Source organism: Hibiscus syriacus, unplaced genomic scaffold (genome assembly GCF_006381635.1).
Source record: "Hibiscus syriacus cultivar Baekdansim isolate YM2019G1 unplaced genomic scaffold, ASM638163v2 tig00000340_pilon, whole genome shotgun sequence".
In the NCBI taxonomy this organism is placed as follows: domain Eukaryota; kingdom Viridiplantae; phylum Streptophyta; class Magnoliopsida; order Malvales; family Malvaceae; genus Hibiscus; species Hibiscus syriacus.
The window spans coordinates 14,390-158,568 of NW_024061783.1; the positions used below are offsets into that span (position 1 = coordinate 14,390).

The window sequence follows — 144,179 nt, forward strand, 5'->3', positions numbered from 1 at the left end:
TAAAATTTTGTCGGCGATACGAATTTGTCGACGGAGGTGTTCTAATACACGGTGGTTCGCAAGAATTGTCAGAAACGATCCAAACGAAACCAGATTCGAGTGGGAGCGATGGCTGCAGATGAAGGGAATGTGAAAATTGAAAAATTCGATGGTGTGGACTTTGGCTTTTGGAAGATGCAGATTGAAGATTTTCTGTACCAGAAAAATCTATATCAACCTCTCTCAGGAAAGCAACCAGAGGGTATGAAGAATGAAGACTGGGCTCTTCTCGACAGACAAGCCCTCGGAGTTATCCGACTGACGTTATCCCGCAAATGTTGCTTTCAACATAGCAAAGGAAAAGACCACGGCGGGTCTTATGACGGCTCTCTCCAGTATGTATGAGAAGTCATCGGCCTCAAACAAAGTTCATTTGATGAGGCGATTATTCAATTTGCGGATGACGGAAGGGGCATCGGTGGCACAACACCTAAATGAACTCAACACAATCACAACCCAGTTGATTTTAGTGGAAATTGAATTTGATGATGAAGTTCGAGCTTTAATTCTCTTATCATCTTTACCAGACAGTTGGAATGCTACTGTTACAGCAGTCAGCAGTTTGTCGAGAAACAGCAAATTAAAATTCGACGATGTTCGGGATCTGGTACTGAGCGAAGAAATTCGACGGAGAGAATCGGGTAAAGCATCAACCTCCTCAGCCTTGCACACGGAGTCCAGAGGGAGAACTTCATAAAGAAATTCAAATCGTGGCAGATCGAAATCCAGAAGGGGAAAATCAAGAACAGGAAATAAAGATTTTACCTGTTATAATTGCGGCAAGAAGGGCCACTTCAAAAGAGATTGCCGAGCACCGAAGAAAAATACCAGCGCACAGGAATCTACCAACATAACGGAGGAGACAGGTGATGCCATGATTTTTAAGCTTCAACAGTCCGATTGAATCATGGATTTTGGATTCAGGGGCATTTTTCCACTCCACGCCATGCCAAGAAATCATGGAGAACTATGTCAGTGGTGATTTTGGGAAGGTTCATCTTGCTGATGATGAAACCTTGAAGATCGTCAGAAAAGGAGACATCCGACTAAAGCTGTCAAACCAGACCACCTGGAAGCTGACAGGAGTGAGACATATTCCTGGTCTCAAAAGAAATTTGATTTCTGTAGGACAGCTTGATGGAGAAGGATACAGTACAACCTTTTCAGGTTGTGAATGGAAGATTACCAAAGGAGCACTCGTCATTGCTCGTGGTAAGACTGGTACTCTCTATGTAACCTCAAATTTAGAGAATATCATTGCAGTAGCAGATGCTGATGGAAAATCAAACCTATGGCACCAAAGGCTTGGCCATATGAGCGATAAAGGGATGAAGACACTTTTATCAAAGGGGAAGCTGCCAGATCTAAAGAATGTAGATGTCGGACTATGCGAGGATTGCATCTTTGGCAAACAAAAGAAAGTCAGCTTTGCAAAGATTGGTAAGACACCCAAGGCTGAAAAGTTAGAGTTAGTTCATACTGATGTATGGGGACCATCTCCAGTTCCATCTCTTGCATGCTCATTATATTATGTCACCTTCATCGATGATTCTACACGGAAAGTGTGGGTTTATTTTCTGAAGAAAAAATCAGAAGTCTTTGATACCTTCAGAAAATGGAAGGCCATGGTGGAAAATGAGAATGGTATGAAAGTCAAGCGGTTAAGGTCTGACAATGGAGGAGAGTACAGAAATAGGAGATTCAGATATTTTTACGCAAACAATGGGATCAAGATGGAGACAACAGTTCCCATGACACCGCAGCAGAATGGCGTAGTAGAGCGCATGAACAGAACTCTGAATGAACGTGCCAGAAGCATGAGGATACATGCCAGATTGCCCAAATTTCTATGGGCTGAAGCTATTAACACTGCAGCTTACCTGATCAACCGTGGGCCCTCAGTTCCTTTGGATGGCAGAATACCAGAGGAAGTTTGGAGCAAGAAAGAAATAAACCTTTCACACTTAAGAGTGTGTGGTTGTATTTCTTATGTACATATAGACTCTGCTGAAAGAAGTAAACTTGATGCTAAGTCCAACAAATGTGCCTTTGTTGGTTACGGCGGTGATGAGTTCGGTTACCGGTTTTGGGACTATGAAAATCAGAAGATCATTAGAAGCAGAGATGTCATTTCAATGAGAATGTGATGTACAAAGACAGGTCAACTGTAGAATCAAGCAGCTCCAATACCAAAGCTGAAACAAAGGAATTTGCTGAGTTTGAGGAGATTTCTGGAAATGATGTTCAGATCAGTCCTGAAGCAGTTCAAGAAGAACCAGGCACACCGGAACTAAGATGCTCCTCCAGAATTCCTAAACCAACCCAACGGTATTCTCCTTCTTTGCACTACTTGTTGCCGACTGACAATGGTGAACTAGAGTGCTATGATGAAGCAATGCAAGTGGAGGATTCAGTCAAGTGGGAGTCTTCCATGAAGATGAGATGGACTCGTTTTTGTCAAATCAGACGTGGAATTAGCTGAATTACCATAGGCAAGAAAGCGCTTCACAACAAGTGGATTTACAGGATCAAAGAAGAGCACGATGGGAGCAAACGCTACAAAGCGAGATTGGTTGTCAAAGGTTTTCAGCAAAAAGAATGTATTGACTATAATGAAATTTTCTCTCCAGCCATGAAACTGTCTACAATCAGACTGGTGTTGAAAATTGTAGCTGTAGAGAATTTACATCTTGAGCAGTTAGATGTAAAGATAACTTTTTCATGGTGATTTGGAGGAAATCTATATGAGGCAGCAGAAGGCTTCATAGAGACAGACAATAAAACTGGTATGCAGGTTGAAGAATAGCTGTATGGTTTAAAACAAGCTCCTAGACAGTGGTACAAGAAGTTCGATAGTTTCATGAGTAGCAGTGGTTTTACCAGATGCCAAGCAGATCATTGTTGCTACATCAAGAGGTTTGACAATAGCTTCATTATTTTATTGTTGTACGTTGATGACATGCTCGTTGCAGGCTCAGACATGCAAGAGATTATAAACTTGAAGCAAAAATTGCCAAAGCAGTTTGCTATGAAGGATCTGGGCGCTGCAAAGTAGATTCTTGGGATGAGGATCAAGAGAGACACAAAGTCAGGGACTTTGATATTATCACAGGCTGAGTACATCAACAAAGTACTCTCCAGGTTCAACATGCAAGATGCTAAACCAGTAAGTACACCTTTAGGTGTTCATTTCAGACTCTCCAAAGAACAGTCACCAAAGACGAGGAGAACGTGCAACTGGTGAAGGTGCCGTACGCCTTAGCGATTGGAAGTCTGATGTAGCCATGGTTGTACCAGACCAGATATTGCTCAAGCAGTGGGAGCTGTTAGCAGGTACATGAAATCCGGGCAAGGTACACTGGGAAGCAGTCAAATGGATCCTCAGATATCTGCGGGGTACCACAAACAAAACACTTTGTTTCAAAGGTGGAGATACGATACTGACAGGCTATGTAGATGCTGACTTAGCCGGAAATGTTGACATCAGAAGTAGCACTACAGGATATGTCTATACTCTAGGGGAACCGCAGTGAGTTGGGTTTCTCAACTAAGAAGATAGTTGCTCTCTCCACAACTGAAGCAGAATATGTCGCTGTTACGGAAGCTAGCAAGGAGATGGTTTGGCTCCAAAGTTTCTTGGAAGAGTTAGGCAGAAACAAGAAAACAATGTCTTGTATTGCGACAGTCAAAGTGCTATACATCTAGCAAAGAATCCGTCTTTTCATTCCAGGACAAAGCACATACAATTGCGATATCATTTTATCCGGTCTCTCTGGAAGATGAGATTTTGAAACTTGAAAAGATCAGTGGAGCTCAAAATCCAGCCAGATATGTTGACAAAGACGGTGACTACAGACAAAGTTGTGTTCAACTTCAGTTGGCTGCTACATAACAAGACTAGAAAAGCTGTGCATTGATCGAGGTGTGAAGACAGATTAAAATCAGTCTCAAGTGGGAGATTGTTGAAAGTATTAAAATGGTTTTCAAGTTTGGTAACCAACTTTGAAAAATGGTTTTCAAGTTTGGTAAATGTTTCTTTGAAAATGGTTTTCAAAGTTGGTAAATGTTTCTTTGAAAAATAGTTTTTCAAGTTTGGTATGTTTGTTGAAAAATGATAATAGGATAATCACAATTAATCCCTAGGTTTTAGGGGTATTACAAGATTAAGTCCTTAAGTTTCAACTATAAATACCCTAGCTCATTTAGCTTCAAAACCATCCCAAAATTATTTCTTTCTCCAATACTAGAGAGTTTTCTTGTGAGTAGTGAGTGTTTTGTAAACACCTGTAATTCTCTCTTAGTAAAAGATCTGCAGCAGTCCGGAGACGTAAGCACAATTGGCTGAACTCCGTTATCAATTTCGGATATTATTTTTCCGCTTTTATTTTGCATTCTCACTAATCTGGTTATAGGGAAATTACTTGTTACTCGTTTATTTCTCAACAGACGGTCGGTTTATGTACGACTTTGAATACAATATATTAACGATATTCACCCCAATTTCAAAGTAATTATACTACACGTTTTTACATTATAACATTCATTTTAGATTAAATTTGTATATTTTAATTTTAGTTCTAAACTATAATTTTCATTATAAATTAATCTAATTTTAAACCTTTCAATTTTACTTTAAATGGTAACTCTTATTTTAAAAAATTTTAACATTTTAGTTTAACTTTCTAATTATATTTTGATGAATTCAGTTTTAAATTATTAGTATCTATTAATCAAACTTTCAATTAATAGAAGGATTATAATAATTATTAATTAGACAAAAGGGTAACTTTTGCCCCTGTAATATACTCAGTTTATCACTTTCACTCCTATTGTATTTTTACATCAGTTTAGCCTTCGAAATCGCATCATTTTCCTACCCCTAACTTAAAACTCTATATTATAAAGCATAAACCTTAAATCACAACCCTATAACCTCTAAGTCATAAACCATAAACCTAAATCCCAACTTAGAGTTTATATTTGAGGGTTTTAAGTTAGGAGTAGGGTATAGAATGATGCAATTAAGCGACTTTGAAAGCTAAGTTGATGCGAAAATACGATAGGGTTAAAAGTAATAAATTGGGTCTACTACAAAGGTAAAAGTTACCCTTAAACTGTATTAATTATCATATAAATATTAATATAAATTATGTAAGTGAACTCTAGCGACCTCAATAATTAAAACACAATTGTTTTTAAAGGGAATTTAAAATACTTTACTTTCATTTATTTTAATTAATAAAAATAAACTTTATTTTTCTCGCATTCTCTGTATCCAAATTAGAAATATTTATCGGGCGAGTTAATCGTGAGTTGAGTAGTATTTGATTCGTTTTCGTTAAAAAATTGTTGTTCGACTCGCTCATTGAACACACACAAAAATTACCTTACTTTTTAACTATATTTAAAATCTTGTAAATTAATAATTTAATATATTTTATTATTTATTAGAAGATTAATAAGTTGGTAGTAATTATTAAGTAGTAGTTTATCATCTTTGTTATTATCTATTAGTAAATTAGTAATTATTAATTAGATATTTTTTAATTGAATAGTTTTTTTAATAAAAATAATTATTAATTAGACATTCTTTGTTAATTGAATAGTTTTTCTTAAGGTATCTTTTAAAAATTATAAAAACATAATGAATTATTATTGATCAAACTCATTAAGATTTTGAGTCGAATTAACTTAATCGAGCATTGACTGAATTTGGACGAATCGAATTCAAGCAAATCATAAATTTAATTAACTCATTAATCACTCCTAATCTAATCAGAGTTTTGACTATGTTTGGAAAAGTTAAAAATAATAATAACGATGATAATTTTTTCAATAAAAAGATTGTTTTGAACAAATTTTCAACAAAATTGAAATTGAATAATCCAATTAAAGAATATTTTAATAGAAATTCGGACATATATACAATATATAAAAAGTTCTTGAACGAATTTAGTAAAATATCCACGTCAGCCATTTTAAAACTGACAAATATCGTCATATAACTATAACTTGGGGAAAACTCAACGGCGACAACAGTGGCACGTTAAAGATCCCCTTCATCTCAGTCTCCAAATCAAAAAAAAGGTAGACCAACTTGACGGCGTCAAAGGCACTTCACCGTTACTTTTCTCTTTGGCCACGTCATCATTTTATCTCTTCATTGCATTCACTATCCTCTCTTCCCTTTCGCCGTAATCTCTGCTCCGTTTCCTCGCCCCGTCGTCGGCGCGTGCATCCCACTTTCCGACTTCAAGAGGGAAATTAACAACCGCTTTCGAGCCACGTAGCTGGAAAGCAGCTCGGTCGTAAGCCCTTCCGGCTACGATGGCCGTTTCAAAGGTTCCTAACCAGATCCTAGAACCTCGTCGGGACCGACTCCGCCGCGAACTTCCCCCACGGCCTTCTTCGGACTCCTCTGTAATGCTTCTTCGGCTCTGCCTGAGTTAAATCCGGTGTACCGAACTGAACCTGCTCCACCTTCGGAGGTAACGAGATTTTCAGCGACGGTTTTCGGTTCCGAGAGCTCGAATTCGAAGAAACATCAGGTTTAGCCGCTGAAAGTATTTGAGGTTTGAACTCAAATCAAAAGCACCGGCGTTGGATGAGAAGGATTTAGGCGTGGTGAGATCAATAATTTAAGGTTTCGACTCGAATTGAAAGCCAATAAAATTAGGAGAGAATTGAAAGAAATCATCATCGTCCACGGATTTAAAATCGGATTCAGTAAGAGACGAATCAGAGCTCGAAGTCTCCGATCTAGAGGTCGAAACTTGAGGCTTCGTCTCAGTAATCCATTGGTTTTGAGTTGAAAAACTCTATCCAACCGGAGAAAGTTCATCGAGTAAATACTGTTTGATATTGAAGCGTGCTTGATACTTCACTGCTTGCTTCCATATCCAAAGAGCAAATAAAAGAATTTCAAATGAATTTTGCGGATTTGAATGAAGGTTGGTTTGTTTGTTTGTTTAAATCGAGTGAAGAATTTTGTAGTAGTTGGTTAGGAGTTGAAGAAGAGAGTAGGATTAAAAATATTAGGGGATTTGAATGAAGGTTTGTCAACAAGTCCACATCTTAAATATTAAATCAATTCAAAAGATTAAATTAAAAATATTAGTACGAAAGTTCATATAACTCTTTTTATTTAAACAAAATCAACTAGATAATGTTATTGGAAAAAAATTTACGAGATAATACGTTCTAATAATTAATTGTTGAGATAGGGTGAAATTTACAGTTCGAACATATGTCGTCAGGCACTCCTGGCGACCAAGGAGGTCGCCATGCCGTCCCTGCGAGCTGTGGTGAGCTGCTGCATTACCTATATCGGTAATTAGGCTTTTACCCGAAACCCTAAAGTAACTAATAATCTAGCCAGTTTGGTCGCCGGGATCACATGGTGACCTATAAGATCGCCCGGCATACATGACGACTTTCATTTCAGCGTAGTTAAAAAACCTAATTATCGATGTAAGTAATCGTTGTTACTTAGGGAAATTTAGGTAATTGCATTAAAACCTAATTACCGATATAGGTAATATTTGGTACTTAGGAAAATTTAGGTAATCGTTGTTCGGAGCACATGGCGACCAATGAAAAATTGTAGCATTCGCCTCAAATGGACAAATAATCCTTCGACTGTATCATTTGAGTAAAAAAAAATCAACACATTATTCCACAGATTTTTTGCCTTAGTTTATTAATATAAGAATTAAATTAAACAATGTTTTAAAGCAATTCCACATATCATTTAATATTATTTTAGAAGAAATATAAATTTGAGCTAATGTTTTTCTATTAGGGTATAAATTGATTTAATTATTCGTCACTAAATTTCATTTATATTTTGAGCTAATAAAATATTTTAACAGAAACAATGGATTATGAGTGATAAGATAATCTATTAATAACCATACATTAGGAATATCAATTCAAAGATAATATTAATAATCTTAGATTACCAACAAATAATATTTAAAATCAAACATGAGAATATGGTTTTAGAATCTTATATTTTCATATTAGAAATAAAAAAAGATTATCCAAAACAAACACATTAATTAAAAGACCATAAACGACTGTCAAGCTATCCTAGTTTTGCTTTTCAATATGTGCATCAGCATCACCTTCAAGTTAAGCTTTGTATTGCTGTAATCAGGTAAGGTTTGGGGTGCATGCATTTACGTCTATGGATAATGGCCGTTGGCCCGTGCGTGAGGAAGTTGAAAGTTGGGCCAATCTGTTCAAATTAGTTAGTATATGGCAGCCCAACCGAATCCTCTAGACTTTGGACTTTGCCTATGTCACTTTCTCCTACCTCTAGATTTCACCAACCAGCACTACTTGAATTGTTTCATTTTAGATTGGGTCAACTTAAGTCCAAGATCCGTACGTTAGTGGGCCTTAAGCCCGGACAAAGTTGATTTCTACATTCTTAATTTTGTAAAATAATCGGAGTTGAGATATACAAGGACAAAAGATGCCCAACTTTAGGGCAGTGGCAATGCATTTAAGTTCCTAATTATGAATCATGACTCATTGAACTCCCCATAGTATTCCAATCTAATAAACACATACTAGTATGCTTAACAAGTAGTGACTAATACTAAAAGAAATGCTTCGTGACATTGGATTTTGCATGGTCCTTTAGTACGTAGGCCAATAGTTATCCAAGTCCATGCAATGGTCAACAGTCAAGTATCTGTTGGTCTGCACATTTGCATTGATCTGATCTGCACCATAGCCATTTTCCGGGTCAAAGGTAGTGGTGGTCATCAAAGAGGCCGTAACGTCTTGTTGGTGCAGCAGTGGCGGAGGTTGCATTGGTCGCATCACAGGCTGCGTAGAACCTCCAAGATTCAAATTCAGGCCGGATATGGTAAAACCTCCAGGAATTGGATAGTTGAATTGGGATTGAATAGGTAGATTGGCACTACAACTCGGACCACCCCTTAGAACCCTTGAAAGTTCCGCTCCCATAGACAAGTCCTGCATCATTGGTACAACACCAGGTCCCCCTCCTCCTATATCCAAACTGTAGGGATTCACTGCAGCTCTCGAGGCGGAGGGATACTTTTTCATCCCCACACTCTTCTGAAACACGCGACACACAACCCATTCCTCCTGCTGAACTTACAAAAAGTTTATATCAATACGATACTCAGAATGAAGATCCTGATCAAAGGGTACGTACGTACCTTGTTAGTTCTAAAAGATGATTTAGAGTGAATACGATACTCATGCATGACCCAATTGGTTTTTTCTCCTCGGGGTGCTCTCCCTCTGTAAAACACCAAGGTCTTCTTCATCCCAACCAACTCTGATGTGCATCTACTGTTGAAGACCTCCTTGTCTTTTCCCGTCGTCTTCCAGTAACCCGTGTTCGTTGCTCGGTTTGTTCTTACGCCAGTGGGGTATTTTCGATCCCGAAGGCTGAAAAAATACCACTCTTTTTCTCCCATTTTGGCCTTCCCTGATCAGGAATCGAAACATTTCGTATTAGATATCTCTTACCACAATTCTATGCAAAACTTGATTATCTCTTTGTTTTTTTTAAGAAAAAGAATATATACATACATCTGTTACAAGAAATGATAATCCAAGTTTATCTATTATTTCAAGCTTATTAATATTGAAAACCAGTAGGTAAACCAAAATTGTAATTCACACTGCAACTCTAATTTTATCGTAAACTTGTTATCGTCCCATTTTCTTTCTTTCGTAAAATCTTTTTCCCGTGGTTAAAGAAAGAAAATGGCAGTTATGCATAACATTGTTACCATACTGATTGCTGCAGCCTGAAGACAAAAACTTTCCGTATTCAAAGAAAGAGCATAAATATAAGTGACTTTGACCTTTTCATAATCCTAAACATGATTCAAAGATGGGAAATTAATGTTGATTCTCTCAAAATCTAGAACCAACAGTAATCTGATGATTGTTTTTGTTTATGGAGAAAAAGACATAAGTTAAAACTACCAGGAAGGTCCCAGGGCTCGCATTTGTTGAGATCAACGTCTGCAATAGCTCTTCCTGTAAAGTTAGCATCTGAAATCTTATTTACAAGATAGAAAGTGATGAGCTCTTCATCAGTTGGATGAAAACGAAATCCCGGCGGTAAGTTTTCTTCGTTTCCATTCTCTCCCTCCATATTTCCTTATTGTTTTCTGCACTACGATTTTGCTCCTACATACATATAAAATCGTAAAACAAATTAAAAGTTACCCATAAAAGATACATGTAGTGCTCTGATAGCCAAATAGGCCATAGGCAAAGAAGCAAGCAACCAAGGAGAAGTGAAAAGAGTATGCCGATTGATTTCCTTTCAAAATAACAGAAATCAACTTTTGAAACCTAAGTATCTTACTTGCAAACAAGATAAACAAAAACAAGAAGAAAGAAGAAATAATCTCTTCTATTAGGTTTTGCTGGCAAATATCATGTATATAATTGAAATCATAACGCATAAGCAATCTTGGTTTTCTTACTTTGCTAGCAATAGCATGCACAAGAAAGAAGAAGAGGAAGAATATAACTATATATCATGATTCTTGAGGGTGTGTATCTCTGAAGCTCTCACCTACTATGGGTCTTCTTTTTGAAGGTACATCATATATTTGTCCACCTCCTATATATTTTTTTATTATATGATTTTTAATTAATACTAACAAAACATTATGCTTAGTCATATAAGAAATCCCTTTTCGGATATTTACGCGATTGCCCTCTTGTCCTGGAGCTTAAATCCAGTCAAATAAGTGATAACTTGTTCTTCTCTAACTCTTACAAGTAAATGGATGAATCTACCCTAAACCAATTATACTATATAAATATTACTGTTCTGACTAGGGTTAGCTCATAAGATGAATATTACGTATCGAATCTAATTTTACAAAATAATTACAGTTATATAATAAAAGTTTGAATTATTCTTTTTTTTTTTGTTATACTTTTATCTTAATAATTTTTATGAATGTGGTATCTCTTAAATCTAATAAATAATTTTAGTGACTTAAGACAAATTATTCTCATTCAAATTCAAACAATAATGTTCATAGAACTTAAGTAGTTTAGCATTTTAAAAAATACTAATTTTCTTCTTGTGATGAGACTCAAATTTTTATGAGGGATATGGAATAGTTATTATAAGTTTGAAAAAAATTAGTTTGTTTTTATGAATTAAACTATCGATGATCAACGAATTGTACAAGGGATATAAAATAATAAATCTTTTATAAGTCGAAAAGATTTAGTTTATTTTTGAAGAATTGAACTATCAATTATCATTAATTATTTTAAGAGTTTGGTAAAATTCAAAGAATGTAGAGTTACCTAATGATTTGATCTTATTTTGTAACACCAAATTTAAATCAGTTGTGTAAATAGATATATATATATATATATATATATATATATTCACCTTTGCCATGGTTATGTATAAGAGATATTTATGTAATTGAGAAGAGTAATAATTTCTATAAAAATATATGTAATAACCATTTTGAAAATTTTTATTATTTTAAAAGAATAGTTATGACTTCTTTATAGAAAAATGAGATTTTGAATTTTTTTGAATTGTTTTAAATTGAAGCTACCATCGACCTTTGGACTAGGTAGGTCGAATACCTACAACGTCTTTTTTAAAATGATTAAAATCATTTTAAAGACAAAAATTGGTATGCTTTACTAAAAATCTATTTTTAAAGATTCGGGAATCAATTACGCGTTGAGAAGGATAAGCAACCCTATAACACCCAAAAATTGGTACTTAGTCGCTTACACATCGCCGTAAATTGTGGACATTGTGAATTCATATCAATATTTAAATTACGATCCTTTTATTGAAAATGATATTTTTCGAATTAATTATTAGAGAAAATTCTTAAATTAGAAAAAGAAATCTCAATATTCGCAATCCTCCATTGGGAGGCTATCCCATCTATTTCTGAACTATAAAAGAATATTCTCCTCAAATTGTTTAAAAATAAAGTAAATTGAATAAGAAATAAATATCATAACTTGCATGAAATGATACTGTTGAATCATGTTTTATAATATTTTAATATAACAAATTAAGGCAAAATGTTTTTGGACTTGATTGAATTTGTTCAAAGTTTTTAAAAATTTCAAAAATGATTCAAATCCCATTAAAATAGAATTTGAGCACAACACTGCTTTTCTGGGAACATAGTACCGATATTGTTCTTATAGTATCGATACTACATGAACAATACCGATATTGTTTACGCAGTACCGATGCCAAAGGTAAGAAAAGTATCGGTACTCTCTAGATAGTATCAATACTACCAGGTATTTTCCCAAGAGGCTCAAATTTTTGAATGCAAAATAGGTATTAATACTCAAAGGAATACCGATACTACTTTACATAGTGGTATCGATACCATGAACATAATATCGATACTGGTCAGGCCCAATGGCTAATAACGGCTAGTTTATTTAAATCTTATATTGGTCAGGCCCAATGGCTAGTAACGGCTAGTCCTGGGCAATTTTATTTTGTAGAAAATTAATCCCCAATGGCTCCAAAACATCCCCAATTGCTAGAAACAACCACAAACTCATTCCAACATATAAAAACAAGTTGAGAACACTTGAAGAAGGGTTAGAACACATATCCAAGCAATCAAACATAATAGAAGAGTTTTTCATTCTTATTTTTCTTTCTCTTGTAAATATTAGTGTTTTGAGCTCATTGTAAATCTTTTATTTGTTTTCTTGTGAGCTTAAATATTTGTAAACACCTTCCTTTTGAAAGGTTTTTCTTGTTTATATCTTTTACCTTGTAAAATAGGATTGGTTTTAGCTTAGCTTTTGAAAAGCAAGGGAGTTTGTAAAGGTTATCTCTTGATCTTGTAAAAATAAAGAACAAATTAGTGAATTTGTTAGAAAATTCTTACGAGGAGCTAAGGTAGTGGATGTAGACTTTGTTGAGAATTTGAACCACTATAAATTCTTGTGCAAATTTTCCTATCCTTTTTACTCCTTACTCACTAAACTCAAAAAGCCAATTTACCCCCTCTTGGAAAATCATTCGATTGTCCATTTGATTTTCATAAAAAATCCAAACAATTGGTATCAGAGATTGACTCATTATAAGGTCTAACAACCTTGATACGATCCTTGAAGAAGCTCTACCAATTTTTGAAACAACTAAGAAGATGGCTTCCAACTCCGACTCGTTCCACATGAAAGACTCTCAACCGATTGATAAGCCTCCATACTTCAATGGAGCCAACTACCATCATTGGAAGAAATTAATGAATCTATTCATCCAATCCAAAGATCTTGATGCATGGGAGATGATCAAGAACGGGTACTCTTCTCCAAATAAGAAGACAAATGAGTGGAGTGCCCAAGAACGGAATAAAACTCAACTAAATGCTAAGGTCATGCACATGTTATTTTTTACATTTGGTCCCGATGTCTATGAAGGAGTTTCTTCCTGTTCAAATGCCAAGGAGCTTTGGAATAAGCTCGACAAACTTAATGGTGACAAAAAATAAGAACCACCAAAGGTAGTGTGCTTAATGGCTCTTGAAGAGCCCGAAGTATCTTCTAACTCTAGTGAATCTAATTCATATTCTTTTAATGAGTTACTAGATGCATATGATGAATTATTTTTTTAGTTTGAGACCATGAACTCCAAATACAAGAAAATGATTTCAAAACTTAAAGTTGAAAACGATTTCTTTTGAAAGCCAAAGTTGATTTTGAAAAACAAAATGAAAATTTGAAAATCGATTTAGAGCTTTCAAAAATGAAAATTTTGAAAAAGAAAGTTTTGATTTAAAGGTTAAGTTTGAATGCTTAATAAAAGAAAAAGAAATCATTTTAAATAATTCATCTAATTTCATAACGACAAAATGCTCACATTGTCATTATCATGATCACAACGAACATAATTGTCCTTTAAAGAAAGGAAAACATTTTAAAATTAAACAAGTATGGATTCCTAAGGGAACAATGGGCATTGAAACTAACGTTCAAGGATCCAAAGCAATTTGGATACCAAAATCAAAATGAATGTGTCTTGTAGGTGTATTGGAGCAATGGTGATAAAGGTAAATGATTTCAATTGCTCTTGTCACACAAAAGAAGAATGGGTAACCTCTAACCTTAAAGCTTTTTGATTTTGTAAATTGGTTGCCTATTGATTTTTAAGCATGTATGATAGCTTCATGCACATGCACTTAAATTCACCAAATTAGGATTGCATAAATTATATTAGACTTGGATATATTGAATTTCTTGTGCTACTAACTTGTTTGTTCATCTTTGTTGAAATTCAATGTCTTTTAAGTGTCAAGATTTTAAAGTCAAATTTCTGTTTGAAATGCTTTTATTGAGGGGGAGCTTTGATTTTTCGAATGATTTTAATGTTAAAATTACTACTTACTCTCCATTGTTATTTTTGAACTTTAAAGTTGAATTATTTTTTATATAACAAAAAGGGGGAGAAGTATGAGTTTGAAAAATTCAACTTCAAGAATGAAAAATGGGGAGCTTAAATATTTTCCAAATATTTTTTTTCATGAAATATTTTATTAAGAGGGAGTTTTGCAGAAAAACAATTTTTCAAATGTTTTGTTATATAAAAAAGGGGGAGATTGTTGAACCATGTTTTATAATATTTTGATATAACAAATTAAGGTAAAATGTTTTTGGACTTGATTGAATTTGTTCAAAGGTTTCAAAAATAATTCAAAGTCAATTAAAATATCAAAGAAAGAAAAGTATTGATACTCTCTAGGTATTATCGATACTACGAGGTGTTTTCCAAGAGGCTTAAATTCCATAATGAAAAATAGGTACCGATACTCAAAGGGGTACCGATACTACTTTACACAGTGATATCAATACCATGAACCACAGTATCGATATTGGTCAGGCCTAACGGCTAGTAACAGTTAGTTTATTTAAATATTACAAAGGTAGTACCAATACTCATTAAAGGAGATAATCCTTGTCTTGGGCAGTTTTATTTTGAAGAAAATTAATTCCCAACGGCTCCGAAACATCCCCAACTGCTAGAAACAACCACAAAACAAGTTGACGGCATTTGAAGAAGGGTTAGAACACCTATCCAAGTAATCAAACACAAGAGAAGAGTTCTTCATTCTTATTTTCTTTTCTCTTGTAAATATTAATGTTTTGAGCTCATTGTAAATCTTTTATTTGTTTTCTTGTGAGGTTAAATCTTTGCAAACACCTTCCTTTTGAGATATTTTTCTTGTTTACATCTTTTACCTTGTAAAAAGGGATTGGTTCTAGCTTAGCCTATGAAAAGCTAGGGAGTTTGTAAAGATTATCTCTTGATCCTGTAAAAATAAAGAATAAATTAGTGAATTTGTTAGAAAATCCCAACATCCATTGCCCTTGTTTCTAGGAAATATTATTATTATTATTTTAATAGATGAATAAAAATGCTTGATTTGTTGCCCAATTCATTTATCGTTCGAATGTCATTTTGAATTTGCACTACTTCTATAAAGTAATACTATCCATGTCCATTCTACGACCAATGTTCTCGAGAGCAGATAAATACAATTTTTAAAATATTATCAAATATAAAGCATTTAATAAAAGTTCAACTATATATATATATAAATACAATCCGCAAAGTATACGTATAAATATATACATAAGATATATTCTAAATATATATAAATAATACACATATGACTACGGAAGCAAAGGAAATATAAAAGTCATAATACAAGCCTAAAATACATGCGAAACGGATACCTAGGATTTGAAGGATTAAAATAGAAGTGTCAAAATATAATAGGTTTAAATTCGAACAATAAAACTTAAAAAAAAATTGTACGAATGAAAAACTATAGTAAAAACTTGGTAATGTCTAAAATTTGAGCAGGTAAGATATCATGGTAACCAGTACAAATATTAAGCAACATGAATAATGAAATTTAATAAACTAACTGATATTAAGGATTAAAATGAGTATTATTAAAATTATATTCCAAATATGTAAAACAGTAAAATAATTAAATAAATAATTCACAGGATCAAAATGAACCAATACTATGATTTTGGGCCTGAATCAGATATTAAACCAAATATGCATATTAATTAGAAAAAGTGACTAAAATAGAATAGAACAAAATTTAAAGCTTCAAATCATAAACATTTAAAGCTATATTCAATGATCGAAACGAAACATTACAAAGGAAGAGAGACCCGACAAGCTATTAACCCATGCGCTAAAATGCTCTATGAGTCCTCCCTAAACGACATCGTTTGACACTAAATATATATGTCTAAAACATAGCCCAAAGCAGTCCATCCTCTCCACTATTCTCATTTCTCTCCTTTTTCATTTTGGAGAAAATGAAAACTCTCTCAACTCTCCCTTCTCCACACCGCCAAGAGAAGAAATAAAGTGAACTTCGACTGCCCTCTACCGACGTCGGAGACGAAGACCACACCGGATCAGAACCCCAACCCTCTATACCTTAGCCGAAAACAAACATAGACACTACCCACCTTAACAAAAAAAACCTTTTGAAAATTCAAAATCCAAGGTAAACCTATAGATCTAACATGGAAGGATTTTACCTTCGGTTTCCTTCTCCCAGTGAGTTAATGGTGGCAGCGTTTTGCACAAAAGGGTTAGTCTTTCCCCCACCCCCTTTTTGTTCTTTGTTGGTTCGAATGCTTCCCTCTTTCTCTGGTTCGAAAAAAAATTCCCCTTTCATTTTGCTTATTACATGTGCTTTATGGTTGATTTTTTTGGTGAAATTATGAGATCTATTAGGTAGGGAAATTATTTTCCTGAACAAATCGGGATTTAGGTACTTTTTAGTGGGTGGTTGGATTTGATTTGTTTTTTACTGATGGTGGTTGTTTTTGGTTTACTGTTTGGGTTTGTTGCTAAAGACGGCAGCGTTGGGACTCGTCGATGGCTGCTCACGCGACTGGGAGACAAACGGTGGGCTTCACATGCCGGTTGGGTGGTCAATCATCACTAGTGACAGCTGGTTTCTTCACATGTTAGGGGAAAAACCCAAGCCATTAATGCATGTGGGTTGTTGGATCTAGATCAGATCCAACGGCTAGAGATGGTGAGCGACGCAAGTCCAAAACACAAAACCCTAGCGGGTTGGGCTCTCAATCGGGCTTAATTCCTACTGGGCTAGCTAAGTGGGCTTCGGGTTGTGTTTGTTGGGTTTGAACCGATGGGTTGATTGTTGGGCATTTCTTTTGTAAGATTTGGGTTCCATTTGTATCATTTGTAACATTTGGTCCAATTTTATAACATGAAAAAAATAATATTAGTAGTAGTAGTAATAAAAATAATAATAATAATAAATAATAGTGATAATTAATAATATTAATAATAAATAATAATAATAACTAATAAATTCCAGGCAAAAACGAGTATCTACAATATAAACATAAAGAAAAGGAGAGTAGGACATGATGATATAGAATTTATTGAAAAGAAAACATAGTTCAACAAGATGAGAATAATAAAATTAAAAAAATAATATATGGAAATTAATCAATGCACTCTCATGATATGCAAAACCGCATAGAAAATAGTGTTTTTTTGTTTATATTCGTTATAATTAATTATATAACAATGGCACGTGATAGTTGTTCTGTGTAGTTAATTTGAATTTCTCTAGATTGAGGGGAGGGCCAAGGGACGACAAGCGCAGCCATAGAAAAATGAATGAATCAAGGAAAGAAGCAACGTTTTGTTAGACCACTCTCCTGGATCCCCTTCAATTCCCCCTTATTCTGCTCATGTTTAACCTCCTTTGCTTCTTTCTTTACTGCATACACTCTGCATATACATTAGGTTTATCATTTTGTTTAACTACTCGTTGACATACAATATATTAACTCTTCATCTTATATGATCATACATGCACCACATTTCAATATCATCTTGTTATTCATCTGTGGTATATTAAGACTTTGGGCTCATTTTATAATATATATATATATATATATATGAAGTATGCATTCACATATTCAACACGCCTCCAATATACACGTGTTGGCATTCTCTTGATTTAACGACTTCATCAACGCATGTGCATATATTTTCGGTAAAACTGTGTCGTAATTTTCAAGAAGGATGAACATTAATAATGATAAAAGTAAAACCTTACCCTTACGCCGGTTTGGAGAGAAAGGAGATTCATGGTTGGCAATGGCATGCTACTTGTCCAACACTTCAAAATATTTTATGGGGGCAGCTGCTTGCTCAGCTTTATATTATTCTTACGTCTTTCCTGGTATATATAATATATACACATGTTGGGCATCCATCGTAATTAATACAATGGAAAATCAACTCCCAATGAAATATATATATATATATATATATATATATATAAATAGAGAGAGAGAGAGAGGAAGAAGGAAGGAAATTAATGTGTAGAGTGCTGAAATGATATTTGTTCCCAAAAAGGATACAACATATTCAAAGGAGTAGTTGCACGCCAGATAAAGACAGTTTTCCTCTGCAAACAATGAAGTTGGGGTTTCCTTATCGTATTAATTTGTTTTCTTTTATTTCTTCTCCAAAAACAATACTATACTAGTTACAGTTGTAGCGATGACTTGTGGTGGGATATATGGCTAGCGAATGTTTCTTAGGTTGGAATATATATGTTATATCAGAATAAGAAGCTTGAAAGAAATCATGTGAGTGAGTTTAGTATTTAACAATGTTCTTTAGCTTATGTCATATAACTATGAAGCTGAGATCTCTGTTGGGTGCTAAAAAGAGAGAGACTATCACTATTAGAAATTTAGAGTCCTTGCAAGAGGAGTGTTGGAATTAATATACATGTGTCTGTTTCATAAGGCCAATTGCAACAATGCATACGAAAATTGTGTTCCCAAAAGTAACATATATAGGATGGGAGAAGAACCAGTCTTCCCCAGTTGATTGAGATTTAAAGCAAACAAGTGTTTGTCCATGGATTGATTCTTTCATCTAGACATCTACTCTCCCACCATATTTGCTTCTTTGACTCTGGTGGTTATTAGTGTTCCCAAATTTGAGAGGTACATCTTAATCGATGCATGTTTTTTCAGGAAAGTTACTTTTTTTTTTCTCTGGGGAGAGCTCTGCCTGGTAACCAAAATACTACGTCCGGGTCATATGTTTGTGCTTGAAAAATTATTCATCTTGAGTAATTATAAATAGCAGAAAACTACAAAATTTTTCAGCTCGACGCCCCTGTTAGACTACTTTTTTTTAATGACTATACATGCATATAAAATCCCTCATCATTAATGTTGTTCAGAAGCTACTGGGCCATGTTTTTACTTGAAAGTGACTGATGATCACAAACTTATGTAAATGCATAAAGAAAAAGTGTTGGTGGATAGTTTAGATATCCAAGTGCGCTTACTTGCTTTGGGATTCTGAAATACCCATCTTCTCGAGGATCATTTCCAACTCCTTACAAGAAGAATATCATGCTAGGTTTAAAGACTAGTCATATTCCAGAAGAAAGGTTGAACAAATGAGTTAACAATTCGATTAAGAAAACTGAATAGTATGCATCTTGCTCGGTTGAAATGTCGACTGAGAATAACACAAGAAACACTAGAGGAAATAAAATATAATATTAGCTTAGAAAATATTTTAGACTAGTAGATGCTAAGGAAGGAAACAGATATATCCGTGAATCACCTGCACCATACGTCCAGTTTCAATAGTTCGAACATGGATCGTAATCTACAAGGCAATTCCCATATCTTGAACAAGGAGCATACAATCTGCAGGCCATTTGATCATGTTGCAAACATGTTTAACAGCTAGCAGGATTTCGAACAGGCCATGTTTAACATGTTTGACATAAATCCAGAGGCTGATAGTTCATTCATGTTTGCATCTATTAGAGGGTAGCTACATTTTTTTTTAAATTCACATAAGAACATGATAAAGTACATATATGAATGAAACGAAATGTCTACAGTTATGCCTGGCTTGGAAACTCCTCTTAGTTATCCAAACAATCACATAACCAGTGCAGCCATTTCTCCTGGTTTCAAACAATTTCTGGTCTTGACGCCACCTTTATTCCACTTTTCTTGGGCCATCTAATTACCCAAATTTATCAGTTGATGTGATATGACTATTGATTCAATCACATTTGTGAAGAATACTATCAAAGATTATACTTGTAGGCCTTCTAATGAAACAGGGACAAAATGTCACCATTAACATTTATACACTCCCAAAGAAATTCAACTAATTCCGATCTCTACCTAATGGAAATGGAAATCCCCATATTATCATCGAAATGAACCATAATTAATCCCTCCAGATCAATTCGAACAACACCCTGCAACAATTTTCATGGTGAAGATCAAGCCTCAAATGAGACTAGACAAATAAATTTTCCACTGCAAGCTAGAACAATGGAAGGTACCAGTATGTGGGGTTATTTACTTGCCTTATCTTTTCATCTCTCTTTACCTACTAGTATTGATCAAAATACTGGAAAGAGTTAAAATCACCTTCGTTATTCAATAAAAGCAAATGGAAAACTTATAGAAAGTCTGGTTACCTTTTAACAAGTCCTATATCATCCCATCTATACAGTTTCCCTATAATACAGATGATGCAATTAAACAGATTATTCTACGATTTATATAAAGTAACAAGCCACTAAATCTTGTCTTCTTCCATAAGTATTCTGCAACCCTGACCAATGCAGCAGTCTCGCCTCCCAAAAATCATATTCCTTTTGCAGTCTGTCATTCTTGGGGTTAAAAATCACCAAAACGCTAACATTCTCAACGCTTTTGAATACTAAATTGTATGCATAGTATATATGACATGTGAGTGAAGTCCAAGTTTCTCAATTGAAGAAATAATTCCCCAATCATTACTGCTATGATGTGGTCCGAGAGATTTTGGAAGTCTGGTGCATCCCCAGATGGCGCATTTAACTTCAACAGACTGAAAGTAAAATTCAGTTTACAAACACCCAACGTACGAGACCTCCATGCAATCATTCACACTAGACTAGATTAGACTAGAATGTTAAGGACCCAAAATGATTACAATTTAGAATTGTTGCTTATGAAACTTGGTATAAACATCTGGCAAACTGTCAAAACTCAAAACTGAATGGAAGGTCATACAAAGTGCTTCCCCATAGAAGTTATAGCTTGGGGTTGCGGGTTGAACTTGACCTGCAAGAATTCCTTTGAGCAGGCGGTAACACCACCTGTTTTAGACCTCGTGCCACAATCTTTCAACTTGTAGCTCCTCGGAGAAGGTTCCTTTATGAGCATGCATACACCAAATAAGAGTACTGTTAGACAATGAGACTTGCTGCATGTTAGGCTTAGCTGCTATACTAAATGAATGATTTCATCTCAAATCCAAATTTATGTTAAGGCATATGTATCATCAATCAATCTGTCAAATCATGACAATACTCCAAAACATAATGCTTACCAAAAATTTCGAAAAGGGAAAGCAGGAAGGAAAGTGATACCTCCAGTCTTAGGGAAACCGAAATGATAGGTGGTTTAAAAGAGACGGGATCGATGCAGTAAACAAGCAAAATAGCTTCGGAAGAAACTCAAGCCTTGAGCAAAGCCTCGTTGTTTAGCAGCCTCAGTTCATTCCTAAACCAAACAAGGGAAATCCCGTTTCCATTCTTGTTCACTTTTTTTGATGAGTACATTTCATAGGTCTCCTCCGCAAGGCTGTCTAGTCCCGGAACATGTTAGTTGAAGATGCATCGGACTGCCTTTGGGATTTTTGAAGCGAGCTCATGATGTGAAAACCAAGATGAAACCTAGTTTGTGTTAAAAATGCAAATGTTGAAGACGAACAAGTGAGATTTTTGGTGTGCAAAAGTGGAGAAGGAAAAATAACACCAAGTAGTTGGAGTTTTGAGATTTCTACTTTCTAATTAAACCTGGATTTAACTCTGTCGTTGCCTGTTTGTCCTTGAATTAATTTACATAACATAGATTGGTTTTTGTTTGCGCTAGCTTCGGTTTGTTAAACCAACTTGTTTTCCCACATGGGGCACAACAATGAACAAATCTCATCTATATGATACAAATAATGTTGTGAAATTCGGGTTAATTTCCACCAATAACAGATTCACCTTGAAAACTATTATCTAGGTGACTAGTGTGAAAACGATTGTACTAAAAATCACCCCAAGGTAGATTCCCAGGAAAGAGGAGGGGTCACAATGGTCCCTCTTAAAACCCACTTTCCTTAGACAGAACTACCAAGACAAGTAATTTTAATAGGACAATAATTGACAACAACTATACCCGACAATAGCTATTAAATAGACATAAAAGAGAACACCAAAATATTTCACTAATAGAGGAAATATTACAAAGAGAGAAAGAATACAAATAGCCTTTAAAATAGAAAAAGGCTTATATTTGTGGGATGATTAACTAAGGAGGAGGAGGGTTTTATTTATAACAAAAGAATTTCCCCTCCTCCTTATACACAACCAATGTGGGACTTTTTCCAAAAACCAACAAATCTCCACCTTGGCAAATTCCACACACATCTCTAAAAAAAACAATCTTTTAATTTGTAACAATATTGACCAAATCTAAACAATGTTTAAACTTGACCGCAGTTACCACTTTTGTCAACATATCAGCAGGATTCTCAATGGTCCGAATCTTCTGGATTATGACTCCACCTTCTTCTAGAATCTCTCGTACAAAGTGATATCGAACATCGATGTGCTTCGTCATTGCATGGTAAACCTGGTTCTTTGCTAAATGAATAGCACTCTGACTGTCACAGTGCACTTTGATGTGCTTTTGTTCCATTCCCAATTCACCAAGCAACCCTTGAAGCCAAATTGCCTCCTTCACAGCCTCTGTAACTGCCATATACTCTGCCTCTGTAGTAGACAAAGCCACTGTTGACTGTAAGGTGGACTTCCAACTGATTGGTGCCTTTGCAAATGTAAACACATAACCAGTAATTGATCGACGCTTGTCCAAATCACCTGCATAGTCTGAATCACAATACCCAACTACACACTGACCATCTTGTTTGTCCTGCTGAAAGACCAAACCAACATCTACGGTGTTCAGAATATACCGCAGAATCCATTTCACAGCTTGCCAATGCTCCTTTCCAGGATCATGCATATACCTGCTCACAACCCCAATTGCCTGTGAAATATCGGGTCTCGTACACACCATTGCATACATCAAGCTACCAACAGCACTTGCATACGGAACCTTTGACATGTATTCCCGTTCTGCATCATCCTTAGGTGACATGGATGCACCGAGCTTGAAAATGAGGAGCAAGAGGTGTACTAACTGGTTTTGACATCTCATTTATGCCAAAACGTTTTAGTACCTTCCTCAGATATTCTTTCTGAGACAAACAAAGCCTCCCCAATTTCTTATCCCTTGATATCTCCATGCCTAGAATCTTCTTCGCTTCACCAAGATCCTTCATCTCAAACTCCCTGTTCAATTGAGTCTTTAGTTTCGCAATTTCTGTCTGACTCCTGGAAGCTATCAGCATATCATCAACATAAAGAAGAAGATATATATATAGGATCCGTCTTCTAGCTCGCGTAAATACACACAATGATCATATTTGCTTCTTGTGTACTTCTGCCCTATCATAAACTTGTCAAATCGCTTGTACCACTGCCTTGGAGATTGCTTCAATCCGTACAGCGATTTTTCTAATTTGCACACCATCTCTTCTTTTTCAGCAACTTTGAATCCATCTGGCTGAGTCATGTAGATTTCCTCATCCAAGTCTCCATGTAAAAATGCAGATTTTACATCCATCTGAACTAGTTCCAAATCCAACTGCGCTATCAAAGCCAACAAAATTCTGATGGAGGAATATTTTACAACTGGAGAAAATACTTCATTATAATCAACTCCCTCCGTTTGAGCGTAGCCTTTAGCCACCAATCTTGCTTTGTAGCGGATGTTATTCTTGTCAGGAAATCCATCTTTCTTTGCATATACCCACTTGCACCCAATTGCCTTCTTTCCCTTCGGAAGACTAGCTAGTTTCCACGTCTGATTCTTTTGAAGGGATTGCATTTCTTCATTCATGGCAATCCTCCACTTTTTATGTTCTGAACTTTGAACTGCTTCATTAAAAGTTGCAGGAATGTCATCAATTGCAATTGGTGATGCAAAAGAGACCATATCAGCATAAAGAGCAGGTTGTCTAATGGTCCTCTTTCCCTTTCTGAGTGCAATTGATTCATGTTGCTGTGGAGGTTCTTGGGTCTGAACCTCTTTTTCATCTGACTCTTCTTCTACCATAGGAGAGTCAACATCATTTTCTTTACTGGTTGGGACAAATTTGCTTCCTTCAAACTCCACCTTTTTGGGAGTTCCATCTGTCTGCTCCAATTTTTCTGAAGTCACCTTTCTCAACATGGTAGATTCATCAAAGGTAACATCCCTGCTGAAGATTATTTTCTTTGTTTCTGGACACCAAATACGATAGCCTTTCACACCAGAGGTGATCCCCATAAAAATCGCCTTCTTTGCTCTTGGATCCAGCTTTGACTCCTTAACATGGTAGTATGCAGTGGAACCAAACACATGTAAGGAATCATAATCTGTAGCAGGTACTCCAAACCATTTCTCTAATGGTGTTTTACCACCAATAGCAGTCGATGGTAAGCGGTTGACAAGGTGACAAGCATAGACCAAAGCCTCAGCCCAAAATTCTTTGCCTAACCCAGCATTAGACAACATACACCGAACCTTCTCCACTAATGTCCGGTTCATACGCTCTGCCACTCCATTCTGTTGTGGTGTACCTCTGACAGTGAAGTGCCTAACAATACCTTCCTCTTCACAGACTTTCAGAAATGGATCATTTTTGTACTCTCCACCATTGTCTGTACGGAGATGTTTGATTTTTCTGCCTGTTTGAGTCTCCATCATCTTTTTCCATTTAAGGAAAAATCCTAGCACCTCATCCTTTGTCTTCATTGGATACACCCAAACTCTCCGGGAAAAATCATCAACAAAGGTGACATAATAGTGTGTTCCTCCCAATGAAGTTGTCTTGGAAGGCCCCCATACATCTGAATGAACATAATCCAAAATACCTTTAGTATCATGGATTGCTGTTCCAAATTTCACCCTCGTCTTCTTCCCTTTGATGCAATGCTCACAAAAAGCTAATTTGCAAGCCCGAGCACCCTTCAATAATCCTTGATCTATCAGTAATTTCAAGGATTTTTCACCAACATGCCCCAAGCGCATATGCCATAACCTGGTTGCTTCTGACTCCTGTTCATCAGTAGAAGCTGCCACTGCTGATGTCCCAACAATTGTACTACCCAGAAAGTAATACACATTATTTCTTTTTCGGATTCCCTTCATTATCACCAGTGCACCAGAGATAATCCTCATAATTCCATCTTTTGCCCTCACTTCTAAACCTTTTGACTCTAAGGTTCCCACAGAGATGAGATTTCTCATTAAATCTGGTACATAATGGACACCTGTTAAGGTTCTGATTGATCCATCCTGATTCCTCAAGCGAATTGAACCAATCCCAAGTGTGTCAAGAGGGGAATTATTTGCTGTGTAGACAATTCCACCTTTTAGTTCTTTAAAATCAAAGAACCATTCTCTATTGGGGGTCATATGGTGGCTACAAGCTGAATCTAACAGCCATGAACTGGAACAGCTGGTTGATGGCGTAGCAGCGAATGCGAAATCTGAATCTCCATCATCATACTCGACCACATTTGATTCTGAGACAGTCTTCCCCCCTTTCAGGTTTGCCTTTATTCTTTAGCCTGGGACATTCTTTCTTCCAGTGCCCTTTTTCTCGACAAAAGGCACATTCATCTTTGCTCAATCTGGACTTTGACTTCGATCTCCCTCTGCTTCCTTTATTCTGACTCTTGGAACGGCCTCTAACAACAAGAGCTTCTGCTTCGACACTTGTGTTTTCTTGTTTGTCTTTCTTTCTCAATTCATAACTATACAAGGGCAGCAGTTACTTCATTGAGAGACACATCAACCTTCCCATGAAGTAGAGTAGTTTCAAGATACTCAAACTCATCAGGAAGTGATCCCATCAACATCAGAGCCAGATCTTCGTCTTCAAAAGTCACGTCCATATTCATCAGATCAGTCACCAGCTGATTAAAGCTAGTAATGTGATCATTCATAGTGGTACCTGGTACATAGTTGAAGCGGAACAGTCTCTTTTTCATGTAGAGTTTGTTCTGACCGCTTTTCTTCAAAAATTTCTCCTCCAGTGCCTTCCACAATTTACTTGCAGAAGTTTCCTTAGAAAATGCATACTTCTGCTCTCTAGAAAGACACGATCGAATAGTACCACATGACATTCTATTGATCATCTTCCATTCTTTCTCCTCAACATCATCTGGTTTCTCTCCTTCAATAGCAATGTCTAGACCCTGCTGAAATAGGGCATCTAGAACCTCGCTTTGCCACATGCCGAAATGACCGATGCCATCAAAAATCTCCACTGCAAATCTAACATTTGTCACAGCGTTTCTTGCCAAAATTGAAGATGAAGAAGCGTCTGCCATTTCTGCTACAAATTCTATTTAATAGCTGCCAATGCAGAATGTCAATTATCCCAAGGAAATTTTTCTGATGTGGAAGATCAGCCTAAGCCGCAACCACAGAGCATACTAAAATAAACCAAGAGCGCTGATACCAATTGTTGTGAAATTCGGGTTAATTTCCACCAATAACAGATTCACCTTGAAAACTATTATCTAGGTGACTAGTGTGAAAACGATTGTACTAAAAATCACCCCAAGGTAGATTCCCAGGAAAGAGGAGGGGTCACAATGGTCCCTCTTAAAACCCACTTTCCTTAGACAGAACTACCAAGACAAGTAATTTTAATAGGACAATAATTGACAACAACTATACCCGACAATAGCTATCAAATAGACATAAAAGAGAACACCAAAATATTTCACTAATAGAGGAAATATTACAAAGAGAGAAAGAATACAAATAGCCTTTAAAATAGAAGAAGGCTTATATTTGTGAGATGATTAACTAAGGAGGAGGAGGGCTTTATTTATAACAAAAGAATTTCCCCTCCTCCTTATACACAACCAATGTGGGACTTTTGCCAAAAACCAACAGATAACAGTTGGACAAGGCTGCTTTTCAGGGCTTTCCAAAACAACCAGCTTTCATTTATTTCTTTTAACTCCAAATTTAGAGCTTTCAATCACTAAATGAAAGTACAAGCAGATCCTAATTTTGCCCTCTCATCTCCCCTAAATGGTAAAACAATAATATGCTTCAATATCATATTTCATTTTAACCTTCTCCCTGTTAACAGCATTTTCTTTTCTTTTATTTGGTACACAGATTACCCCGGACAATGACATTCCTTTGCTGTGGCTTGGGATTGCCTTGAATGTTAAATCCTTTTATCACCACAGATGTACGTGAATCTTTCAGTTGTATCTACATGATACAATAAAGACAATGCATAAGCTTTAATTTGCTGAGTTCAACATTCTCCAAACTTTGTCTATGCCTCCTCAAAATTGTTGTCAGTCCGTCAGCAGCACACATGATTGCTTTCAATCTAAGTTCATTTGGTCTTGGTGCCGAGCGCAAGAATACGAATGTAGGTTCTCACATAAACTTCAATCTGCACAGGTAGAAGTGAAATCATAGATAGGAATAGAAGTACTACCATGTCACAACCAGAGATGCAAAATACGTAAATAAGACAAGTACAGTGGTACCCTACGTCTGTCAGTTGGTATTGGCGCAACTATGGCAACAGGATCAACAAATAACATGGTAAAATCAATGCTAAGCTGACAGAAAAGAACACTGTCCTATTAAGCAATCTTAACTCATTATCTGAGATAATCAGAGTTAAAGGCCAGCATTACAATTAATGACAAACCTTACCAGAAGATTTCAATTCTTGACCACACCATATTAATAAATAAAAAACTGAAGAGTGGAGGGAAAACATGCCATGCCCAATCATAAGTATCTCATGCATTCCCATTGGGATGATTTGTTGCATATCAGGCTAATGCAACCACTGAACATATCCATAGCATAAGCAAATAGCATGGAGAAGAGGAAGCAACAGATAAGGATTTCAGTTTACCTATGCAGTATGCTTGACCTGAAGTCAGGGCTAATGATGGTACATTTGTCCTTTCAGAATAGTCCATGACCTGAAATCAAATGATACGTTAACTCCCATAGTTTAAAATCCGGAAATTCTTAAAACACAATTTGCTGGTAAGCACTAAATGATATGCAGAGAATGGGGCAAGTTATTCTTTTTTTTCTTCCATTACTAGTTCCATAAGCAATCACAAAAATAGATAAAAAAGTCAAGGCAAGAGAATTAAAGGCAAATAAAAGAAACAAAAAGGAAACATATGATAACACAGGTCAACCTAATCCTAAGCCTAAGCAATTCAATTAAGTTTAACCATTTTGAATAGACATTATAACCATCCACCACAAAAACTGTTAACAGAGAAATTAACAACCACTAGCAATTCACAATGGTTTATATGGTTTTAACTCAATAATATCTCCAATAACTTCCCATCTATAACCAGCTCACGCAACCACGACAGACAAGTCCCTCTCCTCCATTGATTGACCCAAAAGTATAGCTGAAAGCAGCCAGTGAACAAACATAACTCAGAATCACATTTCTGTCAAATAAGCAATTTTTTTGTTATAACTAACAAATATGATTACGCAATGAATGTTTTTCTACATTTCACAATATTGAATGTATGCGATGTTATTGAAGATGGAACTTTAAGTAACCTTTTCTCACCTAAAAAGTTGTTCCATGAGCACGACAAGTGCAATTTGATGATTCAATACCATAGAAGACAACTTGATCGACACATTAGCATGTTTTCGGACTTGTTGTCCATGACCATAAGGACCACCAATGCAAAATGATAATCTTGAAGCTCCCTTAAACATGTCAAATCGCAAAAACACATGCCATGGATTAGTCATTCTTTTAAATATCTTATTCAAGCAACGTGGAGTTAAAAAGCATGCATCATCACGGAGGTGAATCTAGAGGGGGCTGGCAGCGACCATGTCCCGCCTAAATTGGTAAAATTTTGTTTAACCCCCTCTAAAATTTATAAAATCATTAATTAATACATAGTAAAATTACATTTTGCCCCCTTAAAATGATAAATTGAGATTCGGTCTTTCTAAAACAGTGGCAAAAATACATGTTGACACCCAAAAAAATTTATAATTTAAGTTCACCCCCAGAGGAAAAAAATTATGCTGATGCCCTTAATCACCAAATTGCAACCGAGGTCAAAAAGTCCCAAAATTATTCTGCCTAGTGCCTACTAATATATTTGCAGGTATAAGCATTTTATGTCGGAAAGTGGTATCTCAATACTGGTGGGTAATATTAATTTTTTTATAAGAAAATAGGTCTTATTAAAAAAAAACCCTTCATATATGTCATTATACATAAGTACCTCGTCGTACATCCGAAGACAATTATCCTATATTTGACTTAGCTAAAGCGTTAGCCTCCCAATTTACAACATTTTTAATTGATCTTACAGCAACCCTATATTTCATTACAACACTGACAATTTCCTTAACCAGAGGTGAGTAGGGATGGACATGGGTCGGGTTGAGTTGGATTTTTTGTCCACCCGACCCGACCCGACCCTAGAACAAGAAATCCTCCACCCCAAATCTGACCCGACCCGAACCCGACCCGATATATAATTTAAAAACCCGGCCCGACCCGACTCGAAATAATAAAAAAAATATTTTTATTCAATAAAAACAATGATTTAATTAGAAAAAATAATATATCGAGGGATATTATTATAATTATTCTTAAATATATAAAGTAAAATTATATATTTTTTCCGGGTCGGGTATTTTTCACCCTAAACCCGAATCTCACCCGACCCAAACATCACATTTAAAAAAACCCGACCCGAACCCGATTTATTTTTTAAAAAAAAGGATCGAATTGGATTCGGGTCTCATGCCCATCCCTAGCGGTGAGAACACATTATGACAAGCTTCCGGAAACTTAATCCATTTGACTACAACTTCTAAATCCATCTCTATAATAAGTTTACCCTTACCACACCATTTTGATTCCACAAACCAAGTTAAACCAATTTGAATGGCCCTCAATTCAGCAAGAATAGGAGGACCAGAACCCAACAACCTCGAAAAAAACCCCATCATTTTTCAAAATACCAACAATATCACTTCTATTCCAATCCCTCATCACAGCCCCATCCACATTCAATTTGAAGAAACCCGATGGAGGGGGATTCCACGAGAACAGATTATTCTTCAAGGAATGATACCACTTTCCAACATCACCACTATTTAGTTCAATTAATATTGAACAAACCCATAAAATTCTTCAAGCATATAATGTCGGAATAGTAGTATCTCAATAGCCGTGTCTTCATCTTCAACCTGTGCCCTCGCATTGCTACAAACCCATAAAATTGAAGTTCTAAGACAACATTGAAAGGTTATTCCAAAAACGAAGACCACTAATTATATCAACGGGTAATAATGCATAAAGGAAAGACTGTACAACGCATTCTTAGGATTGGAGCAAATTTGAACATCATCAATATGACAATAACTTTTGAGCTTTGCAATATATTCATCCACCAGCAATTGTACAACAGGGAGCCTCGCCTTTCCTACCGTCAGGATTTTAATAGGTAATGCTCTCTGCCCAGCCCCGCCAATGAAACCCTCAGAGCCATTATATTAATTAATAAACCACAAACTAATAAACAAAGTGAAAATTTTTACCACGGATTGACCAGCATATTTGCATTCTTTACCTGGATATAGTTTTGATTTGAGAATAGAGATTAATAGAAGTGTAGAGCAAATATTAGTAGTTTGATTGATAAGAAGGAAGAACCTGACGAATAAGAGCTGCAATTCGTGCACTGAAGGGTAACCCCACACGCGGATATTGGCACTGCCATTACTGCCATTACCATCACAGACTTTTAGCTCTACTGAATTCTACTCTGTTAGAAATGGCGTAAGAGTAAATACTGTAACATTTCTTCTTCCTTTTTATTTATCTGTAGCAATTAGCAACCAGGGTTTGAATTTCTGGCGATCACCGCAACATGTGGTAAATGTAAAAGGGTGCAAACGACAGCGTTTCTATGTCGAGTTCTCTTATTTATTTATTTATTTATTTATTTATTTATTCATTTATTATACAAGTATAAAATGACACTTGAATGGGTTCCGGAAAGGTCTGTTGTCTCTAGAACCTAGAGGAGAGGATGAAGAAAATGTTGTTGAATTCGGGTTAATTTCCACCGATAATAAAAAATTTACCTTGAAAACTATTATCTAGGTGACTAGTGTGAAAACGATTGTACTAAAAATCACCCCAAAGTAGATTCCCAGGAAAGAGTGGAGGGTCACAATGGACATCAAAGAGAACACCAAAATTTAACGAGGTTAGGCCAAAATTATGCCTACGTCCTCGAACACTACTAAAATAATATTTTACTAAAAGAGAAAATATTACAAAGAGAGAGAAAGAGCACAAATAGCCTTTAATATAGAAGAATGCTTATATTTGTGGGATGCTAAACTAAGGAGGAGGAGGGCTCTATTTATAACAAAAGAATTTCTCCTCCTCCTTATACAAAACCAATGTGGGATTCAAAATTTTCCAAAAAACCAACAAATCTCCACCTTGGCAAATTCCACACACATCTCTAAAAAAATCCAATCTTCAGTAGTGTCTACAAATTCATCTTTCAATTTGTAACAATATTGACCAAGTCTAAACAATGTTTAAACTTGACCGCAATTACCACTTTTGTCAACATATCAGCAGGATTCTCAGTAGTCCGAATCTTCTGGATTATGACTCCACCTTCTTCTAGAATCTCTCGTACAAAGTGATATCGAACATCGATGTGCTTCGTCCTTGCATGGTAAACCTGGTTCTTTGCTAAATAAATAGCACTCTGACTGTCACAGTGCAGTTTGATATGCTTCTGTTCCATTCCCAATTCACTAAGCAACCCTTGAAGCCAAATTCCTCCTTCACAGCCTCTGTAACTACCATATACTCTGCCTCTATAGTAGAAAAAGCCATTGTTGACTATAAGGTGGACTTCCAACTGACTGGTGCTTTTGCAAATGTAAACACATAACCAGTAGTTAATCGACGCTTGTCCAAATCACCTGCATAGTCTGAATCATAATACCCAACTACATACTGACCATCTTGTTTGTCCTGCTGAAAGACCAAACCAACATCTACGGTGTTCAAAATATACCGCAGAATCCATTTCACAGCTTGCCAATGCTCCTTTCCAAGATCATGTATATACCTGCTCACAACCCCAACTGCCTATGAAATATCGTGTCTCGTACACACCATTGCATACATCAAGCTACCAAAAGCACTTGCATACGGAACCTTTGACATGTATTCCCATTCTGCATCATCCTTAGGTGACATGGATGCACCGAGCTTGAAATGAGAAGCAAGAGGTGTAGTAACTGGTTTTGACTTCTCATTCATACTAAAATGTTTTAGTACATTCCTCAGATATTCTTTTCGAGACAAAAAAAGCCTCCCCAATTTCTTATCCCTTGATATTTCCATGCCTAGAATCTTCTTCGCTTCACCAAGATCCTTCATCTCAAACTCCCTATTCAATTGAGTCTTTAGTTTCGCAATTTCTGTCAGACTCTTGGAAGCTATCAGCATATCATCAACACAAAGAAGAATATATACATAGGATCCGTCTTGTAGCTTGCGTAAATACACACAATGATCATATTTGTTTCTTGTATACTTCTGCCCTATCATAAACTTATCAAATCACTTGTACCACTACCTTGGAGATTGCTTCAATCTGTATAATGATTTTTCTAATTTGTACACCATCTCTTCTTTTTCAACAACTTTGAATCCATCTGGCTGAGTCATATAGATTTCCTAATTCAAGTCTCCATGTAAAAATGCAGTTTTTATATCCATCTGAACTAGTTCCAAATCCAACTGCGCTACCAAAGCCAACAAAATTCTGATGGAGGAATGTTTTACAACTGGAGAAAATACTTCATTATAATCAACTCCCTCCATTTGAGCGTAGCCTTTAGCCACCAATCTTGCTTTGTAGCGGATGTTATTCTTGTCATAAAATCCATCTTTCTTTGCATATACCCAATTGCACCCAATTGCATTTTTTCCCTTCAAAAGACTAGTTAGTTTTCACGTCTGATTCTTTTGAAGGGATTTCATTTCTTCATTCATGGCGATCCTTTACTTTTTATGTTCTGAACTTTGGACTGCTTCATTAAAAGTGATAGGAACGTCATCAATTGCAATTGGTGATGCAAAAGAGACCATATCAGCATAACGAGCAGGTTGTCTAATGGTCCTCTTTCCTTTTCTGAGTGCAATTGATTCATGTTGCTGTGGAGGTTCTTGGGTCTGAACATCTTCTTCATATGACTCTTCTTCTACCATATGAGAGTCAACATCAATTTCTTTACTGACTGGGATAATTCTGCTTCCTTCAAACACCACCTATTTGGGAGTTCTATCTGTCTGCTCTAATTTTTTTGAAGTCACATTTCTCAACATAGTAGATTCATCAAAGGTAACATCTCTCCTGAAGATTATTTTCTTTATTTTTGGACACCAAAGACAATAATATTTCATACCAGAGGTGATCATCATAAAGATCGCCTTCTTTGCTTTTGGATCCAGTTTTGACTCCTTAACATGGTAGTATGCAGTGGAACCAAACACATGTAAGGAATCATAATCTGTAGCAGATTCTCCAAACCATTTCTCTAATGGTGTTTTACCACCAATAGCAGTCGATGGTAAGCGGTTGATAAGGTGATAAGCATAGACCAAAGCCTCAGCCCAAAATTCTTTGCCTAACCCGACATTAGACAACATACACCGAACCTTCTCCACTAATGTTCGGTTCATACGCTCTGTCAACCCATTCTGTTGTGGTGTATATCTGACAATGAAGTGCCTTAATATACCTTCTTCTTCACAGACTTTCAGAAATGGATCATTTTTGTACTCTCCACCATTGTCTGTATGGAGACGTTTGATTTTTCTGCATGTTTGAGTCTTTACCATCTTTTTTCATTTAAGGAAAAATCCTAGCACCTCATCCTTTGTCTTCATTGTATACACCCAAACTCTCCGGGAAAAATCATCAACAAAGGTGACATAATAGTGTGTTCCTCCCAATGTAGTTGTCTTGGAAGGCCCTCATACATCTGAATGAACATAATCTAAAATACATTTAGTATCATAGATTGTTGTTCCAAATTTCACCCTCGTCTTCTTCCCTTTGATAAAATGCTTACAAAAAGCTAATTTGTAAGCCCGAGTACCCTTCAATAATCCTTGATCTATCAGCAATTTCAAGAATTTTTCACCAACATGCCCCAAATGCATATGCCATAACCTGGTTGCTTCTGATTCATGTTCATCAGTAGAAGCTGTCACTGCTGCTGTCCCAACAATTGTACTACCCAGAAAGTAATACACATTGTTTCTTTTCCGGATTCCCTTCATTATTACCAGTGCACCAGAGATAATCCTCATAATCCCATCTTTTTCCCTTATTTCTAAACCTTTTGACTCTAAAGTTCCTATAGAGATGATATTTCTCATTAAATCTGGTACATAATGGACACATGTTAAGGTTCTGATTGATCCATCCTGATTCCTCAAGTGAATTGAACCAATCCCAAGTGTGTCAAGAGGAGAATTATTTGTTGTGTAGATAATTCCACCTTTTAGTTCTTTAAAATCAAAGAACCATTCTCTATTGGGGTTCATATGGTGGATACAAGCTGAATCTAGCAGCCATGAACTGAAACAGCTGGTTGATGGTGTAGCAGCGAATGCGAAATCTGAATCTGCATCATCATACTCGACCACATTTGATTCTGAGACAGCCTTTCCCCTTTCAGGTTTGCCTTTATTCTTTAACCTGAGACATACTTTCTTCTAGTGTCATTTTCTCGACAAAAGGCACATTTATCAGATCAGTCACAAACTGATTAAAACTAGTGATGTGATCATTCATAGTGGTACATGGTACATAGTTGAAGCGGAACAATCTCTTTTTCATCTAGAGCTTGTTCTGACCGCTTTTCTTTAAAAATATCTCCTCCAGTGCCTTCTATAATTTACTTGCAGAAGTTTCCTTAGAAAATGCATATTTATGCTCTCTAGAAAGACACGATCGAATAGTACCACATGCTAATCTATTGATCCTCTTCCATTCTTTCTCCTCAATATCATCTGGTTTCTCTCCTTCAATAACACTGTCTAGACCCTGCTGAAATAGGGCATCTATAACCTCACTTTGCCATATGCTGAAATGACCGGTGCCATCAAAAATCTCCACTGGAAATCTAACATTTGTCACATCATTTCTTACCAAAATTGAAGATGAAGAAGTTGTTGACAATGATGTGAATATTTTTGTGTCGTCTGCCATTTCTGCTACAAATTCTATTTAATAGCTGTCAATGCGGAATGTCAATTAGCCAAAGGAAATTTTTTTCTAATGTAGAAGATTAGCATAAGCCACAACCACAGAGCATACTAAAATAAACCAAGAGCTTTGATGTCAATTGTTGTGGAATTCGGGTTAATTTCCACCAATAATAACAAATTCACCTTGAAAACTATTATCTAGGTGACTAGTGTGAAAATGATTGTACTAAAAATCACCCCAAGGTAGATTCCTAGGAAAGAGTGGAGGGGTCACAATGGTCCCTCTTAAAACCCACTCTCTTTAGACATAACTACCAAGACAAGTAATTTTAATAGGACAATAATTAACAACAACTATACCCGATAATAGCTATTAAATAGACATAAAAGAGAACAGCAAAATTTAACGAGGTTAGGCCAAAATTATGCCTACGTCCTCGAACACTTCTAAAATAATATTTCACTAATAGAGGAAATAATACAAAGAGAGAGAAAGAGTACAAATAACCTTTAATATAGAAGAATACTTATATTTGTGGGATGTTAAACTAACGAGGAGGGGGCTCTATTTATAACAAAATAATTTTCCCTCCTCCTTATACAAAACCAATGTGGGATTCAAAATTTGCCAAAAAACCAACAGAAAAGACTTTCTTGTTCAACTGAACTCAGTAACTTAAGTCTAATTAATCATCATTTGCATTCTCGTTTCTCTGATGAATTCTTTATTTGGTATTTGCATTTGCATTTGTTTTATAAGTCTTCAGATGTCAGCGTACCAGAACATTGTCGGGGGAAGACTGAGCCTGAAAGAGAAACCGCTCGAAGTTGTTAAAGCTAAAGCCGAGGTGGATGTCATTTCCAAAAAGAAGAGGAATAAGCACAAACACCGTTATGCCTCCCACTCCCAGTGTTGGTTCCACTTGCCCTTTGCTTAATCTATCTTCTTCAGATTTCAGATTTTGTGTTTATTAAGAGTTTGGAGATTAGTTGCAGACTGTGTTGAAATTCTATGATTAAACCCTATAGACACACTCAAGTGTAGACTTTAAATGAAGAGTTTGGAGATTAGTTATGGTTTTTATTATTCTATGGAAAGTGGAAATTATGAGTTTTTCTTCTGTTTTCCTTCCAAGTTAGTTGCAAAGGGTCTTTATTTAGATAGGAGACAGCTTACAGTGGCCTCTAAAGGAAATACTCTCCTTTTATTATAGACATTATGAGATTCTGATTCATTAAGTGTATATGCCCTTCATTTTTGCTTATATGATGTCTTCATTTAATTCATTAATGTGTTATTGACAATTACAGGTGAAAACAAAATATTGTCAATAGATTCCACTAACAACCATGGAGAACCTAATGCTTTTGAGGATCACCTTACTTCAGCGGAGAGAAAATTCCTACAGCAGACACGCCAACTTGAGCTCCAAAGACTGGAAAAAATGGCGACCAAATCACACCATGATCGCATTCTGGAATTTAACCAATATTTAGCTAATCTAACTTAGCATTATGACATTCCTAAAGTGGGTCCTGGTTAATTTGCCGCAAATGTATTTCAGAGGTGTCGGTATTGTTTGCACCAAGACTGTCTAAAACTCTTGTGTTAAAAAATATTCGTTGTTTCAATGCCTTGTTTGTGGAATGATATCTTCTTATCATTTAGGTTTTGTATGATTTCATCACTATGGAGGGTGTTTTTTTATAACGATGGTTGATGCATGACTCAATATTTCTCCTATATTTATTGTGAAAGTCGATGATCAAGCTGGTTGATGTCTGATTAAATGTTGAGCTTTGCTCATTGTTGGGTGCATGGTTAAGCATTTATATCATACGGTGCAATTGAAGTTTCATAATTGACCCATCAATTCTTAATGCCCAAAGCATCGAAAGCAGAAACTTTAGTCCTATACCGACAAGAAGATGGATCAAATCATGCATGCTCTAGGGTTGTAGATGTTGGAAGCGTAGATGGGCACTCAATAATTTTTTTAACTTGAAATATTATTAATACGAGACAAAATATGTTATAACGACGTTATCTCAATATTACAATACTACAACACTAGTTGCGGCTAGTTTACAAACACAACCTCGCTATTCTAAGCTTTGCTAAGCTTTACCCTCTCTATAATAGCTTTGCTAAGCTATCTCTCATTCTTACTTTTATAAGCTTTCCTCATATTCCTTGTCTTATATTACATCTCATACACTGCATATATTTATAAGCTAATTAAACCGACTAATTTAAGCTTTAAGAAGATGCCATTTTCTTCTTTTCTTACAGCCTTTTTTGACTTTGTTTTGCCTCATCATTTTTCTTAATAATTAAGCATTTCTTTGCTAGTGCCACATCACCACTTTGTTGCTGCAATTTCATCACATTTTTTATCTCAATAATTTTCTTAACTATTCTAGATGTTGCTTGTTGCTTCCAAGCTTTACCGACATATTTGATTTTCAACTTTCATAGAAATCAAGTTTGCTTTCTAACACTCCCCCTCAAACTTGATTTTTCATTCCAAGCTTTTCTCCGCTTATCATCTCCAATCGATTCTTCATTTCCTGGCAAGTGCACGCTACTGCGGCTATGTATTCTTCTTTGCTTTTTCAGCACCTTGTAGAGATTTTTACAAAATCTCCCATATTTGTTTTGCGGTCTTCGCATCAGAAACTTTTTCAAAAGTAGATTCGTCTACTCCTTGAAAAATAAAAAACAACGCTCTTTTATCTTTTTTTCTGAGATTCCTTCAATACCTTCTTTTCTTCATTGGTCATGACTGCTTCTATTGCTGCATTTTCAGGCTCGGTGTAATCATTCTCGATGATATCCCAACAATCTTGGGAGCCTAGTAATGTATTCATTTGAAGGCTCCAATTGTCATAATTTATCTTTGTCAATCTCGGGATTTGAGGTTGAATCATGTTGGCCATTTTTTCCACCACTTTAAACTCGAACCAAGCTCTGATACCACTTGTTGGAAGCGTAGATGATCACTCAGTAATTTTTATAACTTGAAATATTATTAATACGAGAAAAAATACGTTACAATGACACTACATCAATATTACAATACTACAACACTAGCTGCGGCTAGTTTACAAACACAACCTCACTATTTTAAGCTTTGCTAAGTTTTACCCTCTCTTTAATAGCTTTGCTAATCTTTGCTAAGTTTTACCCTCTCTTTAATAGCTTTGCTAAGCTATCTCTCATTCTTGCTTTTATAAGCTTTCCTCATATTCTTTCTCTTATATTACATCTCATACATTGCATATATTTATAAGCTAATTAAACCGACTAATTTAAGCTTTAAGAAATTGCCACTTTCTTCTTTTCTTGCAGCCTTTTTTGACTTTGTTTTGCCTCCTCATTTTTTAATAATTAAGCATTTCTTTGATGGTGCCACATCACCACTTTATTGTTGTAATTTCATCACATTTTTTTATCTCAATAATTTTCTTAACTATTCTAGATGTTGCTTGTTGCTTCCAAGCTTTGCCGACATATTTGACTTTCAATTTTCATAGAAATCAAGTTTGATTTCTAACCGTAGACACTTATATTAACAGCAAAAGGAGGGCGCTTAGGTTGCATGGTTTTCTTCATTTAATTTTTCTTATAAGGTTCATAACAATGCCAATTACTGCCACTGCAACCAATTGATAGATCTTCAACACCTATCCACTTAATAGAAATACAATTACAGAACCTCTAGATCCCTTTCCTAGTCCGATCTTCTCATCATTGTACGGGATCGACAGCTTGATCTCAATTTTTGAAGTTCATTGCTCCTACCCTCAGTTGAGGTGGCTCAAAAACAACTTGATTGTCCAGTGGTAGAAATAAGATATAATTAGTAGTAGTTTGTTAATTGGTTAGCCCATAATATTTTGGACCGTTTTTTTATTAAGTTCGTTATGGGTTATAAATACCAATGAATGTAATAGGCTTGGGTACCTTTTTTTGAATAACTCAATTTCAATCTTTACATTATGTTGTTTGGCTAACAAATCCTTAAAATACACACAGCCGTTCATTATTTCTCCGTACACTCCGGTCACCGGCATCGTCACTTGTATCTACCGATGGCCCCTTTTCTCACATCCAGGGTCTTTAAAGCATGAATGGATATGTATCAGCGAGGTGGACATCCACAGTTCCACATCACACAAATCGAGTAGATTTTAGGTAGGGCACCTGATTATGTTCAAGCATGAACCTGTCGTTAATTCAACTTTGTTCATTAGTCAGAGAACTATGACGTGGCAACATGAGAATTCCAAATTCTCGTCACCGGGAGTCTCTTTGAAATTAGTTTTAGCCATGCTAGCTTAGACAATTTGGCGCCAAATAAAGCTGCATCGAAATAAGTAGGACAGTTTTTTTTTCAAGTGTCCTCAAAATGTTGCGCTGCTGCGTCCAAATAAACTTAAATTATGACCTTTCAGTTAAAAAACTATTTTTAAATAGAAGTAGCTGATTTTATTAAAAAATAAAAATATTCAAAACTACAATAAGGTTTTATAGCTATCAATAAAACTAATTACATAATTTGGACATTTTTTATAACATTAACATAATAAATTAGTCACTTTAGATCATATAAGTATCATATATTATGAATAAGTTAACTTTAGTATGAAGTTCTTTGCATTACGTGCATAGCATAGAGTTGCAAGTACTTTTGATAAGAGTTAGGAAGGATATGATAGAATGATAAATAATCCATTTATGTATCACAAATAATTGGAATTTATTAATTTTCAATCACTACACTGTAAAAATATAAAAGTGAGTAGATGGGAGTGTTTCAGTTATTCATATAACGGGGATTAGGCTTTCTCAAGCCTGGCTTTCGTTATAATATAAAAATATAAAGCTAAAATTGGGTTGGCTCTCCACGTTATCAAGTATCGCAAACTCCGTTAGAAGGCTACAAATCCTATGAGCGCTGCAACGCCAAGGCTTGACCAGGACCACACTAGTGAAGAAGAAGCGGAAGGAGAAGGCGCTTCAGAATCTTGGTAATCGCCATCAGAAGTTTTGGGTTTAGGGGGCGACTTGGCCTTGAAGGATTTAGGAGATGGGGCAGGTGCATCGGATGGAGATGGCGCTGGTGCCTCTTCATCCCCAGCTTCTTCCTCCTCATTGGGACCAGGGGCACTGCTACTTCTAGACTTAGACTTCTTGGGAGCAGGGGCCGGTGGCTTGGAACCGGGTGGTGGTGGTGGAGCAAGGACGGGATCACCAAAGGCAGGAGCCACGATGGGTGTGCTAATGTGGAGGACTGATAAGTTGAAAGGCTGGGAAATGACAGAACCTAGAAGCTTAGCAACTAGTGGTGAACCCTTGGTGGCTGAACCGAACACAACATCACCGGGTGCTATCCTTGTAAGGTTGACGAAACCATTTTGGTTGGAAGCGGAGCCAGTGGTTTGATACAAAGTGGTGAGAAGGGCACTCTTCTTTCCCAGCTTTCGGATCTTTTCCTTATCGAAGTAGTCAAGGATAATGTGATTCATGAGGATTTTCCTAAGTTCATCGTTGGGCCTGTCTGCGATGGATTTGATGGCACCGTTGTCCAAGGCTAGAACCGTAATGGTTTGACGATGGTTGATAGCTTCGGTCAACTTGGTCTTCTTGAGAAGATCGCTCAGAGTGCTAAACTCAAAGTACTCTTCAAGCGATTTGGTGATGTTTAATGCTGTAGAGGTAGTGGACAAGACCAGGAAGAATGCAGCGACGTGGAGGAGGTAGACTCCGGCTTTGGCATTCGCACTCAGTACACCCATCTCGGTGTGGAAAGCTGATTAGAACAAAGCCCGTTTAATCCTGCCTTACCACTTGCCCATTATGTCTTTATTTATATACCAGCCTGCCGGAGAATGTGCCTACATTTCATGCTTTGGTCCAACCTCCATTCCACATGTCCATACTATATCATGCTGTTGGAACGTTTCCACTCTATATATATAGTATAATTATCATATTAAAGGTTTTTTTCTTATTTTTTTAATTGTAACAATCAAAGTTTTTTGTTTCATAAATATGGGTTCAACCGAAACACAATCCATTCTCAGCTTCCTCCTCTAAAATTATGGACAATTGGATATTAAAACGATAGTGTAGGATGGAATAGAAGCTAAGCTCTACAAGTTTTTGGAATCCATAGCGAAACATATATAACGTGTAGATTGGCCTCTTATAGGAATTTTAGCAAGAAAAATAGTAATATATAATATAGTAATTGATAATGAAGGGTCTGTGTCATTTAAGTTATGCGACATGTTTAAAGTGGAACACAAATAAAGAAACAGGCAAGGCAGACCCTTGTTTCTGTGTCTGAATGGTTCATAAAGGCATACACAAATCCCAGCTTTACACACTGGCACTGCCCATTCTCTCTTCTTCATTTCCCTTCTACTAATTGCTTTGGAATATTACCAGAAAACATCTTTAAAAATGGATTTGATCTTAAAGAATGTCCAAAAAAACACTTTAATGAGGATGAATAGAAGAAAAGAAAAGAAAAGGTAGAGTTCACATTGGCATGAATATCCAGAGACAACGTTCATTCTAATGATAGATTTGACTAGACGGGCATGAAGGTGCTCTTGGTGGAGGACCATGGAACTATAGCCCATGTGAAGCAGTGTGGGTTATATTGCATTTCTTTTACCAACTAAAAACACGGAGGATAGCATTTCTACTCTCCTAATAAAGACGACTGAGACCTAATGTTGTGGTCCTTTATTATTTCAGTTTGCTACTTTAGGCTTCAATGATTTTCGAATTGGCATTTATTTCTATCAATATTAGTATTGGGTTAACTAAATTTTAATTTATTTATCATCCTAACTACATGTATAAAGATTAAACTATGTAATTTGTGTTCATATTTTTTTTGAAGAAAAACAATTTGTGTTCATATTATATATTATTAAGATAAAATATATTTAATCAAGTGATAGATATCTATATTATAAATAAAATTTTAAGTTTAAATCTTATAAATAGAAAGAAAAAAACAATACAACAAAAGAAAAAAAACAATACAACAAATAGTTTTACAAGAGATTAAGTCTAATGAACCATCTTTCCAAAATCAATCAAATTACAAGATTTTGCTGCGTGCAGCTCATTTCACGTGGACATCTCGTGATGCGAATATAGTACACTGTTCTAGTTTTATGATGCTAACATTCACTGCCATTGACTGACTTTTCAAAATGATTTCTGTGAGCCGCTATTATTATAATATAAAAAAGTGTCACGTGATTCCCAGTTATAAAAGCAGATGAAAACTAAACATACAACATATATATTAAAAGAAAAGAAAGGGATTCTTATGCAAATCTAAAACCACACCTCCACGGGTGGTATGTGTAGCCTAAATTATGTCCTAAAGGCATCCATGTACCCTCTTATTTAAACCCATGGTGCCCCACAATATATAGAGAGAGAGATAGACCTCAGTACACCTGTCACGCATGTACATATATATATATATATAGACCCCTCGCCTCCCCCTTTCCCTCACCAACAAGCTACAGTAGTCTCTCAACACCTTTTCTTAGTTTACCCAGGAACAATACATATAGAAAACAAAACCCCCCAAAAAAATGTCTGGAGTTTGGGTATTTAACAATGGTGTATATAGGCTTGAAAGTAGCCCCAAGAGAAGGGTTTTGGTGCACTTGGCATCAGGTGAGGCTGTATCATCCTACTCTTCTCTTGAGAACATTTTGAGAGATTTAGGGTGGGAGAGGTACTTCGGGGGTGATCCTGACTTGTACCAATACCACAAGCAATCTTCCATTGATCTCATTTCGCTTCCTAAGGACTTTTCCAAGTTCTGCTCCGTTCACATGTATTACATAGTAGTTAAGAACCCTAATGTCTTCCATGTACGGGATATGTGATGTGAGACTCGAAACAACCTATATTTAGCATATATAGTAGTCGGCTTTCTGTTTCCTCCTTATACATATCTTCTATTTACTATATATCGCAACCAGTTTCTCAGTTGTTTGTGTGATCTTAACTCTAGTTTGCCCCGCTTATGAGGTTGCTTCGATTTCATATTTCAGGGCAACATTGTCAGTGTGTTTTCAAGAATGGTTCCACTAGGGTTTTAGCAAGTCTCCTTAATTTGCTTGCTAGTTGCTATAATAAAGTGGACTGGTGTGTGTTTTGTATGTAAATATTTCAGCTTGCTAGTTGCTATAATAAAATGGACTGATGTGTTTTTTGTATGCAAATATTTGACATCTTTAATGATAATAATAATAAAAGTCATGGGTGCTTGCAACAGCTTGAGATTTGTATCATGCGCATAAATCACCTTATGCCATGTTAGCCTGCTAGGATTTGCTTCTGCTGTTGTTTTGTCGAGAGATAAGACAACTAAAAAGTGTCAGCCTTGCAATCATTCTGAGAATAATCTGGTAAGTTCCATCAAACAAATTTTGGTTACATAGACTCACTCTATTAATCATGACCAGCTAGCTCCATAAAAATTAAAAACACCTCATATCATTTAGCATATTTATAGGAGAATGATTTTAAAATTACCTCATATAGGTTGGTTACATAGACTCACTCTATTAATCATGACTAACTAAGTGATGATACATAATTTTTTAAATATGTTTTTATTTTATTTATTAATAGTGTATAATATCACTTTTTATTTAGCCTGGAGGAAGTTCTTTTTTTAACAAATTTGTCATGTTCACTTTTTTTCATCTTTCATATGAAACAAACCTCGATATAAATCTTATTCATAAATAATTATTGATTAAGTTATTATGTGATAAATTAACCAAATAAGTGAGAACAAATATCTTATGAATTTGATTTATTGGTATTGAATAAAGCATTTTGTTTGATAATGATGAATGTTGTAGTCTTCAGAAAATATGAGAATAATTTAAATTTTTTATATTTGATTGGAAAATAAAAACATTTTTTTGTCTAAATATATATATTTTATATAAAAAATCACTCAACACATTCATCCCTTCATTTTTCCAAAAACTTGAAGTTGAACTATTATTTCTTCTAAAATATTAAAAATTCGATGTGGTATCTCAAGTGAAATTTAGGACTTGATGTTCTGCATTTGACGCTACACTATGAGCTTAGCTGATAAAACTGAAGGACATATGTGTGGGAAGTTAAGAGTCAATTCAGTTAAAATCATAAATGGTCTACATGAAAACAATATTAAAGAGAGAAGAGTTAGAGAAATGAGAATATTTATTAATTATGAGATGGGTTGATAATCCAAATAGACTAGTGATTGAAATGAAAAATATGGAAGAGCGAGAATAATAAGGTAGAATATAAACAAGTATACCTCCTGGTTCCTAATGATGGGCCTGATCCCAAAGTGGTAAAGAGGTCCCAATCCAAGAGCAGATGGGGCATCACGTGAAGCAGACGGCGACGCTTCATTCACACCCGAGAATTTCTCCCACGTGTGTTCGATTGACATGTCACTGAGATTTGAGTGCACGTGAGACATTCTCTTTGCATCTCTACACTCGCAATATATAAGTCAGTCGTTTTCTGTGGTTTTGAATTTGGAATCTCAACAAAAGTGACCACCTTGCACATACTCCAAACCCAAGAAGCGTATTTTGAAGCATGCAATTGCAAGCAATATAAAAGTTTAGCCAAAAAATACAGTTACACGTTACGATGCGCCAAAAGAAAATTTAGCAACTTTGCCTTACGTACAAGTGAATGACGCCTATGTTAATTCACATTCTCATATGTAATGGTTTCTACCCGCTTTTTAATGTATTATGTCAGAGTAGTTAAATATAGTTAACGCTAAATCTAATCTTATTTATGTGATTTGATATCTTTTATAAATTTAATTATTTAATTTTTTAAAAATAAAATTATGTGATTTAATTTTAATTGTAAATATTGAAAGTAAAAAAATATATTAATTAATAGAGACTATAGTAAGATTGAATCCATTTCTATTAGCAGTTTCGCGTTTTATTTACGATAAATTACAGAGTTTTTTTTATCTGTTTGGTCGAAAATACTATAACCAATAAAGAGAGAAGCGGTGTGTAGCCCCGGCCCATTTTGAAGAAGCGTTGAAATGGGCCCTTTCCTTCGGCTTGGCAAATATTTTTGGATTGCAAAAATGATCTAGACAAAAAAATTCTCTCCCCCAACTTCATCTTCCACAGCCTCGGCGGCCTCAGTCAGGTCAGGTACATTGCTTGCTTACTCATTCTTTTTCTTTAAGACTAGTGGGGTATTGGGGGTCAAATTTCAAGAAAATTATATAGATTGTGATTCCTAAACATAATGCTTGCAGATTGAATTTTCATAACTCACCCCCAACCTTGTTTGATTGCTCCGAAATCTTTCAAACATGTCAATCTCACTCCGCACCTAAGTCAGACAGTTAAATCTCTACTTTTTTTATTTTTTATTTTTTATTTTAAGTGAAGGAAGCTCTTCAAATCTGAAGTAGTTGAAAAAAAAACATAAGTGCAGTAGAGTATATGCTCGGTTAACTGAAGGAATTTTTTGGTTTCTGTATTATTGATGCGGGGCGAAAATAAACTTCGCGTCGGATTCTAGCTCCTTCTACTATGGCTATTTTTAGTTATCAACGTTTTCATTTTTAGGTGAAGGTCTCCACTTGATCTCGTAAGTCCTTAATCTTATTATCAGTTAAAGTTTACTTGAGTTTCCCGTGAATTCCTGCTACTATTAAACATATGTGACTATTTTCTTAGCTTAAACTTCAGATCTTACTCTCAACTTGTTTCATCTTTGATTGAAACATCGGATTTGCCTCGAAAACTTAACTATGGAGTTGATTATGATGATGACTACGATGAATATGACTACGGATATGAAGTAGAAGACAATGGTGAGTAGATTTTTTTTTCTTGTCATATCTTAGCTCTGTGATGAGGTACCAATCAGGTCATCTGTTTTTCTTATTGGTTTGCTCTACATTTCACTTAAGACTCTCAAAGATTGCTAGCTCAATTTGATTGGAAGCAAAATGGTTAACAGCACTTATAATTGTCTGTCTTCTTACTAACTGAATGCTATCTGTCTCATAAAACAGCGGAAACACCTCCCGAACAAGAAACAATCAAACGCAGTGTGTGGCATTGTGCTGTATGCACGTATGATGATGAAACCATGTCATCATGTGATATTTGTGGAGTTCTTCGTGGTCCTTTGCTCAAAAACTTAACCTATGATGAGAAGAATGTGCTAAGATCATTCTTTTTCTTTTCTGTTTCTCTTTATCTTCGTGCCTGGGTTCTGTTTTTTCCTTAGAAAGTTGTCAATCACATAGCTTGTGAGTGTTTGGATGTCCCATAAAAAACAATTATCTTAATTTCACAGGTTTCTGTTGACTTTTGATTAAATGGTACCTTTTTTCTAGATTTGATATTTTCCCTGCAGTTAACTGCATATGCAAAGACTCTGGAGTATCTTCTATGGCCGAGTTTCTTTATAATCAGTGAATGATGCTTAAGTGGTGAAATAGGACAATACCTTAAACTTGCACACGTTTGGGAATGACCAAGAACTATTTCGTGGATGCCATAAAGCTTATTATAGTTTTTCCTACCCATTTGTATCCGTATAGGTTTGGAAATATGTTGAAGCAGGACATAGATATCTAGTTATCTACCACAAATATTATTTAAATTTGAGAATCTTTTTTCCAAAACAATAGAAAATTTTGCTCTCAAGATTGCTGGATTCTGCTGTCGGATGCTGCCTCTGAGAGTTATGTTGCCTCTATACTCCTTAAAAATAGTGCTCTGTATATCAGGCCATCATGTATATGCTAACTTTACATGAATTAACAGTTTCACCTCCAGATGAAATTATTCCCTAATTGTTTCATGTTTAGGCATTGAAGGAACTGGAGGGTTATTCTATCATTGCTCTGAACCGTTTCTTTTGAACTCTGCTTAATTTTTTTTAGAATGAATGGAGTAAGGTACAACACATCACATGATATCACTGTCTTGCTCTTTGGATTGATATCTCTATGCATCTTGAAATAAATATGCAAATGCAAGTCCAGATTTTAAATAGATGATGGTTTTATTCTTTGTTATACATTTTCATTTCTGAGCGTTTTAAGAGTGTGTTTATGCATGACAGTTTTCCATCTTTAAAATAGACCTAGAGTGAATGGGTCTTGTAAACTTTTGATTTGTACCAAGTTGATCTAGGTTGTATCTTATTCCAGGCTTGCATTCACTTGCAGCCAACATTTTTGACTTAAGATCTTCCAGAGTTCACTCGACTGTGGTTGGGGAGTAAGTTCTAAAAGGTTAGATAGCTCAAATGTGTCAACAGCAACAGACAAGCACAATAGACTGGATGAGATCACTTTTCTGAAGAATTTAGAAGTTGATGCACCAGCAGGTTCCAGGACTTCAGATAACTCTTCTGCATCAGTGCCAGAAAGTTGTCTAGATCATGAAGATGAAAGCAGTGTGGCTGTTAATATGCAATCTAGTGGGAAAAGCTTACTATCATTGATGCCAAAAGAAAGAAATGTTATGGTGGCTAATAGCAGCTCTTCAAGGAATGGAGGTAAGGCACATGATCTTGCCAGTAATCTGAAGAACATTTCTTTTTCTGCTGAATCTGGGCACTCAAATGATACAAACCCTGGAAGAGCAAATTCATATGCACAGTATAAACCTGAAAAGTGGATGCTCCCAGGAAAAGAAGAACATTCACTGGCTCAACTAAATCTCGCAATTGTAAGTTATGTTTCAAGTTTGAATCCTTAAATTTTAGGTGTTTTATCTTCTATCTTTTTCAGTTTAACATGATTTGATTATATAACTCTTCACATTTCTTAGGTTGGGCATGTTGATTATGGAAAATCAACCCTCTCTTGTAGACTGCTTCACCTTTTGGGTTGAATATCCCAAAAAGAAATGCACAAATATGAAAAAGAGTCCAAATTGCAGGTATCTCAGGAGTATTTTCTGATTGCTTTATGTGAACAAATCCATAATCTGAATTTTTTTGCACTTATATTCAATCAGGGAAAAGGATCCTTTGCTTACGCTTGGGCATTGGATGAGAGTGCTGAAGAAAGGGAAAGGGGAATTACTATGATAGTGGCTGTAGCTTATTTTGATTCAAAAAGATATCATGTTGTTGTCCTTGACTCCCCAGGACACAGATTTTGTTCCAAACATGATAACTGGGGCAACACAAGCTGATGCTGCAATTCTTGTAATAGATGCTTCTATTGGGTCATTTGAAGCTGGTATTGATGGCACAAAAGGACAGACTAGGGAGCATGCACAACTCATCCGCTCTTGTGGTTTTAAGGATTCCTCTGTCTCATGGATTCCACTGAGTGCTGCCGAAAATCAGAATTTGGTGTCTGCACCTTCAGATTTCCGTCTGTCCTGGTGAGTTTCTTGCATGTATTTGAAGTTACTACACTTTTGAATCCATATGTACTTCAGTCCCTGTCAACTGGAAAAGGAGAAAAGGTTAGTTGTAACAGATCCTAATGAAATCTTGTGGGAAAGAAGTACCATGGCTGGATTTTCATAGGAGATTATATTAGTTGGCTGCTTAGTTTTGGCTTTGCTTTTGTCGAATTCTAAATGACAATTTATAGCTAAGCACCACCTTCTGCCACTTGATGTATCTTTCTTGATAGATGACACTATCACTCTGATCATATGGTTCAATTTATCTGTTCCTATTCCTGCCATCCCTTAATTTATGATGGCCTACTATGTTATTTTTAATCTCAAAGAGTAGGAGACTTGAGCTGCCCTTGTACTGATCTAGTGATTACCATCAAAACTTGGATACACATTTGACACTGGAGTAATTGGTATTACACTGGCCTCCAAAAATATTTGTAATTGAGAATGGAGAGAGTAGAAGCTTCTCAAATTATTGTTGCAGTAAAAATTCGATTTGATCATTTTGTCTATGTTGCACTAATCTCATATTCTCATTGAAAGGGAACTTTTGGTTCTGTGACTAACACCCTTATTTAGGTTCAAACAAGTTTACATGTTTGTGTTTAATCTACAAAACAGCATTGTGGTGTTCATTACAAAAGATATTGTGCATCACACTGCTAATTTTGTAATTAAATTTATTATAACTTAGACTGGATACCTCATTCTCTGTAGAAATATGTCAAATTTTTCTTCCCGACTTCCCTTTGACACTACAATTTTTGTTGAATTTAATTTTGGTAATTTAATACAGGTATCATGGACCCAATCTATTAGATACGATTGATTCCTTCCAACCTCCTACTAGAGATTTTTCGAAGCGTCTACTTATGGCTATATGTGATGTTATAGAATCATCTTCACAGGGGCAGGTGTCTGCATGTGGCAAGTTGGAGGCTGGAGCTTTAAGAAGTGGATCAAAGTTATGTAATTTTCTTGGTGATGAAGATTACATGCATTGCTTCCCTCCTATTTAATGAGCTGCTAAAAGTAGTTTGAATTTGTTTTCCTTCCTGCTCCTTGATGTCTTTATTTGATTGATGTTATTGTTACCTGTTTGAACTTCCCATTTTGGTTACCGATGATATAGATTTCTGATTGTAGGTTTTAGTTATGCCATCAGCAATTATACCAACTGTGCATTCCTTGGATCGTGATTCCCTGCCTTGTACGATTGTAAGAGCTGGGGATAATGTTGCTGTCAACCTGCATGGAGTAGATGCAAATCATGTGTTGGCTGGTGGTGTTTTATGTCATCCTGGTTTTCCAGTTGCATTTGCTAAACATTTGGAGTGGAAGGTGCTTGTTTTAGATGGCGCAACCCCAGTTTTAATTGGTTCTCAGGCTATTTTCCTCTCTAAATTTTTGTAATTTTTTTGTTGGTAATGTTTGGGTTTATATAAAGTAAACAATCTAATAATCTGATATGGGAATATCAGTTGGAGTTTCATATACACCATGTAAAGGAGTCTGCAAGAGTTGCAAGGATATCATCTTTACTTGATTCAAAGACTGGGAAAGTTGCAAAGAAAGCACCCCGCTGCATTGTTGCTAAGAAGAGTGCAGTTGAGGCAAGTCAGCTGGGTGATATTGTTGTTTTTGCTAGTTGCTGGTGTGTCTGGGTTGTTGACTTGATAAATGCAATCATATTTGGTTTGTTTCATTCTCTTCTTTCAGGTGATTTTGCATGAAGCGGTTTGTGTGGAAGAGTTTTCGAAATGCAAAGCCCTTGGAAGGGTGTTTCTTATGACATTGGGAAGGACAGTTGCTGTGGGCATTGTGACCCGAATAGTTGAGGAGCAGTAATAGCTTCCTTTCTGTTGGAGGGGAGTTTTTGTAGTGTTCAAGAAGATCCATGTGAACAATGGACATTTTCTTTTATGCGGTTCATCTAATATGTATTCCATGTATGTACAATTAATTTGAAATCGGATTGCTTCTTTTTCTGGATGGATTTGAACTTGGAGGTTGGAAGAAATATGTACATCTTCCAACTGGATGCCGGTCTCGGCATGATTTTATTAGAATTTTTATTGTCCCTGGCCCATAGACTTCCTTAATATGTTCAAGTCAATGCCACGGGCACAGAGCAAGGAAAAAATAGTTTAAGAAGACTATTCATTTTTAAGGAAACCTAAAAAATTCAACTTCTTTAAGCGAAGATTATATCTACCTATTTGAGCTGTACAATTCAAAACATGTTTAAAACCAATGTAGATTGCCTCAGCGAATACGAGCAGTGCACATTTACTGGAACCTAGTAGCTCAGTTAGTTAGAGCATCCTCTTGCGAGAATTCTTCCTGGGAAAATCTGCAGCAGTCCTCCGAGCTAATAGATACAGTCCCATGCGGGGTGATAATTCTCATCCAGGGTATGAATCGATGTTTCAACCCAACCTGCAGTTGATCCAACAAGGACTGTTTCTGCTGCAAAAGTTGACATACCCTAAAGGATATAAGCTATTCCTCTCAATAAGATCCAAGACTTTGGCCTTCACTGTAAGCAGGTTAATTGTAGCTTATTCGCTTCCACAATGCTTGTCGTCTCACTTTCAATCACTTTCTGCACTATTATGCATTGAATATCAAGTCCTCTCTTGATTCTCACCTCTTTGGCCTTCACTAGGTAAATGCCCTTTCTTCTTGGCAATGCAGATTATGTTGCTGGACAAAAATTTCAGATTTGGGTATTTCTTATTTTTCTTCTTTCATTCCATATCAAATGAATATGAAAATATTTGATTCCATCTCGCAGCTGAAAAGCTAGAGCAAGCAGAGAATCGGTCTATTCATTCTCGTATTGGCCCCCTGGCCCTAGGGACCTCTCGAAAGAAGGTCAATACTATTATTTTTATTTGTATACTTGTCTCAAGCTGACAATTGACTAGAAATGAAATGTCAGTACAGGAAGAATCGCGGCTTGCTAAGATTACAAGAGATTGTTCAAAGATAACAGTGGAGCAAGTCCATAGTTTAATGTCACAGGTGACTGACTTGTTTCAGATTCTGAGAAATCCATTCATTTTCTTCAGTTGTATCAATAATTGTTTTCAGTTATCAAAAACATCCTTTTCAACAGTCAAATAGGCCTGGCTATGTTGCTGAGCCTATGATTGAAGCCTGATTCTATCAAACAAAAAGATGATATCTTGAGACACCCGATTTTAACAAGAAAAAAAGCCTTCTTTTCCTTTTTTTTTTTTACAGATATCTTGAGATATTCAGTGTAGTGTTAGGTGAAGTTTATGCCAATAAACAGGAAGTTGTACCCTCCAAGTCCGAGAAGGAGATAGTGATAATTATCTTAGCGAATATGCCCTTAAATTTTGTGTTTGTTGATTGTTTTTGTATTACAATGAATATCGAATATAAGAAGAAAAAATGAACTCCTATCCATATATGATATCTAAAATGAAACCAATAAACTGGAAGGCAAGGCGATTTTTTGGTTCTGTCCTAGAATAGTGAGAGATGATGATTATCAACACTTTAATATAAATCAAAAAATCATTTTCAGGAATTAATATGGACAAGGACCATTGCCTTGTAGTGACCGCCACAAAGTGCTCAATCTAATACTATATGTTACATGCGGGAGAAATTTCAACTATTGCATACTTACTATCATTATTGCAGCAGCAGCAACTAGGTCATGTTATTACAAAATCTGGTTTTTTTTTTCTTTTTTACTTCATTAAAGGCTTTTGATGGCCTAGCTTTGTAAAGTGAAATTCATGTGATGCCAAGTTGCATTGAGATTATTGGGATTAGATTAGGTGACAGTGTGGGGCAATGAATATAACGTTGATAGGTCCCAAATCAGAACTAAATGTATAGTATAAGATTTAGAAACGCCAATTTTTAAATAAATGGATTGGTAAATGGCAATAGGAGGGTTTGACTTCAAATGAATCTATATATGCCCATAAATAAATAAATAAATAAAACAAATCAACAAATATCTAACTATCATTCAGATATTTATGAGATGTATTTAAATTAAAATATCATTTCATTGTTTGGTGCGGATTTCTCTTCAAATTATTTTAGTTTATGTTAAATTCAAATTTTAACTTGATTATTTTATACTACATTAATTATGATCCATAACAATCACTTGGGATGAAGCAATAAAATTTATAGAGTCACTCTCAACAATCACTTGGGAAGTTGCTAAACGAATACCATCCGAGATCCATAACAAGTCCAACGGCCTGGCAGTAACAACCCACGATGTACTGGTTTTATATGTTCCTTTTCTTCTGCAAAGGAAGTGTTCATTTTATGTCAATTTTGCATGAAAGCTAATACGTAAGAAGATTAAAAATACAACTCCCAAACATTCGGAAGAAGACGGTATACGTCGACTTTTCCCCCCGTTTTGTGTATAATTGTTTGTAAGAAATTAAATACACATCATGTATGTGATGAAATAGGGGAGTGAAGCTTTGCTTTAATCAAAAGTTAGTCAGGGTCAAGAAAACATGGCCAACGCTCAAAATAAATAAACAAAAAAAAAGTCAGAAAAATCACGCAGAAGGATATAGTTTTTCAACCATTTCCAGCAAATGTTGAAGAGGAATAGCAGTTGGACTAAGTAGATCAGCATGAGTAGACAGTTAATTTAATGAAGGTTGCGTGGAGCGGTGAGTTGTGGGAAATGCAGAGTTTTTGAAATGTCTTCCACCACAGAATCATTTTCAACGCTAGAATTGGGGAAGGGTGGTTGAAAGCATTAAGAAACCATTGGTGGGTTCAAGTCATGGGTTGAATTTCTCATCCTCCTAAGCAAATTGGGAACCCATCTTCGCTTCCCTTTTTTAATTATTTTAGATGAAAATATATTGTTTTTTCTTTAATTTATCCCATTCTATTAATTTACTGTATTTTCCTTGGAGATTAATATAATATAATTGTAAGGCATTGCTATCTTTGACGTTTTGTGTTTCGGCTTTCTAAATAATCTTTCGTTCACATTGAAAATCAACACAAAGGTACGGAATTGTCCTTGTCTTTCAATTTCTACGTGCCTTTTTTTCACCATGTGTTTCTTGCTCCAATAAATAAAATGGTAAGAGTCTAATTTAAGACTAAAAACAGTAGAAATTGAGAGCCAATTTTTTTTTTTTTATAAAAAATTATAACATTTTATGTTGTGCATAACTTAAAATGTTAACTTTTTAATATTTTCGATCGAGTCAAAAATATTATGAAAAATATAATATTTTCGGTTGTCAATCGAAAATATTATAAATAAAATTTTCAACATAAAAATATCAAGAAAAAATTAACATTTTAAGTTATTTCCAACCTAAAATATTATGAATTTCATAATATTTTTTATTACATTTTTTTAATCTTAAATTAGATTGTATTTATTTAGACTATCCGATATTTTGATATTGAATAGTGCATCGAACTTTGTTCGGTACAAACGTAGGGTCAAGAATAAATGTAACTTAACAGTATTAGGGTGTTAAGTTTAATATTATATATAATAATAAAATAAATTTCTTTAAAAAAATGAATTCAAATTGGACGGATATGAATTCTAGAAGGAGGGTGGGGACATAAGAAGACAAAAGCTCAACGTGAGCGGAAATTTCCTACCACAGCCACCACCTTTTTGACAAAGAGATTGGAGAACCTAACCGCAATTAGAGTCTCGTATAAACATTTCCATTTATTTTCCTTCCATGCCTCGCCTCCCCTCGCGTAGCTTCCACGCGAATGTTTAAAAAAACCAATGTTTTGGATCCTATTTTAAGGCGTAACGGTAGGGCATGTTGTGCGTCAAGCAATAAAAACCAACCATTAAATAGTTACAAGTGCGAAAATTCAAAAGGAGTACACATTGACCGTGGCAAGTCAATATACCATTCAATACCACACAGCATATTCCGTAACTCCATCGCAAACTAATTTTAGACTTATTTTGCACTCCAACTATTCTTGTATTCAACTAATTTTTTTTTTTTTATAAAATCATACTTACCATTATATTTTTTTCTATTTTGGTCTTTGATCGTAAACTTAATAGAAATTATGATATGACATAGGATAATAACTATTTTAGTTTACATAACTTATACATTATATCAACATTCTCTTAATTTGGTATAATCTAATAAAACCTTAAAATTTAAAAATTATATCAATTCAATCCTTATCTTAATTTAAAATAATTTAATAATTCCATATACATAATCATACGATAAGATAATAACATGGGTCACCAACTTGTTAAAGAAAATAATGAAAATAATTATTTTACATCATTACGACAATAGAATACATCCAAAAAGTCAAATATTTATTGAATTATTTCAAATTATTCAACGAAAAAAACGAAAATGAGCTTTATTTCTACCTTAACAAGAGGCAACAACCCAAAAGCTTTGGCTCCTAATGGCATATCTTCTCATTTTCGTTTATTTCTTATAGTAAAATGATAGCATGTGTCATCATCTTATTAGAAGATTAAATTTATTAAATTATTAAATTATTTTAAATTAAGGTTAGCCTTAAATTGATATGATTTTTTAAATACTAGGGATTTATATAAAATGTGTAAATTGTAAGGATTAAAATTATTATCGTACCATATTATATAATCACTTATGTTAAGTCAACGATTAAACTTAACGTCTAGTGACTAAAATGATATGGCACTAAGTACGATTTTACTAAAAAATAATTTGTTGACCAAAACATAAACACGGGAATAAGTGGGTACCAAATAAGTAGTTTACCCTTAATTTTGTTAATTGTATGGGTAAGTTATGATTTTCATTTCTCAACTTTGATCATATTATTGTTTCAATCATTAAACTTTATTGTTTTAATTTGATCATTCAATTTTTGAATTACTTCATTTTTATTAGCCGGGTGTTAAATCATGCCTGTTTTTCTAAGGTGGATTGTTCTCTACTAACATTGAAGCCACCTCATTTTTTTTAATTTTACATTCTCATCAGCTTTAAAAACTCTTAGAGTTTCGTTTCCATTTTATGTTATCATCAATATTATTGCTTTCCGATAAATTCTCTTATCATTTCAGACATCAACCAAATTGGCTCATCGTCTCTTATCATCTTATTACTTTAAATTTTCTTAAAATATCTTTAAAACTCGCAAATCTTCAACACAAAAATCAAAATAAAATAAATGTGATTTATAATTTTCATCTTTAGATCACTATAGAATCATGATATATTGTTCCTTTTATCCTTCTCCACTTTACCGGTGTTAATATTTAAAAGAATATTCTTCAACCGTAAAATATCAAAAAATCAAGTTAAAAATTCTAGAAGAAAATTTTCAAGAGTATTTTCATAAAAATTAAAAGAAAGTTTTTGAGAATTAAAAAAAACAAACGATGGATGTCTTGTCATAATGCTGTTAAATAATAAAAGGTAAAATGAAAAAGAAAAGATACAATGTCAAAATTGAGTGAGCAAATTGAAACCTTTTAAAATTTAGTGAGCAAAACATGAATATAGCAAAAAATGAATAGTTTGGTATCATAATTTTTTATTATTATTCTAAGATGATTATAAGGTAATATATATTATAAAGATTTTCAATAATTTGACAATGAAAGTTCATGCAGTCTTTTATGCTTGAACCTAAAACATTTAAGAATAACAATTATCTCTTTAACCAATGAGATAGTTTGGTTCATATAATTTGTTATCATAATTTAAAATATTTTATTTTGAATTAATCATATCACAATAATAATATAACTTCCTAGTTATTATTGTCATTTCCTAATATTAAAAAATAAACTCTAAACATGATTATTATAACTAAAAGTAATGGTGCCAAATTTAGAAATCTCAAATAACCCTCTAGACTCGGTCTGGATGTTATGACCAAATTTAGACAGTTACATATTGTATTTTGAAATTCTTTTTATTTTTAAAACAACATTAAAATCCACATAACAATATAATATGAAATTAGCCATAAAAAAATTCATACGATAAACGTGTGTGTGTATATATATATATATACATATATTGGAAAACCGTATATAGAAAACAAAAAACCGGTAATACATATATATATCAAAACAATAGCAAAAACATGTGTCACCAAAGTATAACAAAAATACATATAGATATATACAGTGGTACAAAAATAGAAGTAGTCGGTCCTCCTGATTCCAAGTCTTCTAGTCTATGGTATGCTATCTGAAAATGTTAAAATTTACATAATGAGCTAAAAAAACTCAGTGTGCTCCTCACGGTGTATAGAAACATACAAATAAAATTCTTCACTAAAAACAGTTCATCAAACATGTTTTAAAATATGAACATTACCCTCGTCCGAACATCAGAATATGTAAGTTCCTCATAACTACACACCCACCTCTACACCCGGTAAGGGCGTTATACATATAACATAAGGACATACGGTAAGAACTTACTCTGTGCACAAAGAAGAAGCTCACCAAGCAATGGACCTTCCCCATGCGCATCAGAGGTGCATGGGGGCACGTGCGGGGCCTTTGGGGTCAGAAAAAATACGGAAAAAAATTCGTATATGCATTTTAAGGGGTTTTAAGACACTTACCAAACTTGGTTCACAGCGGTGAACAACAGAGAGCTCGACTTCGCAACGTCGAAACTTGATTTTTCTCACCCCTCACACGTCGACGGTAACGGAGACAAGATGGACATCGGTGGACTTGGGATGGCGTAAGGAACACGATAGTGAGGGAGATATAAAAACGGAACAACGGTCGACGACGAAATGACAATTAAAAATTTTCTTCTAAAAGAGGAAAGGTTGAAGAGAGAGAGAGGGGAGAAGGGTTTAAACTTTCCAGAAATGGAAAGTTTATGATTTTTGGGCTTTTAACCCCCACATTTAGAAAAAAAATAATATAATTACGTTATAGGTCTTCTAATTTTAGTTGCTTTATTAATTTGGATCTAAATTTAATCAAAATTTTTACTATGGTCCTCAAATTTAATTAAAATTTCAATTTAGTCTTCAGAATAAATTTTTAAAAAAAATAGGCACTAATTTGGGGTGTGACATCCCAACTCTTATTATTTTTTATTTATTTAAAGGGAATAAATTTATTTTCTTAGAAAAAATTACAAAAGAGACTTATATTTTTTGATATAGTACCGGATTCTAATTTAAAAAAAAAAAGCGAAACGAATACTATAAAACATAAGATGAATTTATGACTGAATGCATTGGAAGTGAAGAAGTATTCTTCGAGGATGCAGATATGAAAAGATTTCTACGAGATGTTCATCTAAGTTAATTTATTTCCATTAAATGTTTTTTATAATAAGAATAAAAAACTTATGTAGTTATAAACATATATAAAGAATTATTTCAACCAAGTATTTATCTATATATTAAAATTTTTACTTAATTTGATGTTAATCGTTATTTATTTAATTTTAAATCATTTTTAATTAAGGGAAAAGAAATTTTATTTCTAATAGGTATTGAATTTACACACTAAGAGAGAGAAGCTATCATTTGAGAATTTTCTCTCACATGCTCTAAGATTGTTAACTAGTTATTGTTTAACCTAATAACTCACATGAATCAAGCGACATTGATGATAAATGAATTGTTATTCTTCTTCGAGGTCTCGTGTTTGAGCATTATAAATATTATGATATAAGTGTTCACGGTTAATTTATTAACTTGACTCGGTCAATATAAGTTAATATAATTTATTAAAAATATAATTTATGAAAAAATATTTTTTCAGTTAATATTAATTTTATTTTATAATTATTAGAAATATATTAAAATAATATGTTTTTAATCAATTTAATAATATAATTAACGATAAAAGATGTCCGTATCAATTAAAAAATGACCCAGATTCATACTTATATTATATTATAAATTATATATAATTATTTTGTCATTAATTTTATATTTATTATTTGCACTCACATTGCGACCAACTCAAATTCCAATACAAATATAAAGATTTGTTTTAGTATATTAATGCTTTTATTTAAACATGAATATTGTAATGCAGAAGAAAGGCATAGAGATACGCTTGACATTAATTAAAGTTGAAAAATAAGAAAGCAAAGAAAAGTCCGTGGAGATTCGGGGGACGAGTGTGTGAGAGTGAGGAAAGCAGCGCGTGGGGGGTCAAAGAGGCCAAGAAGGACCAGGCTAAGGGGGTCCCACTGTCCCACCCACCTCGGTGCGTTTTTTGTTAACATAAGGTTTCTCCTCTCACGTATATATAAACTCACCAACTCCACGCACAGACTCATTCTTTTACGTTTGTAAGACTCACCCCAGAAGGTAAAAAGAAAATAGAAACTGGGATACGTCTCTCTATCTTTCTCTGCCTTCATTTTTCTCGAGTATTACTATTAGACTTTGTTTTTATTTCTGCGAAGATGAGTATTTAAGTGTGCGTGGCTTTTCTTTTTTGTATTCCTATAGCTTCTGGCTACTGCTCCCTCTAATAAGCTTGGAAGATGGGCATCAGCCTCGAGGAGATCAAAAACGAGACCGTTGATCTGGTATTTTTCTTTCTCTTCTCCTTCACATAAATATTATAAATCCGATACATGCAATCCGTTTTTGTGTTTGTTTACTTTTCTCGTCACACAAAAAGCGTTTATACATGAATCGTGTTTCCCCCCACCCCCTACTGTTATGATTCCATTTCCAGCTTTCAACAGAACAGGGGATTCTTTCCATTACTTTTAGGCTATCTGAGTAGAATTCACCATGCTTGATACAAACGATGCTTTTTTTTTATGTAGTTGTTGTGAATTTTGGCCAAAAAGAGTGGAAAACGATTTCCGGACTTTCCTTTGTTGATGAAAATCAAGATATTATGATTCGAACGATATTTTAGTCGTTTCCTTTTCAAGATTTTGGTGCCATACCAAACATATTTTAGCCATACGTTCCGTTACGATTAGGTAATAAATATTATTATTCTAATCAAATTAAGATTTAATAAATATTATGATATTATTAATTTGACATATCCGTCTCTCGTTGTGTGAATAGAGTTTTCGGGTCTTGAAGTATCTCCGTTGACTTTTTCTTTGGAAATTGAATAATAAAAAAAAAATCTAATTCTTCAACATTTGGTAATTTCCTAAGCCAAAGAGGATTTCTTTCTTTCTTAGTTTTCTCTTTTAACAGCCAATAAGTAGAGTTTGGAAAGGACATCCTATGACTATCAATGGCTACAGTCATGACTAAGCTCACTAATTATTTCAATTGAATCAAAAAGATTAATTACTTCAATGGATGGGCTGTAAATATCAACGGACTGGTCCTTTTGCCTACACTGCTTTTTGAAACTCAACGTGAATCTCTTCAAGCGTTTAGGAAAAAAAATTATATTCCCTCTGTTTATTACTTGTTTTTGATGAACAAATAACATCATTCCCTCCCTTTTCAGGGTTCTCTGTGTTTTGCTTGTTCTGTTTTGCCATGTCGGTTACTTTGAATAGCATCGTTTCCATATAGGTAGGCTATACATGGAGTCCTAGTTTATGAAAAATTTTCAACAAAAGTATCTTCTGATATCTATTATCGTAGTTGATGATTGATTGTCCCTGGTTATATATGGAGTTTTTCATTCAGTTGCACTTGATTTCTCTCCGAGAAAAAACCGAACGACTGAACTCATTTTGAAAGTAAAGACAATAATAATCACTGGTTCTTGCATGGATCACAAGTCACAAACTAAATCAACATACATGTTCCTAAAATGCATTTTCTGTAAGTTGGCTAAGTAGCAATTGCTTATAGGAACGGATTCCTATTGAGGAAGTTTTCGAGCAGTTGAAATGTACAAGAGAAGGGTTGACTACCGAGGAAGGCAACAATCGCCTTCAAGTTTTTGGACCAAACAAACTAGAAGAGAAAAAGGTTCATACCATAAACCACTTACATTTAAGTTTGTAAACTTTCAGCTTGTATTTTTTTGGTATGACGTAGTATGATACTGTGCAAACAGGAGAGCAAAGTGCTCAAGTTCTTGGGTTTTATGTGGAACCCTTTGTCATGGGTCATGGAAGCTGCTGCTATAATGGCCATTGCCCTGGCAAATGGTGATGGAAGGCCTCCGGACTGGCAGGACTTCGTTGGTATCATTGTCCTGTTGGTGATCAACTCCACCATTAGTTTTATTGAAGAAAATAATGCTGGTAACGCTGCAGCTGCTCTCATGGCTAATCTTGCTCCAAAAACTAAGGTGAGATACATTCAGCAACCCAACAGTTTGTTGAATCATCTTTCTGACTTATTTTAATCCTGATTTTGGTTTGCTGTCCTTCTAACATATAGGTTCTTAGAGATGGTCGATGGAGCGAGCAAGAAGCAGCAATTCTAGTTCCAGGGGACATTATCACTATTAAATTGGGAGACATAGTTCCTGCGGATGCTCGTCTTCTTGAGGGTGATCCTTTGAAGATTGATCAATCTGCTCTTACTGGGGAGTCTCTTCCTGTCACGAAGAATCCATCAGATGAAGTGTTTTCTGGTTCAACGTGTAAACAGGGAGAAATAGAAGCAGTTGTTATTGCAACTGGTGTTCACACATTCTTTGGTAAAGCTGCCCACCTAGTGGACAGCACCAATCAAGTTGGACATTTCCAGAAAGTGCTTACTGCCATTGGTAATTTCTGCATCTGCTCAATTGCAGTTGGAATAGCCGTTGAGTTAATAGTCATGTACCCAATACAGCACCGCAAGTACAGGGATGGGATTGACAATTTACTGGTTCTCTTGATTGGTGGAATCCCAATCGCTATGCCAACTGTGTTGTCTGTCACCATGGCTATTGGTTCCCACAGGCTATCTCAACAAGGGGCTATCACAAAGAGAATGACAGCCATTGAAGAAATGGCAGGAATGGATGTTCTTTGCAGTGATAAGACTGGAACTCTGACTTTGAATAAACTTACCGTTGATAGAAACCTAATTGAAGTATTTGCAAAGGGAGTCGAAAGAGAGCATGTTATTCTTTATGCTGCAAGGGCTTCAAGGACTGAAAATCAGGATGCTATTGATGCTGCAATTGTAGGAATGCTTGCAGATCCAAAGGAGGTATTTTTTTCTCTTCCTGGTCTTTTATTATATTTAGGATTTAGTCCAAGAATTCCTTAGTCATTTTGGATAATAATTGGGCAGGCACGTGCTGGCATTCGAGAGATTCACTTCCTTCCATTCAACCCTGTAGACAAGAGAACTGCACTAACCTACATTGATTCTGATGGAAACTGGCATCGTGCTAGCAAAGGTGCACCGGAGCAGGTACTTTATTTTCTCATTTTAGAACAGTTCTGACCTTTTACAGTAGGTAACTTCTAACACATATGCTTTCAATATTCTTAAATAGATTATAACTCTTTGCAATTGCAAAGAAGATGTCAAGAGAAAGGTTCATGCAGTTATTGATAAATTTGCTGAACGTGGGCTTCGGTCTTTAGCTGTTGCAAGACAGGTCAGAAAATTAAACTTGCACATGCTTGAATCGAGAAAACTAAATTGTGGTAATAATACTATGTTTGATTTCTATTTCTGCAGGAAATACCTGAGAAAACAAAAGATAGTCCTGGGGCACCATGGGAGTTTGTTGGTTTGTTGCCACTATTTGATCCTCCAAGGCATGATAGCGCTGAGACAATCAGAAGAGCTCTTAACCTTGGAGTGAATGTTAAGATGATTACCGGTGAGAGTTGTTTAATTGTTTAGAATTGAACATTGTCTATAATTTCATGATGTAATCTTTATACTATTTTTTTAATACCCAGGGGACCAGCTTGCAATTGGCAAGGAAACCGGCAGGAGGCTTGGAATGGGAACAAACATGTATCCTTCATCTTCTTTGCTGGGCCAAGACAAGGACGCTTCCATTGCTGCTCTCCCTATAGATGAATTGATTGAGAAGGCTGATGGATTTGCAGGAGTGTTTCCAGGCGTGTTTGAAGAACTCTGTTGATAAAGTTTCATTAATTGATTAATTATAGGGCCTCTACTCTTTTAAGTTTTTTTTCTCTCTAACAATCCTTTCCATTCCAATGACAGAACACAAATATGAAATAGTTAAGAGGCTACAGGAGAGAAAACATATTTGTGGCATGACAGGAGATGGTGTGAATGATGCCCCTGCTTTAAAGAAGGCAGACATCGGAATTGCTGTTGCTGATGCTACAGATGCCGCTCGAAGTGCTTCAGACATCGTACTGACTGAACCCGGGCTAAGTGTCATTATCAGTGCAGTGCTGACCAGCAGGGCTATTTTCCAAAGGATGAAGAACTACACTGTGAGTTATATAATTGTTCACTTTTTCACTCTCTTATTCCTCGGTGGAAGTGATTGACTGATTGTAACCTTTTTTTCTCTTATTCCTTCACATTGAAGATCTATGCAGTTTCAATCACCATACGTATTGTGGTAAGTATATAAAGACCTCCAAGACGCAGAATACTGGTAATGCTAAATCACTTTACAAATGGATTATGTTTTTCATTGTCACTTGGCAGTTTGGCTTCATGTTTATTGCCTTGATATGGAAGTTTGACTTTGCACCCTTCATGGTTTTAATTATTGCCATCCTGAACGACGGTGAGATGTTCTCTATCACTATGCGTTATTGTACAAGTCCCCAGGACCCACACGCACCATGATTTTGAATCTGATTAATTCATCGTCATATTTATAGGTACAATCATGACAATTTCCAAGGACAGAGTGAAGCCATCTCCAATGCCAGACAGCTGGAAACTGAAGGAGATTTTTGCTACTGGCATTGTGCTTGGAGGTTACTTAGCGCTAATGACTGTGATATTCTTCTGGGCAATGATAGACACCAATTTCTTCTCAGTAAGAACCTCGTTTGCTATGTATCCTTTACGTATTGTTTTGGTGATATTTCTTTTAATTTTCCATTTCCTCTTTTTTCAGGACACATTTCACGTTAGGTCACTTAGGAATAGTAATGAAGAAATGATGGCAGCTTTATACCTTCAAGTTAGTATTGTGAGTCAGGCCCTCATTTTCGTCACAAGGTCTCGCAGTTGGTCCTATTTTGAACGTCCTGGACTTCTACTAGTCAGTGCTTTTATGATTGCTCAGCTGGTAAGAAAATTAAATTAATCTACCAAACTATCCATTAAAGAAGTATTTTTTTTAATTGTAAGATTTTAGAAGGCTGCGTGTGTGTTATTGACAAAAAACGACCTGAAAATGTGTGGCAGGTGGCTACTCTGATAGCGGTGTATGCAAATTGGGGTTTCGCAAGGATTAAAGGTATGGGTTGGGGATGGGCCGGTGTAATCTGGCTATACAGTGTGGTAACATATATCCCATTGGATCTTCTCAAGTTTGCAATACGTTATGTTCTTAGTGGAAAAGCTTGGGATAACCTTTTGGAGAACAGGGTATGTTCATTCATTCCAAATTTGTGATGTGCTTCGACATTTTGTCTTGTGGTCTGATGAATTTAATTGGCTCCTTTGCATTATAGATTGCCTTCACTACGAAGAAAGATTATGGAAAAGAGGAGAGAGAAGCACAATGGGCAGCTGCGCAGAGAACTCTGCATGGCCTTCAACCACCTGAAACCTCAAGCATTTTCCATGAAAAGAGCAGTTACAGGGAACTTTCAGAAATTGCGGAGCAGGCCAAGCGCAGGGCTGAGGTTGCAAGGTCAGACATCTAATTTCTGCACCTTCATATGCACTTGAATAAAAAAGAAAAAGAAAAAACAGTGAAAATGTTAATTTGATGATGATTTTGTGTAGGCTGAGGGAGCTGAATACACTGAAGGGACATGTTGAATCCGTTGTTAAGCTCAAGGGGCTTGATATCGATACCATTCAGCAGCATTACACTGTTTAAAGAGTGACGATGAACAAGGCCCTTTTCACCGCTAATATTAGTATTAATTATTATTTCCAGACTTGGGTCCATTTTCCTTTTCCTAAATGTTGGAATTTATGTTCAGTGTCCTCCCCGCTTTTTGTTGTTAATATACAGTATCATAAATACTTCAGCTGCCCTTTATTATGATACATGAGGCGAGTTCATTCTAATATTTTGCGTCCTCTTGAGTTAAACAGTACAATTTACATTTTAAACACGAAAATTCTCCTAAATTAAAATTGTTACCACGTTCACAATTTGTACTAGAAAAATGTAATTCATGCACGATTAACATAACATACGCTAAGAAAGTGACCTTTGCTCGAATGATACGAAAATAAGGGATTAATTGTTTTTCAGATGTGAGTTTTCTAAGGAGATGTAAGTAAGCATTTTACAGCTATTTCAACTCTCGAGGTATGTCGAAAGCTGGAGCAAGGGGGTAGCGTTGCCTATGGCTGAACTTAAGGATAGATGTTTTCTTCCTACTTTGCTTAAACTTGCTAATGCTTACATTTACAGGACGTAGGGCGAAAGGAATTACAGAATTTTTGGTGGGAAGGGGAATAGTGCAGGGGAGTTGGTTAGTAGGATAAGGGAGCATGTTCACTTTCGCATGATGGGAGGACAATTAAGGGAATTAAGCTTAATGCAATTTTTAGGGACTGGGTATGGACTATGGAGTGACTGTTTGTTGTTGTTGTGAATATGAGTCTGTTTATATTGATCTATGTATGTTGTTTTCTTTGTTGTTGCTTCTCTTTAATCGGGGGATTGATTGTGCTGGGTTGTTTTGTTTAACTGCTTTGCTCAGGTTGTTTAATGAAATTTTAATCATTCATCCAAAGAAAACATAAACCATATGATATTTTACTTTTGTTTTGATGTTAAATAGGTGAAAAGTCAAGATAACCCATATATTTACTTATTAAATAAAAATTGATTTTCAATTAATAGATTTGTACATTAAAACTTTAGACCGCATGTAATCTATCTGCGTGGTATCTTATTTATTTTACTATTCATTGAGATTCCATTATGTATATTTTTTTATTTCGTAAAAAAAACATGGAATTTGATTTATTTATAAAACTAAAAGAGACTTAATATTGAATGCCAATGCCCAAGATGATGAACTCATTCACAAACAAATATTTGCAAAATGAAAAGACGTTTGCAATAAAACGAACACAGGATGAGATAGCGGGAAAGAAGAAAGCAGAGGGAGGGAGAGATTGCACAATGTAATAAGATTTAACTAATTAATCAAATAGAAAATAGAGAAACTAAAATAGTAGCAGTGAGAGAGCAAGCGATCGATCTAACACAAAGAGGAGCTGAAATTATAATAGTAAATCAAGACGAAAAGAAAAGAAAAGCTTGAAAAGCATAAATAATAATAATAATGAACTCACTCTCAATTACACGCATAAATCATTGTAAATAACAAATCGAGGCTGCCTGCTGCGAACAGCCCAAATAACAACTTAGTGGCTTTCGATTTATATGCAATTACTTCAACCAAGGTTAGCCCCATCAATCTTTTAACTTCTGTATTCGTTGATGTGAGCTTGTTTTTCCGCTTTAATTCTGCTTATTGTCTCTGCAATTCTTGCTCTTTTCTTAGCTCTTATCCTACCAACTCCACTGATCTCTTTTCTTGCAACTTTAATTTTCCAATTCTTAACTTTTTTCTTGTAGGGTTTTACTTGGTGCAGTGATTTTAATTTTCGGTTCGCGGGGTTGAGATGACGTGATGTTGTTTCTTTTAAGTTCGGTGATTCCAGCTCTATGGTTTTGATTTGTTCTTTGCGTTATTCAATTCGGCTTTGTTAACTGGTGTTTCTATCAACTACTCAAGTGGAGTTTGATCCATTGGATTTTGGTTTTGCAATAATGAGATTTGGTTTGCATTGTTTGGTTTCTCCCTGGGTGAATTCCGGCATGTTTTGGAAGTTGAAATAACTCTATCCACCTTGGGAATTGTGAGCTTTTTCTCTCTAGGATTTCAAGCATGCTGCTTTACTTTCTATATGCATAGACTGAGAGTTTGGTTTGCATTATATGTTATGCAAAGCGGATTTGGACAAAAGCTGTAAATTGGGTTGTAAACGGGTTTCTGCGATTCTTTAGTTCTGTGAATGGTGTAAGAATCTGTTGATTCAGCAATGCAATCCCAGCAAGGCTCCAGAATCGATTTAGGTGAACTGAAAGCTCAGATAGTGAAGAAGATTGGGGCTGAGAGGTCAAAAAGGTATTTTTATTATTTGAGTAGGTTTTTAAGCCAGAAGCTAAGTAAATGCGAGTTTGATAAGTCATGTTACCGCATTATTGGGAGGCATAATTTGTCACTGCATAATCTGTTGATACGTTCAATCTTGAAAAATGCATGCCATAAGCCAGTTCATGAAGCTCCCGTGAAATCTTTGATACTAACTGTGAAAAGGTCTCCTGGTAGAGAAGATGCACATGATCAGACTAGATCCCTTGTTCCCAACCAAAATGTGGACATTTGGTCAAATGGGGTTTTCCTAGTGTCATCCCCACGAAAGGCTAGGTCCGGAGTGCGGGATAGAAAGCTCAGGGATAGACCCAGCCCACTTGGGCCAAATGGGAAGGTTGAGAGTGTCTCACCTCACTCGATGACAATGGAAGATAATGGCTGCAAATTGGGTTTCGAAAATGGTGATTTGATTTCCTATGATTACCAGAGACCAGTACACCATCTTCAAGCAGTTGCTGAGCTGCCTGAAATTGACAGAGAAGGTTTGGTGCACTCTACAGAAAAACCAAGGCTGCTTTGTAAAAACCAGGCTGAAGCAGCTGTTGTTGAAGATGGGGAGGAGCTGGAGCAAGCTAACCACATTAATATCTCCAGAAGCCCTCTGCTAGCACCACTTGGGATTCCATTTTGCTCAGCTAGTGTTGGAGGGGCCTGTAAAGCTTTGCCAGTGGCAAGCAGTGGCGACTTCATTAGCTACTATGGTTGTGGTTGTTTATACGATACTGAGACATTGAAGAAACGTATGGAGCAGATCGCAGCAGCAGAGGGCCTTGGTGTGGTTTCTGTGGAATGTGCTAGTTTGCTAAATAACATGTTGGATGTATACTTAACGAAACTTATTAGGTCGTGTGTAGATCTGGTTGGATCAAGGTCTACACCAGAATTGAAAAAGCAGTTTGCCCACAAGCAGCACCCTCAAGGAAAGCTTATGAATGGTATGTGGCCAAGTAACCACTTGCATATGCAGAGCAGCTCTGGGCCCACAGAAGTTTTGCAGGAACCTGAGCAGCATTTCTTGATATCTTTGCTTGATTTTAAAGTGGCAATGGAGCTAAATCCCCAGCAGCTGGGTGAAGATTGGCCGTTGCTACTGGAAAAAATTTGTGTGCATTCTTTTGAATAGTGAATGCCGTGTAAAATTTTCTTGACAAAAATGATCACTGATGTTCACAGTTCTTTCCCATTACTGACATTAACGAGATGGTGCCCAGTTGCATAAAGCTCTGTCCCTTGAAGATGAAATTGTGGGTTAAAGTGTGGGCATGCGTGTACCCCTGCCGCAGAGCCAGGATAAATCTGGAAATTACTTCTGAGCAACTGAGCTAAGTTGCTTAAAAAGGAAGTGCTGACAACTGGTTGTCATGTTGTACGATTAGCATTGTTTTGGCTATCTTCTGCCACTTCAACAGATCTCAAGCTTTTTTTTTGCAAACTACAGTAGTCGAGTAGGAAGCCTATAAAAGTTTTGCTGGAAAATTGTTTTGTAGCTTGTTGAAAGGTAAATTTACTTGCGTAAGGGCTGCTGTATAGCTCTGTATGTAATTTTAATATCTGAGAATTTATTGAGTTCCATGAATAATAATAAATCAGCATCCATTAAATTATCCATGGTGATTTGTATCTAGATGTTGCCACTCAACAAGTGCTGAAATTTCTAGCTTCTATGCTCCCGATTCTATTTTTCTGTGGAGTTTTTGACTTGCTAATTGTAATCAATTATCATTTATTGGATTTTGTGGCATACAGTTTTCATAGTGCTCAAAGTACTGTTCTAATTCTTGATTTGATACGAACTAAATTTCTAGGTTCGAGCTATCTAATGTAACAAAGTTCATGAGTTGCTTATTGAGCTAACAAATTTTAAGTAGTTGTAATTGATTATAAGCTCTATAGGTGAGGATATTTAGGTATGTGCAGAGCCATCATGCTAGGTTGGTTTGCAGAATGGTCTGCAAGTATATATATCGTGGATTAAGTCATACAATCCGCTTTCTGATGTCTGACTATTTGGAACAGGAAAAGGGCATTTGGATTGTTTGTGATGTGAAGAGGTAAAAGGTTCTCAATTTGGATAATACTAATTATGTACCAGCACCCCTTCCATGTTCAGTTGAAGTTTACTTGCTAGTGCGTTTTATAACTGTTGTTCAATTTCATTCTGCTCTAGATTTGAGAAAGTTAATTTTACAGTATAAATTTTCTTGTAATTTATAAGATACAGGATGCTATATTTTGAAGTTCTTCTGCAAAAGTTGGTTATATTTACATTGTGCAAAAGTTGGTGCTGGTAAGTTGGTAGTGATTTTAGTTTTTTTTCTTTATTATTATCATTATTGAAATGCTGTTGGTTCCTTTGGCTTGTAACATTAGTCTTTATCACTCTTTAAAGAGATTCAGTGTTGTGTTACTTTTAATGTATTAGTCATCTGCTTGTGGTTGGGGCAAATCTAAGTGAGGCAGCTATCATTAAAGAGTTATAATTTATTAAACTGAAGAGATTGGCTAATTCATGTACCACTTGTAAGAAGAAAAGTATAGGATTTGTTAAATATGTTGTGGTCCATGTTAGCTACATCTATGAATTAGTGAATGATATATTTGGAAGGCATTTGGAAATTGAAGTAGGTGCCAAAGCCTTTGCTTTGCATTGCATAACCAAAGACCAAAATAGTTAGAATTTAAACTTTAGAAGCCGATGAAACCATCAAATATCAGCAAAAAGAAAAAGAAAAACATAATTGCTTTTTGCATTCAAGGAAGGGACGAAAAGTAAGTACATCATACACTTGACTAACGTTTACCAGAAATTAACTGACTTCAACGACGGTAGTAACATGTGCAATCTGTATGCATCCTTTTTTTTTTTTGGGGGGGGGGAGAGAATAAGCTCCAGCGCAGAAACAACAGCACTTGGTTTATTATCTGACTTTAATGAAGGGGTTCCATATTTACACAATCATCGTAATATAAAGATAATAAAATAATAATAATACTGAAGAGAAACCATCAATTTGTACAAAAGAAAACTCTCTTTGCCTTGTTTCTTTCTATTCTTCAAATTCATGAAGACTGTGGTTTCTGTGCTGATGCTTTGCAAATGGGGCACCAGTTCTTCACCTGCAGCCACTGCTCTATGCATGCTGCGTGATACTTATGCTAACACTGTAACCTCCCTACTTCATCTCCAATCACATACTCCTCCTGCAAACATAAAATCATCGAATGAAAAACCCTTGGTACTCACATTCACTATCAGACAAGTAGAAGAAATGGAACGCATCAAGTTTTCAGTACCTGACAAACGCTGCATTTGACATCATCCTTTTCACCGTCACAGCTCGTATTTGCATACTCCGAAGATGTTGTGTTGTAGACGCTTTTCTTGAGACAGTTGGACAATGCGTCTTCCGATAGCCCAGTGTTCACATCACCCATTCTCTCTTCTAAAGCTAGTAATTCCTGTCATGACAGCAAGAAAGGCTAATCATGTAATTTATCTGACAAAAAGCACATGCCCGGAAAAATAAAATGCATACTCAAAAACAAAAAATTACCTCATATGACATATTATCTATATCCAGACTCATCTTTCTATGCTGATCATAAATGTCTAGGCCATTCAGGAACAAGCTGGTCTCTAGATCAAGTAATTGCTGCAAGACAAACAAAAATCAGCAACAGAACCATCAGGCAATATGAAACACTTCAAGACTAATTACCTCATATGTCAACTCTTCATCTTGTTCAACCCTCTGAAGTGCCAATAATGCCTGCATACACATTGTCCAATAGTAATAAATAAAACAATACTGCCAACAAGCTACTTACTAACCTCTCCCCGGGGAGAACTCTGTAACACCAGATGATTTCAGATACTACACAGCCCATAGAAGGAAGCAATTCAAAAATGAGAAAGTTCTAACTCCATGCATAGGACAATGCAGGTTGAGATCAGTATACCTCTGCAATGCCATCCATATTATAGTGCCGGAAGCTATCCCGGTTCTCTAAGGTGTGGTTAGTTCCAACTTCTGGAGGACTAGACTGCATGATGCTGCATAAACCCTCACTTATAATACCCGATTGACTGTAAGGACTAGCACGAGTTGAAACAGTTTCTGTGGAAACAGAAGCACTCAAATCGTTAGGTATATCTGATTGAGGCACGTGTGGTATTGCTGCAGGGGACTCATTCAAAGTTAAACTATTTCTGTTCGATTGGTTAGGGAGTCTCCCTCTAACATAACTACTGTTTGACCTCCGAGTTCTAACTGAAGCAACAACAACGCTATCTCTGTTAGGAGGCCAATTCCTGCCCCGTCTTGAATCAGAAATGGAAACACCGTGGCCAGAACTGTTGTTCCATCCCTCCGAATTTGACCCGCTCAACTTTTTCCCTTTGGTGGAGGAACTACCCTCCTCATCAGAGTTTCTCTTTTTTACTTTCTTTCTTTTTTCTGAGGCTTGAATCCGAAGATGAAGAACCAGTTATGACAACATCGGAAATAGAATTACATCTTAGATTTCTCAAGCCATACTTGCTTGTGCTAGAACGAGTCACCTGGGAAGTGCTTTGAGATCCCAAAGTAACAGATGGACTGGCCAGAGTATCCTGGTTTCCCAACCCAGATCTTTGAATAAATTTTCTCCTAGGTCTAGAGTTTGATGCTACACTAGAGCTTCCAACTCCCATCACAGTAACTTCCGGCTTATCCTGAAGGCTACTAGTTTCAGATGAATCCGTTTCCAGCTGAGATGATAGCTTTTTTCCGAGGATTTGTAGATGATTTCCTAGTGTTACTAACTGCAGAGGATACCCTAGAGGTATTTCCAATTACTTGCTTTCCACTTGATGAAGAGTGGTAAGGCCTTGAAGATTTTGCTTTATCCAAGCAGCCATTTGGAGTGCTTTTTGAGGAATTCAGCCTACCACTGCATCCAATTCTAGTGCAAAACTGAGCATTCTGTTCTCTGTTATTAACACAGTCCTTCAAAACGCGACCTGATTCCTTTCCATGTACAACAGGCCCGTAAACAGCTCTTTTGCCACTATATCCATCCATCTAGATCACAAGTATCCTTTATATCTGGAAATATATAAAAATAAATGTATAAAGTAATGACAGAGACCCTCCACCATGACATATGTTTAGTTCAGGAGGGAAAAGAAAAAAAACAAAAACCATAATAGCAAGCATAAACAGCATCTATGCTGCAAGAACGTGACAAAATTCTTTGAACGGAAAACAATAATTAGAAAAACTGCCTCTTTAGACAGAAGCTAAACAACAACCTTACTTCATTTCGGATGACTATTCTTGATGCTACTTTCCATAAAAAAAATTAAAGAACAAAAACCACTTGTCAAACTTCTAAAGCAGGGTAACTTTCAACACAAAACTAGCATAACACATAAAAACAAGAAACAAGGGCGCAAATGTTCATTCATAGATCCAACTTCAATATGGTTTGCCTTTCCACAAAAGCCAAATTTGCGACTTCAAATTATTAACTTGAATGCTTATAACTTACTCAGGCTATGATTTAAGAGCCATTAACATAATCACCACCGAGCAATGCAAAAATATCACCAAAAAGATAGTGACAAGTAACAATAGTTAAAGGCTACTCAAATTTGGAACCATATAGATAGAGTTTGTATAAGCTTTATTGCTCTAACCTATGCATCCTTCCTTACAAAGGAGAAAGGGAACGGAAACAAACCATTAACAAGGAAAATTTGCACAGAGTCCTAAACACAATTCTATATCACAATCTACTAGGCTTGTTCACCAAGGTGTTAAATTTCAATGTTCTTTCCATCAAAAACAAATAATTCTAGAATTGCATGACAGTCTCTGTCCGACTCCAAACTCCTGCATCGGCTATATCTCATCTCCAAAGAAACTTGGCGTTCTAACCAAAGCAGGCGACGGAAATTGGAGATAAATATCTCCACCACTTGGTCAACATCATCATCTGCACCACAACTTGCATTTCTGTGAACTAACCCTCTTTCACTTGATTCTACTTCATCCTCAATGCAGCCAGCCAAACCAATGCGGTCGTTAAAGCTCAAGCTCAGCCGCCGATGGGGGGAATCGCTTTTCAGGAAGCAAGCTAAGCGCCATCTGCTTAGGTTTAAACAAAGCAGGGAGTTTATCCGCTTCACTGCTTTCTTCAGGCGGCCAATAACAGACCAGTGCTCCACGCCCATCTTGTTGCTTAACCTTTTTCAATTCAAGCGAGGGCGTTTGTTATTCTTAATGCAGAAATGTTAGAAATGGAATGGAGCCGGGCTTACGATTTATATATATAGGGAGAATTCTGAGGCAAGTTTCCTTGTGTTTATATTTAGTGTGTTAAGTTAAGACGCTTTCGATTGTCTAAATAATGCTTGTTTGGTCACCAAGTTTTGCCGTTAAGCTTAGTGGCTTTGCAAAAGCGGGGAATTTAAATTCTGGTCGTAATAGGCACACTAAACGCCCCTCTCAACCGTTCTGAACCCAACAGCCTGGCACCGTTGATCATCATATCAAGATAAACAAAGCCAGCTGTTTGTGTAAAATCCAGCTTCTTGTTTGCAGTAGCTTGATTTTCTATGTTTTAGTTTAGTTTACTGGTCTGAGCCGGGAATTGTCCCACCACTTTAGACTAGTAGTGGCCACCCTGTGATTAGATGAGTAGCGTGCTGCTGGGGAGTTTCGGTTTTTGCTTTTACCTCTTTTGTATTCACCATGTGCCTTTGTTTGCAACAATCGAATACAATCCATCTAAAACTAATCATTGCTTCTCTTTGTTATTTTTTTATTCAATATATGCTTATTCCATATTTTTCGTTTATTAAAATGATAAATGTAAACAATCATGAAACCAAGCTCAAATTTTTTTATTCAAGTTCATTTTTCGATATAATATTATCATCTTAACTCGAGCTTAGATGAGCAATTGGATGCTTTAACAGATCTAGTACTGGTATCCGACTGACATGACATATAAAGCTGTGAATGTTCATCTGCATTCCATGTTTTGATTGGCTTAAATTGAGCCACACTTTTGAGGATCTATCACAACAGAGAGCCAAGCCCAACCCAATTCTAAATTATCCTGTTTACCTCGACTGAGTTGACAACTTGCGCATGTCTATCGTAACACTAATTCCGAAAGTAGCACATATATAAAGCATAGCTACAAAATTATTCATTCAAAACAAAAATCCTTTGCAGAATAGCATAAAATGTGATCGGCACCCAACATGGCAAACAGTTCTAAACTCAAGAATTTGCAACCCATTGTTTATGGAGATCGCCATCTGAACTGTCATCCCCAGCATTGGCAGTTTCATCGTAACTGTCTTGGCTGGTTCTTCCATCCTCGATTTCTTCCTGTTTTCCAGACCATCCATACATCTGTCTTCTAGCGTCCCTTCGAGCTTCTCTCTCAGCTAGCTTCAGGTCTTTGAATCCTTGCTCAAACTTTGCTTCATCCTCTGGTGAAAAGAAAACTACCTCCCTTTGCCCGAGCTCTTCATACATCTTCTCAATTTTAGCTTTCCAATATAGGCCCATCTCTGTATCCATTTTGTGGTAGGGAGTTTTCAGCAGGTACTCATCAACTCCACCTGCCTTGTCAATGCAACGGAGGGCATGAGTGGTTACTTTGACTCGAATGTGGCGATCTAAGATATAACTAAACAGACGCTTCTCCTGTACATTAGGCTTCCAACTCCTCCTCGATCTGTCACAACCATTACATGATGTTAAAATTTCCCAATTATACAAACCACATAATTCCAACATAGCAAGAAAAAAACTAATTTACCGCGTTGCAGATGAACAATATCAGACCAGGAGTACAAGAAAGTTTAAGAAATAAACTACAACGGATTTTTTCTATTCAAGTCATTCTCTTCATTCTTCTCAATAATGGTCCATATTGTTTTAGAAATAACTTGGAATCCAAAATCTTTTAGAAACTTCAGATCCTTCGGAAGTATTTAAATTCAGTTATGCAAATAAACATGAAAAAACAGATCAATATTTTTTTTCGTCATACTCTGCACCAATTCAGCCACAGATATCACAGTTCAAAATTGCACAGAAGCAGAACAACCAGCTTCACCTCCAAGAACTAGAATGAATTACATGCTTACAAGAATACATCACATCTCGAAATAAAATATCATGAGCTCGACAATGACAAACATTCGTTGCAAGCGGCAGAAAATCACATTGGCCTCTTGGTAGCCATACCTATAGAGAGCATATGCAAAATAAAGATCCAAACCACCCAAACTGGATTCATTGGATGCTACTCTCAGTTCAATATCCCCACAATTCCCACAGATTCGGGGTTTCCTAAACAATATTGGCGAACTTCTAGCTTAATTTGCAGCAAAACCCTGAACTATGTTCTTACTACCCTCAATGTTTCATATAGTAAACAATAAAATTCCTGGAATGATCCTAGTAGACATTTACAGATTTTCAGTAACAGCAGCTAAAGGCGCAATCTTCTATTATCATACCATTCCACAGATCGCGTCAAAGCGATAAATAAAGCATAAAAAAGAATGATAAAATCAACCGTTTCAGTAAAAGCTCAATTGCAGGAGCAATACGAAAAAGAGATAAGAAATTAAAAGAAGCTAGAGAGAATACTTGTTTCCACCGTCTTCGCTGATAAGGTTGCCGAACTGGATGTGTCGGCCGGCGTAAAGGCCACGTTTGGCACGATTCATGACGACCTTGCTGTCCGGAATGCATTTTTTAAGTTGTTCCTTCACACCGGGCGCCAGGTTGTTCTCGCCCACCTTCTTTATCATCTTCTTCATCATCTCCTTCCCTCTGAACGCCATCTTTACCTTACCCTTCCTTTTCCCTGTTCCAACTTGTGGTTTTACCAAAAGTTTAGTTAGAAATAGGTATAGGGCATTTTATTATGTTAGTTTTGGGCTTAAAACCCAGAAAAAAATATGTAGAAACAACAACGTTATCCAATTCAAAATTTACTTATTTTTGATCCAATTAGTTTCTAAAAGGTAGCCCAAAATTAATTTCAACCTAAATAATTTCTTTTGATAAGTCCAGTTTATATTATTCAAATAAAAAGTAGCAATCTGTTACAACAAAACACGAGCATTTACTAAAACACGATACTCAATCCAAGAGCTCCCAATCTATACAAAGATTATAACTCACTATACCACTATACTAATATTCTTACCATGAAGCTTGCATTGAACAATAAGCATAATCAATTTAAGAATATCATCCTCACACCCAAACATCATTCTAAAAATTCTCCTATTGTGCTCCTCCCAAATAAGATAAATGAGCACGTTCCAAGCAAGCATAAGAATAAGCGTAAAGAGAGACTTACCCTTAAGAACTACAACAGCCTAGGAGAACTTAAACTCCCAGGAACCGACCCTCCTTTCCTGGTTGTAAGGGGTGAAAATTCTTCCCCAAACAATGGCTGAAAATGCACACTAAAAAAACAAGTGATTCCTCATCTCGACCGTCGCCCCACATATAACACAAGTATCTTCTACACGTCAAATTAATCTTCAATAAATGATCTTTGGTAGCCAACCTATTAAGAATAGCTAGCCAAATAATCACAGCATGCTTCAGAATATATAACGGGAACCACATCAACTTGTGCCATGGAATCATGTCCCCACTACACCGAACCTCCAACCATAAATCCCTCAGATTAGCCTCCTTTATATCAAACAGCTCACGCAAGTTACCAATCCCTCGCCTCAACGAAAAAACCTTCTTAAGGCTCTAACTTAAAGTACCCTTAGCATGTACATCCTAAAAATCATCTGATTTCTGGCCAGTAACGTTGATGTCAACGAACATCAACCCCTTCTTCTTTCGACCCTTCATGACCTCCATGGTGCTAAGGATGGAGCCAAGCTTAAGAGTCTCACTCTCTTCCCCATCTTTCTCCTTGATGGCAAAGAGTTTATTATTCTACAGACAGTCCCTCGCTAAATGCCCTTAGCCCTTGCAATTGTAACATTGGATAATCTTCTTATCTTTCTTATCCAAGTGTTTACCATTCGATGGCTTGCCAGTGCCACTTGAATCTTTGTCGGATTTGGATGCCTTGTACCTATCACCACTGTGGCTTCTGAACTTTGGCTTTAGTTTGGAGTCAACATTCTTGACGCCAAGCTCAATGATTGACTCAACCGTTATCAAGGCAATCGAGGGCTCCTTGACACCTCATCGCCTTAGCTCGTTTTTCGCCCATGGTTTCAACCCATCCATGAAGGTCAATAACTCGTCTTCCTCACTCAAACTCGGGACTTGGAGACTTAGTTCGACAAACTTTTGAACAAGCTCCCTTAATGACCCTTACTGCTTGAGACACCTCAACTTGGATCGCACCTCTTCTTCAACATACTCTGGGTATAATTGTTCCTTGAAATCACCTTGGAACTCTGCCCATGTCTCGATGGCAGTGTTCCCACACTTCACATCGTTGCACCTACGTCTCCACCATATGAGGGCAATCTCTGACAACTAAACGTTAGTGATGCTTACTTTCTTGGCATCCTCCGTGATGTCCATGGATGCAAAGTATTGATCCAACCCCAAAAAAAATTCTTAACATCCTGAGCGGACCTTGTCCCTTTGAACTTCTCAGGCTTAGGGATGTCACCCAAAGCTTTGGGTGCAAAAGAGACTACGTTATTCATGAACATAACTTTGCACACCAACAACTCATTCTTGAGCAACTCAACCTCCCTTTTCAGCCCTGCCACCTCAAATTCGAAACCCTTGCTCTTGAGTTCCTCGACTTCATTCCTTAAAGTCACCACTATGGCTTCCAATGAATCACCTCGATCAGTCATCTTCACATCCAACTCATTAAGTGTCTCCTGAACCTCCTCATTGATACTCTCCAAGGACTCCAGCTTGTCGAGATCCAATGATCCCAACCTTTCAAGGTCTACAGACTCTAGCATGTCTAGCGCTCCCTTGGCTTCCGTTATGAAACCCTTAAGTCTGGTAATCTTTTCTTGGATGGACGTTAGAATATCTTTCGACTGTGCTCTCTTTTTTCCAGCATTGCATGTGTCATTCCCATTGGAACCTATTGCCTCGCCATTTTGTAGTGTCATCTCGAACCAATGAAAATAAAAAAAAAATAGGCTCTGATACCACTTGTCATAGGACTAGACTGTTTCTAGTAAGCTCGTGTGGACTTAAATGTTTTCAAGGTCAAAATTCAGCTAAGTAACTCAAACGTTGCGAAAATAAAGGAAATGGTGAAAAATAAAGAGATGGGCGCACAAAGGAAAAATAGAGAGTTTTGAGTGAATGTTAAATTGTATTCCTCAATATGAAGTGTGTAAATGAGGTGGGGTGAGCCTCTTCTTATAGTTGGATCCCCATACAATCAACGGTTAAGATTAAATTACATCAACGATCAGGATGAGAGCCCTACTTTATTTACAAGCTAAAAACAAAGGATAGTTTGTAGGAATTTTCTCTAAGATAATTTTAAAAAATGATCATGCCTTATCTCATTCTAAGGTGGATGGGTCAGCTCTCATGGGTCCTCTGGAAGGCCCAAAACATGGCAAAGATAGTCTCTAGCAACCTTGATCGAATTGGGCTCGGTCATGGGCTAGCGGTCCGTTACAATATATATATACATATAACTCTGCTTTATGTTTTCCATTTATAAAATTATGGTAACCTACATTATAGGTCATTAAACTATTTTTAAATGATCACTTTAACCATTAATTTTAAAAAATATAAAACAATTACTTAATTTATCATATTATTTTATAAAATAATCATTAATATTTATCGAGTCACTGTAAAAAAATTAATTTTCTAAAATCTTACAATACTACACCATTACAATGATTATATTATACATCCCACTAAATATATCTTTTTTATTTTTAAAATTCTCATTCAAAATGTTTTATTAAAAATATCAACAAATAACCAATAGGGGTTTGTTCAAAGGACAAACAATTTGATATCCTTAAGGTAATGGGTTCGAGTCATTGTGTATACAGAAAATATCATATGAGAGACTCACTAAAATCAGATATGTGACGCAGGTTAGTCTGAATTAGTCGATACAAAATCTTGAAATCGAGAATGCAACAGAAAAAAGTAAACAGACATCATCATTTATATTTTTTTTATCCTTATATTTCTCTCTTTTACACCTATAAAAATAAATCAGTAAAAACATTTTGATAAATGTAATAATTATGTTATAATTTTAAAACATTTAATTAACCATTATTTGAATATAATTCAATAATCTTTGTTACATTTTACCATTTAAATTATAATATTTTTTCTTTCAAATTAAATAAAGTTTTATATATACATATAAAGCTTTCTAACATCTTTCCTCCACCTAATCTGCCATCATTGGTAGTCGGCATTGGCACGCATCTTTCAAAACACATTAAGCATTATTCGTCACACAAAAATTTATACTTTTTTTTCTATATTAAAAATAAGAATAGATCGGAAAATAATATCCGAAATAATACCATTTCCAAATTAATAAATAAAACATTGGTCTAACGAATTAGGTCTCCTCTCCCTTATTGGACGACACTAAAAATATCAAAGCCATCCCCTTTCACTATCCCCCACCATCACCACATAACGCATACCAAACATACATGCATACACACATGAAGTCCACAATCATCCATTTCTATGAATATGATGTTATATACCCACAAAAATTAAAATAAAATCGGTCGAAGTGATTTTATTTATATAAAAAAGTTTTAATTTTTTTTTACATATACACTTGTACTAGGTAGAAAAAAATATTGAGCTAATCTAAATCCTAAAGCATATCGATGGTAAAAACTAAGAAAAGGCTTTATTGATGTTCTTCTTCTTGTGCTTGTACGTGCAGATCTGTGAGAGAAAAACAACTTTGGGACTTGAAACTAGCTCTGAGATTGCTTTGCTGCAGCTTTGGTTTTACTGATGTTAATTGTTTAATCTCTGTATCTTCATCATCGTCTTCAACCAAAGCAAGAAGGGGCATGGAATTTGGGTTTTGCGATGAATAGAATGATGATTTCCTGGACCTTGACCATTTATTTGCTAGCAACAATCTTCTCCTTTTGTTGAAGGGACTCTCCACTTTGGGCACCTCTTTCACTGAACTTATATCTGAAAGATTTCCAAATGACTTTGATTTTCCCGCATAGTGATTCGACAATCTTCTCCTACAAAACAAACAAAGGTGTTTGGGATTTTAATCAAAAGGGAAAGGAAGGGTAGTCCTTTGGTAGTTCAATTTCTATGATGAAAGAAAAAACAACTCAGGAGATACTAACTTGATGGGAAGAGAGTCCTCTACGGAAGACAGAGAAGCCAAACCAGCAGATGAAACGACGCCGTCTTCTTCTTCGTCTTCGACATCGCTATCTCCGGGAGATCCGATGGAGGAGGAAGTGTCGGAGGATAGATCCGGAGTCCTGGGATCCGATCCGCCACCAACCTCATCCTTGATAAACAGGCAAGCAGAGGAAGAGATATTGTCCCGAGAGTACGCCGGCGAAGGAGCAACCTCGATGCCGAAGGTAGGTCCCACCATGACTTCCATGGGGGAATCTAGAGGTTGAAGAGAAAAAACAAGGAGGGAAAGGTGCGTAGGTTAAGAAGTTATACAACTAGGCACTTGCAAGCAACAAATGGATAACAAGAGAAGGTGGACGGTGACTAACAAATCCTATCCATCTCCTTTTATGTACTTGCTTAAATAACACAAATCGAATATTAAAAAAAATAATTTATAATTATACAATTTTAAGGTAATAATATTTTTTACAAATAAATTTTAGAAAAATATTTTTTAATAAAAATATATCGCATTAGTGACGTTTTCCAAAAAGACGTATTTAATAAGTCTCTTAAATATACTTTTATTTTAATTATTCATTTATACTTCAATTATATTATTTTTCTTATTTTTTTCGAAAATGGCATAAAACTTTAATCTATTTTCAAATTACCATATTTTTAGTTAGAAAAATAATTTTCTATCAATTGAAACTTATTATGTGATACAAAAATTATATAAATATATATACTCTCGTGTTATTTGATTATTGGATTATATCATTATTGATTAATATAAAATTTAAATATCATTTTTAAAATATGGAGTTATTAACAAAAGAATTGATAATTAAAAAAGTTATGAATGAATTCAAATGATGATAACTATCATATTTTTCATTTCCTTTAATTATTAAAGTAACTATCCTTGTTTGTTAAAAATAATTCTCCCAAGGACAATGCATATGATATTATTATTTTAAATAAAATAATTATTAATTCTTCCTCATGAACTAACAGTATCTAGCATAAAAGATAAGCTCCATTCATTATTCCGTAAGATTTTATTTCGGATTATATCATTATTAATTGAAATAACAAGGGGTCTGCTTCACATCACAACTTCTATGATTGTTAATATTTTAATAATCTAATATAATTTTATTTTTTTTATGTTCATGTCGTTTTCATACGTTCATTATAACAATGAAAAATATTATCTTTATCTTTTATACATGAATATTTTCCTTAATAATATATATTTAATAATTCAATTTTGTTTTTAATTTACAAAAGTATGGAAGATATTTTTATGTGAAATAAAATATAATTATTTGAAGTCCCTCAACCCGTACCTGACCCGGATACGAGTTCGAGATGTCACATTGACTTTTTAAAACAATATTCTTACAAAATAACAAAACGTTTGAACTTATATTAAGAAAATACGATAATATATCTTGAATTATGTTTGTTATAACAAATTTAAGGAAAGAAAATATGATAATATACAGTACCAAATGCTAAATTTTTTTAGAATGCTACAGGGGTATCGATACCCTGCTACAGTGTACCGATACCTTTGCTACAGTAATTCCGTCCACTTATATAAAACTCATAAAATTTAAACTTTCATCACTATACATTTACCATTTACATAAATATGTTTAAAATATTCCAAAACTCAATAATATGATTTTACAAAACCGATTAGATCATGTCAGATTCAAATCTTTATTTACATGTCAACCACAATCAGTATTACAAAATACAAATTATTCAATTCTTTTCTGATCTTATCATTGGAAATGAGAACTGACTTGTCTTGCTTAACTTTACTCATTCTTCTTGTAAGAACCTACGTGTGAAACAATCACACGCTAAGTCGTTGACTTAGTGAGACATAATAAAAATAACAAATGAAATATACTGAGAATGTCATAATGAGATGCATTATCATGAAATCATATATTCAATCCATGCAACAATTATCCACTTGCACATATATTATCATTCACAAAGAATCACACATAGCATCATTTAATCCTTGTAATCAATTCCTCATAACATGTTACACATATCACATACAATATATTTATATTATTGCTTTATTAGTCCATGTATATTTTTGAGAACTTAAGGTATGTGAGTACATTGAGGTTGTGCACAAATTTTGTCACCACAGCTCGTATAAATGCACCGAAGTGCCACATAGAATTTGCACCGAAGTGCCGCATAGAAATACATCGTAGTTCCATATTGTCCATAAGGACCACATAGAAATTCCTTAAGAATCATATACATATACCAAGGATCAAGTAGGTGTCCCACAAGACCTCATACATGTTTGTTGAGTTAATCGATTGACGGAATCGACCAAGAGGGGGGTGAATTAGCAATTAAAATTTGGTGGAAGCTTTTGCAGAAAATTGAAAGTAATTGCACAACGATTTAGAGTGGTTCGACTTTCTCAACCAAAGTCTACGTCCACTACCTTAGCTATCCACACTAAGGATTTTCCACAAATTCACTAATTTGTCTTTCTTTTTAGGACAAAGAGTAACCTTACAAACCCTCAAGAATTATACCCCAAATTCTTGAGAACACTCTCTCCCAAAGAGAACAATACAAATTTGCAAATTTACAAGGAAATCCTCACAAGGTAGATTGTTTGCACAATTCTATAACAAAGAAAAGAACACTCAAGAATGAATACAATCGAGTACAAGTAGTGTTCTTGAAAGTAAAATGAATATTGAATGAAAAATAGGCTTGAAATGCTCAAACTTGAGGTTTGATGCTTTCTCTTTGATTCTCTCTTGATTCTAGTTGCTTGTTGTTTCTTGTTATTGATCAATGGCTTCTAAGCTTGTTTAAATATACCTTGAATCACTTCTGAACGTTGGGGATCATTAATGAAGTTATTGGAGCCGTTTAAGTGTGAAAACAATTAATATTTCTGCTTGGAGCGTGGGGGGAATCGGTACCCCCTCATGGGGAATCGATTCCCTAAGTGTAAAATTCAAATATTTCGACCGTTGATCAGGGGGGAATCGGTTCCCTCCGAGCATTCTGTTTTTCTAAGAGCCAAACCATTCAGGGGGAATCGGTTTCCTCTAAGCAATCTGGAATTTTTGGCTTTGAAATGGTTCAAAATATTTTGTAAAATTGTTTTGAAATTATTTTAAGATTAAAACTTAATTTTACACTTTAGTAAGGATTAAAAATGACATTTGAAAGATTTGGAGTAATATTTTGATATTCGAATAATTATATCGAATATACTTAGAAAATCTTTTTGGAAAATCTTAAAATTCATTTAACTTAATTTGTTATATCGAAATATCAAAATGTTTTCAACAATCTCCCCCTTTTTGATATAACAAAACATTTTAGTAATTTTAAGATTTTGAAATCAAGTTTGAAATTACTCCCCCTTACTCTAACACTTCTCACTTTTAACATTTCTCCCCCTTTTTGTTAAATCAAAAAGACTTTTTAAAAGAATTTTAAACAAGGTTTTGAAAAGTACTTAGCCAATTGATTATAATAGATATAGCATAAGCTGCTAAGAACACAATCAAGAGAAACTTTAGCCATTAGCTTCATAATCAATATTCATAAACAATGTGACTTGGAAAAATTGGTCATATATCTAATTGATGTAAATGATGTAATAATGAATAAATTTAACCAAACCAAATATATATAAATATAAGTTCAAACATCCATAATTCATCAAATTAGTTCAAATATCCAACAACCAAAGTAAAAAAATCCAAAAACATTCAAAATATTGAAACAATGAGCTTTAAGTTCAAAGTACTAAAGCATAACACAGAATCAAGCATCCGTAGGAGGATCGGGAGGAGGAAAATGAGCTCGCATAGTGGCCATCTCATGTGAGAGTGCATCAATGCGTTCATTCATAGAAGTGTTGTTTGTGCGTATCTCCCGGAGAATTTCCAATTATTGAGCTCCTATTGTAGATAAATGAGATTCTATGGAAGTGAAGCGAGAATCCATGGAAGCATATCGGAAATCGAATGTATCCATAAAAGATTGAAAGTATAGAGGCATTTGATTCTCTGGCTTTGCTTGCTCCTCTCCTCGTGCTTGTTCCTCGTGCTGTTCTGGTTCATCGTCGGAGTCGTTAACTTCAGGCGGTTGCTCACCGGTTCGAACCCAAAGACCAGTTTCTTCATTGATCTTCCACCTCGATTTAGTTAAAGAGAATAGATTGATGTGATTTTTGAGGGGAAATGAAGCATCAAGACCAACTCTAAGCCCAGTCTTAGAAAACATATTACTAAGAATACAACCTTAAACTAAAGATGAACAAAGTTTCTTATTTGGAACAAGATTTACAATTTCGACAAGTTCATCAAAGATAATATGTGGAAGGTTGATTTGAAGATTATTTTGGACACAATGAAGCCAAAATAGATCTAAGGCACGAAGAGTAGAGTAACGATCCCCGGATAGTCGAAACCACCAAGAGATCATTAGGTGAAGAAAATAATCATGAAGGTCTAGAACACTTGCACTATCCATTCACTTATACTAAGATCCTACCGTAAGTATTTCATTGTCTAACCCTTCATTATCTAATCCTAATGCTTTGGCAATGAATTCCGAGTCAAGATGAAAGAATCGTCCTAGAAGATAGGATCAGATCCCTATGATTAAGGTTTCTTCTCGGTTTTTAATACAAACAACATTAGAGTAGAAGATACGAACAACTTGATGGTAGACAATTGGTTCAAGCTCGAAGAGTTTGTCAAATTTCCACTCATAAAGAGTAGGAAGATGACGAAAATTGATGTCTAGCATGGCTTGAAGAGATGGGATACGTTCTTCCCGGATTTTGTAGGACTCAAAGTATTGACAAAACCTATAGTAGAGATTTTGTTTACGACCGGGTTCATTGAAACAAGAATTACGAATGGTCATGTTTGGATCATTAGGATCAGGAATAAGAATTTGTGGGATAGGTGGAGGATTTAGAGGTGAGTTTGGAGGTTGGCTAGAACGACTAGAGGAGGCCCTAGAACGTTTATGAGACATGATTTAAGATAATCGGAATGGAAAAATAACCTGCAATTTTAAAAAACATATGTATGCAAAAATAATCAATCCCAAAACTCAATTGAGTCCTCAATATTTCAAGGTTCTCTATACCAATCCTAATGGGCAAAGTTTTTGAAAAACTTATTGAAAAATAAGGTTTTGAAAATCAATATATGTATAGTTTTCATAACAACAACATAATTCAATCAAAACAGAATAATTTGAAAAACTTTTTTTATTTCAAAGAATTTTTTTGAAAATTCTTGTGTTTTTGATGAAATTAGTTGTAAAATCTAGTTTTAATCACTAAACAATCAATGCCCGATCTAAAGTTTGACCTAGAACTAATTAAAACTAGTTCTATGTTCAAAAATTGATGAAATAGAAGTTTTAGAAAAATACCTTGAAGAATTTCGGATTTGAGTGAGATTAGATGAAGTTTGCACGATTTTGATGATTCTAACAGGTTTAGGAGATGATATTTGAAGAAAATTTTGATTAAAAACGTTGTTTTGAGGCAAAATGGAGATTTGAGAGATTGAGAGAGTTATTTGCGTGAAGAAAGAAGAGAAGAGGGTTTTGAGCAAAACATAAGGGTTCTGCCTGATAAAACCATAACCCTCAGGGGTATCGATTCCCTCTGCACCAAAAATGCTAAAATCTGATTTTAAGCACACAAAATGCTAAATTAATTTTCTCTAGTGGTATTGGCAACTCATATATAAAAAATTAATCATGTTCAATCAATTAAATTAATCCTTAAACTACATTTGAACATAAAGTTAATTTTCATCAATAATCATAAACTCCCCCTAACTAATAGCAATGAATGTAATCAGAAATTACTATTATAAGCATTTTTCATTTATTCTTTAAAGGGCTAAAATTATTTTAAACACTAAGTGAATATAGGTTGGTCAAACCTAATTCTCTCCTAATTGTCCAAAATCTTTCCTTGTCTAAAGGCTTTGTAAAGATATCCGCTAATTGATGCAAAATATCAACAAATTCTAGAACTACATCTTCCTTAGTGACATGGTCTCTAATGAAGTGATGTCTTATTTCAATGTGCTTAGTTCTAGAGTGTTGGATAGGATTTTTAGTGAGACAAATAGCACTAGTATTGTCACACTTGATAGGATTAGTACCTACTTCAATTCCATAATCAAAAAGTTGTTGTTTCATCCATAAAACTTGTGCACAACAACTACCAGCTGAAATGTATTCGGCTTAAGTGGTAGATAATGCAACACAATTTTGTTTCTTTGAAAACCAAGAAATCAACATATTTCCAAGGAATTGGCAAGTATCGGAGGTGCTTTTCCTATCTAATTTGCATCCTTCATAATCCGCATCAGAAAAGGCATGCAAGCTAAAGCTAGAGTCTCTAGGATACCAAAGTCCTAAACTAGGAGTGTCCTTAAGGTATCTAAAGATTATCTTAACAGCTAGTAAATGTGATTCTTTAGGGCATGATTAAAATCTAGCACATAAGCAAACACTAAACATAATGTCCGGTCTACTTGCAGTTAGATAAAGTAAAGATCCAATCATTGACCTATATAATTTAACATCTACACATTTACCTCCTTCATCTAAGTCAAGCTTTGTTGAAGAGCTCATTGTAGTGTCATGAGGTTTGCCATTTTCCAGTCCAAACTTCTTGAGCATATCTTTGACGTACTTAGCTTGATTGATGAAGATGCCATCTTTTCTTTTCTTGATTTGGAGTCCCAAGAAAAATGAGAGCTCCCCCATCATGCTCATTTCGAATTCACTTTGCATTAGCTTAGAAAATTCTTGACAAAGAACATCATTAGTAGAACCAAATATTATATCATCAACATAAATTTGAACTACTAATAAATCTTTACTTTTATGCTTTAAAAACAATATAGTGTCAACCTTCCCTTTTGAAAAACCTTTTTCAATTAAAAAGTTTGACAATCTTTCATACCAAGCTCTTGGAGCTTGTTTTAAACCATAAAGTGCTTTTATCAATTTAAGAACATGATTTGGAAATTTTGAATCTTCAAAACCTGGAGGTTGTTCCACATACACTTCTTCTTTTATAAAACCATTTAAAAAATGCACTTTTAACATCCATTTGATATAATTTAAATTCATGAAAACATGCAAATGCTAATAACATTCTAATTGCTTCCATCCTAGCTACGTGAGCGTATGTTTCATCATAGTCTATGCCCTCTTCTTGAGTATACCCTTGAGCAACAAGTCTAGCCTTGTTTCTCATTATATTACCACTCTCATCAAGCTTATTCCTAAATACCCATCTAGTACCTACAGTAGATTTGTTACTAGGCCTTTCAACTAATGTCCAAACTTTACTTCTCTCAAATTGATTTAACTCTTCTTGCATAGCCATAATCCAATGTTCATCATTTAATGCTTCTTTAATATTCTTAGGCTCTATGCATGAGATAAATGCGACATAATTACAAATATTTCTAAGAGAAGATCGAGTTGTTACCCCTTTGGATGGATCACCTATGATTTCACCATCCTTGACATAGTTGTACTCTCTTGGATAAGATACTTTCCTTTCTTCAATGGTTGGATTCTCGAGAGGATCATGAGTTACCTCATCTTTTGTTTCTTCCTTTGATGATTGTTCTCCAACGTCATGTCTAACGTCATATATAATGCCTACATCATCATTCACACAAGAATCCTTCCTCGGAAGGGGGTTATCATCGAAAATAACATGTATAGACTCTTTTACAACTAAAGTTCTTTTATTAAATACTCGATAAACTTTAGAATTTAAGGAATAACCCAGAAAAATTCCTTCATCACTTTTAGCATCAAATTTGCCAAGGTTTTCTTTACCGTTGTTCAAAACAAAACATTTACATCCAAAAGGATGAAAATAGCTAATGTTAGGCTTTTTATTTTTGAAAATTTCATATGGAGTTTTCTTTAAAATTGGCCTAATCATTACTCAATTTACAACATAACAAGCGGTATTTGTGGCTTCCGCCCAAAAATATTTTGGCAAATTATTTTCACAAAGCATGGGTCTAGCCATTTCTTCTAAAGTTTGATTTTTCCTCTCAACAACTCCATTTTGTTGAGGGGTTCTAGGTGATGAAAAATTATGGCTAATACCAGTAAATCCAAGATTTTCAAATTCAGTGCCATGATCACTCCTAACACTAGTTATAGAGTAACCTTTTTCGTTTTGGATTATTTTTGAAAACGTGATGAATTTTTCTAATGCTTCATCTTTAGTACTTAAGAATAGAACCCAAGTATATCTAGAATAATCATCTACCAAGACAAATGCATATTGTTTTCCACCCAAGCTAGTAATTCTAGATGGCCCAAAAAGATCTATATGGATCAATTGTAATACTCTACTAGTTGATACGTCATTAATGGATTTAAAAGAAACTCGCTTTTGTTTTCCTTTAGCACAAGCATCACAGATTTTATCATTATCAAATTTCAGTTTAGGCAGCCCTCTTTCTAAGTCTCCTATGCCATAACCAACTATCATGCTCATCTTTTGCAACTAGGCATAAATTAGTCACATTAATATAATCTAAATGCACCATGTAAATGTTTCATATTCTATGACCAACAAGCATAATCCGATTAGATGCAATGTCAATAACTTTACAACCATTAGTTTCAAACATGACATTGAATCCTTTATCACAAAATTGACTAATACTCAAAAGATTATACTTTAATCTATTCACATATAAAACATTTTTAATTTGTATGGAAGAGGTATTACCTATTGTACCTATACCTTCAATGTGACCTTTTGAATTATCATCAAAAGTCACTTCTCCTCTATTTTTGGCGTTAAGCTCTATGAACCGGTTTTTGTCCCCGGTCATGTGTCTCGAGCATCCACTATCAAGGTACCATGAATTTGAATTTGTTTCCCGTGCCTTCTAGCAATGCTCATTTCCATACAAATATAGATTAATTTTTTATTTTTGGTACCCAAATTCTTTTGGGTCCATATTCATTAGTTTCCAAAATCCTAGTCCCCTTAGGTATCCATTTGTGTAGGATATCTTTATCTTTAGTAGTAATGAGTTCTTTAGAAACCCATATACTTCTAATGATTTTTCCATTAGAGGTTCTTTGGGGACCTCTATGATTGTAGTTTTTAAAACTGTTTCTAACAAAGTTGGATTTTGAATTTTCTCATTTTTCAAAACATTTTGTTCCAACTTTATCAAAAGAAGTTTTAAGATCATCAATTTTCTTTTGATGATCATCATTGACCTTTGAAAGTAAATTTTGCAAATCCAAAATTTTCTTTTCAAACTCTTCTAGTTTGATTTGCAAATCTTTGATTTTACTTTCAAGATCGTTGTTGGTTTTGGATATGAGTTTATTTTCATTTTTCAATTTTGAAACATCATTTTTATATTTTAAAAACAATTTCTCATAATCTGAAGCCAACCCATTATATTCCTCTAATAGCTCATCATAGGATAAATCATCAAAATCAGATGAGTTAGAGGTTACCTTAGAATATTCCCTGAATGTCATCAAGCACAAGTTTGTTACTTCTTGTTCCTCTTCATCGGAACCTTCTTCATCGCTCCATGTAGCCACATGAGCCTTGTTCTTATTCTTTGATTGACCCTTTCTCTTTAATTGTGGGCAATCATATTTGACATGCCCCGGCTTTTTGTATTCATAGCAAATGATCGGGTCCTTCTCTTTTGGTTTATTTTGAGGCCTTCATTTCGTTTGAATTTTCTTCCTCGGTAAGGTCTCATCATTTTTCTGAACCGTTTGGCAATCAATGCCATTTCCTCGTCATCGTCATCTTTATTTGAATCACTCTCATCTTTTGTGGATTTGAGAGCAACTCCAATATTTTTCTTCTTGTCCTTCTCCTTTGGTGTCTCGTCAATCTTATCGAGGTCTACCTCATCTTCAAGCATCATTTCATGAGTGAGGAGGGAACCGATTAATTCTTCAAGAGTTAAGGACGTTAGGTCCTTAGACTCGATGATTGTCATCTTCTTTGATTGCCATGATTTTGGAAGAGAGTAAACTAACTTCCTCATAAGCTTTTTATTTGAAATGATCTCTCCATATGATTTGAGACCATTGATAATCGTTGAGAATCTATCTGTCATAGCTTTGATATCTTCATTTGGTTTCATCCTGAAATTTTCATAGCTATGCGTTAGAATACTAATTTTAGATTTTTTTACCTCATCAGTATCTTCATGAGTGACTTGAAGCTTGTCCCATATTTCTTTGGCGGTTGTACAAGATGAAACTCTTTCGTATTCATCTGGTCCAAGAGCATAAAGTATGATATGAATGGCTTTAGAGTTGAGCTGGAACAATCTTGTCTCTCCTTCACTCCATATTCTTGGATGAGTAAGAGGCTTGATATATCCGTATTCTACAACATTCCATGCTCCCATGTCACTTACTTAAATAAAGTACATCATCCTATTTTTCCAATAGGCATAGTTAGCCCCATGAAAGAAAGGAGGCTTGTTGACGGGCTTCGAATCGAGACCAGAGTCGAAGTTTGAAGTGGAGGCCATTGATGAATTTGATTATCGATGTAACTCTTCCCGAATCGACTCAAGAGGCGATTAAACCTTTAAATACGTTAGGATCTGATGCCAATTGTTGAGTTAATCGATTGACGGAATCGGCCAAGAGGGGGTGAATTGGCAATTAAAAATTTGGTGGAAGCTTTTGCATAAAATTGAAAGTAATTGCACAACGATTTAGAGTGGTTTGACTTTCTCAACCAAATTCTACGTCCACTACCTTAGCTATCCACACTAAGGATTTTCCACAAATTCACTAATTTATCTTTCTTTTGAGGATAAAGAGTAACCTTACAAACCCTCAAGAATTATACCTCAAATTCTTAAGAACACTCTCTCTCAAAGAGAACAATACAAATTTGCAAACTTACAAGGAAATCCTCACAAAGTATATTGTTTGCACAATTCTAGAACAAAGAAAAGAACACTCAAGAATGAATACAATTGAGTACAAGTAGTGTTCTTGAAAGAAAAATGAATATTGAATGAAAAATAGGCTTGAAATGCTCAAACTTGAGGTTTGATGTTTTCTCTTTGATTCTCTCTTGATTCTAGTTGCTTGTTGTTTCTTGTTATTGATCAATGGCTTCTAAGCTTGTTTAAATACACCTTGAATCACTTCTGAACGTTGGGGATCATTAATGAAGTTATTGGAGCCGTTTAAGTATGAAAACAATTAATATTTCTGCTTGGAGCGTGGGGGAATCGATACCCCCTCATGGGGAATCGGTTCCCTAAGTGTAAAATTCAAATATTTCGACCGTTGATCAGGGGAATCGGTACCCCCTTGGGGGGAATCGGTTCCCTCCGAGCATTCTGTTTTTCTCGGAGTCAAACCATTCAAGGGGGAATCGGTACCCCCTTTGGGGGGAATCGGTTCTCTCTGAGCAATCTGGAATTTTTGGCTTTGAAATGGTTCGAAATATTTTGTAAAATTGTTTTGAAATTATTTTAAGATTAAAACTTAATTTTACACTTGAGTAAAGATTAAAAATGGCATTTGAAAGATTTGGAGTAATATTTTGATATTCAAATAATTATATCGAATATACTTAGAAAATCTTTTTGGAAAATCTTAAAATTCATTTAACTTAATTTGTTATATCGAAATATCAAAATGTTTTCAACAATGTTCCAAAGAATACATATATATCCCGAAGGACCACGTAGAATTGTCCCCAAGGACCGCGTAGACCCTCTACTCTTGGCATGCCAACTATAACTCTAGCTCTCATGACACATAGCATGAGCATTATTCTTTATATCATTTCATATATTCACATAAACACATAGTTCACTTACACGTAGAACAATTCCATATGATTCACATTCACATGTCACATGACTTATATCTTGTTCTTATGTCCTTTCATAGACATATATTCACATGTTCACATAGTCACATAGCTTATATTCTTTCTCACCTTGTAATACCCCAAAAATTCAAACAATGACCAAAATGAAAATTTGGAAAGTTTGATGGTCAAAGTAGAAAATTGGGAAAAAGTTTAGGGAATTAAGTGATAATTTCCTAAAAAGAATTTTATTCCATAAATAGATGGTTTACTCTTGAGTGTGGAGTTTTATAGAAATCATATTTTTGGATTTAGAATTTTAGTAAAAAAAATTAGAAAGGGTAAAGCAGGGAAGGAATCGATAAATTCATATCGAATTGGAATTTTTAAAAAAATTGTAGGATGTTATAAAATGGTTGGAAATATTATTTTAATATTTTATATCAGAGAAATTTGGTTTGGAAATGTGCAATTTTTCAGATTTAACCGAAACAGTGGAATTTAGTGACTAAAATGCAAATTTTAAAAATTCAAGGGGAATTTCGAAATTAAAAGTCAAAATAATTCAGCTTTGACTTTGAAATATGATAAGGATGAGTTGTCATGGTAATTAAGAAGATTCATAAGGGTGATTTGGTCTTATCCCAATTAAATGAATAATATATTCATTTAAGTGGAATATAAGGTAAATTAAGATGAAATGTTCTCCACATTTCAACAAAATTTGCTCATATTCTTCTTCAAAACCAGACGTGAGCTTCTTCAAAGGTAAGAGCAAGCTTTAATTTCATTTTCGAGCAATTTTCTTAGGATTTTGGGTATGTTGAAAATAGAAAATTGTTATATGGGAAAAACGCTATCATTTGGTACCAATATTGCATGATAATCTTGTTGGTTGTTTAAGTTCATCTTGAGTTGATGAAATAGGTTCTTGTGTTTTATGGGTTTTGAAGAGTTAAGTGATTTTAAAGAATTGGTTGTAAGAATTGATGAAGAACCTAAGAATGAAGTTAAAGAAAACAGTTTGGATTTTGAATCTGGCAGTAGGTTCGAAAATTCACCATAAATTATATAAAAATAATTTCAATGTTATTTTTATATATTGTGTTCATATATTGATCTAGTTTTGTTTAAAACAAACGGGGATTAATTTCAAGGTGTATACAAAAATATATGAATTGTTAACCAAGGAAAGGTCAGAAAAATCGGACAGCAGATTCTGCAAAACAGATTATGTTGGTCAACTTTGAAAATTCACCATAAATTGTACAGAATGAATTAGAAGGAATTATTTATATGGATAGATTCGTATTCGAGTATAATTTTTAAAGGAATAAATGGAATTAAATTACAGTGTGTATATCAGTATAGAATATTGATTCTTTAAAGGTAGTGCAAGTTGTCAGAATATGGAAATTTTAGAAAGTTTGGTGATTGTAATACAAATTTCAAATTGTTGGGAGTGTTATTGTAATTATGCCTTTGTGTACTTGGTTGATAATAATTTCAATACTGGAATTTTTGTATTGAAATTCTAAGTGATAAAATGGTGAAGGACCACTTTGTGTAAATTGAAAAAGTTGGTTCCAATGTTAAAAGGAAATTATTAAGTATTAAGTATTTTGATAGATAATGAGTATCAAATATATTATGGAGTTATTTTGGGATATGTTTATGTTAGTACAATACTAACATATGTATCGTTATGAAATTGTGAATTATACAGATTATGATTGATTTGCGATTGAAGCAAGTCAAGTGGGTTTATTGTGGACAATAGTGAGGCACAAATTTGGAAAATTATAAAGTGTCAAGATGAGTGCAATACTTGCATGAAATTATACATGGATGTTTTATACATCATAAGGAATACTTGCGATAAGTCGACCTTGTTTATATCAGCATGATATTATGTCATATTTTTATAAAGAGAAAATAACCTCAGTGACCGAAAATTCCTTATATTATACGATTTTGACCAACTTTTTTTCAATTTTCCAAAATAACCAACAAAATCGCAATGCGATCTCTAAATCGCAACGCGATCTCCAGTATCGCAAATCAGTTTCCAGATTCGCAACGCGATTTTGACTATCGCATTGCGATTTTCCAAATTCGCGTTGCGATTTTAAAAAATCGCAATGCGAATATGTAAATCGCAACACGAAAATACATAATTGTAATGCGATTTTGACTATCACAACGCGATTCTGACTATCGCAACGCGATTCTGACTGTCACAACGCTTAATTTCAAATTCGCAACAGGTTTTAGTTTCACAACACAAATGTTTTGGGTATATAACTTTGCAGCAGCAACAACTCATAACCTAAATCCCTAAATCACAACTCATTCCATCTCCATCTATCACTCTCTCCGGCGACATCCGTTCCTATATCCAAAGACATCATTCCCCATCCGGCAACAGGTTTTAGTTTCGCAGCTCGTTTGTTTAGTAAATTAATTTACAATAATGAAATCATCTAATGTTGATCATGTTTGGATAGATTTTTGTTTTGGAGGGTCATGGGAGAATGTTCATGGTGTTTTACAATATATGCCTTTACCCATGAATCTTTAACTAAAACTATCATTAAAAAAGTTAACTTATGAAACTCTAATGTTACGTGTTGCAAATAAATTAAATTTAGAGCCCTTAAGTGGATTTAGGCTATCTTATCAGAGAAAAGGTAAAGTTTATTTGTTAACCGACGATGAAGATGTTGAACGATTCATTGCTTACATTAGTGTTTCGCAAGATGATGTTACATTGTATGTTGTTGAACCTAGAAGTAGTGAAGTTGGGTCAGTAGCGGGTAGTAATCAACTAAGTTTTTCAACCCCAGTTTATGGTGCTCAAAATTTAATGGTTCCACCACAGTTTCATCACCAAGCAAATTTTGTTTCACCACATTTCCAATACCAAACACAATCTCAAAACCCACAACCTTTCCCTAATCCAAATCCCAATCAACTTTTAGCACCAAATTCCGGTTTTCGTATTGACCGGTTAAACGATGATGAGCCAACAGAAAAAATTGTGAGTACTAGTCAGTATTCGAAATTTGATCTTGGTCAATACTCGGACTTTGATCTTGGTCAATACTCGGATTTTGATGATGTTTTAGAAGAAGAAACAGACCCTGCGTGTAATGATTTTGATATTGGTCAATACCCGAATTTTGATGATGAAACAGCCGCTGCCGAGGAAGATGTTGTTGATGATAATGAGGAGGAAGTTACGACTGTGAATGAACATGTTGAACATCCATTCTGTAATTCATATAACCCTGAAGAAGAAAAAGAAAAAGAAGAAATCACCGAAGAAAAGTCCCCGAAGAAAATGCCACGGGAGTAAAACTGGAATATGCCAGAATTACTTCAGATACCGGAAGAAGAGTTGGTAAAAATAGCAGTTGATTTTTACACAAAAATTATTCGTATCAAGAAAGATGATTGTTTTGATACAAAGGAAGACTTGAAGATAGCTTTGTATACGAAATGTGTGGAAGATGGCTATCAACTAAAAGTTAACAAATCAAGCAAAGATCGTTTCGAAACAAGGTGTATGATTGACAAAAACTGTACGTGGCGTATGATTGCAAAGATGATAAAAGATTGCGAAATGTTTCAAGTTAGGACTTTTATTGATAAACATACATGTTCAAGAACCCAAGTTTTTACTCACCATAGACAGGCAAACAAAAAGGTGTTGGGTGGTTTTTTGGCTGAGTTAATGTTTTTGAATGGCAGGGTATATCGGGGACATGAAATTATGACTGACATGAATGCTCGGTTTAAGATTAGTATCTCATATTCTCAAGCTTGGAGAGTCAAATGTTATGCCTTGGAATTGTTGAGGGGGTCGCCAGAAGCATCGTTTGCCCAACTATCGGCTTATTGTCACAATTTAAAGCTGAAAATCTTGGGTCGGTAACTCATATCAAAATAGACAGAGATGGACGCTTTGAGTTGCTGTTTATCGCCATTGGTGCTGCGGTTAGTAAATCAATATAATTTTGTTGACTCATTTTTGTTAGTTGTATGCATTTCACATTTAAATGATTATATTTCTTGTGTATATGATTTTGTAGATTCGTTCGTTTATTACTTGCATGTGCCCAGTTATTATAGTTGACGGAGCACATTTAAAAGGTCGATACCTTGGAGTAAACTTATTAGCAGTAGCCATGGATACTAATAATGAGATACTGCCAATAGCTTATGGGGTTGGCAAATCTGAAACCTCTGATTCATGGACATGGTTTATGGGGCATCTTAGGGATTGCATAGGTCATATTAGCAATCTAACAATCATATCCGATAGGGAAAACTCAATTGACAACACTGTTAGAAGGTGTTTCCCAGATGTTTTTCATGGACTTTATGGTGTTCATTTGTATAGAAATCTAAAATCAAGGTCTAATGGTATAAAAAATCATAAATGGACATACTGGAAGGCTGTAAAAGCTTATCAGGAAGTGGATTTTAATAAGCATATAAATTTTTTAAGACGTGTTTTACCTCAGTGTGCTCAAACACTAGAAGATGTCGGGTTTGAAAGATGGTCAAGAGTACATCAACTTGGAGCAAGATATGGTTTCATGACGTCTAATAGTGCAGAATCAATTAACGCTCTAAGTGGTCATTCCCGGAAATTACCCTTTACTATGTTAATGGAGTTTTTTCGAGCCTCTATTCAACAGTGGTACTACAAGAAAAGAAACCATGCAGGTATTATTTCTTTAAATTCGTAACTTATCATATATTTTACTAAATATTATTTATTTAAATTTACAGGAACATTGGAACATCGTGTTACACCATGGACTGAAAAAAAGATTACGAAACGTGTTGTGAAGTCAACGTCATTGAGAGTTGAACCATGTTCAAACACTTTGTTTGAAGTACTGGATAATAACTTAAATGGGCTTGTCGATCTAAATGCAAAGACGTGTAGTTGTATGAAATGGCAAACATATGGTTATTCATGTGGCCATGTTATAAAAGTTGCTCTTCATCTAAACCAAGATGATTCAAGCGCATACGCTATGGATTGCTACACTACAGAAGTATATCGACAGACTTATGCCGAGATTATCTACCCTATTCGACATCCTTCTGAGTGGGACATACCAGATGACTTACAAACAGTTTTTCCACCAGCCATGGACAGAAGGCTACCTGGCCGACCAAAAAGTCACGATCGTATACCGTCTAAGGGTGAAGAGAAGAAGAGATCGACATGTAGTCGGTGCAAGGAAAGTGGTCATACAAGGTTGACATATGGATCACCAGTACCATCACAATCATCTTTTCCTCTACCAAAATATGGATCCTCATCAAAATCCAAAGCTCATATGGTGTCAAGAAAAAGGCAATCAAAATCGCAATCAAAATCAAAATCCCAATCACAACCGGCTTCACCTTTTGGGACTATTAACTTAGGTGATTTTTAAATGCAAACGTTGTATTATGTGTATTTTATGTGTAAACTTTTAACATTCTCAGTTAGGCATGTATTAGTAACTTGAGTTTGAACATTTCTATGATATGTTCAGTTGTTATCACTTATTACACATTTATTTGAATATCGCAACGCGAATTTGACTATTATGTGTATTTTATGTGTAAACTTTTAACATTTTCAGTTAGGCATGTATTAGTAACTTGAGTTTGAACATTGCTATGATATGTTCAGTTGTTATCACTTATTATATTACACATTCATTTGAATATCACAACGCGAATTTGACTATCGCAACGCGAATTTGACTATCGCAATTCGAATTTGACTATCACAATGCGAATTTGACTATCGCAACACAAATATGACTATCGCAACGCAAAAATTGCAACGCGAATTTGACTATCGCAATGCGAATTTGACTATCGCAACGTGAATTTGATTATCGCAACGAAAATTTAACTATCGCAACGAGAAAATCGTAAAGCGTATTAGACTATCGCAACGTGAATTGACTTTCGCTTTGCGATTTTGGCTTTCGTATTGCGATTTTGACTTTCGCATTGCGATTTTGAGTTTAGCGTTGCGAAAGTGTACCTTCATCAGGTCTTTTGCCTTCAATATGATGCAGATTGAAATCAACAAATCAACTTTTACATTTAAATCAATTAAATAAGCACAAATAAGAATTATTTACACATCAATTAAACAAATCAACTTTTACAAATCAATTAAACAAGCACAAATAAGAATTATTTACACATCAATTAAACAAATCAACTTTTACAAATCAACTTTTACAAATCAATTAAACAAGTAAAAAATGCTAATAATTCTTATTTTCCTCATCAATTAAACAAATTAGACTTTTAAGAATCAATTAAACAATCAAAAAAAGTGTACCCCAGACAATTGTTTATGCACCCATACATCAATTTCACGCAGCTCACTTCAGGATTAACCTGCAGAAACCAAACATTTGCTCAAACAACACTTTCTACACATCTAAAACCAACAAACAACAAATTATTATTGAATTCTAGGTACTTAAAAACACTTGCATTTTACTTACAAATTATTTATGGACACTTTCATAACGCGGATGCAGGTAGGCAGCGTCTCGCATATATCGCTCTAGCCATAAAATGCTGAAACCACAAGCCTACTGCACATCTATCTCTATCTGTAGGAGGTAGAAACTGTGTACTTCTTGTCGTCAAACGCTCCAAGCACATGCATACGAGAAGACCACAATCCCCTATGGCTTCCTGCGTTTGTTGTGGCGCGGTCTCGTCTCTGATAACTGTAACATTGAACTTATTTGGCTTCTTGTTTCCAGAATAAGTCCAATAATTAACTGCATCCAAGAATTTAGCCAAATGAGAGCTTCATCCCTTAATAATATCTCTCAAATCAGACAATTATATGTAATTTATCATGCTGTCATATACTATTGTCTTCAGGGATGGGAGCTGAAGCTCGACGAGAAGCCAATGAGTACGTTCCAAAACAGGGATAAACACTTGAAATCATAAGTAATAATTCAAATTACGCACTTATTTATGAACACCTTTAAAATATTTAAAAAATAAATACTAACCTTATCGACCTCCCACCATGCATGATAAAGTTTAGCTTGTCCTTTAGCCAACACATATGATTCCTGTCGTTGATTCTTCAAGTGAACTACGTGAAAAGACATCAGCATAATTGTATATCGTGTATTTTTTTTATTTTTCCTCAATTTCCTTACTATTAGAAGACGTGACACCCATGCATCAATATGCTGTTTTACAAAAAAAGACATATATTAGTGAATTATATAAATTTAAAAAAAATTAATCAAAATGAAATATAAGAAGAAATATAAGACTTACCCCCCATCGAAATAACCTTTGTCTTCAACCCCTAATAACATACCCCACCAAGACCAATCAATCAACAAATGAATACCATCGTTGAGTTTGTATATGTCAGCGTAACACCCCTGGCTCCGCTCATATAGATAAAAATCAACTGCGGTCTTAGCCCAAAGGGTATTATCCAGAATTGTTTCCGGTAGTTGTCTACTCTCCACTTCATCTGCCGGAATGGTACTGGCTGGTAACTCATACGAAAGGCAACAGTCATCCATCATGTCAGACACGTGAGGGGGTTTCTCAATAATTCGACATATTACGCCGTATGAATCGAGCTCTTGAATGGTGAGAGGGAGCTCTTCAACGATGACAGGGGCCTCTTGAACGGTGGGAGGGGACTCTTGAGGGATGATAGGGGCCTCTTGAACGATAGGAGAGGCCTCTTGAACGATGACAGGTGATTCAGGCTTCTTCTTACGGAGTCTTCACACTATTGGGGTGAACGGAGACGTAATGGCACGTGCACACCGTCTGATGCGTGAACCCCGTCGTGCAAGAAAAACCCGACGTAAAACATCCACTTTATTGGGCCATTAAAAATTAATTAATACATAAATCAGTAAAAAACAGACATGATATTAAACAGTGAAAACAAAGACAAATATGTTTCAAACTTGCATGGTATTCACCCAAGTCATTATTCTATCATAGTTCACAAAATGCATCAGATAACATTCTGGAAGTAAGCACTTATATATATATATATAAACATTTAAAAGGAAAGCATATAGGTTTAGTGTATGTTCAATGACAACATAAAGAGTAGTAGTTTATTCTTGAAACTTAAATTTGCAACATTGTGAAGTTAGTATTTGTCTTTGTCTTTTGGTTGAAGTAATGCAATCCATTCAAGTTTCAATTTGCAGAAGAAGAATAGTTTCTGAAACTTAAAATCGCAACGCGAAAATGACTATCGCAACGCGGAAATGACTATCGCAACGGGATAATCACAATGCGAAATAAAAAACACAACGAGAAAATCGCAACGCGAAACTAAATTCGCGTTGTGATTTTCATTTTCGCATTGCGATTTTCACGTTGCGATTTTTATTTCGCATTGCGATTATCCCATTGCGATAGTCAAATTCGCGTTGCGATAGTCATTTCCGTGTTGCGATAGTCATTTTCGCATTGCGATTTTTAAGTTTCGTGTTGCGACTATTCTTCTTCTGCAAATTGAAACTTGAATGGATTGCATTACTTCAACAAAAAGACAAAACAAAGACAAATACTAACTTCACAGGGTTATTTTAGAACTGTTCAGCAGTATTGGCAGCAACCGAATGAATTTACTAAGCAATCTAAGTGAAATGGTTAATCTAAGTGAAATTACGAGTAAATCAAGTTAAATATAAAAAATCTTAAACTTACTCATTGCGTAGAGTATGAACCTCATTCTGCAACGATGCTACCATCTCACGTAGAGGCGCTACCTCACCACGTAAAGTAGATACCTCGTCACGCCATGCACCATTGTCATCGCGTAAAGTACCGACCTCCTCACGTAAGGCATTGACCTCATCACGTCCCGTGGAGGTGGAGAACAGGGAGATAAATGTCGTGGCATCTTTGTCGGTCGCCTATCATGAGGTGATGGTGGAGAAGAGGCTCGATGATGTGACGGAATAGGTGATGGCTCTCGTTGTAGAGGTATATAGTGTGGTCGATCAGGTTATGGCTCTGGGTGAGGTTATGGCTCTCGAAGTGTAGGCTGCTCATCATCCGTGCCATCAAAAAACGCTTACTAGCTTGCCACCAATCAGTGGCAAGCTCAGCCTCCGTGGGTGTCAGCCTCTGTAATGGAGTGTTGACCTCCTAACAATATAAAAGCTCAAACAAAGTTAAACGTGTACTAGTAATAACTTGTTTATATATGGTAGTATTTGTGTTAACTTACATAATTTATTGTCGTATACCGTAGTAACTCTTTCCAAATCAACAGCCGATGTTTCCTCTTCCAGGAAATAGCTCTAGGAATTGTTAAATAATTAATAATAATTTTGGAAATATTATATAGAAATTCTTACCATAAAGGCCCAAATAAAGCCTGACAAAGTGTATTTGGAACCATCGCCACACAAACTTTTGCGGTCATCAAAGGTAGACGACAACTTATTCCAGGTAGCTTTCCATAGATACGAACCCCACGGAAACATGTTCCATGCATTTAGGTCCTCTACCAATAATATTAGGTACGTAGGAATAGGTTGTCTGACCTCTCTGCCTAAAAAACCGGTATGCAAAAGTACTAAAAGGCATACTCAGACAACATCGACGTCATCCATCCGAGTAAAACCATCTTTCTTATTCAATAATCTCGTCAAGTCGTCGACGTGTAAATTTGGCTTCTCCATTGACAGTTCAGGAAAAACCCGGGATAACCATGATGGGTGGGTAATATGACTAGTGTATCGATCTACATCATCGTGTCCGAAGCGTAGACCAGTGATTAAGAAAAACTCCTCCCGCCCAAAACACGTATACGCCGGTGGAAAATGAAACCATATCTCTTCATTACCACGTTTTATACTCTAGGGTAGATCAGTAGTCATGGTCTGAAGCCACAAATGGGTCAACATAGCATCTCCACCCGGATTTTGTACTTTCAGCCATGGCCCGAAGCAAGTATCCTCAAACAATTTTCTTTGTACAGGTGAAAGCTTCGACGCAATTGTAGTGACTAGGCTTATTTTATTCCTTAAGGTCAATTGAGCCGAAAAAAGTTCTACAAAAACAATAAACATACCAAGTTAGATTAAAAACTACACTATGAAGATATACAAAAAACAATAATAAACATAAAGAGTAGTAGTAGTTTATTCTTCAAACTTAAATTTGCAACACTGTGAATTTCGTATTTGTCTTTGTTTTTTGGTTAAAGTAATGCAATTCATTCAAGTTTCAATTTGCAGAAGAATAATAGTTTCTGAAACTTAAAATCGCAACACGAAAATGAAAATCGCAACACGAAAATGACTATCGCAACGTGAATTTGACTATCGCAACTAGATAATCGCAACACGAAATGAAAATCGCAACACAAAAATGACTATCGCAACGCGAATTTGACTATCGTTGCGATTTTTATTTTGCGTTGCGATCCTCGGTTTCAAATAGTCATTGTCTAAAATTGAAACTTGAATGAATTGCATTACTTCAACCAAAAGACAAAACAAAGACAAATACTAACTTTACAGGGTTAAAGACTAAACAGTTTAGCAGTATTGGCAGCAATCGAATGAATTTAATAAGCAATCTAAGTGAAATGGTTAATCTATTATTGAAATTACCAGAAAACTTATCATCAATTTCAATATGAAAAACCTAATAATAATGCAAAAATTTTCAAAATAAAAATAATTAAAAAACTAACCCTCGGTGGTTGATTTGGTTGATTTTTCATTTCTGATCGTGGATGATTGTAAGGATGGCTCTGAGAGATGGAGATAGACGGATTTCGTCGGAGATGGGGACATATTTCGTCGGAGATGGGGACGGATGTCACCGTAGAGAGTGAGAATGGAGATGGGACTGAGTTGTGATTTAGGGTTTTAGGTTAAGAGTTACGATTACGGGATATATTAATATTCGTGTTTGGAATTTGAAAATAAAATACGCGTTGCGATACTAATGGCGCTTTGAAAATTGCATTGCGATTTTGTATTATTGCAACACGATAGTCATTATCGCGTTGCGATTGTCAGAATCGCGTTGCGATTTACATATTCGCATTTCGATTTTCTAAAATCGCAACGCGAATTTGGAAAATCACAATGCGATAGTCAAAATCGCTTTGCGAATCTGGAAACTGATTTGCGATACTGGAGATCGCGTTGCGATTTAGAGATCGCATTGCGATTTTGTTGGTCATTTTGGCAAATCGAAAAAAAGTTGGTCAAAATCGTATATTATAAGATATTTTCGGTCATTGAGGTTATTTTCTCTTTTATAAATTGACATGACATTGAAATGTCACGGTATGAAATCAAAATGCATTGATTATGAAAAATATGATATTTTCCATGAATATTTTCGGGTATGAACTGTCCAATGTTAAATATTGATAATATACTTTGCCATGGATGAATTGAATAAAATAGACTATATGCCCAAGTAAGTCATTGAGGGACAGGGTATAGTTGGCATGCCATAGAGTATAGCAGCTGCAAGTTTATATTAGCACTATAGTGTGTAAGGACACTAAGTGCAGGTTTATGTCCGGATTAGCACTATAACGTAAGCTTAGTGTAGGTGGTGGGTACGACCTTATGTGTGTTGTCCGGATTAGCACTATGGCGTAAGCTTAGTGCAGGTTTAGCACTACGGTGCATGTATTTTACTCGAATACCCAAGGTCCTCAAGGTTTAATATTGGGCTATTGGCTATGGATTATGGTTTATTGGTTAATAAATGGTAACCATGCAAATAAGCTATGAGCTTACGGAATAATGGCAAGTATATTGGAAAAATAAGCTTACGAGCTTATGAAATTTAAATGGTAAGTATTTTGGTAAAATAAGCTTACAAGCTTATGTGATAAATGGTAAGAGATTTTATATTATTTTGATCATGATAAAATATTGGATATGTTAGTAAAATGATTTTATGGAAATTTGATTTTTGACATTGAAAATCATGTATGAATTGTATTGCACTGTTAAATGTTTTAATTGCCTCACTAAGTATATACTTAGCGTGTGATGATTTTCACGCGTAGGTAAAAAGCCAGTAATGGAATAAAGAATTAAAAGCGTCATCAAAGATCGAGAAGTATATTTCAATATCAGTAAGACATTCTCATTTGTAATGCTAATTTTATTAGTGGCATGTAATTATAAATGTTTTATTTATTTTGTTAAACAAATTTGGAAACAAAATGGAATTTTAATGAATTTATATGTATTTTCGAAAGTTATTGTAGCATGAACAGTAACCACGTTTTAAGCAAAATGTCCAGAATGATTTTGGGGTACCGATTCCCCCACTGTTCACGGGTATTGTTCACTGTTACTGTACATTGTTACTGTTCACTATTCACAGGTATTGTACACTATTCATAAAAAATATTTTCAATTAAATTGGTTACAACGAAACATGATTTATATGATATGATATTTTTATAATATCATTTACAATTTTAAGAAAATAAATTATAAATCGCCTTTGAATAAATAAATGGTTTTAGAAATTCGGATAACATCTATAATCTGTGTAGGTATAATTATACGAGTTATGGGTGTTACACACGTAGTCACATAGATCCATGTCATATAACATATACATATAGGCACTTAGATCACTTTTACATAGCTTCTATGTAACACCCCAACCCGTACCCGACTTGAAGACGGGTCCGAGATGTCACATTGACATTTTCAAAACTTTTACTCTTGTAAAAGTACGGAACATTTGAATTTAAATTAAGAAAATACAATCATGTATTATTCAATTATGTTTGGTAGAAAATTTTGATATAAAAACGTGTTTATGAACGGTGAAATACGATATGAACCGTAATACAGTAACCTGCTACAGTGATTTTCGTAAATTGTACCTAACACTCGTAAAAATTTACACAGTTCATTTCTTTGCATTTGTACTTATATATATATATATTTAAAAGATTACAAAACTCGATCAGAGCATAATACCTAATTTACCTACTTTAATTACATGCCAACCTATTTATCATAACAATACATACTGTGTAATTTACTTCTGATCTGGTCTTTGGGCAGAGATATGTTGTTACTTTGAACTTTGCTTTAATCCTTCTGCTTCTCAGTACCTACGTGTAAATCACTTACACGCTAAGTCATAGACTTAGTGAAGCAAAAACATAATAACAATCATGCATTTCTCATAATATAAACATTCAATCTATGAATTAAATCGAGTCGCCTATAATTCAGTATACATGATACCCTGAGATAATACAAATACTTTTAGTACCTTTTTATCGTATAAATACATATAACGAACATTTCTCTACATACCATGGAACACATATACTACTTCACAACAAACATACATAGTAGCAAACCAATTTATTCATTTACTCTCTGTAAAGACCATGTATTAGCCCATGTATACTTTTGAGAACTTAAGGTATGTGAGTACATTGAGGTTGTGCACCACTATGCTGTCACAACAGCTCGATCAATGTCCCGAAGGACCAGTCCATAGATTCCGAAGAACCTAGGTAAACAGTCCATATGTCCCGAAGAACATAGGTAAACAGTCCATATGTCCCGAAGAACATAGGTAAACAGTCCATATGTCCCGAAGAACATAGGTAAACAGTCCATATGTCCCGAAGAACATAGGTAACCCTCAACCCTTGGCATGCCAACTATACCCCTAGCTCTCATATCACATAACATGGGCATTATCATTTATGACCGTTCACATTACTTATTCATATTCTTACTCTTATAAACACATACCGTTTCTTTTCAGTCACGTATCACATATACGTGTAATCCTTGATCTCGTAATCACATGTTCATTCTCTTCTATCACATACCAAATGTATATGTAAACACATATCCAATATCATATGTTGCATTTTCATGTAAGCATGTAAATCATGTAACATATAAACATACATCCATTTCTATGTACTAATGCATACAGAGTAATCACATAACATTATATAAGTTACTTCTTACCATAGTAACTCTATCATTGACTCATCGCAAGCCAATGCTTGATTAATCACATAAGTACAATTAAAATTGCACTCACCTTAGCCTTGCTTTGATTCGATTATTCCGGAACTTGTTTAGGCTCAATATCTACATAAATATATCATTTCAAAACAACTATCAGAAGCCTATACTTTAAACTTGATGTTAATAACTTACACCGGTTTAATAAATTGAATTCTGAATTTTCATTTAGGGGGGAATCGATACCCCCCCCCCCAGGGGAATCGGTACCCCCTTAACATTCTGGAAATTTTTCGTTCAAGAAGGGGAATCGATTCCCATTCATAGGGTATCGGTTCCCTCTACCCAGAAATTATATTCTAAGCCCGAAAATCATCAATTTTCAACTCAAACCTTCCTATTTCACTTCCTTTAATACTCCTAACTTTAATACACATACTTAAACTTATTTCTATTCCATAATCACTTCTTTAACTTCAAATATAGTCATCCCTATGTAATTACAAAAATTCTACTAGTTTTGCAACATGTTCAAATTCCTATTCTAACACTTCCTATCCCTTAATTAACTTGATTACAAGTCAAATTCAACTTTCAATTCTCAATATACACTTTATTTCTATTTTTCATTCCAAAACTCCTAATCTTTAAATCCTCATAAACTCTTCATTTTGTTGTTTTAAAGCAACTTAATCCTTCCTTAATCTTACTTAGCATCTAATAATCAAAACTAAACTTAAATTTCAGCACATAATCAACTCAAGAGAAAACTTACCTTTTGCTTGGCTTCACACGTGAAGAGAAAATGAAGAAGGAAAAGAGAGAATAGATTTTTCTGGAAACTCTCCATCCTTATCCATATATATATCATTTAATTATATTTTCAAGTCTAATGACCAATTTGCCCTTTAACTCTTTAGATAATTACAATAAACTTTTAGGAAATATTTCTGAACAAATCATTAAACTATTAAATTATTATACTTTAATCACCATATTCTGAAATTTTACAATTTTGGTCACTTACCCGTATTTTGGGATGTTACAAATCTTCCCCCCTTAAGAAAATTCATCCTCGAATTTTCATTACACCAGGAGATAAGATATTGTCTACACATCTCCAATGCATTTTACTTTAACCTTTCTTAAAATCCATATAATGTAACTCATTATATAGACAGTAACCTCTAGTTTCATCACTCCATACCAATCATCCATCTATAATGTAAATCACTGATGTACATATTCTTAAACTTTCCTATAACAATATTCTGCATCATTCGATCTATTAATATTCTCCTTATAAGAATCATCCCCTATACCTTATTTCCTCAATGCAGCAAAGAAACTATTCTATTTCAGAACGATATAAATCCTCTAACATCATACTACTGGTTTATTTCCAATCTTACTTATCCACACACTGTACCCTAATATATTTGTCACTGTCATATTACTATAAATAACTTCTAATTGAATTCTCAATTCTTTCACCAATTTACTACTAATATATAAACATGCACTCCTAAATCAATCATTATCATAATATATATTTATTTCACACTAGAAAGATACCTGCTATTATCTCCGGATCATCAAAATCTTCATTGGTATTGATATTATACATTCGAGCAGTGGAGCGTATTTCTTGTTGAGTAGAAGATTCAGGTTGGCTCTTACCTCTTCCTCTCCTTCTCCCTCTCCCAGGTATCATAACAGATCGTTCCGATTGTACTGGTTCTCCTTTCCCCAATGGGCAATCTCTCACAAAATGTCCCATTTCACCACATCGGAAACAAGCTCCGGATTCTACCCTACATATTCCACCATGATATTTTCCACAAGTCTGACAATGTCTCTGTTGGGTTCTGTCCTCACCAAACCCTACTGATTGGGTCTGTCTAACTTTCCCCTGATTTGATTCTCTAACGGAGGATTCTACCCCTCCAGACCTTGCCTGAGACTGAGTACCAGAATCTCTACCCCTCTTGGGTGGTGCAGAACTCGATAAAGCCCCGGTTCTTTTAGATGATTGGGTTCTTTGATCCCCAAACCTTTCATTCTGAGCTCTCTCTAGAGCTTTAGCACGATTTACTATTTCTTGAAACGAGGACAAATTCAATACTATTAACATTTCTTTCAACCTTGGGTGCAAGCCCTCGACAAACCACTCACACACATCCTTCTCTGTTGGAATCAACTCAGCCGCAAAACGACTTAACTTATTAAACTCGCACTCGTACTCATACACTGTGCGATTCATCTGTTTCAGATTCAAAAATTCTTGCTTCATTTGACGGATAAATTGGTCTCCTATATACTTATGCTTAAACTCTTCTAAGAACAAAGACCATGTCACTTGATCATTGGTCATTCTCAAAGTGACATTTGTCCACCAAATTCTCGCTTGCCCACGAAGCAAGGAGACCACTCCATCTAACTTCTCTACATTAGAACAGCGGAGTCCATCTAACAAAATTTTTACATCATTAAGCCAAAGGTCCGCAGCAACAGGACCTTCTTCGGCTTCACCTTTAAACTCTGCAGCTCCTAAACCCTTCAACTCCTTTGCAACATTCATTCTTGGAGTTGAAGTAACAGGAGGTTGATAACGCGTCAATACCGCATCTAATGTTCTAAAGAACACATCTTGATCAGTTACAGGCACTCCAGAAGGTGTCTGTTCTTCACCTTGCCTGGCCAGGGCAGGTGAATTACTGCTCTCAGCGGGCCGATCATCTCCCGCTTGACTTCTATAACTATCATGTTCGGACATCTATTAAGAATAAACATATCGTTCTATTAGCAAAACAACATACTCATTACCATACCAGATCAGAAGTTTTCACTATTTTGTTGGCATGTATACATTATAAGACACCCTAGACTCTTGTTTATGCCGAGAATCGGCTAAACCGTAGTTCTGATACCATTAAATGTAACACCCCAACCCGTACCCGACTTGAAGACGGGTCCGAGATGTCACATTGACATTTTCAAAACTTTTACTCTTGTAAAAGTACGGAACATTTGAATTTAAATTAAGAAAATACAATCATGTATTATTCAATTATGTTTGGTAGAAAATTTTGATATAAAAACGTGTTTATGAACGGTGAAATACGATATGAACCGTAATACAGTAACCTGCTATAGTGATTTTCGTAAATTGTACCTAACACTCGTAAAAATTTACACAGTTCATTTCTTTGCATTTGTACTTATATATATATATATTTAAAAGATTACAAAACTCGATCAGAGCATAATACCTAATTTACCTACTTTAATTACATGCCAACCTATTTATCATAACAATACATACTGTGTAATTTACTTCTGATCTGGTCTTTGGGCAGAGATATGTTGTTACTTTGAACTTTGCTTTAATCCTTCTGCTTCTCAGTACCTACGTGTAAATCACTTACACGCTAAGTCATAGACTTAGTGAAGCAAAAACATAATAACAATCATGCATTTCTCATAATATAAACATTCAATCTATGAATTAAATCGAGTCGCCTATAATTCAGTATACATGATACCCTGAGATAATACAAATACTTTTAGTACCTTTTTATCGTATAAATACATATAACGAACATTTCTCTACATACCATGGAACACATATACTACTTCACAACAAACATACATAGTAGCAAACCAATTTATTCATTTACTCTCTGTAAAGACCATGTATTAGCCCATGTATACTTTTGAGAACTTAAGGTATGTGAGTACATTGAGGTTGTGCACCACTATGCTGTCACAACAGCTCGATCAATGTCCCGAAGGACCAGTCCATAGATTCCGAAGAACCTAGGTAAACAGTCCATATGTCCCGAAGAACATAGGTAAACAGTCCATATGTCCCGAAGAACATAGGTAAACAGTCCATATGTCCCGAAGAACATAGGTAAACAGTCCATATGTCCCGAAGAACATAGGTAACCCTCGACCCTTGGCATGCCAACTATACCCCTAGCTCTCATATCACATAACATGGGCATTATCATTTATGACCGTTCACATTACTTATTCATATTCTTACTCTTATAAACACATACCGTTTCTTTTCAGTCACGTATCACATATACGTGTAATCCTTGATCTCGTAATCACATGTTCATTCTCTTCTATCACATACCAAATGTATATGTAAACACATATCCAATATCATATGTTGCATTTTCATGTAAGCATGTAAATCATGTAACATATAAACATACATCCATTTCTATGTACTAATGCATACAGAGTAATCACATAACATTATATAAGTTACTTCTTACCATAGTAACTCTATCATTGACTCATCGCAAGCCAATGCTTGATTAATCACATAAGTACAATTTAAATTGCACTCACCTTAGCCTTGCTTTGATTCGATTATTCCGGAACTTGTTTAGGCTCAATATCTACATAAATATATCATTTCAAAACAACTATCAGAAGCCTATACTTTAAACTTGATGTTAATAACTTACACCGGTTTAATAAATTGAATTCTGAATTTTCATTTAGGGGGGAATCGATACCCCCCCCCAGGGGAATCGGTACCCCCTTAACATTCTGGAAATTTTTCGTTCAAGAAGGGGAATCGATTCCCATTCATAGGGTATCGGTTCCCTCTACCCAGAAATTATATTCTAAGCCCGAAAATCATCAATTTTCAACTCAAACCTTCCTATTTCACTTCCTTTAATACTCCTAACTTTAATACACATACTTAAACTTATTTCTATTCCATAATCACTTCTTTAACTTCAAATATAGTCATCCCTATGTAATTACAAAAATTCTACTAGTTTTGCAACATGTTCAAATTCCTATTCTAACACTTCCTATCCCTTAATTAACTTGATTACAAGTCAAATTCAACTTTCAATTCTCAATATACACTTTATTTCTATTTTTCATTCCAAAACTCCTAATCTTTAAATCCTCATAAACTCTTCATTTTGTTGTTTTAAAGTAACTTAATCCTTCCTTAATCTTACTTAGCATCTAATAATCAAAACTAAACTTAAATTTCAGCACATAATCAACTCAAGAGAAAACTTACCTTTTGCTTGGCTTCACACGTGAAGAGAAAATGAATAAGGAAAAGAGAGAATAGATTTTTCTGGAAACTCTCCATCCTTATCCATATATATATCATTTAATTATATTTTCAAGTCTAATGACCAATTTGCCCTTTAACTCTTTAGATAATTACAATAAACTTTTAGGAAATATTTCTGAACAAATCATTAAACTATTAAATTATTATACTTTAATCACCATATTCTGAAATTTTACAATTTTGGTCACTTACCCGTATTTTGGGATGTTACATTCTATCAACTTTTCATGTCATTTCACATTTGTTCTATCTTATTCTTATGACTTCTCATAGAAATATATATTATTTTATAAACTTGCATTCATATGATTTATAATCTTCTTCTCATAATCAAATATATCATGTTTTATAACATATATCATATAGGTATATAATAACTTATGCATTCTTCTCTTATGCTCACCTAAATCATGTAACCTATGTCATACTTATAAACACATATCACTTCTATTATTTCTTTTATGTATTAATATAACCCATTTACTTAGTTCAGTTCCACATAACTCCTATATTTTTTCTCATATGTCTTCATATATATTTACCATCTACCTCATATCATAGTTTCATTTAAGCACATAAATTTTACCATATAACTTATCTTACATGTTCATATAATCACTTATGTTTATGCCTCCTAACTTAAATATTGTTCCCATAGAGTTTCATAACCTTTCTCGTGTACTCACTTATACCATATAGTATAAATTATACTTGGTCATCTTACGTTAACATGTTCATTTTATTCCTTATGCCTTTATCATATAATTTATTTCATATTCATATACAATCATATAGATCATTTGTATTATTTCACATGACTTATCACACTAACAAATACTTATGTACACATACAAATCATAACAATCATAGGCTTGTGCTTATGGAATCATACATTTAAACATGGGAATGAGACTTATCACAAATCAAATAACATTTTAAGAGTCACTTCTTACCATAGTCACTCCGTCACTGGCTCATCGCAAGCCAATGTTTGTTCTATAACATATGTACAATTAAATTGCACTCACCTTAGCCTCGCTTCCTTTGAATCAATCCTAGTCCTTCGATTGTTCCGGAACAGGATTATGTTTAGTATCTACATAACATACATGGATCCATATCAATATTCTAATTGATATACTCTAATTGTTCATTCCTTAGACTAAAAGAAAGGTTGATTTCATCTCTTATTTAAAGTAGGTATCGATACCCTCTATAGGGTATCGGTACACCCCTAACTGAGGTATCGGTACCCTACCTAAGGTATCGATACCCTATTGAAATCTGTAAATTTTACCCAGAAATCACTATTCAAGCACGAAAATTCACTATTTTTAGCTTCAATACTTCATGTTTCATTCCATTTTATATTATTAACTCAAATAAATACTCTTAAACCAATTTATACTCATTTATCACATCTTAAACCTCAAAATCTTATTCTCCATATAGAAATCAATAATCATCCTAAATTTTCAAGATGTTCTAAATCCAATTCTATCACTTCATATCTCTGAATTAAGTTGATGACAAGTCAAATTTAGTTTTAAATTCAACTTATCAACTCTTTTTCAGAAATTCACTTAAAACCCCATTCTCTTTAATATTTCATAACTTCTTCATCTTTTGATTTCAAGACAACTTAAGCTTTCCTTAAGCTTAAGTATCACCTAAGGATCAAAACTCATACTTAAAATCAACAAACAATCAAGTAATCAGAAAACTCACATTTGCTCCATTGGTTCACGATGGAGAAGAAGAAAGCAAGAAGAAGAAGAAGAGAGTTTTTCATCTCACTCCCCCCCTTAAGTGTTTATCTCCTATTAAAGGGGAAAAATATCTTTCATGTTAAATGACTATTTTACCCTTTAATTCCTTTAATAATTACTAACAACCCTTCATCAAATATTTTCAAATAAGTCATTGAACTATTCAACTTTTCTACTGTACTCGCCAAATTATGAAACTTTACAATTTAGTCATTAACCCTATATTAAGGATGTTACATGAAGAGCTTAAGAATGTATGTAATATGAGTTCCGTTGGAATTTTTGCTTAATGTGTTGATTTATTTATTAAGTATAAATAAAGCCATTATTGATGAAGATATAATGCTTTTAAATTTACTCCCGTGAACGATAAGGAAATGACTCTTAATAGAATATAGAGTTAACTACATGAAAAATCGTTCACGTTCATGTTTTGTCTAATCAAAAAATATAAGATATAATAATTTTTTTTATTTAATTAAGACGTGGTTATCACGAGTTAAATGTGATTAATAATTAACAATATATATGACATGATAGTTGGTATAATCACACATTTGATTCGTATTATTTACATATTCTCTCAATTTAGTCATATTTTTAAATAAATTTTAACATAAAATATATATTTTTAAATAAAATATTCTCCCAAATTGATTTCTTTTGTTTTCATTCAACCAAAGGGTGACACATGTAACTCTTTGATTGGTGAAAATGAATATATTAAATTAAAATAAAGTTAATCCTCTAACCGAACAGTGACACATGACATTAGAGGTGAGCAAAATTCAACTCGACTCGAAAAACTAATTTTTTCGACTCAACTCTTGAAAACTTGACTCTAATTAACTTTGATTTGTTATTATATAAACTCGACTCGACTCGAAAAAATTTCAAGTTCAAAACGAGTTGTAAAACACAACTCGAATAATTTGAAAATTTTAGTAATTAGTAGATTGATTTTCAAGTTTGAGTTGAGCATCACATGAAAAAAAATATGAAGAATACACATCTATTGTATATGGTTATAAAAGATCATTTAATTTGGAATCAAATAATATCATAATATTATAAATATTTATAATTAAATTTAAACAGAAACTCAAAAATTTGACTCGACTCGACTTTAAAAAAAATTCAAGTCAACTTCGAGTTGTAAAATATGAGTCGTCAACTCGAATAACTCACATTTTTACTCAACCCGGCTCGATCAAACGTTCACCCTTACGTGGCATGACATGTGGCGCCATTCGATTGGAGGATTAAATTTATTTTAATTTATTAAAAGTAGGACTAAATTGAAAGAATATATAAATAACATGGATCAAATATGTGATTATATCAAAATATTTAACTACTGTTACCAAATATTAACTCGAATGACCACATCTTAATTAAATAAAAACGAAAAATGACCGTATCTTATATTTTTTTAAAAGTAAGTGGACAAAATATAAACGTATTATTTTTCATGTAGTTAACCGTAGGATATAAACATGAGATGGAAAAAAAATAGGCGGCAACCACGAAGACGGGAAATATCCCAAACCACGGTTTTAATTTAATTAAATTTTTACATGCGAAACAAAAAGATTAGATATAAAAGAATTGTTTAATTATTAATTTTGTATTGAATCGTTTATTTAAAAATATGAAGAGATAAATAGGATATTCATAGTGGGTTAGAATAGGGGGAGATGCAGATTAGCAAAATTGGTTCCATTTTATATTCATTTTCATTTACGGATACATATGCAGAATTTAATATTGTAGTTGGTACAAACCCCAATATACTTATCACCCTACCTGTATTCTTTCAAATTAAAATAATTTCTTAGCTGTAAAATTCTAAACAGTTTGATTACCTTGCCACAGTAATATTCCGTTTTTCTAGATAAGAAATTAATTTTTACAATAGTTTTAAGTTAAATGGTCATGGGAATGGATAGGATTTATTACGTGAGGTTCAAGGCAATGAAATCCAGATTATTCACCCCAAAGGTTTAAAATCAATTTGGGAAGAGGGTGGGAGATCAATTTGACAAAGGTTTTTAAAAAAAGGACCATGAGCCTATCTTATCTCTTTAGATTTAAAATATTATTATTAGTAAAACTAAGCATCTAAGATAAGAGCTGGTGTATCCGTTTTTTCGGATCGCATTATTTAATCGTAAAATGGGGCCACCCCCATCCATGCATTTCTGCAATGATCTCTGTTTCAGATTTAATTACAACTCTTGTCATCAATTTGATCTTATCTCCATCATAATTTACTTTTTTCAATGTTATAAGCACACTTGTAACTTTAATTAATTATTATATTGTATAATAAAAATAACTAATAATCAGTTAATTTGGTAAAATGATGTATTATGTTTTTAAAATAAGATTAAAAGAAAGCATTATATGTCCTTAAACTATGATCCTCTTTGTAAATTGGCCCCTAAACTTTTAAATGTTTCAATTCCATCCCTAATCCATGACTACCATTCTAGACTAGTCCTCATCTCGATTTTATCCCAAGCTATGACATTCATTCTAAATTGGTCCCCAAACTTTTTGAATATTCCAATTTCATCCCAAACTATACATATATACTAATCACATTCCTTGTTAATAAAATCATCAGGCCAACTTATAGTATTATATGTTTGAACAAAAAACAAACAAAATTTGGTTAAACTGATTACATATTTAAATGGATTTGGGGATGAAGTTGGAATATTCAAAAGTTTAGGGACCAATTTAGAAAGAGGGTTATAGTTTAGGGATAAAGTTAGAATCTTCAAAAGGTTAAGGACTAATTTAGAATGAAGAGTCATAATTTAGGGATGTAATTGGAATATCCAAAAGTTTAAGGACCAATTTATAAGGAAGGTTATAATTTGGGGACATACAATGTAATTAAACCTAAAATAAAATTGGATATTGAAATCCAACTACCATTACCAAATATATATATATATATATTATGGAAAACAAGGAGGAATGGTATGCAATTAAGTCCAAGTTAGGGGGCGTGGTAACTTCAACCTCAAGGCATTGAAAGTTGAGATATAACAAATGTCAAAGTATCCATGTAATTATTGCTTGGGATTGATGAATCGAAATTTGCTTCCAATTGGTAAAGCACATAATTGTTTGGAATGAAGTGTTTTGTGTCCCCCACACTCAACGTCAAAGACCAAACCCAAGCCTATGAAACGTGGTCAAAAACGAAACCGGATATTGATGACCTAATATCATCCCAGATTTTGCATCTTAATTTTCATGGTTTATTCACATTGACTGCTTCCAGAAGAAGACTACATCTACGTCTGCATGGTGATGACTACCTTAATTATTCGGTGCATGTCACCAATCTCTGGTACAGACATTTGTTCTGTAATAGCAGAAAAATGACATGCCGAGTAAAAACACAAACTTTTCATCCCCCAACGGAATGCCAGCAGCATACGAACAACAAAGATGGCTTTCAGAGTAGATGCGGAGCATATAATAGACCCTTGCAGCATGTGAATGATAGAAACAGAATGCATTTTAATATAGCTACCTTGTTTTCACCACTCCCCAATGAGGAGCGGCTGCTCAAGTGTTTGTATAGATGATTAGATGCCATTGGTTGTTCATCCAAGTTTCCAAATCAACTGCCTTAATTATGAATCCGACTTCGGTGAATGTCAGGATTGGCTAATAATCAGCAGTAACGGTTTCAACTTTGGAACACCCATCCTTATAAGGCTTGCACAACTATTTTTCTCCAAACAACCAATCATCATTACGGAGTTTGAACAAATGCTCAAACTACCAACTTCCACATTGATAGTAATGCACTTGTCAATCAGCATGCCAAGTATTGCTTCCAAATTCCGTTTGACAAACACAAGTAAAGAGGATTGGAGATGGCAAAGAATGTGGTACATAGAGTATGCCACCTGAACAAATCAAATCAAATTTTACATTTCCAGAATAGATGATATCTGAATTACAAAGAAAAGCATTTGATGAAGTTACGATCATCTGTCAATTTCCAGTTTATCTAATGCAGCAGCAGCAGCATCTAAAAGGTCAACATCAAGATGCTTTGTTTCCCCATCCTTATGCCCCCTCACCGACTTCTTCATGTACACTTGTCCTCCAAATACTCAACTAGAGACCTTAAGGCCTCCTCGAGGGATCCGGTACTAGGAAGCACTGCTCCCCTAGGGCCTACAGCTCGGTTAATGAGTTCACCCCCCCCCCCCACCACAAAAAAAAAGAAAAAGAAGAAGCTGCAAGTAAGAATGCCATTCATCACCTCTACTCTTTAAGCTAAGTTCCACGGACTTGTTTTGTTTTAGAAGCAACTAATCATCACCACTTGCAATACAATGGGTCCATCTCAGTCCTCAAACAAACAAACAAAACTTAATCCAAACTTTAGCTACTAGGAACTCGAGCGGACCCAGAAAACCAACATTTTATGATTGATCATTTCAATTTACATCAGACAAATTGATTTGAATTAAACCTGGATTCATTTAGTAAAACCCCTCATTTATCTTCTTTCTACTTCACCAAACTATTATTATATTTGTAACGTCATCTTTATTAACTTTTGTTTTTTTAAAGAGCGCATAAAATATGAGGAATCTTGCCATTCTGTCGAGACGTGGTTTCCACTAGAGAGAAATTGTGCTTATTTTTCTCATTCATTGCCTCATAAAAAATACGAAAGCAGAGTCTCGAGATTTAGTCGGTCTACATTTTCAATTGGAACTGAAATTAATAATAAAAAAGGCTCATTTACATAAGTCCCTCAACTAATCCCAAGTAATAGAAAACACTACTACACTTTTGTCTTTTTTATATATAAATTTAATTTAAATTAATAGTAATTGTTTATTATCAGGTTGAGTAGAGGACCAGTGGAGTCCAACGGCAGGAGCCAGATTCTGCAGTGTTGCAGGTTGAGAGTGACGGTGCTCCCCTTCGTAACTTACAATCAACATAGAGGGATCATCCGGATCTCGCTCCACGTGTTTCCTCGCCGGACACCCTCTAATGCTGCTACACTTGTAATATCCTCTGTAAAAGAAAGTCAAAACACATATTAACAACCGTTTGATCAGAGCTTGGAGATTCCACCAGGAAAACACTTGTTACCGTGGATATGGGGACCCTTTAATAGGCTTTTGCCCGTACTTCCTCCATGAATAATCGTCTGCTGGAATATCCGCCATCTTTGAACTGATCGCAGCCACCCTTATCACTTTCTTCACCCTATTTCTCCTGAAATCATAAATAATGTCGACGCTGTCATGCACTAGCACTACTATCGTCAACCTTGTGCGTACAGCGACCCGATTCTTTCTTTTGTCATTAAAGGGGGACCACATAACTCAACAAAGAGGTAAGTCAAAGCTCCACATAAGCCAAAAACCCTTGTGTTAAAATTTGAGGCTATCATTTATTGAGCCTAAAACTGTTCAACAACCCCAAACGTTCCCATTAACTCGCCACAATCTAGATGATATTTCATTGAAGCTAAACTGGGTCGTTTTAAATTGAATCCCTCGAATTCGATTTTCAACTTTTGTTTACAGTATTCGATAAAGTCAAAAGCTAAAGTGTCTGTTTATATACGACAAGGGTTAAAATAGAAAGTATTTTGCGTACCGTCGTTTTGAGCAATGGCACTTGCTGCTGCCGGACCCAGAAGCGATATCAGAGTGGTCATGTTCATGGCACCTCTTCTTGAATGGCGTAGATGATAGCGGCGGTTTTCCCGCCGAAACTGTCGGCGCTGACGCCAGGAATAGAGATGATCCTAGCTTCCCGTTGGAGACGCTACCCTCTCCGGTGATGGCAGAAGACATAAACGAAGAGTTAGACGAAACACTGAAGCTTTCTTTGGGAAACTCCAGCTCAGTGTTTTTGTCACTGGAGCCAAACAAATTAGCTTTCGTAAAGTTGAGAGTCAAACTCTGTGGCTGAGATTGAACAAAACTAGGTGTGGAGATGGGAGCAGAAGTAAGAGACAGATTTTGTTGAGGAATAGGAAGAGGTAGAGAAGCAGAGGATGAGGAGTGGATGGGTCCGCGTCTGAACCTAGCGTGACCACTTCTGTTGAGAAGAGAGATGACCCTTTTGAACTTAGAGACGGTGAGATTGGCGAGGTCCGTGCAGTCGACGTTGTTTGACCGATGGGAGAGTAGTCTGATCAAGTGCTCCATACCCTTCAAGCCTTGCGATGCAGCCTCTTGTATAGCCACCTGATCATCCATCTTTGGAAATTTTATCAGATCCACCGCCATGTTTGAAGAAAATGAGTTGGGAAAGCAAACGGGGGGGGGGGGGTTTAAAGGTTGAAGAAGGACCGACTAACCGGGTCTGAGTCAAGATTGGAGTTTTAATCCAACGGATAAGATCGATTTGAAAGTTGGTGGTGGTCCCTGCGCGGAGAGAATCGTGACGTAAGATTTGGTTTTGGTCTAAAGGAGTAACTAAGGGGTTTGGAAAGAAAAAACAAATAAACTGATCAACCACGTTGACGACGACGAGATACGGTCTAACCAAATAACAATAAAGTAATAGTGGGGGCTTATACTATGTGAGAAAGGGGCCATCAATGGCAAGGTGAGCATGAATAAGAGATGAGAGGAAGTATGCAGTAAAAAAAGTATAATACTTGTATATTGATTATATAAAGGACTATGTATAGAATATAAAACTTCTGATGTTTATATACAGCTTCTAATATCTAATACAAGCCTAACAGACTTCACAATTGATACTAACAACCCTAACTGCTACTAACAACTTCAAGAACCTCCTAACTACTTTACTAACAACACCATGCAAGCTAAGTATGCATACGCAGTAGCATGGGCACCATTGTTGCTGACTCATCATGCTAACATTCCCTCTACTTCTTCTTCTTCTTCTGCTCTTCTGAACTTGAACATCCTTGAACTTGAAAAACAAAAATTCAAATATTGCTTTAGCCAATGGTTTATTTAGTAAAACCATCAGCCACTTGATGCACTTCTTGATGAAAAGACGAATACTTGAAACGAAAGTGTGATACATTCTTCCGTTTGACTTGAATCGGAAGTGTCGATGCTTCCTTCCGTTCGACTTGAATCGGAAGTGCCAATGCTTTCTTTCGTTCTTCTTATTCACAATACGAACGAATAACACGAGCAATAGTGAACCAAAACAATCAAATACTAACTAAAACAACATCTAAAAAAATTGACATCTATGAGCATCATTGAAATAAGCTGTAACAGTGATAACAACATTAGAATTGCTCTTTCCCCAGTAAGCCTCGGCAGTTTCTTCATCTTGGTCAAAATAAATGCACCAATTTGGCTAGGAGAATATTGCTGCCCGTTCGCTTCGACCCAGGCATCTCCATTGGGAGCCCTCACAATCTTGAAAGGAACCATCCCCATTTCTTTTGTTGTATGGGGATCATCATATTGTCTACCAATCAGACGCTTGGTCCCAAATAATGTATTAGTTGGATTGGTAACTGCCTGACGTTTTGTAGGGGTGCCCACAAGTAACTATCCCTTTGGGTTGAAGGCAACAACAGATGGTGTAGTCCGTGCACCCTCCGAGTTCTCAATAACCTTGGGATTCTTTCCCTCCATGACAGTAACACGGGAGTTGGTTGTCCCCAAATCAATACCAATAACATCATTGCCTGCAGGTTTTTCACTGAAAGCTCTTGAAAAAATTGTCCAATTAATTCCGGCTAAGCTGTTGCCATTGCTAGTAAGGCATCTGTAAGCAGAGAGAGGTGCAGAGACGGAGTCGCAGCATCGAAATGTACGAAGCAAAGATGCCGTAGCCATGCCTGTAACTTGGACGGAGACCAGAGGAGGATCAATTTGAAGTTCTTTGTGAAGGTAACAGCAGTACATACTCAGAATCTTTGGCTAATGATACCATGTGAGAAAGGGGTCATCAATGGCAAGGTGAACATGAAGAAGAGATAAGCAGGAAGTATGCAGTAAAGAAAGTATAACACTTGTATATTGATTGTGTAAAGGACTATGTATGGAATACAAAACTTCTACTGTTTATATACAGCTTCTAATGTCTAATACAAGCCTAACAGACTTCACAACTGATACTAACAACCCTAACTGCTACTAACAACTTCAAGAAGCTCCTAACTACTTTACTAACAACACCATGCAAGCTAAGTATGCATACGCAGTAGCATGGGCACCATTGTTGCTGACTCATCATGCTAACATACTACAACATTCATGAATAGGGGTTCTAGTGATTTGGTAATGACTTTATGGCTTCCAGGTCATTCCCTTGTTAAAATAATATTACTTTAAATGATTATTTATAAAAATGTTCTTATAATATTTGGATTATTTGGCAATTAACTCTGTGGTTTCCTGCTTCTCTCAAGTACTGAGCCTGCTGATTCTAGCAGTAAATCGAAAGTTATATCATTCTTTACTTTGTAGAGATTTCAAAGATAAGACTCGAATAACACCATCCAGTTGTGATCCTCGAACACATATTGGCGGTTAAGCTAGAAAGGATCCACAACCTGATATCCAAAGATATGAAGGTTATCAAGTTTGAAAGGATCCTCAAGTGTATTGTTGGATTAAAAATAACAATTATTTAAAGGGTAAAATATACAAAAAAAATCCTCAAATTTTGGTCATTCAACTTTTAAAACTTACAATAAAATCATCGAATTTTTAATTCGTTTTCAATAACGTCTCTGTCGTTACCTCCCATTAGTTTTTGCTAACGTGGTAGGTTAACGGATTCTTCTTAATCTATTTCTCTAACAGTTTTTGAGAGAAAAAACCCTCACAATGCTTGAAACTTTGACACCATTGATGAACTTCAAAGCTTCAAATTTTAACCCATTTTATTATAGAAATTCAACCAATATATCTAAGGAAATTTCTCATTTTATTATAGAAATTCAAAGAAATATACATGAACATTAGCAAGAGTAAAGATGGCAATTATAATGTTTCTATGAGTTGAAAATGTGATCCCTGGGGATTCACTTCCAAACTTAAGAACAATTCCCCATCCAACAACTCCTATGGCATAAGCTTAAAACTAGGTTGGATTTGTCTATTCGAACGTTCTTATGTAACGTGCAATTATTGTCCTTAGTGAAAACAACATTTTTTTTTTGGATAATTCAATCATATTATTACCCAAATAACAAGAACTGCTACAAAAAACAATGTTCAGAATACAAAAATTGCAACAAACAAAAAAATAACAACAATCAAATAATACCCCAATTGTTACAAAGAGTAACATTAACAGTATCTAATATATTAAGGTTTCTACCCCTTAATTGAAAACCAATCGTTTCCTTAATGGCATGAATCAGATCTTCAATGGTCCTTGAACGTTCTTGAAAAATCCTTTTGTTTCTTTCCTCCCATAGAGTGTAAAAAAGGGCATTGGAAGCAATCTTTAGAATGTAAGTGAGAAGGGATTTACCCTTCCATTTAGCAGAAGTCCAAGCCAGGAGATCATTCTATGATAAAAGATTGTTTTGTAAACCATTTAAAGAGAAGACAACAGCCCATAAAGAACCAACTGTAGGACATTCGAAAAAGAGATGATTCATAGTTTCTATGGCAGCACCACAAAAAACACAATGGTAATCATTAAGTAGTCCCATATGTTGTAACCTTTCTTTTGTAGGAAGTCTGTTGAGGAAAACCATCCAAGTAATTAAGCTGTGTTTGGGGACGTGAAGAGGGAACCATAGCAGTTTATGCCATGGAACTTTGGGAGTCTTAAGTCTGATATTATTCTAGATTTCTTTGACTTTTGTCTTAGAAGGCAGTATAATAGAGTTAGGTTCTGGTCTCATTTTCAATATTTATCTTAAGTTCCAGCTCATGGAAGACTTAATCTCAATATTCCATAAGTCATGGACATTGAAAATGTAGTTTCTAAGCCATACCACCCATAAAGAACCTTCACCTGCCAGTATGTGTTTTATAAGAAGCATCAGACATGCCTTGTTCCATGATCTTAAGCCTTTACGGCCAAGACCCCCTTCAGATTTTGGAAGACATATTTTCTGCCAATTCACCCTTGCACCAACAACTGATTTGTTAGCCCCCTTCCAGAAGAACCTTGAACAAAGTTGTTCAATCTTTTTAATAATAGAGGAAGGAATGATTAATTGCCTGCACCAATAGTTTGTTATGCTAAATAACACTGCTCGGATTAATTCCAATCTTCCAGCATAACTGAGTGATCTACCAAACCAGAATTATAATCTAGCTTTAATATTATCAACGAGAGAAGAGCAGTCTTTTTCAGATATCTTTCTAGTGTCCAAGGGAATACCTAAGTAGTAGACAGGGAGTCTGCTAAGCTTAAAGCCAGTGATCTGTTTAATTTTCTCAAGATCAGTAGAGGGGATTCCAGTAGCAAACATATCACATGTATAAGCATTTAAGCTTAACCCATACATTTCATAAAAAAGATCAAGGACAATAGTAACACCAATAACAGAATCCATAAACCCTTTGCAAAATATTAAAAGGTCATCGACAAAAGAGAGATGGGTAAGAGCAATTCTTTTGCATTTTGGATGGTATCCAAAAGCACTTTTAGCAGCAGCCATGTTAAGAAGTCTTGAAAGAATATTCATAGAGAGAACAAATAAAAAAGGAGAGAGGGGTCTCCTTGTCTAACTCTTCTAACACATTTGAAATGACCAATTAATCTCTCATTAAAAGAGATAGAGTAGCTTGCAGTTGAAAAAACAAATTTCAATCCAGTTAATGAAGACAGGAGGAAGACCTAGAGCTCTTAAAATAGCAATGATAAAACCCTAATTTAGAGGGTCAAAAGCTTTGTGAAGGTCTATTTTCAAAGAGCATCTAGGAGAGATACAATTCATGATGTAGCCTTTGACAAGTTTCTGAGCCAAAAGGGTATTGTCAACAATATTTATGCCTTTGATAAAAGTAGTTTGGTTGAGAGTGATGAAGTCAAGAATAAGTCTGGAAAGTCTGCTGACCAGGATCTTAGAAATTGCTTTGTAAACCACAAAGCAATATAAAATGGGTCTGAAGTCTTTGACTTTACTTGGATTTGGAATTTTAGGAACCAATGCTATAACAGTGGCATTAAAAGTAGGAAGCAAGAAAGAATCCTGGAAGAACTGTTTTATGGCAGCAATAGTGTCTTTAGCAATAATAGGCCAGGACTTTTTGAAGAATAGAGGAGAGTACCCATCAGGGCCAGGGGCTTTGTCATTCCCTTGTGTGAAGAAAGCTTCTTTGATTTTCTCATTTGAGACATTTTTTATAAGTTCAGCAGTGGATTCAGTAGATAAGGATGACTAAAGAAACTCTTTTAAGAGATGAGGATCAAGAGGTTTAACATTAAGGTCAGGGGAACCTATTAGATTAGAGAAGAAATTAATAACTTCAGAGGACATTTCATCAAAAGTCTCTAATCGGTTCCCTTGCTCATCAACCAGAATTATGATGGCGTCCCTTTTATTTTTGAAAGCAACAGCAGAGTGAAGGAACTTAGTGCATTTATCACCCTCCTTAAACCATTGAACCTTGGCTTTTTTCTTTAAAAACATATTATCTGCATCTTCAAGAGTTTTTAATTCTTTTTGTAATTTGAGTTCTTCTTCAAAAACAACCTTCCCTTTAAGAGTTTTGATTTGTTGAAGTTCTAATTCTATTTTCTTCTTCTTTACCCGGTCAGACAGGTCACTATAGAAAGTCTGGTTAAGCTCCTTAAGATGAGGCTTAAGTCTCTTCAGCTTTGAAATTTTTTTTTGCACAGGGTTGCCAAATGAAGGATTTTGGCAAGAATTTTTTCTATATTCAAAAAATTAGGGTCCTGGGTCCAGAAATTAAAGAATTTAAAGGGTTTAGGCCGGTTAGCTTGGACCTCTTTGTAAAGCCATATGATAGAAAGATAGTGGTTTGAGGTGCCAGGGGAAGAAACTCAACATGAGAAGAAGGGAAGGAATTCATCCAGTTATGATTTATAAGCACTCTATCAAGTTTCTTAGCAAGGTAGGTGCTTTGTTGTTTGTTACTCCAAGTAAAAGAAGGGCCAAAATAAGGGTGATCAATGAGGTCAAGTTCATTTAAAGTATCTTTGAAATCTTTCATGGCAGAAGAATTAAAAGGACCCAACAATTCAAAGTCATACCTTTCATTAGAGTTAAGGATTACATTAAAATCACCCCCAGGATCCAAGGATGATTACTAATTGTTCTATCCAAGTCATGAAGCTGCTGCCACATGATTCTTCTAGTTCTGTCATCATTATTGCCATACACAGTAGCAGTTATAATAGGAAGGCCAAGATGAAGACCTTTCATAGTTATGTTTTGTTCAGAGACATGAATAACAGAAAACTCTAAGTCTTTTCTCCATAAGAACCAAATTCTACCATTGAAGGAAAAGTCATAGTTGGTGCAATCATTCCAGTTATAAAACTTATTTCCAAGAATACTAGCAGACTTATCAGATTTAACTCTAGTCTCTAATAGATAAAAAACATCCAACTTATTTTGATTAGCTCTTCTAAGAACTATTTCTTGTTTGAGAGGACAGTTAAGTCCTCTAACATTCCAAAAGGCAAAGAGCATTGAGAAGAAGTGTCAAGGGAACCTCCACAACCATCAACTTCAACATTTTTAGCTTTATCAAGTTTTTATTTCTTCTTAAGTTTAAACTCTTTCACAATGCTAGCAACTCCTAAGGATGATGCTCTAATCTTTCTTTGTTGACCTTCAGGAGGAGCAAGAATGTCATCAATAGTACTAAGAACTGCAAATCTATTTTTAGATAAAAAATATCAGTTTTGTTCTTTTCTGGTCTTCCCCTACCCCTTTTAGGAATAGAAGGTTTTGAAGCATTAGTCCCCTCAGGAAGAGAGTCTACAGATTCAGAAATAGTAAGTTCTTTATCTATATTGGGTTTTTCCAATTCTTCAGGTTCTTGGGTTACTTCATCAGAGTCATTAGGCATATTATTAATTGCTTCCACTGCATTAGATATTTGCATTTCTTTTTCCATACTTGTAATTTAACAGATGTTGAGTTTTTTAGCACATTACAATTCTTGTCAGAGTGACAAAAAATATTGCATTTGCTACAACGAGAAGGGAGTCAGGGCACTTCAACCAGAACTGAAGTGGATTGCCCATCCTTAAGTATAACATCTACATATTTTGGGATAATGTCTTTAACTCCTAATTCAATGCAGATTTTAGCATACTCTAGGTGAGATTTAGCAGCAGTTACAGTATCCATAGACAAAGGAGATCCTATGGCACTAGCAATGTAGCTCAAACCAGTCCTTGAAAATAACTCGAGAGGGACATTGTAAAGGTGTACCCAAACAAAAATCTTAGAAAGATCAAAGGTGAGTCGTTTCATGTTAGACTCCCATTTTCTAAGGATTAAGGGTTTATTAAGTATGTGCCAAGGTCCATTCTCTATGACCCAATCTCTAGCAGATTCTGATTGAAAAGAAAAAACATATAGATTATTGCTAGTGAAGCTAACCTGTACTTTGCCTCATACCATAGCTTTCTTCCACATATTATCCACAAGACGTTGCATAACAGTAAAAGTTAGAGCAGCACCGAGGAATTGCACTACAAGAGAAAGATGTCATTATGAGATTCCTGCTTCATGCACCTCGGGAGGGGGATGGACAGTTGGGATCCCATCTCGAACCCTAGGGGGATAAAAATCCAGATTTTTCCCTGAAGAACCCCCAAATAATTTCCTCCAGTCCATCGCCATCACAAGAAAGAGTAGAACACTGCTAAGAACAGAAAGCGAAACCACCGAGAAATCTTCGAGGAGAAGAAAACGCCAGAGACACGACAAAGATTTTCTGATTTTCGTTAGCCCTCCTAATCGTTCCCCAACTCACATCATTTATAATCCCATGAATATGGAATTAGTGGATTTTTGGTCAAATTTTAACAACAAAAAAATCATCAAAACCCCAAATCAATCTAAGATTTCAAACAATTCATTGAAAGGGAAACTCACATTTTTCTTCTTAAGCTTGTCGTTTCCTTCAGAACCAGTGTTGCTTTATCCACTTATCAAATCAAAAGTTCCTTTAGCTTGTAAATTAGTGGCGGCGAAATCATGTTTCTCCAACATTCCACCAGCTCCGCTGTCAGGACCTACTTGTCAAACCCGATTAATCTTCCCAAAGCCATGAACTTTGAAGAAGAAGAAGTGTATAAAGGGGTTAAAGCTTGAAGCTTTGAAGGTCTTATCAATGATGTCAAAGTTTCAAATTTTCCTCTCAAGAATTGTGAGAGAAAAAGATGAAGCAAAAGCAGGGGTTAACTGTCATGTCAGTAAAAACTAAAGCAGGTAACGGAAGGGACCTTATTGAAAACTAGAAGTTTGATGACTGTATTGCAAATTTCAAAAGTGATGTGACCAAAATGTAAATGCCCTAAAAATTTGAGGACTATTTATATACTTTATGCTTATTTAAAATTTTAATATATAATTAGTTACGGGGGGTTTAAATAAAAAAACACGTGGAGCCTTTTCCTTGCACTAATCTACTGTCCACACCAGTTGTCCATTTTTTTCCCATAAAACCGAATGATGCCTGTAATTCTTCTCTGAACCCTTGGATATTTCCACCGCGAATCCAACGGCTGGTTAGCCGACGAGAGAGTTGGCTATGTGTTAGCTTCTTCAAGGGCTACTTTTAATGAGTCACAATAAGCGTAGCTAGTGCCCCAAAATGGAAGAGTCTGTCCACACTGCTTTATTTGATTTACTTATTCGATATTTTTTTGAGAAAAGACTATCTAATTATATTAATCAGTATATTATTTCATTTAATATTTATTTTAACTCCATACATATTATTGTCACTTATTAAAGAATTTATTCATATCTTCATCCTAATTTTGATACAGTTATAAAAAAATGGTTGTCCCTTGTTCCCATATGTAATGGGGTAAGGGGAGGTAAGATAGTAGGCTGCCCCTAACATTAGGTTGAGAGCAGCTTCCGTAGGAGACCTCCAAATTATGAAATGCCCTCCATGGGACTCGATCTCACGACCTCAAGGTTAAGAACCTTGTGCTCTACCAACTAAGCTGGATGGTCATTTCCAGTTATAAATGGCCATTAAAATTCTTAAATATGTGATGGTGTACTCATAAAAAATGTCAACTTTCAATATAATATTCAACATGTCTTAAAATTCACTAAAATATTTAATTCTGAAATGGAAAATGTCCTCAACGACCATTATGATATTGCCCAAATCTTCATTCGATAAAGAGATGCATAAAAAGAAACACGAGGATCCAAGCATTAAAAAATGCAGTCAAGATTGGATATTCTGTAAAATATATAAAAGAAGCATCCCTGTTTTATATTCTCCAAACCATTATAGTTAAAAGCAAGGACTGGCTTTACATTTAAATAAAACAGCTCTTATTTAACTCGATTTTAAAATGAAATAAATACGCCACTTGCCATCCCTTAGCTAAGAATAATTATGCAAATATTAGTTTGACTTTGTTTAATTAAATTATAGTAAATGCGAATATAAAACTTTAGTGGGTGTTGTACAGGATTTGATTCCTAACTTGTACAATCAATAAAATAATGATATTGTTAGCTTTTAAAAGGGTGTAAACTTACAAGGGAAATGAATTGTCGAGTATTGGGATAATAGTGGATGGGGGAAACAATTGATGGTGGCTTCGGAATAATAGTGGAACCCCTCCATTTGAGATGTGCACCAACATCAGTGGAAATATTCCACTCTCGGATGTACCTACTTATTTAGTGAAGAAAGCTACCCCAATTTTAATAACAGCTGTGAAATTCTCCTCATATGAAGCATTTACTCGACATACATGAAATCATGTCTATATATTTTAATTATTTGTTAAAGATCAAATGAATGCCCTCCCTCAGCTCTCGCTACACACTGGGATTTCAACAACTATGGGATATGAGTAGTCCTAGCCAAGGAATGTGCAAAACTGAAAATAAAATAAGCAACCATCTCAAAACCTACAATCGTCTTGCCATTCCCCATCTTTTAATGTCTTGCCTGAAGATCATGGTCCCAAGTGTAGCAACACAACCGACAGCAGCCTTGACAAGTCGCTTGCTTAACATTTTTCTCTCTGCTTTTTCCATTTCTACCGCCCAGTAGTTTGGGTTCTCCATTTTAACCACCACCAATTTGAAAAATGTCTAATCTTGGGACAAAATGATACCAGAAGAACCAAACAATTCATCTCCAGAATCAAGTAATGAACAAAGAGCAAGGAATAACATTGCAGGAAACGTATCTGCAGCTGTCCTTAAGACCCCCATTTTTTTTCTTTTTTGGCTCTAGTAAAGACACAAGCTCAGCCACTCCATTTTTATATTTTTTAACTCCACACCCACATTTTCACTCGCTTCCACTTGTAGCTTTATACAGTAACACAGAATCTGTTAAACCTGTTTAATAAATACACTCCTTTAGGTGGACAGTATTTCAGCACCGGAAGCTAAACTCACTCCCTTGTTAATATATAGTTTGGAATTGGATGCTTGACTTTTTTTTATTTAACATATGTACCCATAATTGTAGATGTCAATCTATGGATAAATTTATACAAAATTAAGACAGCTAACCATTAAGATTGATTCGACATAATGCTTTATTGTCACCTTAGTCTAGTACGAAGGAATGTTTCAGCTTTCAAGCTTATATCACCTTTGAGTTCCTTTTCCCAGTATGTAAACACTGTTTATATATGAGACTCAATTGGTTAATATAATCCACAATCTATTTTAGTCAGTCTTTGATATCAGCTCAAATAATGGTAACCAAGATAAAAAGAGGGGGGGGGGAATTTGAAGGCTCGCCTAAATTTATTAGAGTAAATTTATGCTTAATAATCGTAACCAAATTCTTCCATTACGTCATTGTCAACCTAAAATGGTTATGAACCATATATGAAAATTGGTACAATAGCATCCAAGATTTCTGTAAATAATGAAATCCTAGATATGTAACCCCCGACTTCTTCATTTCTTTTGATCATGGGATGATGAAATTATAAAGTAAAAGAAGCGAAAAAAATATGATTTTAACTAGAAAATGCAGCCAATTACTGCAAACTGCCATCTGCTATTTCAGCCCTCTTTTCCCCATTCCCTTCCTCATTTACTGAACCCTGCATGGACAATTCACGTTTCAGGCTGCCATCCCCGGCAACAGGTGAACTTGCCTCAGAATTGGCCATATTGGTGTCTTCTGGATCTTCCATTTCGTTACTGACTGGTACTTGCGAATCTTGCTCGTAGGTTTCTATTTCTTTTGAAATCGATAAATATTGCTGGTTCGCTTCAACCATCTTCGTATTTTCTGCCCCGCTCACAGTATCAGAACTTGTATTTTTTCCACAGCGGGGAACCTTATCCATATCAGAAGAACATGGCTGACTATTTGTCCAGTCCATGTTATCATTCCCCACATTTTCTCTCACAGCTATTGAATTATCCGTATCCCTATCTTCACCGTTTATTCTAATAATTTCTGAATCAATCTGAACATGCGACTCATTTCCGTTGAAGGAAAATTCCTTAGCAAGTGATGATGTTGACTTAGCCACATCGCCGTTCTCGTGTCCATGAACAGTATCTGTATTCATTCCAGCGGAAGACCCAACTTCAAGTCTACAAATATCTGAATGCAAACTACCGTTCATTGACAGGGACGCACGGCGACTAGAAGAACTAATGGGCTCTTTTCCAGGTACACGTTCAGTTTGTTCCTTTGAGCAATGCTCTGCTTCAACTTTCATTCCCGAGGTTCTAAGACATGATGGGCGTGGAGACACCCTGCACGAGAATAGGAAAATAGGATGCCTCTCATGTCACTAGTATAAAAGACTTAACACAGCCAAAAGACAAACTAGAATATTCATATGCTTTTACTTGGTTCCATCTAGGGACCTTTTACAGTTTTACCATTCATTATACTATAATATATTCATGACAAAACAAAGGGTCAGTCCTTGTATATCTTCGGTGACAGTTACTGAAGAGAAGGGTATATAAAGATGCTAAAATCTAATAATAAATGGAATTTTCTCTAACAGGTTAATTCACATCAAATCTCGGACTTTTACAAGGCATAACCTATACACATTATATGATTTACTTGATGGCAAACTGGTAATTTGACTAATTTCTTATAATTTGAACGGCTGAAAAGTAATAAAAGCTTTAAAGAGAGAAAGAGAGAGATTTGGCTTTTAACTGCAGGTATTTGGAGAGACCGTGAGGGAGGAAAAAGGTACCTGCTATACAAAAGCATATATGCTCCCTCAGAAAGTACCTCTTCCAGTTCAACCCTCGAAACCTGGAAAAAGAGGCAAAACCAAGTTAGGCTAAAAAACTGAAATTCAAATGGAATAGGCATGACGTACAAAATATCCCATGTTTTAATGATGATCAACATCTGGGGTTGAAATGGAGGCCTTGGAATCGCAGAGAGATTATTTTAATTGCCACAACACACAATATAAGGGAAATGAGAATGAGAGAGAGAGAGTCACCTTACAGTCATCAATTCTATACCAATTTCCAGCGAAATCTTTGGTATAGCAGATATAATGACCAAAAAATGATGCATTCAACATGTCCACATGGACAACTACTGCATAAAGTTTGTAAAGATTGGTATCATCTCCATCTTCACTCATGTAAGGGGTAAGATCTAATGTCTCAGGAAAGCTAACTCTTTTGTTGAGTTTTCCAAACCGGCCACTCTGCAAAGATTTTCAATAGCAATTCCAGATATCAATGAAGCAACAAAGCTTCAATTAACTAACTTACCAGTAAAAGGAAAAGAGACCAAGCATCCACCGCCAAGTCAAACAAATTAAACAAGCATTGAGGATGTAGGGTAAGACCTGAAATCTTTTCAAGGCAATTGTAAGAATGTTAGGAGCCCATCGTATGGTAAGGCGCTTCCATGCCTTAACATAGTCATTGCAGCTGAAATGAGAAACAAAATACAATAGTAACACTAGATCCCAAAATGAGAATAACCACATAGTTAGGCACTAAAAAACAAAATATACACACAGAATATGGCTAAAGTTCCTGGCTGTATAGTTTAAAACCATGCAAAGTAAACTATAACATCTTGAGATCAAAAGGAGAAGCAATCGTACCCATCGCATTTGTACATATTTTCTCCATGAAGACACTCTTTATCAGTGAACTGGTCAAGGCATTCCTCCAATGAAGAAGCATCTCCATGAATTTCAACAGTTAAATCCATCATATTTTCATACTGATTTGAAATCTTATTGCAATTGGTACAAATCACCTACAGGTTTTAATGCAATGATAAGTATTACACATTAGAGTACAAATTCGAGCATTTTAAAACACCAAGCAAGGTGATATATATAAAAACATTACAGCCTAATCAACTGAAATCACTTTTAATTGATCAGAGATTTGACTACCAAGAAAATGCTTACTTAGATAAGGAGAAATACTCTTAATTTTACAAAAACCTGGGTATTCCATTTTGGGAGGAAACTAAACTAAGAAGAAAACTGAAGAACAAGAAAAATTCAGAACATTTCTTCACTAATAGGATCCAGGGACACTGTATTTTATCAATGGTGAATAGCCAAAGTTAAATTGGAAAAGAGAAAAGAAAAGTTGAAATGAGATGTATCACTTGAGACTGTAGATGACCGCCAAATATATGCTGAATAAGGGTTGTCTCTTGCGAGCTGCGCTCAACAGCTTTTTCTCCACCGAATTCTTCAAGGCAAATTGATTGCATCGTGTCAATAGCAAACCTGAAAAATGAATGGTAAAAAGAAGGAAAGAAAAAACCTAGTGCTCCGGAATTTCCTCAAGAAAAAACCTGAAAAATGAATGGTAAAAAGAAGGAAAGAAAATGCAATCGCATAAAAATGATACTGACCTCATGAATTCATGTGCATCCTCCTGTCTTCCATAACCAAGATTACCTCCAATATTAGGCAGTCGTGACAGAATATTAACTGGTGAAAATGGATGCGAACTCTGAATTGATCTTTCGACGTGAGTTTGAAATTCACACAGAAAGCACCAATCATTGCGTCTGCCTGGAAAACAGAAAAAACAAAGTAAAGTTAGATACTGTTCAAGAAACTAGAGATGAGAACCTACGAGATCTAGTTTCTCAATTCACATTCTTTTCGATGGCCTTTCTCCAACAAGTAAGCAACAAGTGGTCGAGTGGATACAAGGCACTGCAAAACCACATTGGCAAAGCAACTGCAGAAACAAACAGGAAAAGGTAAATCAAATAGAGGAAGGAACAGAAACTTATCTTGTTTAATCATATGTAAAAAAGGTTCAACTAAAAGAACCAATAAGCATGATAAGCATGAACCTGTTTCCACAATTTAAGAGTCCACATGGAGGAAATCCTGATTTCTCCCAGTTGAAGATCTTTACAAACTCATCATAAGGGAAAAGAACCTAGAAATTTTGAATATTAGTTTCAAATTTACTTAAATTGGTTTTTCCAAAGGGTCAAAAGGTTAACCTTTCTTGGTTTCTTGATAATCTTAGAGGTTCCACTGACAGGAACCAGGGCAACTCCTGAAGATGGTTTTGTGCTTGTAGTCTGTGTAGAATTCACTTTGCACTTTGTCTTATGGACCTTCCAGTGTGCCTGTTGGCAAGCTTGGGAGCTGAACAGGAAAGCAATCATAAGACTAAACCATCCATATGATAGAAGAATTATGAACCAACCGTAAATGAACTTTAACGATGATAAAATCATTGTCCATTGACATGTTAACTGAGAATCCTTGTTTTCTAATATCAGACAGAAAACACAAAGCTTTTAAAGTCAAGGAGCTATTGGCACAAGAGGCTTTTTGTTAACTCATGCAAAAATATGGCAACAACTTAGGCATTTGCTCGCACAATTGAGTGATGGAGTGATCAAAATTTCAACACGGAACTTGCTGGGCTTCTAATTTATATATTAAGCACAACGGCACGTTTATAAAGAAATAGAAAATCAATCAAAAAAAATTACAATGAAAATTCCTGGAAACCGTTCTTATATCGACAGCAAAAACACTTCTTTCTAAACTATAAATCATAGAATTCCAAAAAAAAAAAAAAGCGAATTGAAGTGAAGTGAAGTGAGAAAACCAAAACATGCAACTAAAATAGATAAAGAAAAACCACAAGATTTCAATTAAAAGCACTTAAGCTAGAGTGAAAACAGAATCAAGAAACGTTACCAGTACACAACAGCTAGAGAAACTCTGAAACCTGCAGTTAATAATCACTAGGACGCTTACGAGTACTAATAACATAAAAAAAGAAATACTTTATTTTTTTTACTTTTCGAGAATCCCGAGAAGCTAAAGAAACAGCTGAAACAATGATGAAAAACAGTAATAACCGCCCCAACAAGCAATCAAGTAGGAGGATCACAGAAGCGAATAAAATATTGTAGAAAGAAAAATAAGAAAACGTACCAATAACGAGCAGTTTTGCAACGAGAGCAGACCTTGGGGGCGGGGTTGGAGCAGACTTCGCAAGGGAAGACGTCGGTGTCCATGGGGATGGAAGGCATTGTTTGGTCACGATCGAAATTGGCGTCGACCTCGAAGTGTTTCGACGCCTGGTTCTTCAGCAAGTGGAGAGCCCCAAATACGAAAATGAAGAGCGTCAAGATTAATTGCAGGAACCAATTAAGATCTAACGTTATTCCGCCGACATGCATCTACTCAGGCTTCTGGGTCTCGATTATAGGGTTTTTCTTCATCGATTTTCTTTTTCCTTTTGGCACCACTCTCTGACAGTTCCTCCCTTTACCAATTTTATCAATATTAATTACTCTCTTACTCTGGAAACCTCCAAACCCAAAATTAGCGATGCCTTCTCCTATTTAACAGGAATATACGCATGTATAATTCTTTAAATTTTTTTCATCCGTCTTTGTCGATCATTTAAATATTGAATAACTACTTAAAATAAGAATACATTATTAGAAAACAAATATAAATTACTACTGTTATTATGTGATTGAGACAAATGCATAAGTCCTGTAAAAAGAAAACATTTGTATACAAGTCATCGATTGCCCCAAAATTATCATTTGCATGAATGTGTGGGGGTTAGACTAATTGTGTGTGATTAGTTGATTTATTAATCTTATGTCATATATTAATGTTTAAGCTGAAAACCATTTGAAATACCAATTTGTGATGTTTGATGTTATGTTAATAGGAATATTGTAAGTCGTTAAGTTTCTTAAGTTTAAAGCTTGGTTTGTAACATGGAAAGATGTAAAGCCATTTTGAATTGTAGAGAACGATTCTTGTGATAATTGGAGAAATTAGAAGGAAAATATTGGGAAAAGAAGGGGGCAAAGAATCGGTTGGGGTTTAGGACAAGGCATGCATAGCTAATAACAAGGGCAATTTTGGCAAAACAAACTCATATGTATAATGAGTTCTAATAAAATATATATTTTTTTTATTAAAACTTATCATTGTGACATGATAAAATTTAATAAAAAATTAGATTTTATTGGAACTTGTCACTTTGACAGACGAGTTTGAATAAAAAATATTATTTGAGCAAGCTCGTAATGTGAGCGTAATGAGTTTACCTTATACTATAATATTTGTCGTAGATCCTAAATTAATTTTGAAGATGACCCGGTGATCTAAATTTTTTTTTACTCGCATGGCCTTTTGGGTCGATTTCGCCAGTAACAATACCCCGATCACCCCGCATAAATACAATTGGGCTTAGCTATCCCAAACAAGGAGGAAAGTAACTAAGAAAAGGGCCAAGTATTCAGCCCACTTAAGAATAGCTGTAGACCTAATTAATTTGAAGTCTGTGCAGAAACAGTATGATCCAATTCAATGCAACTACCTGATACCTTGCGGGCATTGCTGTCCACGCAAGCTCACCTGTCCAGGAGTTTGTGCTTCGTAAATAAACAAGGCTCCAATCCCACAACAAAAGAAATCGTTTTCATTTGTTTTTAAACTCTATGAACCTCGGGGGTTGAACAAGCTCCAATGAAACACGTCCATCTGTTTTTTTACTGCTATTTTAATATATAACCGATACAATTACCACTAGCTAGGAGCCACGTAGCAAGAGGAACGTAATCCATGCATATTGCTCGCGACATTTACCTTGCTATATTAAAAGGGCTACCCGTTTTTAAAATACAATTTTAAATTAATTTGTTATGAGTTAATAATGTCAAATTTAAAAATTTGAATCAAAATTGAAAAAGTATAGAAAATAGCATTGTTATGTATATGTATGCATGTTTATAAAATAAGGTATTAAAGTGGATATAATTGCAATGGAGGGGCCGAGGGCGCACATGGATGAGCTCAAAGTTAATTGTAGAATAGTAAAATGGGCAACAACATATATAGTTTTATATTGCATGTATAATCATCTGCTCTCGATGATAATAATATTAAAATCCAAATCATAAGATACATCAGTTTTATAAATTCAACACAAGTTGAAGAAAGGGGGAGTGTATCACATTAATCAACAATCTGTTTATGATTAAACTAATCCGTGTATTAAGTAATTAATGGAAGGCCACATAATATAATTAAGCTGAGAATATCAGGTAAATTACACGGGGCAATGCTGCAGCAATTGAGATTTTCGACTTGAAAAAGAGGTGCACAATAATGACATTAACTGATGGCTACACCTTGCATGTTGTAAATTTAGAATGTTGATGTTGAAATGGCTGTGCTCCTTGCCATTGAGTTCAATTATTTTTTAATTAAATTAAAGCATCTAATCAGATACAAATCAGAGTGGAAAATGTGCTGGCAAACTGCCTTCTTCTGTCTTGCTTCCCATGGCTCATAGCCCCGCTCTTCCACTCACCAAACAATATATATTACATCAACCGTTATCTCCTAGTACTAGATCGGTCTCAATGACATAATATGATCATCGACCGATAGGCTATACAATTACCTGGCAAAGCAAATACACGTTTGGTACTTAGCTGTACCATTGCAAACAGAACACCCATTCCTTTATTTTATTGACATGTTGATTTCTTATAGTTTTGCTTGCTTAAGAATCATAAACATGCATGATTAGGAGGGCTTCACTTCACCAAATTGCTGGACTTGTTTATAAATTAATTATTTGTTCTAGTTATTAAACCAATCAAACTTAGTCTCAAATATTAAATTCAAACTCATGATGCTATCAAAGATTACTGACATGTAAAACATTTTTTTTATTTTTGGTATGCAATTTTACTTTACAACGTTCTACAATGCTCACAAACTTTTACAGATCCAATGTTACAGTGATACTGATTAGTGATTAAATTATACATTATTTTATGATCAATTACTCCTTGATTAGTTATTTTAAGTTGTTAACTTGAGTCTTTTCGTTCATTTTCAATGCAGGACAATAGATTCTAGAAATGTTGCTAAAATTGATGAAATTGTGCAATTTTTCATTTTCTGCATTCATGGCCGAATTAGTGGTCATGACTTTGAGCATGACGTCGCTAGTCAGCAGCTTCTAGAAGGTCCAATTAGCAGATTGTGTGGAGAATGAGACTTAGCCGTATTTTTCAAATTCAAATTAGGATTTATTTTATTTTTAATTTTTAGTAATTATCTCTTTCATTTTAAATGTAATTTCTTAGGGTTTTTAGAAGGCTATAAATACCCCGATAAGCCTAAATGAATCATCATTTCTTTCTTTCTTTAGTTGAATAAAAATTCTTTTCTTTTCTTTTCATTTTTCTTTAATTTTCTTTCAAGTCGAGGGCTAAAGCGATGACTCAATTCCAACGTGGGAATTGAAAAGTACTTGAATAACTTCGGAATATCTCTCTCAATCTATGCGCTTATTTTCAAAATCAAAACAGTTTTCAAAATCAAAGATTGACTTTGATCAAGATTTTATTGCGATTAAACGTGTAAGAGGAAAAATCGACTTATTGAAAGCACATTCGACTTCTTGGGAACACACTTGGCAAGATTGCCTTGCTAAGAGGGAATTGAGATTGGAATTAGTAATTATTGAAACAACAATTCGAGTCGGTATTCACGAACATAAACGTTATTGATCTACGACAATTGATGTTGATCAGATCAAATTTTGAAGTCGGGATCAAGGATTACCTTGAGTATTCGATATACAAAGAAGAGTCTCGAGGATTGTCCTTGTAGACAAAGTAACTAATGTGAATCTCGAAGGGAAAATCTAATTCGATGATCCGAAGGAAATTGAGTCAAAGCGAAAGCCTAAGGTTGATTTTATCATATTGAATATTCTTTTAAACTTTCTTTTTAAATTTCTTTGAAATCTTTTTATTTTTCTTCTTATATTATATTATATTTATCTTTATCTATAAATCCCCACCATTACTCAAATTCTACTCCATCCACTTCTTGGCTCAAAGATTAAACAAAGCACGAATAAGTCAGGAAGTTTCCTTAGTCTTTGTGGGATCGACCCTTACTTATCTTTTACTACGTTAAATTTCTTTTATTTATTAATTAAGAAGAATGAATTATTTTGACGCGAAAAGCGACGAGCGTCAAATTGACATCGTTATCGGGGACTAACGGCGAGTTACTGATTTCTTTATTTCTTTGTTTTTAATTTATGATCAGGAATTGGAAGAAGCATTTATCTCAGAGCATATAGTCTGAATCAGGTCGTCGAGCTAACGACGTTAAAAATAGTGATTTATGGGAAGCAACCCATTTCGTTTTCTTTTAATTCGTTTCTTTTAATTCATTTTCAATTTCTAGTTTTCAATTTTCGTTTGTTTATTTTACGTTTTTTATCTTTAATTTGAATTTTATAGGTACCCCGATCATTTTAATTCAACTGCGGATGAAGACAAGGCAAAAAATTGTTTCAATTAAAGCAGGAGTCGGTCGAATTTAACCCTAAACCCTATTCGAAATAGTATAGAATCAAACAAAATAGTCCAAAATTTTACCATATTCAAAAAAATAGAAAAAATAGGGCAATTTGGTTCAAACAATACAGTTTTAATTCGAGTGAGTAGAAAATCCAGTTCAAATTGTTTTTTGGTTCAAACAGAAAAAAAGAAAAAGAAAAAATAGAATGTTTAGAAAAAGAAAAAAGGAAAAAAAAAGGAAAAAATGAATGAATAAAGTTTTGTTTCGTATTCCTTTCATTTTTACCTTCCTTTGAATAAATTTTTGAAATGATCTCTACTTTGTCTTGAATTTTTGAAACCCTATTTTTGGCTTTTATCATACCCAAACCTTAGCCCCATTACAACCCGTTTTGAAGTCCTCTTGATTAATGCATCATTTTCATACTAAGTAGTGGAGATTAGATTTAATTACAAGCCCATGACAATGTGTTGATTAGTTTAGGCTTGAGCGATTCTCTCACCCAAAACACTTGAGGGAAATAAGTGAACTCATGTGAAGAACTAAATCTTGAATTCTTTGAAATTGATGGATGATTGAAATGCCTTGGTTGATTTACACTTAATTGGTTATGTCTTGCTTGATTGATCTTGAATTTTGACATTTGCTTGATTGAGTTTGCTTAGAAATCTTGGAAATTCTATGAAATTGGAGTTGGCAACTTGAGATTTTTTGCATGATAATTGAGAAATACTTGAGGACAAGCATTAAATAAGTGAGGGGGAATTTGATTAGTGCTTAAATTATATATTATTTTATGATCAATTACTCCTTGACTATTTTAAGTTGCTAACTTGGCCATTTTCGTTCATTTTCAATGCAGAACAATATATTCCAAAAATATTGCTAAAACTGATGAAGTTGTGCAATTTTTTATTTTCTGGATTCATGACTGAATTAGGGGCATGACGTCGCTGATATGGCATCTAGTCAGCAGCTTCTAGAAGGTCCAGTCAGCAGATTACGTGAAGAATGAGACTTATGCCCATTTTTCAAATTTAAATTAGGATTTATTTTATTTTTATTTTTTAGGAATTATCTTTTTCAATTTAAATGTAATTTCTTAGGATTTTAGAAGGCTATAAATACCCCTTGGGTAAGCCTAAATGAATCATCATTTCTTTCTTTCTTTAGTTTAATAAAAATTCTTTTTTTTTTATTTTCATATTTCTTTAATTTTCTTTCAAGCCGAGGGCTAAAGCGATCAGTCAATTCCATCGTGGGAATTGAAAAGTACTTGAATAACTTCGGAATATATCTCTCAATCTCTGTGCTTATTTTCAAAATCAAAACAGTTTTCAAAATCAAAGATTGACTTTGATCAAGATTTTATTGCGATTAAACGTGTAAGAGGAAAGATCGACTTATTGAAAGCGCATTCGACTTCTTGGGAACACACTTGACAAGATTGCCTTGCTAAGAGGGAATTGAGATTGGAATTAGTAGTTATTGAAACAACAATTCGATTCGGTATTCACGAACATAAACATTATTGATCTACGACAATTGATGTTGATCAGATCAATTTTTGAAGTCGGGATCAAGGATTACCTTGAGTATTCGATATACAAAGAAGAGTCTCGAGAATTGTCCTTGTAGACAAAGTAATTGACGTGAATCTCGAAAGGAAAATCTAATTCGACGATCCAAAGGAAATTGAGTCAAAGCGAAAGCCTAAGGTTGATTTTACCATATTGAATATTCTTTTAAACTTTTTTTTTTAATTTCTTTGAAATCTTTTTATTTTTCCTTCTATTATATTTATATTTATCTATAAATCCCCACCATTACTCAAATTCTACTTCATCCACTTATTGGCTCAAAGATTAAACAAAGAACGAATAAGTCATGAAGTTTCCTTAGTCTTTGTGGGATCGACCCTTACTTATCTTTTACTACGTTAAATTTCTTTTATTTATTAATTAAGAAGAATGAATTATTTTGACGTGAAAAGCGGCGCGCGTCAAATTGACATCGTTATCGGGGACTAACGGCGAGTTACTGATTTCTTTCTTTCTTTGTTTTTAATTTATGATCAGGAAGTGGAAGAAGCATTTATCTCAGAACATGTAGTCTGAATCAGGTCGTCGAGCTAACGACGTTAAAAATAGCGATTTATGGGAAGCAACCCATTTCGTTTTCTTTTAATTCGTTTCTTTTAATTCATTTTCAATTTTTAATTTTTAATTTTCGTTTGTTTATTTTACGTTTTTTATCTTTAATTTGAATTTTATAGGTACCCCGATCATTTTAATTCAAATACGTATGAAGACAAGGCAAAAAATTGTTTCAATTGAAGCAGGGGTCGGTCGAATTTAACCTTAAACCCTATTCAAAATAGTATAGAATCGAACAAAATAGTCCAAAAATTTACCATATTCAAAAAATAGAAAAAATAGGGCAATTTGGTTCAAACAGTACAGTTTTAATTCGAGTGAGTAGAAAATCCAGTTCAAATTGTTTTTTAGTTCAAGCAGGAAAAAAAAGAAAAAACTGAAAGAAAAAATAGAATGTTTCGAAATAGAAAAAAGAAAAAAAAGGAAAAAATGAATGAATAAAGTTTTGTTTTGCTTGTTTCGCATTCATTTAATTTTTACCTTCCTTTAAATAAATTTTCAAAATGATCTCTACTTTGTCTTGAATTTTTGAAACCCCATTTTTTGGCCTTTATCCTACCCAAACCTTAGCCCCATTACAACCCGTTTTGAAGTCCTCTTGATTAATGCATCATTTTCATACTAAGTAGTGGAGATTAGATTTAATTACAAGCCCATGACAATGTGTTGATTAGTTTAGGCTTGAGCGATTCTCTCATGTGAGGGAAATGAGTGAACTCATGTGAGGAACTAAATCTTGAATTCTTTGAAATTGATGGATGATTGAAATGCCTTGGTTGATTTACACTTAATTGGTTATGTCTTGCTTGATTGAGTTTGCTTAGAAATCTTGGAAATTCTATGAAATTAGAGCTGGCAACTTGAGATTTTTTGCATGATAATTGAGAAATACTTGAGGACAAGCATTGAATAAGTGAGGGGGAATTTGATTAGTGCTTAAATTATATATTATTTTATGATCAATTACTCCTTGACTATTTTAAGTTGCTAACTTGGCCCTTTTCGTTCATTTTCAATGCAGAACAATATATTCAAAAAATGTTGCTAAAACTGATGAAATTGTGCAATTTTTTATTTTCTGGATTCATGACTGAATTAGGGGCATGACTTTGGGCATGACGTTGCTGATGTAGCATCTAGTCAGCAGCTTTTAGAAGGTCCAGTCAGCAGATTACGTGAAGAAAGAGACTTAGCCACATTTTTCAAATTTAAATTAGGATTTATTTTATTTTTAATTTTTAGGAATTATCTTTTTAATTTTAAATGTAATTTCTTAGGATTTTAGAAGGCTATAAATACCCCTTGAGTAAGCCTAAATGAATCATCATTTCTTTCTTTCTTTAGTTTAATAAAAATTCTTTTATTTTATTTTCATTTTTCTTTAATTTTCTTTCAAGCCGAGGGTTAAATTGATCAGTCAATTCCAATGTGAGAATTGAAAAACACTTGAATAACTTCGGAATATCTCTCTCAATATCTACGCTTATTTTCAATATCAAAATAGTTTTCAAAATCAAAGATTGACTTTGGTCAAGATGTTGTTGCGATTAAATATGTGAATGGAAGGATCGGCTTATTGAAAGCACATTCGACTTCTTGGGAACACACTTGGCAAGATTGCCTTGCTAAGAGGGAATTGAGATCAAAATTAGTAGTTATTGAAACAACAATTCGAGTCTGTATTCACGAACAAAACCAGTTATTGATATACGATAATTGATGTTGATCAGATCATTTTTCAAAGTCGAAATCAAAGATTGCCTTGAGTATTCGGTATACAAAGAAGAGTCACGAGGTTTGCCCTTGTAGACAAAGTAACCAACATGCCCTTGTAGACAAAGTAACCAACATGAATCTCAAAGGGAAAATCTAATTCGATGATCCGAAGAAAATTGAGCCAAAGCGAAAGCCTAAGGTTGATTTTAACATATTGAATTTTCTTTTAAACTTTTTATTTAAATTTCTTTTTAATTTTCTTTGAAATCTTTCTATTTTTCTTTCTTCTATTTTATTTCTCTTCATCTATGCGTTTCAACTAAGTCTAGTGGATCACATTCATGACTCTTAAAGACATTTTCCAAAACTGTTATTCAATTAATGAAAAATCACATTATAAATGACATTTATGAAATTATAATAAATTATACTATAAAAACCCAACTCATAAATATCATAATAATAATAAATAAATAAATAACAAATTAATTTAAACATGTCTTAAAAATCCAAATTACAATAAACCAACATAAATAGCAAAATAGTAATCATTATAAAATCCAATACTTTTAAAATAAAGCCCATGTTACCAAAATAGAGTCAACTTAAAAGATAAAACATTACAATACGATATACTTCAAGAGATATGTTGATCCTCCAAATGCTTGATCAAGTGTATCTAACCAACAGTATCTGAAAGGGGAAAACATTTTTGAAAAGTGAGCTAGGCTCA

The 144,179-nt window shown here is 35.0% G+C and overlaps 12 protein-coding genes and 4 pseudogenes across 17 annotated transcripts; 6 read left to right on the top strand and 10 right to left on the bottom strand.

The window, feature by feature from the left end:
- Positions 1-5,915: 5,915 nt before the first annotated feature.
- On the bottom strand, positions 5,916-6,936 carry LOC120191658 (annotated as a pseudogene).
- Positions 6,937-8,543: 1,607 nt separating this feature from the next.
- On the bottom strand, positions 8,544-10,542 carry LOC120191749 (protein CUP-SHAPED COTYLEDON 2-like). 4 transcript variants are annotated; one of them, XM_039194743.1, is made up of 4 exons: positions 10,527-10,542; positions 10,018-10,224; positions 9,237-9,511; positions 8,544-9,165 (listed from the first exon to the last, which is right to left on the bottom strand). In XM_039194743.1, the coding sequence occupies exons 2-4, from the start codon at positions 10,187-10,189 to the stop codon at positions 8,686-8,688; spliced, it is 927 nt and encodes a 308-aa protein (XP_039050674.1). In that variant the 5' UTR covers positions 10,190-10,224; positions 10,527-10,542; the 3' UTR covers positions 8,544-8,685. The 4 variants fall into 4 exon arrangements, with proteins under 4 accessions (XP_039050674.1, XP_039050714.1, XP_039050764.1 ...); XM_039194783.1 differs by lacking the exon at positions 10,527-10,542 and adding an exon at positions 10,406-10,485; XM_039194833.1 differs by lacking the exon at positions 10,527-10,542 and having other exon boundaries at positions 8,544-9,162; positions 10,018-10,395.
- Positions 10,543-28,225: 17,683 nt separating this feature from the next.
- LOC120178636 (putative RNA methyltransferase At5g10620) lies at positions 28,226-31,148 on the bottom strand. The gene is made up of 7 exons (XM_039184469.1): positions 31,010-31,148; positions 30,895-30,926; positions 30,668-30,810; positions 30,476-30,559; positions 30,121-30,283; positions 28,889-29,034; positions 28,226-28,265 (listed from the first exon to the last, which is right to left on the bottom strand). The coding sequence occupies exons 1-7, from the start codon at positions 31,089-31,091 to the stop codon at positions 28,226-28,228; spliced, it is 690 nt and encodes a 229-aa protein (XP_039040400.1). The 5' UTR covers positions 31,092-31,148.
- Positions 31,149-36,380: 5,232 nt separating this feature from the next.
- On the top strand, positions 36,381-37,162 carry LOC120178731 (protein FAM32A-like). The gene is made up of 3 exons (XM_039184556.1): positions 36,381-36,530; positions 36,714-36,763; positions 36,926-37,162. Exons 1-3 carry the CDS (start codon positions 36,382-36,384, stop codon positions 37,123-37,125), a joined length of 399 nt encoding a protein of 132 aa, XP_039040487.1. The 5' UTR covers position 36,381; the 3' UTR covers positions 37,126-37,162.
- Positions 37,163-40,356: 3,194 nt separating this feature from the next.
- LOC120200217 (fasciclin-like arabinogalactan protein 3) lies at positions 40,357-41,431 on the bottom strand. The gene has a single exon (XM_039201119.1). It carries the CDS (start codon positions 41,414-41,416, stop codon positions 40,550-40,552), a length of 867 nt encoding a protein of 288 aa, XP_039057050.1. The 5' UTR covers positions 41,417-41,431; the 3' UTR covers positions 40,357-40,549.
- Positions 41,432-43,225: 1,794 nt separating this feature from the next.
- LOC120192049 (flowering-promoting factor 1-like protein 2) lies at positions 43,226-43,550 on the top strand. Its single transcript, XM_039194933.1, has one exon. It carries the CDS (start codon positions 43,247-43,249, stop codon positions 43,544-43,546), a length of 300 nt encoding a protein of 99 aa, XP_039050864.1. The 5' UTR covers positions 43,226-43,246; the 3' UTR covers positions 43,547-43,550.
- Positions 43,551-45,047: 1,497 nt separating this feature from the next.
- On the top strand, positions 45,048-51,094 carry LOC120178828 (annotated as a pseudogene).
- Positions 51,094-52,257, top strand: LOC120178928 (annotated as a pseudogene).
- Positions 52,258-59,593: 7,336 nt separating this feature from the next.
- Positions 59,594-65,102, top strand: LOC120200227 (plasma membrane ATPase 4-like). 2 transcript variants are annotated; one of them, XM_039201135.1, is made up of 16 exons: positions 59,594-59,673; positions 60,926-61,045; positions 61,134-61,370; positions 61,463-62,224; positions 62,309-62,431; positions 62,517-62,621; positions 62,705-62,849; positions 62,932-63,096; positions 63,206-63,444; positions 63,543-63,575; positions 63,665-63,746; positions 63,844-64,004; positions 64,086-64,259; positions 64,379-64,561; positions 64,648-64,829; positions 64,925-65,102. In XM_039201135.1, exons 1-16 carry the CDS (start codon positions 59,629-59,631, stop codon positions 65,019-65,021), a joined length of 2,853 nt encoding a protein of 950 aa, XP_039057066.1. In that variant the 5' UTR covers positions 59,594-59,628; the 3' UTR covers positions 65,022-65,102. The 2 variants fall into 2 exon arrangements, with proteins under 2 accessions (XP_039057066.1, XP_039057061.1); XM_039201130.1 differs by having other exon boundaries at positions 63,844-64,259.
- A 1,483-nt stretch (positions 65,103-66,585) lies between these two features.
- On the top strand, positions 66,586-68,471 carry LOC120200255. The gene has a single exon (XM_039201151.1). The coding sequence runs from the start codon at positions 67,214-67,216 to the stop codon at positions 68,450-68,452; it is 1,239 nt and encodes a 412-aa protein (XP_039057082.1). The 5' UTR covers positions 66,586-67,213; the 3' UTR covers positions 68,453-68,471.
- Positions 68,472-70,374: 1,903 nt separating this feature from the next.
- On the bottom strand, positions 70,375-72,622 carry LOC120200244 (annotated as a pseudogene).
- A 507-nt stretch (positions 72,623-73,129) lies between these two features.
- LOC120179022 lies at positions 73,130-73,546 on the bottom strand. Its single transcript, XM_039184772.1, has one exon. The coding sequence runs from the start codon at positions 73,544-73,546 to the stop codon at positions 73,130-73,132; it is 417 nt and encodes a 138-aa protein (XP_039040703.1).
- A 785-nt stretch (positions 73,547-74,331) lies between these two features.
- LOC120200265 (54S ribosomal protein L24, mitochondrial-like) lies at positions 74,332-77,999 on the bottom strand. 2 transcript variants are annotated; one of them, XM_039201162.1, is made up of 3 exons: positions 77,970-77,999; positions 75,990-76,192; positions 74,332-75,066 (listed from the first exon to the last, which is right to left on the bottom strand). In XM_039201162.1, exons 2-3 carry the CDS (start codon positions 76,184-76,186, stop codon positions 74,604-74,606), a joined length of 660 nt encoding a protein of 219 aa, XP_039057093.1. In that variant the 5' UTR covers positions 76,187-76,192; positions 77,970-77,999; the 3' UTR covers positions 74,332-74,603. The 2 variants fall into 2 exon arrangements, with proteins under 2 accessions (XP_039057093.1, XP_039057087.1); XM_039201156.1 differs by lacking the exon at positions 77,970-77,999 and having other exon boundaries at positions 75,990-76,240.
- A 2,081-nt stretch (positions 78,000-80,080) lies between these two features.
- LOC120200283 lies at positions 80,081-81,086 on the bottom strand. The gene is made up of 2 exons (XM_039201170.1): positions 80,687-81,086; positions 80,081-80,575 (listed from the first exon to the last, which is right to left on the bottom strand). The coding sequence occupies exons 1-2, from the start codon at positions 80,953-80,955 to the stop codon at positions 80,221-80,223; spliced, it is 624 nt and encodes a 207-aa protein (XP_039057101.1). The 5' UTR covers positions 80,956-81,086; the 3' UTR covers positions 80,081-80,220.
- A 37,199-nt stretch (positions 81,087-118,285) lies between these two features.
- On the bottom strand, positions 118,286-119,908 carry LOC120200294 (probable WRKY transcription factor 17). Its single transcript, XM_039201178.1, has 3 exons — positions 119,235-119,908; positions 118,722-118,847; positions 118,286-118,643 (listed from the first exon to the last, which is right to left on the bottom strand). The coding sequence occupies exons 1-3, from the start codon at positions 119,870-119,872 to the stop codon at positions 118,439-118,441; spliced, it is 969 nt and encodes a 322-aa protein (XP_039057109.1). The 5' UTR covers positions 119,873-119,908; the 3' UTR covers positions 118,286-118,438.
- A 10,646-nt stretch (positions 119,909-130,554) lies between these two features.
- Positions 130,555-135,514, bottom strand: LOC120200304 (ubiquitin carboxyl-terminal hydrolase 18-like). The gene is made up of 11 exons (XM_039201184.1): positions 135,147-135,514; positions 134,195-134,342; positions 134,039-134,127; positions 133,835-133,920; positions 133,586-133,748; positions 133,334-133,457; positions 132,813-132,970; positions 132,549-132,633; positions 132,192-132,404; positions 131,934-131,995; positions 130,555-131,472 (listed from the first exon to the last, which is right to left on the bottom strand). Exons 1-11 carry the CDS (start codon positions 135,392-135,394, stop codon positions 130,740-130,742), a joined length of 2,109 nt encoding a protein of 702 aa, XP_039057115.1. The 5' UTR covers positions 135,395-135,514; the 3' UTR covers positions 130,555-130,739.
- Between the last annotated feature and the right edge of the window lie 8,665 nt (positions 135,515-144,179).

Excerpts from the sequence above, each read along its gene's own strand:
- LOC120191749 (XM_039194743.1), bottom strand. The coding sequence starts at position 10,189 with ATGGAGGGAGAGAATGGAAACGAAGAAAACTTACCGCCGGGATTTCGT. Across the intron at positions 9,512-10,017 it reads CGAGCCCTGGGACCTTCCTG|GGAAGGCCAAAATGGGAGAA; the intron begins GTAGTTTTAACT and ends ATTCCTGATCAG. Across the intron at positions 9,166-9,236 it reads CATCTTTTAGAACTAACAAG|CAGGAGGAATGGGTTGTGTG; the intron begins GTACGTACGTAC and ends TTGTAAGTTCAG.
- LOC120178636 (XM_039184469.1), bottom strand. The coding sequence starts at position 31,091 with ATGGTAATGGCAGTAATGGCAGTGCCAATATCCGCGTGTGGGGTTACC. Across the intron at positions 30,927-31,009 it reads TTGCAGCTCTTATTCGTCAG|GTAAAGAATGCAAATATGCT; the intron begins GTTCTTCCTTCT and ends AACTATATCCAG. Across the intron at positions 29,035-30,120 it reads TTCCGGAAGCTTGTCATAAT|GGAGCTTCAAGATTATCATT; the intron begins GTGTTCTCACCG and ends GACATGTTTAAG.
- LOC120178731 (XM_039184556.1), top strand. The coding sequence starts at position 36,382 with ATGTCAGCGTACCAGAACATTGTCGGGGGAAGACTGAGCCTGAAAGAG. Across the intron at positions 36,531-36,713 it reads GCCTCCCACTCCCAGTGTTG|TGGAAATTATGAGTTTTTCT; the intron begins GTTCCACTTGCC and ends TTCTATGGAAAG. Across the intron at positions 36,764-36,925 it reads TTCCAAGTTAGTTGCAAAGG|GTGAAAACAAAATATTGTCA; the intron begins GTCTTTATTTAG and ends TGACAATTACAG.
- LOC120200217 (XM_039201119.1), bottom strand. The coding sequence starts at position 41,416 with ATGGGTGTACTGAGTGCGAATGCCAAAGCCGGAGTCTACCTCCTCCAC.
- LOC120192049 (XM_039194933.1), top strand. The coding sequence starts at position 43,247 with ATGTCTGGAGTTTGGGTATTTAACAATGGTGTATATAGGCTTGAAAGT.
- LOC120200227 (XM_039201130.1), top strand. The coding sequence starts at position 59,629 with ATGGGCATCAGCCTCGAGGAGATCAAAAACGAGACCGTTGATCTG. Across the intron at positions 61,046-61,133 it reads ACAAACTAGAAGAGAAAAAG|GAGAGCAAAGTGCTCAAGTT; the intron begins GTTCATACCATA and ends CTGTGCAAACAG. Across the intron at positions 63,445-63,542 it reads AAAGGATGAAGAACTACACT|ATCTATGCAGTTTCAATCAC; the intron begins GTGAGTTATATA and ends TTCACATTGAAG.
- LOC120200255 (XM_039201151.1), top strand. The coding sequence starts at position 67,214 with ATGCAATCCCAGCAAGGCTCCAGAATCGATTTAGGTGAACTGAAAGCT.
- LOC120179022 (XM_039184772.1), bottom strand. The coding sequence starts at position 73,546 with ATGGGCGTGGAGCACTGGTCTGTTATTGGCCGCCTGAAGAAAGCAGTG.
- LOC120200265 (XM_039201162.1), bottom strand. The coding sequence starts at position 76,186 with ATGGCGTTCAGAGGGAAGGAGATGATGAAGAAGATGATAAAGAAGGTG. Across the intron at positions 75,067-75,989 it reads AGCGAAGACGGTGGAAACAA|ATCGAGGAGGAGTTGGAAGC; the intron begins GTATTCTCTCTA and ends TGGTTGTGACAG.
- LOC120200283 (XM_039201170.1), bottom strand. The coding sequence starts at position 80,955 with ATGGAAGTCATGGTGGGACCTACCTTCGGCATCGAGGTTGCTCCTTCG. Across the intron at positions 80,576-80,686 it reads GAGGACTCTCTTCCCATCAA|GAGAAGATTGTCGAATCACT; the intron begins GTTAGTATCTCC and ends TTTGTTTTGTAG.
- LOC120200294 (XM_039201178.1), bottom strand. The coding sequence starts at position 119,872 with ATGGCGGTGGATCTGATAAAATTTCCAAAGATGGATGATCAGGTGGCT. Across the intron at positions 118,848-119,234 it reads TGCCATTGCTCAAAACGACG|GAGAAATAGGGTGAAGAAAG; the intron begins GTACGCAAAATA and ends TTATGATTTCAG. Across the intron at positions 118,644-118,721 it reads AAAGGGTCCCCATATCCACG|AGGATATTACAAGTGTAGCA; the intron begins GTAACAAGTGTT and ends TTTCTTTTACAG.
- LOC120200304 (XM_039201184.1), bottom strand. The coding sequence starts at position 135,394 with ATGCATGTCGGCGGAATAACGTTAGATCTTAATTGGTTCCTGCAATTA. Across the intron at positions 133,749-133,834 it reads GAAAGGCCATCGAAAAGAAT|GCAGACGCAATGATTGGTGC; the intron begins GTGAATTGAGAA and ends TCTGTTTTCCAG. Across the intron at positions 131,473-131,933 it reads TATATGCTTTTGTATAGCAG|GGTGTCTCCACGCCCATCAT; the intron begins GTACCTTTTTCC and ends ATTCTCGTGCAG.